The 117,091-nt window shown below is 44.2% G+C and overlaps 4 protein-coding genes, 4 long non-coding RNA genes and 1 other non-coding gene across 22 annotated transcripts in view; 3 read left to right on the top strand and 6 right to left on the bottom strand.

Annotated features, from left to right (window-relative positions):
- The first annotated feature begins 6,555 nt into the window (after positions 1-6,555).
- On the top strand, positions 6,556-8,932 carry LOC127917467 (uncharacterized). Its single transcript, XR_008097452.1, has 3 exons — positions 6,556-6,761; positions 6,937-7,190; positions 8,761-8,932. It is a non-coding gene; the product is annotated as an uncharacterized LOC127917467 (long non-coding RNA).
- Positions 8,933-9,811: 879 nt separating this feature from the next.
- Positions 9,812-14,164, bottom strand: cmbl (carboxymethylenebutenolidase homolog (Pseudomonas)). Of its 2 annotated transcripts, none has more exons than XM_035761187.2 (6): positions 14,026-14,164; positions 13,041-13,255; positions 12,753-12,860; positions 12,153-12,295; positions 11,557-11,648; positions 9,812-11,296 (listed from the first exon to the last, which is right to left on the bottom strand). In XM_035761187.2, exons 2-6 carry the CDS (start codon positions 13,253-13,255, stop codon positions 11,114-11,116), a joined length of 741 nt encoding a protein of 246 aa, XP_035617080.1. In that variant the 5' UTR covers positions 14,026-14,164; the 3' UTR covers positions 9,812-11,113. The 2 variants fall into 2 exon arrangements, with proteins under 2 accessions (XP_035617080.1, XP_035617079.1); XM_035761186.2 differs by lacking the exon at positions 14,026-14,164 and adding an exon at positions 13,733-13,898.
- trnat-agu (transfer RNA threonine (anticodon AGU)) lies at positions 14,036-14,109 on the bottom strand. Its single transcript has one exon. It is a non-coding gene; the product is annotated as a tRNA-Thr (tRNA).
- Positions 14,165-14,405: 241 nt separating the features above from the next.
- Positions 14,406-55,371, top strand: LOC118374704 (E3 ubiquitin-protein ligase MARCHF6-like). Its single transcript, XM_052500590.1, has 27 exons — positions 14,406-14,757; positions 15,363-15,462; positions 17,032-17,105; positions 18,015-18,158; positions 18,521-18,593; positions 18,824-18,995; positions 19,175-19,349; positions 19,520-19,581; positions 19,691-19,723; positions 26,043-26,094; positions 26,369-26,427; positions 26,628-26,708; positions 26,815-26,883; positions 27,130-27,204; positions 27,340-27,474; positions 29,854-29,973; positions 35,799-35,899; positions 37,468-37,605; positions 38,126-38,384; positions 40,218-40,287; positions 41,747-41,928; positions 49,623-49,757; positions 50,098-50,187; positions 52,821-52,953; positions 54,466-54,619; positions 54,869-55,019; positions 55,164-55,371. The coding sequence occupies exons 1-26, from the start codon at positions 14,733-14,735 to the stop codon at positions 54,954-54,956; spliced, it is 2,799 nt and encodes a 932-aa protein (XP_052356550.1). The 5' UTR covers positions 14,406-14,732; the 3' UTR covers positions 54,957-55,019; positions 55,164-55,371.
- LOC127917456 (uncharacterized) lies at positions 46,609-49,378 on the bottom strand. Of its 3 annotated transcripts, none has more exons than XR_008097396.1 (3): positions 48,591-49,378; positions 48,313-48,552; positions 46,609-48,272 (listed from the first exon to the last, which is right to left on the bottom strand). It is a non-coding gene; the product is annotated as an uncharacterized LOC127917456 (long non-coding RNA). The 3 variants fall into 3 exon arrangements; XR_008097381.1 differs by having other exon boundaries at positions 46,609-48,312; positions 48,353-48,552; XR_008097391.1 differs by having other exon boundaries at positions 46,609-48,352; positions 48,393-48,552.
- Positions 51,237-52,814, bottom strand: LOC127917446 (uncharacterized). 9 transcript variants are annotated; one of them, XR_008097299.1, is made up of 6 exons: positions 52,669-52,814; positions 52,365-52,478; positions 52,213-52,288; positions 51,833-52,136; positions 51,452-51,527; positions 51,237-51,375 (listed from the first exon to the last, which is right to left on the bottom strand). It is a non-coding gene; the product is annotated as an uncharacterized LOC127917446 (long non-coding RNA). The 9 variants fall into 9 exon arrangements; XR_008097357.1 differs by adding an exon at positions 51,643-51,794 and having other exon boundaries at positions 51,348-51,489; XR_008097346.1 differs by adding an exon at positions 51,528-51,718 and having other exon boundaries at positions 51,364-51,489.
- LOC118369612 (arylamine N-acetyltransferase 2-like) lies at positions 55,328-56,889 on the bottom strand. The gene has a single exon (XM_035754123.2). It carries the CDS (start codon positions 56,258-56,260, stop codon positions 55,415-55,417), a length of 846 nt encoding a protein of 281 aa, XP_035610016.1. The 5' UTR covers positions 56,261-56,889; the 3' UTR covers positions 55,328-55,414.
- A 45,359-nt stretch (positions 56,890-102,248) lies between these two features.
- LOC118369597 (organic solute transporter subunit alpha-like) overlaps positions 102,249-117,091 on the top strand; it is an 18,855-nt gene continuing 4,012 nt past the window's right edge. Inside the window, exons 1-9 of one of the 3 annotated variants that reach the window (XM_035754102.2) lie at positions 102,249-102,488; positions 102,763-102,856; positions 113,140-113,291; positions 113,766-113,839; positions 114,288-114,446; positions 115,148-115,259; positions 115,438-115,584; positions 115,952-116,057; positions 116,204-117,091. The exon at positions 116,204-117,091 is cut by the window's right edge and continues 4,012 nt beyond it. In XM_035754102.2, the coding sequence (XP_035609995.2) occupies positions 102,787-102,856; positions 113,140-113,291; positions 113,766-113,839; positions 114,288-114,446; positions 115,148-115,259; positions 115,438-115,584; positions 115,952-116,057; positions 116,204-116,355 (972 nt within the window). In that variant the 5' untranslated portion in view covers positions 102,249-102,488; positions 102,763-102,786 and the 3' untranslated portion in view covers positions 116,356-117,091. Of the gene's footprint in view, positions 102,857-113,139; positions 113,292-113,765; positions 113,840-114,287; positions 114,447-115,147; positions 115,260-115,437; positions 115,585-115,951; positions 116,058-116,203 lie in introns of all 3 variants that reach the window. The other 2 variants (XM_035754095.2, XM_052500588.1) reach the window with 2 other exon arrangements.
- On the bottom strand, positions 113,199-114,278 carry LOC118369606 (uncharacterized). The gene is made up of 3 exons (XR_008097295.1): positions 114,030-114,278; positions 113,528-113,613; positions 113,199-113,338 (listed from the first exon to the last, which is right to left on the bottom strand). It is a non-coding gene; the product is annotated as an uncharacterized LOC118369606 (long non-coding RNA).

Here is a 117,091-nt window from a genome sequence, read left to right as displayed (position 1 = left end):
TCAATTAAAACTAGACGTTGAACTGACGTCTGTGCCCAGTTGGTCATGTCTGTGTTACCTGCAGTTTCTCTCTTCAGAACCTCCAGCTCCTCACTGGCACTCAATCTGGCCTCCAACAGAGTAGTTACAGAAATATAGAGATTAAACTGAACCTTAACCTTGAGATAATGTTTCTTGGAGACATTGCCTGTTTCCCCCGTCTCACCAGCTGTCACTCTACCATCCAGGGCTGAAATCACAGGAAGAGATTCACAGCCTTAACAACCCCAAACAAAACTCAAATATGGGTTCCAACAGGATGAAAACATTACCTCTATGATTGATTTATTACCCGTGTTACCTATCTGATTGGTTTATTACCCGTGTTACCTATCTGATTGGTTTATTACCCGTGTTACCTCTATGATTGGTTTATTACCCGTGTTACCTATCTGATTGGTTTATTACCTGTGTTACCTATCTGATTGGTTTATTACCCGTGTTACCTCTATGATTGGTTTATTACCCGTGTTACCTATCTGATTGGTTTATTACCTGTGTTACCTATCTGATTGGTTTATTACCCGTGTTACCTCTATGATTGGTTTATTACCCGTGTTACCTATCTGATTGGTTTATTACCCGTGTTACCTCTATGATTGGTTTATTACCCGTGTTACCTCTATGATTGGTTTATTACCCGTGTTACCTCTATGATTGGTTTATTACCCGTGTTACCTCTATGATTGGTTTATTACCTGTGTTACCTCTATGATTGATTTATTACCCGTGTTACCTATCTGATTGGTTTATTACCCGTGTTACCTATCTGATTGGTTTATTACCTGTGTTACCTATCTGATTGGTTTATTACCCGTGTTACCTCTATGATTGGTTTATTACCTGTGTTACCTATCTGATTGGTTTATTACCTGTGTTACCTCTATGATTGGTTTATTACCTGTGTTACCTCTATGATTGGTTTATTACCCGTGTTACCTATCTGATTGGTTTATTACCTGTGTTACCTCTATGATTGGTTTATTACCTGTGTTACCTCTATGATTGGTTTATTACCCGTGTTACCTATCTGATTGGTTTATTACCCGTGTTACCTATCTGATTGGTTTATTACCTGTCACCTCTCTCCAGGTCCTCCACCTTGTTTCTATGGAGCTGCAGCAACCTTCATTGTGAAATGACAACTCTTCAGAAAGGATGTCATTTTTATGAGGCTGAGTCCCAGTGAAAGTTCTGGAATAATGCCAATGACATTATTTTGCACCATGCCTCTCCAGCTAGCAGACAGTGCAGGAGTTACCCCTGGTTACAACTGATTGGATAAGACCTAGCAGTGTGATATACGCTCTCCCTTTATCAGGATGCAGCTGTTATAGTTACTGTTGTTTAATGCTAGCATCTGCATGTAAAAAGTGAGTCAATGACCGACAGACATTAAGCCTTTGTTATACCTTACAACTTGAAACTAGGGGGCACTATTCTTATGTTTGGAAAAATAACGTTCCCAAAGTAAATGGCTATTTCTCAGGACCAGATGCTAGAATATGCATATAATTAACAGCATAGGATAGAAAACACTCTAAAGTTTCCAGAACTGTAAAAATATTGTCTGTGAGTATAACAGAACTGATATTGCAGGCGAAAGCCTGAGAAAAATCCAATCAGGAAGTGACTCTTATTTTGAAACCCTTGTCTTTCTATGCATCCCTATTGCCCATTGAAAGGGATATCAACCAGATTCCCTTTTCTATGGCTTCCCTAAGGTGTCAACAGCCTTTAGACATAGTTTCAGGCTTTTATTTTGAAGAATGAGCGTGAACGACCATATTGTGTAAGTGGACAGGTGGGGGCTCTCAGAGTGATTTTGTGCGCAAAAGAGAGAGGCGGCCATTGTTACTCCCGGTCCTAGTGGAAAGCCAACTGTCCCGGTTGATATATTATCGAATAGATATTTGAAAAACACCTTGAGGATTGATTATAAAAAATGTTTGACATGTTTCTGTGTACATTACGGATATCATTTGGAATTTTTGTCTGCGTTGTCGTGACCGCTCTTTCCGTTGGATTCCTGGGCACAACGCAACAAACTAACGGAGGTATTTGGATATAAAAATATCTTTATGGAACAAAAGGATAATTTGTTGTCTAACTGGGAGTCTCGAGAGTGAAAACATCCGAAGTTCATCAAAGGTAAATGATTAATTTGATTGCTTTTCTGATTTTCGTGACCAAGTTACCTGATGCAAGGTGTACTTATTGTTTTGTTATGTTATCGATAAACTTACACAAATGCTTGTATTGCTTTCGCTGTAAAGCATCATTTCAAAATCAGACGACAGGGTGATTAACAAAAGGCTACGCTGTGTTTCGCAATATTTCACTTGTGATTTCATGAATATGAATATTTTCTAGTACTATTATTTGACTGTTGCGCTATGCTATTAAGCGTTGCTGATTACAAATATACCGGATCCGGGATGGGTGGTTCTAAGCGGTTGTGAGAAGTAGATTTGCACATCGAGGAAACCCTAACTTCCTGACTCTTCATTTTAGCTCAACACAGAACAACTAGAGGTTGATCACACAGTAAATACTGTTCTCTCTTTCCAGCTCCTTCACGTCACTCTCACTGGCTGTGTTTTAAAATATAGAATATAGCTAAGAATAACTTGTTCTGGTGTTAACATAACATGCGTTCTGTCTCCACCTTGTTCTTCTGGAGCTGCATTTCAGTGACAGCCAGCTCCACTCATTGTTCCACCACCAGGTCTCTCAGCTTCTTCAGCTCTGTCCAGATGTCAGGGGTGGTGGTGGTCTCCTCCACTGTGACCCTATTGAGTGATGTCATTTTCTCTGACCCCTCCACTCTCTCCCTGAGCCCATGTCCCAGAAAGACAGAACAGCAACACCGGCACAGTTTCAGCACCCCTCATTCTGAAATGGAACCTCTTCAGAAATGATGAGGCTCCGTCCCTTCTCTACAGTATATACTGTACACTCAGAACGTAGTGAGCTTGAAGTCTTGGTGACCAAGAGTCTTCTGTTCTTTCGACCAATTGACTGATAGAAATTTTAAAACGTGTTTTTTTTATTTTTTATAAAAATAATTATATGTTGGTTCCTGATCTTGTCTGATGCTTTAAGCACACTGTGATTTTAAATAATTAAAACACAAATGACTCGAGGGAGGCAGAGATCAACAGCCTAACCGGAAGAAAATAAATTATTCCCGAACCACCACCTTCTGATGGCCTTTGGAGATTCTGCCATTAAGCTCCCGAAGTTCCCAGTAATAGGCTCCGCCAGGAGTCAGCAACCTTTTCCATTTGGAATGCCAATTTCAATGACCAGTTCTGTCGATCTGCATGCCAGTTATGATTTTTATATGCACATTTTCATGGAACAGTTTCATGTATTTTATAATAAAATCTACGTATCTCAAAATGATATCTAAACCAAAATGAAAATTGTGCAAAATCTAAAAGTAACTTACATTGGCATTTTTTTTTACATACAGTAGTTGGCAAACTGAAAGCCAATAAATAAAAACATTGCAGGTAGAAAATATCTTGATTTTAAAAATAAATCACGTTGTCTATGCATGGCTTGTCTGCAAGGAACTTAAAACATTGTATCAACTTTGTTCAGCCTGAAGGTTGCACTATTAAACTTGCATGTTTCCTGCACCAGTGAGCTCCGGACAGACACAGCTGTAGGCTATTTGTGCAAGGGATGAGAAGTAATCAGGTGGGCCTATTTTATGACCTACAGTTGAAGTCGGAAGTTTACATACAGCTTAGCCAAATACATTTCAACTCAGTTTTTCACAATTCCTGATATTTAATCCTAGTAAAAAAAATCTCTGTCTTTGGTCAGTTAGGATCACCACTTTATTTTCAGAATGTAAAATGTCAGAATAATAGTAGAGAGAATGATTGATTTATTTCAGCTTTGATTTCTTTCATCACATTCCCAGTGGGTCAGAAAAATGAGTATTAGTATTTGGTAGCATTGCCATTAAATTCTTTAACTTGGGTCAAATGTTTCGGGTAGCCTTCCACAAGCTTCCCACAATAAGTTGGGTGAATTCTGGCCCATTCCTCCTGACAGCTTGTGTAACTGAGTCAGGTTTGTAGGCCTTGCTCGCACATGCTTTTTCAGTTCTGCCCACAACTTTTCTATAGGATTGAGGACAGGGCTTTGTGATGGCCTCTCCAGTACCTTGACTTTGTTGTCCTTAAGGCATTTTGCCACAACTTTGGAAGTATGCTTGAGGCCATTGTCCATTTGGAAGACCCATTTGCGACCAAGCTTTATCTTCCTGCCTGATGTCTTGAGATGTTGCTTCAATATATCCACATAATTTTCCTCCCTCATGATGCCATCTATTTTGTGTAGTGCACCAGTCCCTCCTGCAGCAAAGCACCCCCACAACATGATGCTGCCACCCCCACAACATGATGCTGCCACCCCCACAACATGATGCTGCCATTCTATTTTTGTTTCATCAGACCAGGGGACATTTCTCCAAAAAGTATGATCTTTGTCCCCATGTGGAGTTGCAAACCGTAGTCTGGCTTTTTTATGGTGGTTTTGGAGCAGTGGTTTCTTCCTTGCTGAGCGGCCTCTCAGGTTATGTCGATATAGGACTCATTTTACTGTGGATAAAAATACTTTTGTACCTGTTTCCTCCAGCGTCTTCACAAGGTCCTTTGCTGCTGTTCTGGGATTGATTTGCACTTTCCGTACCAAAGTACGTTCATCTCAAGGAGACAGAACGCGTCTCCTTCCTGAGCGGTATGATGGCTGCGTGATCTCATGGTGTTTATACTTGGATACTATTGTTTGTACAGATGAATGTGCTTCTTTCAGGCGTTTGGAAATTGCTCCCAAGGATGAACCAGACTTGTGGAGGTTTACAAAAATAATTCTGAGGTCCTGGCTGATTTCTTTTGATTTTACCATGATGTCAAGCAAAGAGGCACTGAGTTTGAAGGTAGGCCTTGAAATACATCAACAGGTACTCCTCCAATTTACGTCATTTAGCCTATCAGAAGCTTCTAAAGCCATGACATCATTTTCTGGAATTTTCAAGCTGTTTAAAGGCACAGTCGACTTTATTTGTATGTAACCTTCTGACCCACTGGAATTGTGATACAGTGAAATAATCTGGGCACATTTAGAAGCCTACATTTGCAAAAAGGCCAGGTAGCCTATAGGCTTCTACTTAATGGCATAATCAGGTGCGTGTCCTTACTCAACATTGACAGGAGCGCTCCAAACAAAACACAATGAATATATTGACAAATCGTACGTGGAATGAAAAAACTAAAACTTGTTTCTCACAAGTATAGACTAGGTTGTGTGCTCTGAAAACAATGTGTCCACTCTGACAATGAGAACTGTAAAATACTAATAATAATAATGTATTGAATGCATTAACAGAAATTACGTCAACCAAACAAACATTGTAGATTAGAGGTGGTCAGTGGCGTTTAAGATGAAGACCCATTGAACTAGATGAATATGAATGAGTCATCCAATATGCTGTAATAGAAATAAGGCCATGCTCATGAAAAAAAGAATTAACAGCGATAGGTTTAGGCTGCCACATGATACTCTAATTTTCCCTGTACCCATCATGAGGTTGCTACAACCTAACCTACGAATGAAAGTTTACAACGTAGGTGCACACAGGTCGAGAGACCAATTTGAGGCGACAGACAGTGACATTCAATACCGCCTTGCACACTCATGCCTGCATCTAGCTGATATAGGGTGTAATCATTAGTACAACAGTTGCAAACTAGAGTTTCCATTGGACAAATTCAGGTATATTTATCCCCGTTTTTGTTCCGTTTGCTTCCGTTTAAAAAAATTATGTTTTTCAACAGAAAGGGTGGAAGGAATACACCCCTGGTCACGCGGAAACACAGTTCACTTTCATATCATCCACGTTGTATTCCTTCTATGCGCTCTCCTACTCTCACCTTGTCCCTTCTCTCGTGGACGTCAATGCAAAACACATCAGCTGTATGTGACCAGGTGAAGTTGTGGAGAAGTACAGACCAGGGTTGGGTTATAAAAAAAATATCTGAAACTTTGAACATCCCACAGAGCACCATTTAAATCCATTATTTTTTCAAATTAAGAATATGGCACCACAACAAACCTGCCAAGAGAGGGCAGTGAACCTGTGCATTAGTTGAAGGTCTCTCCCTTCCTGCTCAGCCTGTATTGTCGTTTGTGGTCAGCCACAGTAAACACCTCTACAACAGCTGTGGCTGGAGAGCAGACTGAGCCCGTCTGAATCCAGGATAAGATGTGCACATGAGATTACAATGATACATTAACATGAAGCATAATATCTTTATTGATCTCATTGGGTATTACATGATATTATACACAAACATCAAATCAGAAATAAAAAATACTTGCATTTATATAATGACATTTACACTTTGCAGTTAAAAGTAATTCCTTGTTTTTATAATGTATACAATGAAGAGGTAATGTGTACAATGCATACAAAATGAACAGATAACGTATGCAAAAATACAGAATGTATTCAAGGAAGAGATCATGTATACAAGGAAGAGATCATGTATTCAAGGAAGAGATCATGTATTCAAGGAAGAGATCATGTATACAAGGAAGAGATCATGTGTACAAGGAAGAGATCATGTGTACAAGGAAGAGATCATGTGTACAAGGAAGAGATCATGTATTCAAGGAAGAGATCATGTATTCAAGGAAGAGATGTGTACAAGGAAGAGATCATGTGTACAAGGAAGAGATCATGTGTACACGGAAGAGATCATGTGTACAAGGAAGAGATCATGTATTCAAGGAAGAGATCATGTATTCAAGGAAGAGATCATGTGTACAAGGAAGAGATCATGTATTCAAGGAAGAGATCATGTATACAAGGAAGAGCATGTATACAAGGAAGAGATCATGTGTACAAGGAAGAGATGTGTACACGGAAGAGATCATGTGTACAAGGAAGAGATGTGTACACGGAAGAGATCATGTGTACAAGGAAGAGATCATGTATACAAGGAAGAGATCATGTATACAAGGAAGAGATCATGTGTACAAGGAAGAGATGTGTACACGGAAGAGATCATGTGTACAAGGAAGAGATCATGTATACAAGGAAGAGATCATGTATTCAAGGAAGAGATCATGTGTACAAGGAAGAGATCATGTATTCAAGGAAGAGATCATGTATTCAAGGAAGAGATCATGTATTCAAGGAAGAGATCATGTATACAAGGAAGAGATCATGTGTACAAGGAATAGATCATGTATACAAGGAAGAGATCATGTGTACAAGGAAGAGATCATGTATTCAAGGAAGAGATCATGTATACAAGGAAGAGATCATGTATACAAGGAAGAGATGTGTACAAGGAAGAGATCATGTATACAAGGAAGAGATCATGTATACACGGAAGAGATCATGTGTACAAGGAAGAGATCATGTATACAAGGAAGAGATCATGTGTACAAGGAAGAGATCATGTATACAAGGAAGAGATCATGTATACAAGGAAGAGATCATGTATACAAGGAAGAGATCATGTGTACAAGGAAGAGATCATGTATACAAGGAAGAGATCATGTATACAAGGAAGAGATCATGTGTACAAGGAAGAGATCATGTATACAAGGAAGAGATCATGTGTACAAGGAAGAGATAATGTGTACAAGGAAGAGATCATGTATTCAAGGAAGAGATCATGTATTCAAGGAAGAGATGTGTACAAGGAAGAGATCATGTATACAAGGAAGAGATCATGTGTACAAGGAAGAGATGTGTACACGGAAGAGATCATGTATACAAGGAAGAGATCATGTATACAAGGAAGAGATCATGTATACAAGGAAGAGATCATGTGTACAAGGAAGAGATGTGTACACGGAAGAGATCATGTGTACAAGGAAGAGATCATGTGTACAAGGAAGAGATCATGTATACAAGGAAGAGATAATGTATTCAAGGAAGAGATCATGTGTACAAGGAAGAGATCATGTATTCAAGGAAGAGATCATGTATACAAGGAAGAGATCATGTATACAAGGAAGAGATCATGTGTACAAGGAAGAGATGTGTACACGGAAGAGATCATGTGTACAAGGAAGAGATCATGTATACAAGGAAGAGATCATGTATACAAGGAAGAGATCATGTGTACAAGGAAGAGATGTGTACACGGAAGAGATCATGTGTACAAGGAAGAGATCATGTATACAAGGAAGAGATCATGTATTCAAGGAAGAGATCATGTGTACAAGGAAGAGATCATGTATACAAGGAAGAGATCATGTGTACAAGGAAGAGATCATGTATACAAGGAAGAGATCATGTGTACACGGAAGAGATCATGTGTACAAGGAAGAGATCATGTATACAAGGAAGAGATCATGTGTACAAGGAAGAGATCATGTGTACAAGGAAGAGATCATGTATACAAGGAAGAGATCATGTATACAAGGAAGAGATCATGTGTACAAGGAAGAGATCATGTGTACAAGGAAGAGATCATGTATTCAAGGAAGAGATGTGTACAAGGAAGAGATCATGTGTACACGGAAGAGATCATGTGTACAAGGAAGAGATCATGTATACAAGGAAGAGAGGTGTACAAGGAAGAGATCATGTATACAAGGAAGAGATCATGTATTCAAGGAAGAGATGTGTACAAGGAAGAGATCATGTGTACAAGGAAGAGATCATGTGTACAAGGAAGAGAGGTGTACAAGGAAGAGATCATGTATACAAGGAAGAGATCATGTGTACAAGGAAGAGATCATGTGTACAAGGAAGAGATCATGTGTACAAGGAAGAGATCATGTATACAAGGAAGAGATCATGTGTACAAGGAAGAGATCATGTATACAAGGAAGAGATCATGTGTACAAGGAAGAGATCATGTGTACAAGGAAGAGATCATGTGTACAAGGAAGAGATCATGTGTACAAGGAAGAGATCATGTGTACAAGGAAGAGATCATGTGTACAAGGAAGAGATCATGTATACAAGGAAGAGATCATGTGTACAAGGAAGAGATCATGTGTACAAGGAAGAGATCATGTGTACAAGGAAGAGATCATGTGTACAAGGAAGAGATCATGTGTACAAGGAAGAGATCATGTGTACAAGGAAGAGAGCATGTGTACAAGGAAGAGATCATGTATACAAGGAAGAGATCATGTATACAAGGAAGAGATCATGTGTACAAGGAAGAGATCATGTGTACAAGGAAGAGATCATGTGTACAAGGAAGAGATCATGTGTACAAGGAAGAGATCATGTGTACAAGGAAGAGATCATGTGTACAAGGAAGAGATCATGTGTACAAGGAAGAGATCATGTGTACAAGGAAGAGATCATGTGTACAAGGAAGAGATCATGTGTACAAGGAAGAGATCATGTGTACAAGGAAGAGATCATGTGTACAAGGAAGAGATCATGTATACAAGGAAGAGATCATGTATTCAAGGAAGAGATCATGTGTACAAGGAAGAGATCATGTATACAAGGAAGAGATCATGTGTACAAGGAAGAGATCATGTATACAAGGAAGAGATCATGTATACAAGGAAGAGATCATGTATACAAGGAAGAGATCATGTGTACAAGGAAGAGATCATGTGTACAAGGAAGAGATCATGTGTACAAGGAAGAGATCATGTGTACACGGAAGAGATCATGTATACAAGGAAGAGATCATGTATACAAGGAAGAGATCATGTGTACAAGGAAGAGATCATGTATACAAGGAAGAGATCATGTGTACAAGGAAGAGATCATGTGTACAAGGAAGAGATCATGTATACAAGGAAGAGATCATGTATACAAGGAAGAGATCATGTATACAAGGAAGAGATCATGTGTACAAGGAAGAGATCATGTATACACGGAAGAGATCATGTGTACAAGGAAGAGATCATGTGTACAAGGAAGAGATGTGTACAAGGAAGAGATCATGTATACAAGGAAGAGATCATGTATACAAGGAAGAGATCATGTATACAAGGAAGAGATCATGTATACAAGGAAGAGATCATGTATACAAGGAAGAGATCATGTGTACAAGGAAGAGATCATGTATACAAGGAAGAGATCATGTGTACAAGGAAGAGATCATGTGTACAAGGAAGAGATCATGTGTACAAGGAAGAGATCATGTGTACACGGAAGAGATCATGTGTACAAGGAAGAGATCATGTATACAAGGAAGAGATCATGTGTACAAGGAAGAGATCATGTGTACAAGGAAGAGATCATGTGTACAAGGAAGAGATCATGTATACAAGGAAGAGATCATGTATACAAGGAAGAGATCATGTGTACAAGGAAGAGATCATGTATACAAGGAAGAGATCATGTATACAAGGAAGAGATCATGTATACAAGGAAGAGATCATGTGTACAAGGAAGAGATCATGTATACAAGGAAGAGATCATGTGTACAAGGAAGAGATCATGTGTACAAGGAAGAGATGTGTACAAGGAAGAGATCATGTATACAAGGAAGAGATGTGTACAAGGAAGAGATCATGTGCACAAGGAAGAGATCATGTGCACAAGGAAGAGATCATGTGCACAAGGAAGAGATCATGTATACACGGAAGAGATCATGTGTACAAGGAAGAGATCATGTGTACAAGGAAGAGATGTGTACAAGGAAGAGATCATGTATACAAGGAAGAGATCATGTATACAAGGAAGAGATCATGTATACAAGGAAGAGATCATGTATACAAGGAAGAGATCATGTATAAAAGGAAGAGATGTGTACAATGTACTGCAAGAAAAAGGTACAAAACTAAAGTCTACTACAAATATGGCAACAACAGATTCCACATTAAAACACCCCGTCAGCTTGAATTTGATCATGATAAATCAAGGACATGATAATCACCAGATAGGCTGCTATTCAGTAAGGACATATGTGGAAATGACCTCAGAACTGATGATCAATTACATTAGCTATTTCTTTTTAATAAGGTTAGTGGTGTAGTGAAATTGGATTTGTGTTTTTATCCTTTCTGTTCACTCTACCATGGACGGCAGATGATTGACAACTGCACTGTAGATATTCTACATGTATTTCTGCAACCAGTTGAGTATGTCTGTCCTGGCCTCCTGGATGCAGGGCTGGTCTGTGGTGTTGATGTCCTCTCTCTTCCGGTGAACAAAGCCATGAGTCTGACCTGGGAAGACCTTCACATGGTAGTCTACACCTGTACACTTCTCCTGCAGGTTCTTCTCCAGGACACTCACCTGGAAGGAAACAACAGGGGATGAATTAAATGGTGATAGGATGGTTGAAACACAACTCAAATCATTTGATTGGATGACACTAAATGGTGGCATAAGGCCAGTAACCGACAGAGATGCTGATGATGACGGTTCATTTCACTCGAGATGACTCTGGCTTGTAATAAATGGTGCTCAATATAGTTTTCAACATATGAATGATCTACATTGACTTTATTCTTTCAAAAAAATGTAGTACTGTGTAGTATTTAATAATACCAGACCTGGTCCAGTGGGATGACGTCATCCTTCTCTCCGAAGATAAACAGCGTCGGGCTCTTCAGTTCATACCTGTCCTCCCTCTCTCTGATGATTCCTGCAGACACACAGTCACATCCAAACAGCATTAGCATTACTAGCCTACGAGGCAAGCACAATGGTTGCGTTCCAGACCGACTACATTGCAGCTGTTGCACTGCATCAACCAATGGTTGCGTTCCAGACCGACTACATTGCAGCTGTTGCACTGCATCAACCAATGGTTGTGTTTCATATTATTGAATGTGCAGTCGGGAATCAGGCTGCTAAATCATATATTTTAAAAAAGAAAGGAAAAAAAGTGTCCTTTAGCAGAGGCTCTTATCCAGAGTGACTTACAGTAGTGAGCACAAACATTTTCATACCTTTTTCGTACTGCGGTACAAGCGCCATGCTCTGCCAACTGAGCAACATGGGACCACATCATATGATGTGGTTAGCTACAACGCACGAGATCTGGCCGGCGTCTGCAATGTAATCAGCCTAGATTGCGACCGTTGGTAGACTACCTCATGGTTATTACTGTATTCTGATTGGACAGGCCTCTGACCCCTACCCTTACCATAGACAGATACCCCTGCCCTGACCTCAGGGTACTGCAGAGCCAGGTAGTGGGTGGCCACCCCCCCCCAGCAGAAGCCCACTGCCCCAATACGCAGGGCCCCACACTGGCTCTTCAGAAACCTCAGGACTGCGTCCACCTCCCTGGACGGACGGGCAGACAGCAGGGAGAGAGGGGAGGAAGGGGTTGGGTTACTAGGGGAGCACAGGGCACACACATTTCAGTTGTAAGTTAACAGAGGGATAAAGTTATTTTCTAATAAAGTTAGTCTTATATTCTGTCAATAGAATATAACAAGTCTGGCTTCGTGATGGTACCCTCTGCTGGCCAACAGTGGATGTGTGCTGATAGAGATTAATACTATATACAGATGTGAAATTATGGAGTGAAGACTGGCTCTCTGGGACTACTTTCTGGCCAATGGAATGGAGTCTGGCTTTCTGCGACAACTCTCTGGCATAAGGGAGTGAAGACTGGCTCTCTGGGACTACTTTCTGGCCAATGGAATGGAGTCTGGCTTTCTGCGACAACTCTCTGGCATAAGGGAGTGGAGTCTGCTTTCTGAGACTACTCTCTGGCCAATGGGAATGTTTGCATTACTTGTTGATATTGGTGGGCTTCTTGTCCTCCAGCCACTGCTGAAACGTAGACCAATCTTGTGATGGACTCCACGGCTCCTTTCCAACATAGAAGTCAGGACACACTGCACTGAGAGGAGATAGACAGCCAGCATGACTGCACTGAGAGGAGATAGACAGCCAGCATGACTGCACTGAGAGGAGATAGACAGCCAGCATGACAATACTGGGAATACTTGTACTGTAATTGGCCAGTAAATGTCAGGTAGACGGTAAGTAACAACATTTTTAAGTATGCATTGTTACGTACATGTATCCATTGGAGGCCAGCATGTCAGCCATGTATCTGGTGTTGGGTAGCTGCCAGCCATAGATGTCCTGGATGATGATGACAGCCTTGTCTGAATCAGAGGGAGGCTTGACCAGGTAGGCCTTGATGTGTTCTATCTGGACCTCCTGGCCAACACCTCCATACTCCATCATGTATCCCATGTCACATGGACACGGCTTCGCCTCATTGGCCATCTGGAAAGAGATAACATTGAGAATCACCCACATAACCATACAAACACATACTGGTACACTGAAATACATGGATTCTATTCATCGATACAGGGATACGGAATCCTTTGACATAAGTAGGTAATTAAAATGTTCCCACTCATTGAGGAGTGTGTCACGCTGACTCTGCTCTAGAGGGCAACATAGCCTACAAGCCTCAGTTATTTCCACATACAATGGAAAGCCCATAAAATCGTCAGACTCCAGGCACCCAAGTCATAGACTGTTTTCTCTGCTACCGCACGGCAAGCGGTACCGGAGCACCAAGTCTAGGACCAAAAGGCTTCTTAACAGCTTCCACCTCCAAGCCATGAGAAAGCTGAACAACTAATCAAATGGCCACCGGACTATTTACATTGACACCCCCCTCCATTTGTTTTGTACACTGCTGTTTATTATCTATGCATAGTCACTTCACCCCTACCTACATGTACAAATTACCTCAACTAACCGGTACCCCCGCGCACTGACTCTAAAAAATAGTATATTTCTCCCCTTCCCGTTAGAGTTTAGTTTTCTTCCGCCGTGGAAAAGTGAAAAATGTGTGAATGGTTGACTAGAAGGAACGCCCTCTTCGACCGCGTGAGCGTCGTTCCCAGTCCGAAGTCCAAACCCACCAAAATGCATCATTTTATAATCTGCATTTTAAGTGTAGAAAATGTAAACGTGTAATAATCATTCAATTCGCCTCAGTCGAGTTTTAACTGGGACAATTTCGAACTGTACAAACCTACCGTCTCAAAAAGGCACTGCTGAGATTCGAACTCAGGATCTCCTGTTTACTAGACAGGCGCTTTAACCAACTAAGCCACAGCGCCACTGATGCCATGTGCGTTAGAGATATTAACAATTCTTGACCTGGCTTTGTAATGTGAGCATTTGTTGTAAAGTCAGCTGTGTGCAGTTTGCAATTACATTCCGAGATTAACAGTAAATACCATAACGGGGTAACGCGGTGGTGCAGGCATCAATTTAAAGAAATAGGATTCAGTCACAGATATATCGATGTGATGTAGTACCGGCTAAATACCGCAGGATGTCGCTATCTACACGGGCCAGAAACCACAAAATGGTACCACGTGACGCAGATTCCGGATGACCGCTGACGGAAAACGGCGCACACTGTCGCAAGGTATCACTTGTGTCGGGTAAATTTCTTATTCGTCGCCTCTGCCGTGTTGAATTTGCAAGGAAGAGGTCTGCTAGCGATCTCGGTTTGACAATCGCTACCGGTCCTACATACATGGTCCGAGCGTGTCACGAAACAGGAGGGATTCTGGTGTTCAAAGTGGACACCATTTTATGATAGTCAATGTATCGGACTTCAAGGATAGTCTGATCCAGATCGGCTAAAAACAGTGCCGTTCGCGTTGTGGATGGGTGTGTGATAGCGAACTAACGTTACTGTATAACTCAAAAAAAGAGGGGCAGAGCCTCTTATATGAAGATGGACATTGCAGACGAAGGTAAATGTGTATTTTTTTTACAGTCCACTAACGTTGGCTAGCTAAGGTAGCTTAGTGAAACTAGCTAGTTACTCTGTACTGGGTCTCCAAGGCAAAGGTGGTCTCTAAACTAACGTTACCTTTCCAACGTCGGTTTTCAGCACATTATCCGTCCACTGACACCCACAGTGACACCAGTTAGGGCCTGGCTAGAAGCAATCGATCATCAATGGGCTACCAGTAGCTAGCTAGACCGGGGCTAGTTAGTTATATAACCTAGCACATTTCCCCAGTACAGATAATTGATGCGGCTGCTAACACTGGCATGTTAGTTGGTTAAGCTAACGTGATGTAGCTAGCTCCAGTAGCGAGGTAATCAATGAAACGTAGCTAACTCCATAGCAAGCTAGCTATTTATTAGCTGATGTCTGCTCTCATGGCTGGTGTTACCATTTATCTTGTCAGTGTAAAGCTAACTACAATATTGTTTGATTAAGCACTGGAACAATCCATTAGGTAGCTTCAAATCGATTGCTACTACAGACGGCTGTTCTTCCTATGTGTAGGGTGTGTGTGTCGTCTTGTCTGTCTCTCTGAATTTATGGACAAACATCTTCTCTGTGTAGGGGATATATGTCGCGTGTGTCGTTCAGAGGGGACCCCAGACAAACCCTTGTACCACCCCTGTGTCTGTACTGGCAGCATCAAGTTCATCCACCAGGAATGGTGAGTCTCGCTCTCGCTCTCACCAGGAACAATTACAAACATTGTCATTGAATTGCGACCTCAAGATTGTTTTACACTTAAGTGCACTTACTATCAAGAGTCAACTATATACTTTTTTATTTTTACCTATACTGTATTATATACTGTACTAGTATTTATAATCAACCTATAGCCTAGCCCCCACACCAGCTTCCAGTACTAGCCATAGAGAGACCTACTCACTCCTCTGATATAATGGCCATAGGAGAATCACATTTGAGTCAGTAGGATGGTCCTTCTGTAGCTCAGTTGGTAGAGCATGGCGCTTGTAACGCCAGGGTAGTGGGTTCGATTCCCGGGACCACCCATATGTAGAATGTATGCACACATGACTGTAAGTCGCTTTGGATAAAAGCGTCTGCTAAATGGCATATATTATTATATTATTATGAGGTAATGTTGATATAGACACAGCATAGGGCCTCGCTATTGCCTAAGACTGTGCTGAGGCCATTATGTTGACGTGTGTCCCAAGTGATCATCCCACTTATGTTGCTGCAATCGCAGCTGTTTTCTCTGCCATGTGGATCTAACAAAGGAAAAACAATTAACAATAACGCAAAGGATGAAAGACAGTGAAAGTTTCTGATCTGTCATTTACTGTGCTAGCACTAGTGATGAGAAGCAGTCTGGACACTATTGAACTATTATAATGTGGTTTACTGGCATGGTGTACTACTGCAGAAACATAATAAAAGCCTTCGGGTGTGGTTACACAGTTACTACGGGTGTGGTTACACAGTTACTACAGGCATGGTTACACATTTGTGGTCTGCTGAGCAGGGTACAGAAGTGCATTGTCATCATTCCATTTCTGGTACCGTCTGCTCTGGCATAATGTCAGTGATCTCCAGATCGCCCTGTTGGTTCACACACGATTCATCCAGATGTACAGGAAGGTAACCACGGCGTAGTTAGTTACATGGAACTTGGGGCTCCCGAGTGGCCCAGCGGTCTTAAGGCACTGCATCTTAGTGCTAGATGCGTCACTACAGATCCTGGTTCGATTCCAGGCCGTGATTGGGAGTCCCATAGGGTGGCGCACAATTGGCCTAGTGTCGTCCAGGTTTGGTTTTGGCCGGGGTTGGCCGTCATTGTAAATAAGAATTTGTTCTTAGCTGACTTGCCTATTTAAATAATAAAACAATATGTAACTTGGGTTGTCTAGGTGTTATTAACATATAGTCCTAACTGGCAGTAATAACAATATCATGAGGATTCAAATCAGTGTTTTAGGATCCTCTGTGTGGACCAGTTCTCATTCACCAGGTGTGTGTGAGACAGAAATATCTCGTTCTTAATATATTGCAAACTAGGAGCACATAATCACCAATGCTAGACAGCTCAGGGCTGCAGTAGCAAGCGTTGTACTGCGTATTAAAGAAAGCGTTACGAAGTGTTAAACTTCTGAATGAGTCGACTGCTGTGGGGTATGAACGAGTCTTTTTAGGGTGTTCAGTGTGGGTTGTTCTCACTATCGTTAGTTCCTCACCTAACATTCACCTCTCTTACCTTTGTTGTTGTTTACAGTTTGGTCCAGTGGCTGAAGCACAGCAGGAAGGAGTACTGTGAATTATGCAAGCACAGATTTGCTTTCACACCAAGTAAGTACCCGTCCGTGGCATTGACCTGTCAGTCTCAGAAATGTGCGCTGTTGCAAGAGGTTGACTTCAGACTGGGATGCTCTGTCATTGAATACACTCTTAGAAAAAAAGGGTTCTACCTGGAACCCAAAAGGGTTCTTTAAACCCAAAAGGGTTCTACCTGGAACCCAAAAGTGTTCTACCTGGAACCCAAAAGGGTTCTTTGTACCCTAAAGTGTTCTACCTGGAACCCAAAAGGGTTCTTTGTACCCTAAAGGGTTCTACCTGGAACCCAAAAGGGTTCTTTGAACCCTAAAGTGTTCTACCTGGAACTCTAAAGGGTTATACCTGGAACCCAAAGGGGTTCTTTAAACCCAAAAGGGTTCTACCTGGAACCCAAAAGTGTTCTACCTGGAACCCAAAAGGGTTCTTTGTACCCTAAAGTGTTCTACCTGGAACCCAAAAGGGTTCTTTGTACCCTAAAGGGTTCTACCTGGAACCCAAAAGGGTTCTTTGAACCCTAAAGTGTTCTACCTGGAACCCTAAAGTGTTCTACCTGGAACCCAAAAGGGTTCTTTGAACCCTAAAGGGTTATACCTGGAACCCTAAAGGGTTATACCTGGAACCCAAAGGGGTTCTTTGAACCCAAAAGGGTTCTTTGAACCCAAAAGGGTTATACCTGGAACCCTAAAGGGTTATACCTGGAACCCAAAGGGGTTATACCTGGAACCCAAAAGGGTTATACTTGGAACCCAAAAGGGTTCTACCTGGAACCCAAAATGGTTCTACCTGGAACCCTAAAGGGTTATACTTGGAACCCTAAAGGGTTCTACCTGGAACCCAAAGGGGTTCTTCAAAACGTCTCAACCTCCTATTTCTGCTCTGTTATTTATAAATGATTGTCTCATCCCTCTATCTGCTCTGCTCCAGTCTACTCCCCAGACATGCCCCCCCGGCTGCCCATCCAGGACATCTGTGCTGGCCTGCTGACCAGTGTGGGCACAGCCATACGATACTGGTTTCACTACACACTGGTGGCCTTCGCATGGCTGGGGGTGGTCCCCCTCACTGCATGTGAGTAGACTGATATACACACACACACACACTGAGTCAACACTTTACTCTTAAGTACAGTATCACTCACATAAGGACCTGTACGCTAGCTCTGTGTCCATGGTTTAATAGGATCAGAAGTGGGATTTTGGGATTTTCCCAGTTTTGTTAATCCTACTGGTGTTTTGGTTTGTGTGTCCACTGCCTACACTCTTAGGATAGGGTGGATGACAATACCAGCATTAAGTATACAGTTACTGCCCCTGCCTAAACACATTTATCCTCAGTCCTAACCAAGATCTTCCTTAATGAAGGCCTACGTCTTTCTTCAGCATGTTCTCCCTTGGTGAGATGATGCCCATATCTCCTCTCTCTCTCTTCAGGTCGAATCTACAAGTGTCTGTTTACTGGCTCTGTGACCTCGCTCCTGACGCTGCCTTTGGACATGCTCTCCACGTGAGTCATGGCGTCATATCCTCCTCCTTCACCAATCAGACTCTACCTCCTCACCTCCTTCCTGTATCAGATCACTTCATTGTTTATTCAAGCTTATGTGTCGGCCGCCTGGCTTTGGTCAGAGCTTACAGATGTTATTGCTTTATTCCCAGTTTCCGACACATATGCAACAAGATGTGCGAGTGCTTTTTTGTAGATCTTTGACATTTTCACATCCGGTCTCCTTGTAGAGATAACCTGCTGGCAGACTGTCTGCAGGGCTGTTTCGTGGTGACATGTACACTGTGTGCATTCATCAGTCTGGTGTGGCTCAGGGAGCAGATAGTCCATGGTGGTCCCCCCCTGTGGCTGGAGCACCACCAGCAGCCCCAGCCCAACGCAGCCGGACAACAGCCCAACGAGGTAACACACATTCATCACACACTCACTCACTCACTCACTCACTCACTCACTCACTCACTCACTCACTACATACATACATACATACATACATACATACATACATACATACATACATACATACATACATACATACATACATACACATTTACAGCCCCTCTATCCACATTGCTCCCCTGCAGGCTGCCGGTCAAGGAGCAGCTGATGAACCCCCTGCCCCTGCCAACCCCCCAGCTCACGAGGCAGAGCCAGAGCCCCCGGATGGCCCGCCAGAACAGGGGGAGGAGCCAGAACTAGACAACGAGGAAGAGGAGGGGGCTGCTGCCGAAGATGTGGATGCCAACAACGGGGCTCAAGGTAGGAGACGAGGGCCAGCACTCATCAGATGACTAACATATGGCAACAGCAATACTAAAAGTTATATAGTATGAGATCTGTCTCTCCCTCTTATTTCTCCTCTATTACTATTTTTCTGTCTCTACATCTCTCTTATTTCCCTCTCTCTCTCCCTCTTTCTCTGTCTGTAGATGATATGAACTGGAATGCTCTAGAATGGGACAGAGCAGCAGAGGAGCTCACATGGGAGAGGGTAAGACTGGTTTAGTTTCTCCAACACATCTGTCCTGAATCAAACACATGACACCGCACTGTCCATGATTATATCATCACCTCTTAATGTCTCTCTCTTTACCTCTCAGATGCTTGGACTCGATGGCTCCTTGGTGTTCTTAGTACGTATCTATTTACACACCTAGAATGGAGTGGTATTAGCACACAGAATGGAGTGGTATTAACACACAGAATGGAGTAGTATTAACACACAGAATGGAGTGGTATTAACACACAGAATGGAGTGGTATTAACACACAGAATGGAGTGGTATTAACACACAGAATGGAGTAGTATTAACACAGAATGGAGTGGTATTAACACAGAATGGAGTGGTATTAACACACAGAATGGAGTGGTATTAACACACAGAATGGAGTGGTATTAACACACAGAATGGAGTGGTATTAACACAGAATGGAGTGGTATTAACACACAGTATGGAGTGGTATTAACACACAGTATGGAGTGGTATTAACACACAGTATGGAGTGGTATTAACACACAGTATGGAGTGGTATTAACACACAGTATGGAGTGGTATTAACACACAGTATGGAGTGGTATTAACACACAGTATGGAGTGGTATTAACACACAGAATGGAGTGGTATTAACACACAGTATGGAGTGGTATTAACACACAGTATGGAGTGGTATTAACACACAGAATGGAGTAGTATTAACACACAGTATGGAGTGGTATTAACACAGAATGGAGTGGTATTAACACGCAGTATGGAGTGGTATTAACACACAGAATGGAGTAGTATTAACACACAGTATGGAGTGGTATTAAAACACAGAATGGAGTGGTATTAACACACAGTATGGAGTGGTATTAACACACAGTATGGAGTGGTATTAACACAGAATGGAGTGGTATTAACACACAGAATGGAGTAGTATTAACACACAGTATGGAGTGGTATTAACACAGAATGGAGTGGTATTAACACACAGAATGGAGTAGTATTAACACACAGTATGGAGTGGTATTAACACAGAATGGAGTGGTATTAACACACAGTATGGAGTGGTATTAACACACAGAATGGAGTAGTATTAACACACAGTATGGAGTGGTATTAACACAGAATGGAGTGGTATTAACACACAGAATGGAGTGGTATTAACACACAGTATGGAGTGGTATTAACACACAGTATGGAGTGGTATTAACACACAGTATGGAGTGGTATTAACACAGAATGGAGTGGTATTAACACACAGTATGGAGTGGTATTAACACACAGAATGGAGTAGTATTAACACACAGTATGGAGTGGTATTAACACAGAATGGAGTGGTATTAACACACAGTATGGAGTGGTATTAACACACAGAATGGAGTGGTATTAACACAGTATGGAGTGGTATTAACACACAGAATGGAGTGGTATTAACACACAGAATGGAGTGGTATTAACACACAGTATGGAGTGGTATTAGCACACAGTATGGAGTGGTATTAGCACACAGTATGGAGTGGTATTAGCACACAGTATGGAGTGGTATTAGCACACAGTATGGAGTGGTATTAACACACAGAATGGAGTGGTATTAACACACAGTATGGAGTGGTATTAACATACAGTATGGAGTGGTATTAGCACACAGTATGGAGTGGTATTAGCACACAGTATGGAGTGGTATTAACACACAGTATGGAGTGGTATTAGCACACAGTATGGAGTGGTATTAGCACACAGTATGGAGTGGTATTAACACACAGAATGGAGTGGTATTAACACACAGTATGGAGTGGTATTAACACACAGTATGGAGTGGTATTAACACACAGTATGGAGTGGTATTAGCACACAGTATGGAGTGGTATTAACACACAGAATGGAGTGGTATTAACACACAGTATGGAGTGGTATTAACACACAGTATGGAGTGGTATTAGCACACAGTATGGAGTGGTATTAACACACAGTATGGAGTGGTATTAACACACAGTATGGAGTGGTATTAGCACACAGTATGGAGTGGTATTAGCACACAGTATGGAGTGGTATTAACACACAGAATGGAGTGGTATTAACACACAGTATGGAGTGGTATTAACACACAGTATGGAGTGGTATTAACACACAGTATGGAGTGGTATTAACACACAGTATGGAGTGGTATTAACACACAGTATGGAGTGGTATTAACACACAGTATGGAGTGGTATTAACACACAGTATGGAGTGGTATTAACACACAGTATGGAGTGGTATTAACACACAGTATGGAGTAGTATTAACACAGAATGGAGTGGTATTAACACACAGAATGGAGTGGTATTAACACACAGAATGGAGTGGTATTGGCACACAGAATGGAGTAGTATTAACACACAGAATGGAGTGGTATTAACACACAGAATGGAGTGGTATTAACACACAGTATGGAGTGGTATTAACACAGAGAATGGAGTGGTATTAACACACAGAATGGAGTGGTATTAACACACAGTATGGAGTGGTATTAACACACAGTATGGAGTGGTATTAACACACAGTATGGAGTGGTATTAACACACAGAATGGAGTGGTATTAACACACAGAATGGAGTGGTATTAACACACAGAATGGAGTGGTATTAACACACAGTATGGAGTGGTATTAACACACAGTATGGAGTGGTATTAACACACAGTATGGAGTGGTATTAACACACAGTATGGAGTGGTATTAACACACAGTATGGAGTAGTATTAACACAGAATGGAGTGGTATTAACACACAGAATGGAGTGGTATTAACACACAGAATGGAGTGGTATTGGCACACAGAATGGAGTAGTATTAACACACAGAATGGAGTGGTATTAACACACAGAATGGAGTGGTATTAACACACAGTATGGAGTGGTATTAACACAGAGAATGGAGTGGTATTAACACACAGAATGGAGTGGTATTAACACACAGTATGGAGTAGTATTAACACACAGAATGGAGTGGTATTAACACACAGTATGGAGTGGTATTAACACACAGTATGGAGTGGTATTAACACACAGTATGGAGTGGTATTAACACACAGTATGGAGTGGTATTAACACACAGTATGGAGTGGTATTAACACACAGTGTGGAGTGGTATTAACACACAGTGTGGAGTGGTATTAACACACAGTGTGGAGTGGTATTAACACACAGTGTGGAGTGGTATTAACACACAGTGTGGAGTGGTATTAACACACAGTGTGGAGTGGTATTAACACACAGTGTGGAGTGGTATTAACACACAGTGTGGAGTGGTATTAACACACAGTGTGGAGTGGTATTAACACACAGTATGGAGTGGTATTAACACACAGTATGGAGTGGTATTAGCACACAGTATGGAGTGGTATTAGCACACAGTATGGAGTGGTATTAACACACAGAATGGAGTGGTATTAACACACAGTATGGAGTGGTATTAACACACAGAATGGAGTGGTATTAACACACAGAATGGAGTGGTATTAACACACAGAATGGAGTGGTATTAACACACAGTATGGAGTGGTATTAACACACAGTATGGAGTGGTATTAACACACAGTATGGAGTGGTATTAACACAGAATGGAGTGGTATTAACACACAGAATGGAGTGGTATTAACACACAGAATGGAGTGGTATTGGCACACAGAATGGAGTAGTATTAACACACAGAATGGAGTGGTATTAACACACAGAATGGAGTGGTATTAACACACAGTATGGAGTGGTATTAACACAGAGAATGGAGTGGTATTAACACACAGAATGGAGTGGTATTAACACACAGTATGGAGTGGTATTAACACACAGTATGGAGTGGTATTAACACACAGTATGGAGTGGTATTAACACACAGAATGGAGTGGTATTAACACACAGAATGGAGTGGTATTAACACACAGTATGGAGTGGTATTAACACACAGTATGGAGTGGTATTAACACACAGTATGGAGTGGTATTAACACACAGTATGGAGTGGTATTAACACACAGTATGGAGTAGTATTAACACAGAATGGAGTGGTAGTATTAACACAGAATGGAGTGGTATTAACACACAGAATGGAGTGGTATTGGCACACAGAATGGAGTAGTATTAACACACAGAATGGAGTGGTATTAACACACAGAATGGAGTGGTATTAACACACAGTATGGAGTGGTATTAACACAGAGAATGGAGTGGTATTAACACACAGAATGGAGTGGTATTAACACACAGTATGGAGTAGTATTAACACACAGAATGGAGTGGTATTAACACACAGTATGGAGTGGTATTAACACACAGTATGGAGTGGTATTAACACACAGTATGGAGTGGTATTAACACACAGTATGGAGTGGTATTAACACACAGTGTGGAGTGGTATTAACACACAGTGTGGAGTGGTATTAACACACAGTGTGGAGTGGTATTAACACACAGTGTGGAGTGGTATTAACACACAGTGTGGAGTGGTATTAACACACAGTGTGGAGTGGTATTAACACACAGTGTGGAGTGGTATTAACACACAGTGTGGAGTGGTATTAACACACAGTGTGGAGTGGTATTAACACACAGTGTGGAGTGGTATTAACACAGTGTGGAGTGGTATTAACACACAGTATGGAGTGGTATTAACGCACAGAATGGAGTGGTATTAACACACAGAATGGAGTAGTATTAACACACAGTATGGAGTGGTATTAACACACAGTATGGAGTGGTATTAACACACAGAATGGAGTGGTATTAACACACAGAATGGAGTGGTATTAACACACAGAATGGAGTGGTATTAACACACAGAATGGAGTAGTATTAACACACAGTATGGAGTGGTATTAACACACAGAATGGAGTAGTATTAACACACAGTATGGAGTGGTATTAACACACAGTATGGAGTGGTATTAACACACAGTATGGAGTGGTATTAACACACAGAATGGAGTGGTATTAACACACAGTATGGAGTGGTATTAACACACAGAATGGAGTGGTATTAACACACAGAATGGAGTGGTATTAACACACAGAATGGAGTAGTATTAACACACAGTATGGAGTGGTATTAACACACAGTATGGAGTGGTATTAACACACAGTATGGAGTGGTATTAACACACAGAATGGAGTGGTATTAACACACAGTATGGAGTGGTATTAACACACAGTATGGAGTGGTATTAACACACAGTATGGAGTGGTATTAACACACAGAATGGAGTGGTATTAACACACAGAATGGAGTGGTATTAACACACAGTATGGAGTGGTATTAACACACAGAATGGAGTGGTATTAACACACAGAATGGAGTGGTATTAACACACAGAATGGAGTGGTATTAACACACAGTATGGAGTGGTATTAACACACAGTATGGAGTGGTATTAACACACAGTATGGAGTGGTATTAACACACAGTATGGAGTGGTATTAACACACAGTATGGAGTGGTATTAACACACAGAATGGAGTGGTATTAACACACAGAATGGAGTGGTATTAACACATAGAATGGAGTGGTATTAACACACAGTATGGAGTGGTATTAACACACAGAATGTAGTGGTATTAACACACAGAATGGAGTGGTATTAACACACAGAATGGAGTGGTATTAACACACAGTATGGAGTGGTATTAACACACAGTATGGAGTGGTATTAACACACAGTATGGAGTGGTATTAACACACAGTATGGAGTGGTATTAACACACAGTATGGAGTGGTATTAACACACAGTATGGAGTGGTATTAACACACAGTATGGAGTGTTATTAACACACAGAATGGAGTGTTATTAACACACAGAATGGAGTGGTATTAACACACAGTATGGAGTGGTATTAACACACAGAATGGAGTGGTATTAACACACAGTATGGAGTGGTATTAACACACAGTATGGAGTGGTATTAGCACACAGTATGGAGTGGTATTAACACACAGAATGGAGTGGTATTAACACACAGTATGGAGTGGTATTAGCACACAGTATGGAGTGGTATTAACACACAGTATGGAGTGGTATTAACACACAGTATGGAGTGGTATTAGCACACAGTATGGAGTGGTATTAGCACACAGTATGGAGTGGTATTAACACACAGAATGGAGTGGTATTAACACACAGAATGGAGTGGTATTAACACACAGAATGGAGTGGTATTAACACAGAATGGAGTGGTATTAACACACAGTATGGAGTGGTATTAACACACAGAATGGAGTGGTATTAACACACAGAATGGAGTAGTATTAACACACAGAATGGAGTAGTATTAACACACAGAATGGAGTAGTATTAACACAGAATGGAGTGGTATTAACACAGAATGGAGTGGTATTTGCCCGCCGAGTAGGAGAGTAGTATTTGCATTGAAGGGTTGTCTGGTCTGTAAGCAGTAGCACTAGTATGTAGTGAGGTGACGTTTTGCTTTGTGTCTCGTCTTCCAGGAGCATGTGTTCTGGGTTGTGTCTCTGAACACTCTCTTCATCCTGGTCTTCGGTGAGTACACAAATTAACACTAACTCCCCCTAAAGTAGCACCCTTCTTACAATGAACTAGCCAGGTATGGTGGTTGGGCCCAGTAGAAGGTATGGTGGTTGGGCCCAGTAGAAGGTATGATGGTTGGGCCCAGTAGAAGGTATGATGGTTGGGCCCAGTAGAAGGTATGATGGTTGGGCCCAGTAGAAGGTATGGTGGTTGGGCCCAGTAGAAGGTATGGTGGTTGGGCCCAGTAGAAGGCTGTGGGGTTTGATGCATCCCTGTTCTCTTCCAGCGTTCTGTCCATACCACATTGGTCACTTCTCTGTCATGGGCCTTGGCTTTGAGGAATATGTAAGAAACATTCTCTAATACACCACTCCTAACTCTGTGCAAAACATAATGTTATACAGTACAAATATATTGTATTTACAAAGATGATTGCATTATTTAATCGATATAGTCAAGCCTGGTCTGTTTTACTTTCTGCATTCAACAAAGTTGGCCCCACCAACATGGCAAATATGGTTGAATGCTCTTGTCTTGTCCTCTAGGTCCAAGCCTCCCAATTCGAGGGCCTGATCACAACCATCGTAGGGTACATCCTGTTGGCCATGACGCTCATCCTCTGTCATGTATCCTTCCGCCTACTGACCGGGATCCCTTCCGGTGACCATGCAGTGCTTCCATGGAGACCTTTCCACTGTTTTTGTGTGTTTGTCCTTAACTTGTGTCTCTCAGGGGTTCGCTGCTCTGGTCAGGTTCCAGCGGTCCCGCCGTCTACTAGGGGTCTGCTACATCGTTGTCAAGGTAACATTTCGGTTTTAAATCTAGGCTTTTCATATTACTGTAAACCCGAAACGAAGAACGACTTGACTATAAAATGAAATCTATATGAATGACAGAAGGTCAACTTAAAAATAAAAATATATATTTTTGTAAATCTCCTATTGACATCGATGCATGATTTTGGGAATTGCCTGAGTTTCCCCTGGGGCTTCACAGTCCCTGAGGTCATGTGTCTGTCCATGGTGTTTAACCTGGTGTGTGTTCCAGGTCTCACTGCTTGTTGTCGTGGAGATAGGAGTCTTCCCCCTCATCTGTGGCTGGTGGCTCGACATCTGCTCTTTAGTACGTACAGACATTTATATCTATCCCTCTTTCTCTCTCTCCCCCTTTTCTCTTCCAACCTTGCCCCCCATTCCCGCCCACCCCACCCGTCTCTTTCTTTAACCGTTTCCACCTCTTCTTCCGTCCGTCCTGCAGGAGATGTTTGATGCGTCTCTGAAGGACAGAGAGCTGAGTTTTAAATCTGCTCCAGGCACCACCATGTTCCTGCACTGGCTGGTGGGAATGGTCTACGTCTTCTACTTCGCATCCTTCATCCTCCTACTGAGAGAGGTAAGGGACAGGGATCGTGACTCCATGTCTATTTCCATATGATGGTTATTTTATCAATATTTGCGAATAAAGCAGTTAACGCCATTTCTCACGTCATCAATTTGACGGACACGAAAAGATACCACCATATTGAACAAACAAATTTGTCTGTCGACATTTATGAAATTGTCCCGACATTTCCTGTTTCCATTGTGCCGACATTTCCTGTTTCCATTGTGCCGACATTTCCTGTTTCCATTGTGCCGACATTTCCTGTTTCCATTGTGCCGACATTTCCTGTTTCCATTGTGCCGACATTTCCTGTTTCCATCAGCTCGGTCCCACCTTTTCTTATGCATCTGTTCATTCGCCCGCATGAATTGGCTGTATGGAAACCTGGTTATAGAGCATGTCCCAAATTACACCTCATATAGGTCACTACATTAACTCTACATCCCAAATGGCACACTATTCGCTTTATAGTGCACTACTTTTAACCAGAGACCTATGGGCCCTGGTCAAACGTAGGGCACTATATAGGGAACATCATTAACCACGTGTAGTTAACTAGTGATTATGATTGATTGTTTTTTATAAGATAAGTTTAATGATAGCAAGCAACTTACCTTGGCTTCTTACTGCATTCAAAAAGTATGTGGACACCCCTTCAAATGAGTGGATTCAGCTATTTCAGCCTCATCCGTTGCTGACAGGTGTATAAATCGAGCGCACCGCCATGCAATCTCCATAGACAAAATATTGGCAGCAGAATGGCCTTACTTAAGATGCTCAGTGACTTTCAACGTGGCACCGTTGTAAGTGCTAGTAAGCTGCCCCGGTCAACTGTAAGTTCTGTTATTGTGATGTGGAAACATCTTGGAGCAACAGTGGCTCAGCCGTGAAGTGGTAGGCCACACAAGCTCACAGAACGGGACCGTCGAGTGCTGAAGCTACCATGTTCCAAACTGCCTCTGGAAGCAACGTCAGCACAAGAACAGTTTGTCGGGAGCTTCATGAAATGGGTTTCCATGGCCGAGCAGCCTCACACAAGCCTATGATCCCCATGCGCAATGCCAAGCGTCGGCTGGAGTGGTGTAAAGCTTTCCGCCATTGGACTCTGGAGCAGTGGAAACACATTCTCTCACCGCCACTAGGGCTGTGAAAGTAAGTTGAATAGTCTTTATTTTACGTATGTTTGTGTGGTTATGACACACATCATTGCTGTGTGTATTAGCGAGAGTATTCAAATGTGTATTGGCCCAAAGGAAACGCGTTCTCTGGACTGATTTAATCACGTTTCACCATCTGGCAGTACGACCGATGAATCTGTGTTTGTCAGATGTCAGGAGAACGCTACCTTCCCGAATGCATAGTGCCAACTGCAAAGTTAATGGTCTGGGGCTGTTTTTCATGGTTCGGGCCCCTTAGTTCCAGTGATGGGAAATCTTAACGCTACAGCATATAATTACATTATAGACGATTATGTGCTTCCAACTTTATGGCAACAGTTTGGGGAAGGCCCTTTCCTGTTTCAACATGACAATACCCCCGTGCACAAAGCAAGGTCCATACAGAAATGGTTTGTCGAGATCAGTGTGGAGGAACTTGACTGGCCTGCACAGAGCACTGACCTCAACCCCATCGAACCACTTTGGGATGAATTGGAACACTGATGGCGAGCCAGGCCTAATCGTCCAACATCAGTGCCCATCCTCACTAATGCATCTTGTGGCTGAATGGAAGCAAGTCGCTGCAGCAATGTTCCAATATCAAGTGGGAATGCTTCCCAGAAGAGTGTAGGCAGCAGGAAATGGGGGGGGGACCAACTCCATATTAATGCCCAGAATTTTGGAATGTCCACATATTATTGGGCATGTAAGTGTATGTTTTGTGGTCCTCCCACTACGACTCGGGAAAGCATGCAGTTTATTTGTTTACAGGTCAAATGTTATGATGAACTAAACAGGGTGGTGAAAGTGCACAGCGATGAGCGTTGATTCTCCTTTTCAAAAAATACTGAGTGTCTTATTCTGGTGACGTGATGATTGATGCTTCACTAGCCTACCTGCACAGTATCCGTGAGCGGTTGGCTAGAGGGCACGTGCCACAAACCTTCGCTATTTAACGCAACAGTTTTATTTGAAATGCGATGGAAAATACATTCAACTTTAGGCTTTTATTCGGTACATGAAAATGTTTGCCATAAAGTAACTTATGTGCAGTGCACTACGTCATCACGCACTGCTTATTACCCGGAAAATGTGCATACTTTCTTTATGCGGATTCTAGAATATTCACTTAAATCTGTTACCAATTGGATGGAAACGTAGCCATTGTCTGGTTTGTTGTAGTGTACTGTTGATTCATTCCTGACTATAGTGTGGTGCTGTGTTGGCTCAGGTGCTGAGGCCTGGGGTCCTGTGGTTTCTGAGAAACCTGAACGATCCAGACTTCAACCCAGTCCAGGAAATGATCCATCTACCTATCTACAGACACCTCCGCAGGTTCATCCTGTCTGTGGTACGTACATCTACAGACACCTCCGCAGGTTCATCCTGTCTGTGGTACGTACATCTACAGACACCTCCACAGGTTCATCCTGTCTGTGGTACGTACATCTACAGACACCTCCGCAGGTTCATCCTGTCTGTGGTACGTACATCTACAGACACCTCCGCAGGTTCATCCTGTCTGTGGTACGTACATCTACAGACACCTCCGCAGGTTCATCCTGTCTGTGGTACGTACATCTACAGACACCTCCGCAGGTTCATCCTGTCTGTGGTACATATAGTGCATTCGGAAAGTATTCAGACCCCTTGACTTTTTCCACATTTTGTTACATTACAGCCTTATTCTGAAATGGATTAAATAAATCAAAATTAATCTACAGACAATACCCCATAATGACATCACAATACCCCATAATGACATCACAATACCCCATAATGACATCACTGTCACGCCCTGGTCTTAGTATTTTGTGTTTTCTTTATTTATTTGGTCAGGCCAGGGTGTGACATGGGTTTATTTTGTGGTGTGTTTTTGTATTGGGTTTTTTGTAGGTATTGGGATTGTGGCTGAGTAGGGTTGTCTAGGAAAGTCTATGGTTGCCTGAGGCGGTTCTCAATCAGAGGCAGGTGATTATCGTTGTCTCTGATTGGGAACCATATTTAGGCAGCCATATTCTTTGAGTGTTTCGTGAGTGATTGTTTCTGTCTCTGTGTTAGTTGTCACCAGATAGGCTGTATAGGTTTTCACATTCCGTTTGTTGTTTTTGTATTGTTAGTTTTTCTTCATTATTAAACAAGTATCGAATTAACCACGCTGCATTTTGGTCCGACTCTCCTTCGACAGAAGAAAACCGTAACAATCACAATACCCCATAATGACGAAGCAAAAACAGGTAGAGAACATAGTTAGTATTATTTTTTTCAACTACAATATCACATTTCCATTAGTATTCAGACCCTTTACTCAGTACTTTGTTGAAGCACCTTTGGCAGCCATCGCATCCTCGAGTCTTCTTGGGTATGACGCTACAAGCTTTGCACACCTGTATTTGGGGAGTTTCTCCCATTCTTCTCTGCAGATCCTCTCAAGATCTGTCAGGTTGGATGGGGAGAGTCACTGCACAGTTATTTTCAGGTCTCTCCAGAGATGTTCAATCGGGTTCAAGTCCAGGCTCTGGCTAGACAACTCAAGGACATTCAAAGTCTTGTCCTGAATCCACTCCTGTGTTGTGTTGGCTGTGTGCTTAGGTTTGTTGTCCTGTTGGAAGGTAAACCTTCGCCCCAGTCTGGGGTCCTGAGCTCTCTGGAGCAGGTTTTCATCAAGGACCTCTCTGTACTTTCCCTTGATCCTGACTAGTCTCCCAGTCCCTGCCTCTGAAAAACATCCCCACAGCATGATGCTGCTACCACCATGCTTCATCGTAGGGACGGTGCCAGATTTCCTCCGGACGGGATGCTTGGCATTCAGTCCAAAGTGTTTAATTTTGGTTTCATCAGAACAGAGAATCTTGTTTCTCATGGTCTGCGAGTCCTTTAGGTGCCTTTTGGCAAACTCCAAGTGGGCTGTCATGTGCCTTTTACTGAGGAGTGACTTTCTTCCGCCTGGCCACTCTTCCATAATTGGTGGAGTGCTGCAGAGATGGTTGTCCTTCTGGAAGATTCTCTCATCTTCACAGAGGAACTCTGGAGCTCTGTCAACTTGACGATTGGATTCTTGGTCACCTCCCTGAGCAAGGCTCTTCTCCCCCAATTGCTCAGTTTGGCTGGGCGGCCAGCTCTAGGTAGTGTCTTGGTGGTTCAAAACTTCTTCAATTAAATGAATGATGGAGGCCACTGTGTTCTTGGGGACCTTCAATGCTGCAGAAATATTTTGGTACCCTTCCCCAGATCTGTGCCTCGACACAATCCTGTCTCGGGGCTCTACAAACAATTCCTTCAACCTCATAGCTTGGTTTTTGCTCTGACATGCATTGTCAACTGTGGGACATTTATATAGACAGGTGTGTGCCTTTCCAAATCATGTTCAATCAATTACATTTACCACAGGTGGACTCCAATCAAGTTGTAGAAACATCTCAAGGATGATCAATGGAAACAGGATGCACCAGAGCTCACAATACTTATGTAAAATGTTTTTTAGTTTTTATACATTTGCAAAAATGTATATTGGGTATTGGGTGTTTTGGAAAAATGCTGTAATGTAACAAAATGTGGAAAAAGTGAAGGGGTCCAAATGCACTGTACATCTACAGACACCTCCGGCAGCAGGGTTTCCGTTGGCCGGTAGTTGCAGACTTTTGGCCGAAAAGCATATTCCATGATTGAAATACCAAGCAATCACGTGTGTAGTAAAATTAATTTTTACAATTAAATTTTAAAAAAATGTAAAAAACTTCTTCTTTTTTTAACCAATGGCCAAGATTAGAGCTGATATTTGTATTTCTGAACGGGTAATTTAAAATGCACTTCCCATTTGCCATTCAAGTACAAAGGCAACTTAACAGGCTTCAGCGCGTCACAGCACTTTACAATGAGCTGGAGGCAGTACGCATTTTGAAAATGTACTTAGTTGTTTGAAACCTGAACGTTTTACGACATATTATGAGGCATATCTTACCTTGCTTAAAGTAGCTTAGCCAAAATCACACCAAACATGCAGGCCATTGAAACCAGTAGTCTGTTTCTCTCATGTTCTATTGATTTTCATTGTCCAGTAGCCAAAGGCACAATCCTAGTCAAATTAGCAACCAATGCTAGTTGTTACATCAATAGTCATATTAGCAACCAATGCTCGTTGTTACATCAATAGTCATATTAGCAACCAATGCTAGTTGTAACATCAATAGTCATATTAGCAACCAATGCTAGTTGTTACATCAATAGTCATATTAGCAACCAATGCTAGTTGTTACAGCAATAGTCATATTAGCAACCAATGCTAGTTGTAACATCAATAGTCATATTAGCAACCAATGCTAGTTGTTACATCAATAGTCATATTAGCAACCAATGCTAGTTGTTACATCAATAGTCATATTAGCAACCAATGCTAGTTGTTACATCAATAGTCATATTAGCAACCAATGCTAGTTGTTGCATCAATAGTCATATTAGCAACCAATGCTAGTTGTTGCATCAATAGTCATATTAGCAACCAATGCTAGTTGTTGCATCAATAGTCATATTAGCAACCAATGCGAGTAGTTACATCAATAGTCATATTAGCAACCAATGCTAGTTGTTACATCAATAGTCATATTAGCAACCAATGCTAGTTGTTGAATCTTTAGATCTCTTCTTTCTACATTTCTAACCACTAGGCTACCTGCCGCCACATGAAACTGCTCAAAATGTGTTTTCCTCTAATTGCATTATGGGGCGAACATTCGTGCATAGCTTACTGCCTTGTGTGCATTGCCACGCGTATAATGTGAAGAAATAATAGCTTATCAAAGTGTTATGCTAAACATTCTGATCTGTTGCATGAGCTTTTTTATGTTTTGGGGTGTGGCCTAGGACTACTGGTTGGATGAATTATGGATCTATTGTCCCACAACTGTCCCAGAGAGTCTGTTTTGGACAGGTTATTCCTTTCAAAAAATATTTATTTTTATAGCCCTTCGTACATCAGCTGATATCTCAAAGTGCTGTACAGAAACCCAGCCTAAAACTCCAAACAGCAAGCGATGCAGGTGTAGAAGCACGGTGGCTAGGAAAAACTCCCTAGAAAGGCCAAAACCTAGGAAGAAACCTAGAGAGGAACCAGGCTTTCTCGCACAGAACGATAAGCTGACCAATAAAATAGGTCAACTGTTCTACTATGGCGGATATTAGATTGACGTAGGCTAGTAATTTTGCTGTTCGTTGCCTGTTGGATGAGGAAAAGTTGTTCTAACATATGCAGCAAGTGGGTTTCAAGTTTGGGGAAGCTAATTTTCACCATAAAAATGCAATTCATGCATCCTCCATTTGCAGACTTGTGTAAGATATTCTACTATTCATAATGTGAAGAGTAGATTGGATAGTCATAATTTAGGCTAATAATATAACTAAATCACCGTGTGCAAAAATACTGAATGCAGGGTGTAGTGACTTAGGGGGTCTAGGCTACATATCTGCTTTTGTACAGGAAAATCTTGGCCTATTTTAATAAACACATTTTATGCAATTCTGCTACACTTTATATGACTGGAGACATTAGCAAAATATTTTTTAATACGACAAATGATAGAGAAGCCTACTCTGCTCACACATAAAGACAACGTTGTCTGATCTATATATTAGGCCTACGAGAAGGGGAGATACAAATTCAACATAACGTCCCATCTAACCTGGAGGCCTACGAGAAGGGGAGAAACAAATTCAACATAACGTCCCATCTAACCTGGAGGCCTACGAGAAGGGGAGAAACAAATTCAACATAACGTCCCATCTAACCTGGAGGCCAACGAGAAGGGGAGAAACAAATTCAACATAACGTCCCATCTAACCTGGAGGCCAACGACAAGGGGAGAAACAAATTCAACATAACGTCCCATCTAACCTGGAGGCCAACGAGAAGGGGAGAAACAAATTCAACATAACGTCCCATCTAACCTGGAGGCCAACGACAAGGGGAGAAACAAATTCAACATAACGTCCCATCTAACCTGGAGGCCTACGAGAAGGGGAGATACAAATTCAACATAACGTCCCATCTAACCTGGAGGCCTACGAGAAGGGGAGATACAAATTCAACATAACGTCCCATCTAACCTGGAGGCCTACGAGAAGGGGAGAAACAAATTCAACATAACGTCCCATCTAACCTGGAGGCCAACGAGAAGGGGAGATACAAATTCAACATAACGTCCCATCTAACCTGGAGGCCTACGAGAAGGGGAGATACAAATTCAACATAACGTCCCATCTAACCTGGAGGAGGAAATGAGTGTCCAAAAACACACACAAGTGGCAGTGACCCAATGATGAAGACAGTTAATATGCACAATCACTGGGGTTATGGCCCATGTTCTCCACTGGTGCCAATAGGATAGGCTACTTCTCGCTCAATTAAGTTGATCATTTTGATAACTAAAAGACAGATTGGAGTCTTCTCTTTACAGCAATAGCCAATTGTTTTCTAAACTGATTTTCCGCAGTTGTAATTTTTAAATATTACGATATGCCTGGCTGGGTCTCTGCTTTTCACTGACTGTCAAAACTCATCACACATCTTTTTGGTATTTACCACATGCTCTGCCTAAATTGCAGGCCCTTCCGACTGGGCTATGCGATTTTAAAACAATCTACATATTATACAAGTTAATGATATTCTGTGGCCAAAACATGCTGTTTGGTGTAGTAGGCTATTTTGAATTGAAAAATAAATACAAAAATCTGTATAGACAGGAATAAGCTAATTAGGCTATATAATTTTGGCAATTTTAACAAAATCTACTTTAAGGAAAGCTTCCCCGAGCCTTATGGATACACCACCTATATATTCTAACATCTTCTATTGGCTCATCGGAACTCGGTAAGAATGCCGCACGTCGTTGCATCCGACTGGCATGTTCTGTGAAGATGAATTACCATAAACTAAATGTGATTTCTGTCATTCTGAGAACCGTGGGTGGATGCCCTAATCAGGCTACGCAAACAATGCATATGGCTCCTGTATATTTCCTAATTGTCCAGTAAATAAAAATGCTGCCTCCGCAAGTTCACCCTGTCTGTGCTCCGTCCAACTACAGACAGATTTGTTGGTAAAAAAGTAGTCACATACAGCTATGGTTCTGCTTTGATTGTGTGCTGATCATTAAAGGGTGTATGGTGTATGTCCTCTCCTAGGTGGTGTTTGGCTCTATCGTTCTCCTGATGTTGTGGCTGCCCATCAGGATGATCAAACTCCTCCTCCCTGCCTTCCTGCCCTACAACGTCATGCTTTACAGGTACACTCATTCCTCCCCTACAACGTCATGCTTTACAGGTACACTCATTCCTCCCCTACAACGTCACGCTTTACAGGTACACTCATTCCTCCCCTACAACGTCATGCTTTACAGGTACACTCATTCCTCCCCTACAACGTCATGCTTTACAGGTACACTCATTCCTCCCCTACAACGTCACGCTTTACAGGTACACTCCTTCCTCCCCTACAACGTCACGCTTTACAGGTACACTCATTCCTCCCCTACAACGTCACGCTTTACAGGTACACTCATTCCTCCCCTACAACGTCACGCTTTACAGGTACACTCATTCCTCTCCTACAACGTCATGCTTTACAGGTACACTCATTCCTCCCCTACAACGTCACGCTTTACAGGTACACTCATTCATCCCCTACAACGTCACGCTTTACAGGTACACTCATTCCTCCCCTACAACGTCACGCTTTACAGGTACACTCATTCCTCTCCTACAACGTCATGCTTTACAGGTACACTCATTCCTCCCCTACAACGTCACGCTTTACAGGTACACTCATTCATCCCCTACAACGTCACGCTTTACAGGTACACTCATTCCTCCCCTACAACGTCATGCTTTACAGGTACACTCCTTCCTCCCCTACAATGTCACGCTTTACAGGTACACTCCTTCCTCCCCTACAACGTCACGCTTTACAGGTACACTCCTTCCTCCCCTACAATGTCACGCTTTACAGGTACACTCATTCCTCCCCTACAACGTCACACTTTACAGGTACACTCATTCCTCCCCTACAACGTCACGCTTTACAGGTACACTCATTCCTCCCCTACAACGTCACGCTTTACAGGTACACTCCTTCCTGTCTTACAACGGTTTTTGTTCCAGCCCAGCATCAAAATGCCTAGATATAGATGTATGCCCGGTAAGTGATGTACCTTCACCCACCTCTCTCCCTCCTCCCCTATCCTCTCTCCCCCCTCCCCTATCCTCTCTCCCCTATCCTCTCTCCCCTATCCTCTCTCTCCCCCTCCCCTATCCTCTCTCTCCCCCTCCCCTATCCTCTCTCTCCCCCCTCCCCTATCCTCTCTCTCCCCCTCCCCTATCCTCTCTCTCCCCCTCCCCTATCCTCTCTCTCCCCCTCCCTATCCTCTCTCTCCCCTCCCCTATCCTCTCTCTCCCCCTCCCCTATCCTCCCTATCCTCTTCCCCCTCCCCTATCCTCCCCCTCCCCTACCCCTATCCTCTCTCTCCCCCCCTCCCGTATCCTCTCTCTCCCCCTCCCCTATCCTCCCTATCCTCTCCCCCTCCCCTATCCTCCCCCTCCCCTACCCCTATCCTCTCTCTCCCCCTCCCGTATCCTCTCTCTCCCCCTCCCCTATCCTCCCTATCCTCTCCCCCTCCCCTACCCCTATCCTCTCTCTCCCCCTCCCCTATCCTCTCTCTCCCCCTCCCCTATCCTCCCTATCCTCTCCCCCTCCCCTATCCTCCCCCTCCCCTACCCCTATCCTCTCTCTCCCCCCTCCCGTATCCTCTTCCCCCCTCCCCTATCCTCTCTCTCCCCCCCCTATCCTCTCCTCCAGTGATGCTCCAGTCAGTGAGCTGTCTCTGGAGCTGTTGTTACTGCAGGTGGTTCTGCCAGCTCTCCTGGAACAAGGTCACACACGCCAGTGGCTGAAAGGTCTGGTCAGGGCCTGGACTGTCAGCGCTGGATACCTGCTGTGGGTCTATCCACACTACACCTATACACACTATACACTACACCTATACACACTACACCTATACACACTACACCTATACACACTATACACTACACCTATACACACTATACACTACACCTATACACACTATACACTACACCTATACACACTATACACTACACCTATACACACTATACACTACACCTATACACACTATACACTACACCTATACACACTATACACTACACCTATACACACTATACACTACACCTATACACACTATACACTACACCTATATACACTACACCTATACACACTATACACTACACCTATATACACTATACACACTATACACTACACCTATACACACTATACACTACACCTATACACACTATACACTACACACAACACACACTATACCCTACACACACTCCCAAAGTGGTCTTTCATTATAGCTACAGACCTGTAACATGAAGTATATATTTGTTAGCTCACTTTCTCTACCTTCTCCTTTTCACCTCCTCTCCTCTCCCCCTTTCAGAGACCTCCACTCTTACTTGCTCGGAGAACAGGAAGACGATGCTAACCAGCCTGTCAACAACAACCATGCTCCCGGTCATCAAAACAACAACAACGCTAACCCCGCCCCTGCTGTGGGGGAGGGGCTTCATGCAGCCCATCAGGCCATACTACAGCAGGGAGGACCTATAGGTTTCCAACCCTACCATCGGCCCCTACGCTTCCCCTTCAGGGTCAGTTACACTACACACTACCATCGGCCCCTACGCTTCCCCTTCAGGGTCAGTTACACTACCATCTGCCCTACGCTTCCCCTTCAGGGTCAGTGCACTACCATCGGCCCCTACGCTTCCCCTTCAGGGTCAGTTACACTACAATCGGCCCCTACGCTTCCCCTTCAGGGTCAGTTACACTACCATCGGCCCCTACGCTTCCCCTTCAGGGTCAGTTACACTACCATCGGCCCCTACGCTTCCCCTTCAGGGTCAGTGCACTACACACTACCATCTGCCCTACGCTTCCCCTTCAGGGTCAGTGCACTACCATCGGCCCCTACGCTTCCCCTTCAGGGTCAGTTACACTACCATCGGCCCCTACGCTTCCCCTTCAGGGTCAGTGCACTACACACTACCATCGGCCCCTACGCTTCCCCTTCAGGGTCAGTCACACTACCATCGGCCCCTACGCTTCCCCTTCAGGGTCAGTTACACTACCATCTGCCCTACGCTTCCCCTTCAGGGTCAGTTACACTACCATCTGCCCTACGCTTCCCCTTCAGGGTCAGTTACACTACAATCGGCCCCTACGTTTCCCCTTCAGGGTCAGTTACACTACCATCGGCCCCTACGCTTCCCCTTCAGGGTCAGTTACACTACCATCGGCCCCTACGCTTCCCCTTCAGGGTCAGTTACACTACCATCGGCCCCTACGCTTCCCCTTCAGGGTCAGTTACACTACCATCGGCCCCTACGCTTCCCCTTCAGGGTCAGTTACACTACCATCGGCCCCTACGCTTCCCCTTCAGGGTCAGTTACACTACCATCGGCCCCTACGCTTCCCCTTCAGGGTCAGTTACACTACCATCGGCCCCTACGCTTCCCCTTCAGGGTCAGTGCACTACACACTACCATCGGCCCCTACGCTTCCCCTTCAGGGTCAGTGCACTACACACTACCATCGGCCCCTACGCTTCCCCTTCAGGGTCAGTCACACTACACACTACCATCGACCCATACGCTTCCCCTTCAGGGTCAGTCACACTACCATCGGCCCATACGCTTCCCCTTCAGGGTCAGACACACTACCATCGGCCCCTACGCTTCCCCTTCAGGGTCAGTCACACTACCATCGGCCCCTACGCTTCCCCTTCAGGGTCAGTCACACTACCATCGGCCCCTACGCTTCCCCTTCAGGGTCAGTCACACTACCATCGGCCCCTACGCTTCCCCTTCAGGGTCAGTTACACTACCATCGGCCCCTACGCTTCCCCTTCAGGGTCAGACACACTACCATCGGCCCCTACGCTTCCCCTTCAGGGTCAGTTACACTACCATCGGCCCCTACGCTTCCCCTTCAGGGTCAGTTACACTACCATCGGCCCCTACGCTTCCCCTTCAGGGTCAGTTACACTACCATCGGCCCCTACGCTTCCCCTTCAGGGTCAGTTACACTACAATCGGCCCCTACGCTTCCCCTTCAGGGTCAGTTACACTACACACTACCATCGGCCCCTACGCTTCCCCTTCAGGGTCAGTTACACTACACACTACCATCGGCCCCTATGCTTCCCCTTCAGGGTCAGTTACACTACACACTACCATCGGCCCCTACGCTTCCCCTTCAGGGTCAGTTACACTACCATCGGCCCCTACGCTTCCCCTTCAGGGTCAGTTACACTACACACTACCATCGGCCCCTACGCTTCCCCTTCAGGGTCAGTTACACTACCATCGGCCCCTACGCTTCCCCTTCAGGGTCAGTTACACTACACACTACCATCGGCCCCTACGCTTCCCCTTCAGGGTCAGACACACTACACACTATCACAGATCCTTCCACTTCCCCTTCAGGAAGCTTGAATGTACCACTTGAATGTCTCTCTCTCCTGTCTGTAGATCGTCTTGCTGATCGGGTTCATGTGTATCACCCTGCTGGTTTCCAGTCTGGTGTGTCTGACGTTACCAGGTGAGATATCAACCTTAAGTCATTGTTGGGGGAGTCGTGAACAACATGTAGTTCAACGAGTAATTTAACTATATTTTGCAGTAGCTCAGTGGGAAGTTGAACTAAATTCAAATCTTACAGTAGAGGCTGGTGGGAGGAGCTATAGGAGGACGGGGTCACTAATGGCCGGAATGGAACAGTATCAAACAGCAAAGATATGGAAGCCAAATGTTTGACTCTGTTGCATTTATTCCATTCCAGCCTTTCTAATGACACTGTCCTCCTTTAGCTCCTCCCACCAGCCTCCACGGAAATCTTGGTAGTGTTTTCAGTAATTAATTACTTGTAAAAAATATATATATATATATGTAGCTAACTCCTGGAACTACACACAAGTTAATTTTTGCAAAAATTAAATATGGATAAAATAGTCAAGAATGTCCTAGCCTAATTCTCACTTGAATTGTTTTTGGTTTTGTTTTTTAATAGGTTAAATTACACCATTCTTAACATCTGACTCCGTAGTGATATGTTTAGATATGATCATTTATCACAAAGTAGTTTGTTTTCAAATGAACTTTGAACGGATCAGCTTATCCGACTCACCCGAACACCGGTGGGGAGGTATAACACCGGTGGGGAGGTATAACACCGGTGGGGAGGTATAACACCGGTGGGGAGGTATAACACCGGTGGGGAGGTATAACACCGGTGGGGAGGTATAACATGAACAGACCAGAGGCGGTGGTTGGGGTTCCTTTTCTTTTGAATCGTTTGTTTCACCCGAGTAAATAACTCCAGTACAGGGAACGTCCAACGCTGAAACACCAGCGTAACAAAACACATAAACTAAGCCGTTGACCAAAAGGCCGTGGCCGAAAAGGGAAAGCAAAACAACAAATGGTTACTCCTGTCTTTAGACTGTCGTCTAGACAACAGCTACAGGGGGAACACTTCTCTCTACCTAAAGCCTGCCTTGATTGACAGAGAGACAGACCAGTCACAGGAGCTTTCTCTGAGTTAGGAAAAACTGACGTTCTCACAGGTCCCGGACTCTACTCCCCATCCTCACCCAGCTCCTCTCCTGGCACACAAAGCAATTAGTGGGCCCCAGGTGTGTACTAATTGGCTTTACACTGAGTACCTGTCCCCTGAGGAGGGTGCTGTCGCATCGTCTTCCTCCGGCTGGTCACTGAACTCTCACATTTAGTTCAGTAAAACTATATGTTTCTTAAGGGTAGCTAGACTTCTTCCAGTGGCCAGTAATTGGTAGCTTGGTAAACTATATTTTCAGAGTAGCTTCCCCAACACTGACCTCTCATCTATCGACACATCTTAGTATTGTTTTCGATCTAATTATTATTATTTCATCTCAATACTGGAGTAACTTCTTCAGGAATCTCACCTGGAATGACGAACCTGACTGTTTCGAAAGGACACTAAAAAGCCATGGTTCTGTTTTTAATGTTGTGTGTTGAAGTGTTTGCGGGCCGTTGGCTGATGTCATTCTGGACAGGCAGCTCGAAGATCCATGAGCTGTATACAGCAGCGTGTGGTCTGTACGTGTGCTGGCTGTCCATCCGCGGTGCCACCGTGCTGTTGGCCTGGATGCCCCAGGGACCCACCATCATCATGGTCAAAGTCCAGGAGTGGAGCCTCATGGTAAGTCAGAGGGTTTTCCTTAATGGAAGCGTCTCTCGTGCAAATTCAGTTAAGTGTGGCAGCCGGCCTTGAATGAAGCCTGTTGTGTCTATGTACCCTGGCGACTCAACAGTCAATTAAAACAGAGCTCCAGTCACTTTTAGAATGGGTCTATGTACCCTGACGACTCAACAGTCAACTAAAACAGAGCTCCAGTCACTTTTAGAATGGGTCTATGTACCCTGACGACTCAACAGTCAACTAAAACAGAGAGCTCCAGTCACTTTTAGAATGGGTCTATGTACCCTGACGACTCAACAGTCAACTAAAACAGAGAGCTCCAGTCACTTTTAGAATGGGTCTATGTACCCTGACGACTCAACAGTCAACTATAAAACAGAGAGCTCCAGTCACTTTTAGAATGGGTCTATGTACCCTGACGACTCAACAGTCAACTAAAACAGAGCTCCAGTCACTTTTAGAATGGGTCTATGTACCCTGACGACTCAACAGTCAACTAAAACAGAGCTCCAGTCACTTTTAGAATGGGTCTATGTACCCTGACGACTCAACAGTCAACTAAAACAGAGCTCCAGTCACTTTTAGAATGGGTCTATGTACCCTGACGACTCAACAGTCAACTAAAACAGAGCTCCAGTCACTTTTAGAATGGGTCTATGTACCCTGACGACTCAACAGTCAACTAAAACAGAGAGCTCCAGTCACTTTTAGAATGGGTCTATGTACCCTGACGACTCAACAGTCAAATAAAACAGAGAGCTCCAGTCACTTTTAGAATGGGTCTATGTACCCTGACGACTCAACAGTCAACTAAAACAGAGAGCTCCAGTCACTTTTAGAATGGGTCTATGTACCCTGACGACTCAACAGTCAACTAAAACAGAGAGCTCCAGTCACTTTTAGAATGGGTCTATGTACCCTGATGACTCAACAGTCAACTAAAACAGAGAGCTCCAGTCACTTTTAGAATGGGTCTATGTACCCTGACGACTCAACAGTCAACTAAAACAGAGAGCTCCAGTCACTTTTAGAATGGGTCTATGTACCCTGACGACTCAACAGTCAATTAAAGCAGAGAGCTCCAGTCACTTTTAGAATGGGTCTATGTACCCTGACGACTCAACAGTCAACTAAAACAGAGCTCCAGTCACTTTTAGAATGGGTCTATGTACCCTGACGACTCAACAGTCAATTAAAACAGAGAGCTCCAGTCACTTTTAGAATGGGTCTATGTACCCTGACGACTCAACAGTCAACTAAAACAGAGAGCTCCAGTCACTTTTAGAATGGGTCTATGTACCCTGACGACTCAACAGTCAACTAAAACAGAGAGCTCCAGTCACTTTTAGAATGGGTCTATGTACCCTGACGACTCAACAGTCAACTAAAACAGAGAACTCCAGTCACTTTTAGAATGGGTCTATGTACCCTGACGACTCAACAGTCAACTATAAAACAGAGAGCTCCAGTCACTTTTAGAATGGGTCTATGTACCCTGACGACTCAACAGTCAACTAAAACAGAGAGCTCCAGTCACTTTTAGAATGGGTCTATGTACCCTGACGACTCAACAGTCAACTAAAACAGAGAGCTCCAGTCACTTTTAGAATGGGTCTATGTACCCTGACGACTCAACAGTCAATTAAAACAGAGAGCTCCAGTCACTTTTAGAATGGGTCTATGTACCCTGACGACTCAACAGTCAACTAAAACAGAGAGCTCCAGTCACTTTTAGAATGGGTCTATGTACCCTGACGACTCAACAGTCAACTAAAACAGAGAGCTCCAGTCACTTTTAGAATGGGTCTATGTACCCTGACGACTCAACAGTCAACTAAAACAGAGAGCTCCAGTCACTTTTAGAATGGGTCTATGTACCCTGACGACTCAACAGTCAACTAAAACAGAGAGCTCCAGTCACTTTTAGAATGGGTCTATGTACCCTGACGACTCAACAGTCAACTAAAACAGAGAGCTCCAGTCACTTTTAGAATGGGTCTATGTACCCTGACGACTCAACAGTCAACTAAAACAGAGAGCTCCAGTCACTTTTAGAATGGGTCTATGTACCCTGACGACTCAACAGTCAACTAAAACAGAGAGCTCCAGTCACTTTTAGAATGGGTCTATGTACCCTGACGACTCAACAGTCAACTAAAACAGAGAGCTCCAGTCACTTTTAGAATGGGTCTATGTACCCTGACGACTCAACAGTCAACTAAAACAGAGCTCCAGTCACTTTTAGAATGGGTCTATGTACCCTGACGACTCAACAGTCAACTAAAACAGAGCTCCAGTCACTTTTAGAATGGGTCTATGTACCCTGACGACTCAACAGTCAACTAAAACAGAGCTCCAGTCACTTTTAGAATGGGTCTATGTACCCTGACGACTCAACAGTCAACTAAAACAGAGCTCCAGTCACTTTTAGAATGGGTCTATGTACCCTGACGACTCAACAGTCAACTAAAACAGAGCTCCAGTCACTTTTAGAATGGGTCTATGTACCCTGACGACTCAACAGTCAACTAAAACAGAGCTCCAGTCACTTTTAGAATGGGTCTATGTACCCTGACGACTCAACAGTCAACTAAAACAGAGCTCCAGTCACTTTTAGAATGGGTCTATGTACCCTGACGACTCAACAGTCAACTAAAACAGAGCTCCAGTCACTTTTAGAATGGGTCTATGTACCCTGACGACTCAACAGTCAACTAAAACAGAGCTCCAGTCACTTTTAGAATGGGTCTATGTACCCTGACGACTCAACAGTCAACTAAAACAGAGAGCTCCAGTCACTTTTAGAATGGGTCTATGTACCCTGACGACTCAACAGTCAACTAAAACAGAGAGCTCCAGTCACTTTTAGAATGGGTCTATGTACCCTGACGACTCAACAGTCAACTAAAACAGAGAGCTCCAGTCACTTTTAGAATGGGTCTATGTACCCTGACGACTCAACAGTCAACTAAAACAGAGAGCTCCAGTCACTTTTAGAATGGGTCTATGTACCCTGACGACTCAACAGTCAACTAAAACAGAGCTCCAGTCACTTTTAGAATGGGTCTATGTACCCTGACGACTCAACAGTCAACTAAAACAGAGCTCCAGTCACTTTTAGAATGGGTCTATGTACCCTGACGACTCAACAGTCAACTAAAACAGAGCTCCAGTCACTTTTAGAATGGGTCTATGTACCCTGACGACTCAACAGTCAACTAAAACAGAGAGCTCCAGTCACTTTTAGAATGGGTCTATGTACCCTGACGACTCAACAGTCAACTAAAACAGAGAGCTCCAGTCACTTTTAGAATGGGTCTATGTACCCTGACGACTCAACAGTCAACTAAAACAGAGAGCTCCAGTCACTTTTAGAATGGGTCTATGTACCCTGACGACTCAACAGTCAACTAAAACAGAGAGCTCCAGTCACTTTTAGAATGGGTCTATGTACCCTGACGACTCGACAGTCAACTAAAACAGAGAGCTCCAGTCACTTTTAGAATGGGTCTATGTACCCTGACGACTCGACAGTCAACTAAAACAGAGAGCTCCAGTCACTTTTAGAATGGGTCTATGTACCCTGACGACTCAACAGTCAACTAAAACAGAGAGCTCCAGTCACTTTTAGAATGGGTCTATGTACCCTGACGACTCAACAGTCAACTAAAACAGAGAGCTCCAGTCACTTTTAGAATGGGTCTATGTACCCTGACGACTCAACAGTCAACTAAAACAGAGCTCCAGTCACTTTTAGAATGGGTCTATGTACCCTGACGACTCAACAGTCAACTAAAACAGAGCTCCAGTCACTTTTAGAATGGGTCTATGTACCCTGACGACTCAACAGTCAACTAAAACAGAGCTCCAGTCACTTTTAGAATGGGTCTATGTACCCTGACGACTCAACAGTCAACTAAAACAGAGAGCTCCAGTCACTTTTAGAATGGGTCTATGTACCCTGACGACTCAACAGTCAACTAAAACAGAGCTCCAGTCACTTTTAGAATGGGTCTATGTACCCTGACGACTCAACAGTCAACTAAAACAGAGCTCCAGTCACTTTTAGAATGGGTCTATGTACCCTGACGACTCAACAGTCAACTAAAACAGAGAGCTCCAGTCACTTTTAGAATGGGTCTATGTACCCTGACGACTCAACAGTCAACTAAAACAGAGCTCCAGTCACTTTTAGAATGGGTCTATGTACCCTGACGACTCAACAGTCAACTAAAACAGAGCTCCAGTCACTTTTAGAATGGGTCTATGTACCCTGACGACTCAACAGTCAACTAAAACAGAGCTCCAGTCACTTTTAGAATGGGTCTATGTACCCTGACGACTCAACAGTCAACTAAAACAGAGCTCCAGTCACTTTTAGAATGGGTCTATGTACCCTGACGACTCAACAGTCAACTAAAACAGAGCTCCAGTCACTTTTAGAATGGGTCTATGTACCCTGACGACTCAACAGTCAACTAAAACAGAGCTCCAGTCACTTTTAGAATGGGTCTATGTACCCTGACGACTCAACAGTCAACTAAAACAGAGCTCCAGTCACTTTTAGAATGGGTCTATGTACCCTGACGACTCGACAGTCAACTAAAACAGAGCTCCAGTCACTTTTAGAATGGGTCTATGTACCCTGACGACTCGACAGTCAACTAAAACAGAGCTCCAGTCACTTTTAGAATGGGTCTATGTACCCTGACGACTCAACAGTCAACTAAAACAGAGCTCCAGTCACTTTTAGAATGGGTCTATGTACCCTGACGACTCAACAGTCAACTAAAACAGAGCTCCAGTCACTTTTAGAATGGGTCTATGTACCCTGACGACTCAACAGTCAACTAAAACAGAGCTCCAGTCACTTTTAGAATGGGTCTATGTACCCTGACGACACAACAGTCAACTAAAACAGAGAGCTCCAGTCACTTTTAGAATGGGTCTATGTACCCTGACGACTCAACAGTCAACTAAAACAGAGAGCTCCAGTCACTTTTAGAATGGGTCTATGTACCCTGACGACTCAACAGTCAACTAAAACAGAGCTCCAGTCACTTTTAGAATGGGTCTATGTACCCTGACGACTCAACAGTCAACTAAAACAGAGAGCTCCAGTCACTTTTAGAATGGGTCTATGTACCCTGACGACTCAACAGTCAACTAAAACAGAGCTCCAGTCACTTTTAGAATGGGTCTATGTACCCTGACGACTCAACAGTCAACTAAAACAGAGCTCCAGTCACTTTTAGAATGGGTCTATGTACCCTGACGACTCAACAGTCAACTAAAACAGAGCTCCAGTCACTTTTAGAATGGGTCTATGTACCCTGACGACTCAACAGTCAACTAAAACAGAGCTCCAGTCACTTTTAGAATGGGTCTATGTACCCTGACGACTCAACAGTCAACTAAAACAGAGAGCTCCAGTCACTTTTAGAATGGGTCTATGTACCCTGACGACTCAACAGTCAACTAAAACAGAGCTCCAGTCACTTTTAGAATGGGTCTATGTACCCTGACGACTCAACAGTCAACTAAAACAGAGAGCTCCAGTCACTTTTAGAATGGGTCTATGTACCCTGACGACTCAACAGTCAACTAAAACAGAGAGCTCCAGTCACTTTTAGAATGGGTCTATGTACCCTGACGACTCAACAGTCAACTAAAACAGAGCTCCAGTCACTTTTAGAATGGGTCTATGTACCCTGACGACTCAACAGTCAACTAAAACAGAGAGCTCCAGTCACTTTTAGAATGGGTCTATGTACCCTGACGACTCAACAGTCAACTAAAACAGAGCTCCAGTCACTTTTAGAATGGGTCTATGTACCCTGACGACTCAACAGTCAACTAAAACAGAGCTCCAGTCACTTTTAGAATGGGTCTATGTACCCTGACGACTCAACAGTCAACTAAAACAGAGCTCCAGTCACTTTTAGAATGGGTCTATGTACCCTGACGACTCAACAGTCAACTAAAACAGAGAGCTCCAGTCACTTTTAGAATGGGTAACTAGCAATAGGCTGCCGCTAAGTATCTCAACGAAAAGCATCATTTTGGAGACGAATCACTCGCTCAACGCTAAACCTTGCTTACACCTATTGTTGAATAATGTGGCTATTGAGCAAATTGAGGAGACGACTGCTAGGTGTAACCCTAGATAGCACGCTTTCATCGTCAAAACATAACGACTCAATGGTTGCTAAAAATGGGAAGAGGTCTGTCCATGACAGGGTGTTGCTCTGCCTTGTCATCTCAGTTGACCAGACATGTCCAACAGGCCTAAGTTTTGTCACACCTTGACGACTGCCCAGCTGTGGGGTCATGTGTAGTTTCACCTTGACTACTGCCCAGCTGTGGGGTCATGTGTAGTTTCACCTGGACTACTGCCCAGCTGTGGGGTCATGTGTAGTTTCACCTTGACTACTGCCCAGCTGTGGGGTCATGTGTAGTTTCACCTGGACTACTGCCCAGCTGTGGGGTCATGTGTAGTTTCACCTGGACTACTGCCCAGCTGTGGGGTCATGTGTAGTTTCACCTGGACTACTGCCCAGCTGTGGGGTCATGTGTAGTTTCACCTGGACTACTGCCCAGCTGTGGGGTCATGTGTAGTTTCACCTGGACTACTGCCCAGCTGTGGGGTCGTGTAGTTTCACCTGGACTACTGCCCAGCTGTGGGGTCATGTGTAGTTTCACCTGGACTACTGCCCAGCTGTGGGGTCATGTGTAGTTTCACCTGGACTACTGCCCAGCTGTGGGGTCATGTGTAGTTTCACCTGGACTACTGCCCAGCTGTGGGCTCATGTGCGGCAGAGAAGGACAAAGGTCAATTGCAGTTGGTCCAGAGGCTCAAAGTTGAGGAGAGATTGACTGCATCACTTTTGGTCTTGGTGTTAATGTGTTGAAGGTACCAAACTGTCTGTTGAAGCAGTTGGCTCACAGTTCGGACCCTCATCGGTACAACACAAGACATGCAACCAGAGGTCTCTTCACAGTGCCCAGGTCCAGAACAGAGGCTGGGAAACACACAGTATTAAATAGAGCCATGACTACATGGAACTCTCTGGTAACTCAAACTAGCAATAAAACCAGTTTCAAAACACAGACAAAAGAACCCCTTACTGCACAAAGGGGGCTGTGAAGAGACAGACATTTTATGTATCTTGTATTGTAATTTGTGCTGTATGTATTACAGCTAGATATAGTTTGTATGTACTGATATATAGACTGTGATGTTTTTAGATGTGTATTTCAGTCCTTAACTGTATTCTGTACTATGTGTCATGTTTCATGTGGACCCCAGGAAGAGTAGCTAAATGCTTTTGCAGCGGCTAATTGGGATCCTAATAATGACCAAATCCACTTTTCTGGAAGTGTGTATAGTAGGTTGTACTAGTTATGGAGATGGCTGTATGCCCAGGGTTAATATCTTCATGCCATTATCATTTATTATTATATATATTATATTATTATTATTATTATTATTATTATTATTATTATTATTATCTAAATGGCATATATTATTATTATTATTATTATTATTATTATTATTATTATATTATTATTATTATTATATTATATTTCAACGTCCAATCATGTCTTACCTTTAATGTTGTGTGTGTGTGTGTGTGTGTGTGTGTGTGTGTGTGTGTGTGTGTGTGTGTGTGTGTGTGTGTGTGTGTGTGTAGATTCTGAAGACCCTGGTCGTAGCGTTGCTGGTGGCTGGTGTTATCCCTCTACTATTGGGCCTGCTGTTTGAGCTGGTCATCGTTGCTCCCCTACGCGTTCCTCTGGACCAAACGCCTCTCTTCTACCCCTGGCAGGTACTGTGTGTGTGTAGTGGTAAAGGTCACTGGTTTTTATATGGTATCGCGTGTGTGTGTGTGTGTAGTGGTAAAGGTCACTGGTTTTTATATGGTATCTTGTGTGTGTAGTGGTAAAGGTCACTGGTTTTTATATGGTATCTTGTGTGTAGTGGTAAAGGTCACTGGTTTTTATATGGTATCTTGTGTGTGTGTGTGTGGGGTGTAGTGGTAAAGGTCACTGGTTTTTATATGGTATCTTGTGTGTGTGTGTGGGGGGGTGTAGTGGTAAAGGTCACTGGTTTTTATATGGTATCTTGTGTGTAATAGTAAAGGTCACTGGTTTATCTGGTGTGTGTAGGACTGGGCTCTGGGGGTGCTCCATGCCAAAATCATCGCTGCCATCACCCTCATGGGTCCACAGTGGTGGCTGAAGACGGTCATAGAACAGGTGTGTTATCCTTCACTACGTCGTTATCACTGATACAATGATCAATCTCACCAATTTTGACCAACTCTTTCCGTTGTTACTAATTGAACTGCTCGGCATCTGACCGTAAGGCTAGTGGACAGTGCATAGGGCTCAGTACATCACTGGGGCCAAGCTTCCTGACATCCAGGACCTCTATACCAGGCCTCCGACCACAAGGCACTACAGAGGGTAGTGCATAGGGCTCAGTACATCACTGGGGCCAAGCTTCCTGCCATCCAGGACCTCTATACCAGGCCTCCGACCACAAGGCACTACAGAGGGTAGTGCATAGGGCTCAGTACATCACTGGGGCCAAGCTTCCTGCCATCCAGGACCTCTATACCAGGCCTCCGACCACAAGGCACTACAGAGGGTAGTGCATAGGGCTCAGTACATCACTGGGGCCAAGCTTCCTGCCATCCAGGACCTCTATACCAGGCCTCCGACCACAAGGCACTACAGAGGGTAGTGCATAGGGCTCAGTACATCACTGGGGCCAAGCTTCCTGCCATCCAGGACCTCTATACCAGGCCTCCGACCACAAGGCACTACAGAGGGTAGTGCATAGGGCTCAGTACATCACTGGGGCCAAGCTTCCTGCCATCCAGGACCTCTATACCAGGCCTCCGACCACAAGGCACTACAGAGGGTAGTGCATAGGGCTCAGTACATCACTGGGGCCAAACGTCCTGACATCCACGACCTCTATACCAGGCGATGTCAGAGGAAAGCCCCCAAAAAAGTTGAAGGCTCCAGCTACCCAAGTCATAGACTGTTCTCTCTGTTACCGCACGGCAAGCGGTACCAGAGCGCCAAGTCCAGGACCAAAAGGCTCCTTAACAGCTTCTACCCCCCCAAGACATAAGACTGCTGAACAATTAGTCAAATGGCCACCCGGTCTATTTACATGTGTTTTTACACTGCTGCTACTCACTGGTTATTATCTATGCATAGTCACAATGACCTTGACAAACCTGTCCCCTGTACACTGACTCGGTACCGGTGCCCCCTGTATATAACCTCGTTATTGTTATGTCATTTTCTTCTGTTACTTATTATTGTTTTCACTTTAGTTTATTTAGTAAATATTTTCTTAACTCTATTTCTTGCACTGCATTGTTGGTTGAGGGCTTGTAAGTCAGCATTTCACTGTTAGGTCTACTACACCTGTTGTATTCAGCATTTCACTGTTAGGTCTACTACACCTGTTGTATTCAGCATTTCACTGTTAGGTCTACTACACCTGTTGTATTCAGCATTTCACTGTAAGGTCTACTACACCTGTTGTATTCAGCATTTCACTGTTAGGTCTACTACACCTGTTGTATTCAGCATTTCACGGTAAGGTCTACTACACCTGTTGTATTCAGCATTTCACTGTTAGGTCTACTACACCTGTTGTAATTCAGCATTTCACGGTAAGGTCTACTACACCTGTTGTATTCAGCATTTCACTGTAAGGTCTACTACACCTGTTGTATTCAGCATTTCACTGTAAGGTCTACTACACCTGTTGTATTCAGCATTTCACTGTTAGGTCTACTACACATGTTGTATTCAGCATTTCACGGTAAGGTCTACTACACCTGTTGTATTCAGGATTTCACGGTAAGGTCTACTACACCTGTTGTATTCAGCATTTCACTGTAAGGTCTACTACACCTGTTGTATTCAGCATTTCACGGTAAGGTCTACTACACCTGTTGTATTCAGCATTTCACTGTAAGGTCTACTACACCTGTTGTATTCAGCATTTCACTGTTAGGTCTACTACACCTGTTGTATTCAGCATTTCACTGTAAGGTCTACTACACCTGTTGTATTCAGCATTTCACTGTAAGGTCTACTACACCTGTTGTATTCAGCATTTCACTGTAAGGTCTACTACACCTGTTGTATTCAGCATTTCACTGTAAGGTCTACTACACCTGTTGTATTCAGCATTTCACTGTGAGGTCTACTACACCTGTTGTATTCAGCATTTCACTGTAAGGTCTACTACACCTGTTGTATTCAGCATTTCACTGTAAGGTCTACTACACCTGTTGTATTCAGCATTTCACTGTAAGGTCTACTACACCTGTTGTATTCAGCATTTCACTGTGAGGTCTACTACACCTGTTGTATTCAGCATTTCACTGTAAGGTCTACTACACCTGTTGTATTCAGCATTTCACTGTAAGGTCTACTACACCTGTTGTATTCAGCATTTCACTGTAAGGTCTACTACACCTGTTGTATTCAGCATTTCACGGTAAGGTCTACTACACCTGTTGTATTCAGCATTTCACTGTTAGGTCTACTACACCTTTTGTATTCAGCATTTCACTGTAAGGTCTACTACACCTGTTGTATTCAGCATTTCACTGTAAGGTCTACTACACCTGTTGTATTCAGCATTTCACTGTAAGGTCTACTACACCTGTTGTATTCAGCATTTCACTGTGAGGTCTACTACACCTGTTGTATTCAGCATTTCACTGTGAGGTCTACTACACCGGTCGAATTCGGCGCTTGTGACAAATAACTTTCCCCCCCTACGTGAACAATAGATTTCGACCCTGTGTAAAGTGACCGGCGAGGGGTAACATTGCCACCTCTCCTCCTGTCAGGTGTATGCTAACGGCATCAGGAACATCGACCTCCATTTCATCATCTGTAAGCTGGCTGCCCCTGTCATCTCGGTGCTGCTGCTGTCCCTGTGTGTCCCCTACGTCATAGCAGCCGGGGTCGTACCTGCCGTAGGTCAGTCAACAGTGTGTGTGTGTGTGTTTGTTTGCATGTTCATGGGAAGTGTTTGCATGCACACTTGTGGGTGAGTATGAAGTGTTCAGCTCTAACTCTACTAATAGATCTGTTCCCCTCCTGGTGTGACTCCAGATATAACTCTACTAATAGATCTGTTCCCCTCCTGGTGTGACTCCAGATATAACTCTACTAATAGATCTATACCCCTCCTGGTGTGACTCCAGATATAACTCTACTAATAGATCTGTACCCCTCCTGGTGTGACTCCAGATATAACTCTACTAATAGATCTGTACCCCTCCTGGTGTGACTCCAGATATAACTCTACTAATAGATCTGTTCCCCTCCTGGTGTGACTCCAGATATAACTCTACTAATAGATCTGTTCCCCTCCTGGTGTGACTCCAGATATAACTCTACTAATAGATCTGTTCCCCTCCTGGTGTGACTCCAGATATAACTCTACTAATAGATCTATACCCCTCCTGGTGTGACTCTAGATATAACTCTACTAATAGATCTGTACCCCTCCTGGTGTGACTCCAGATATAACTCTACTAATAGATCTGTACCCCTCCTGGTGTGACTCCAGATATAACTCTACTAATAGATCTGTACCCCTCCTGGTGTGACTCCAGATATAACTCTACTAATAGATCTGTACCCCTCCTGGTGTGACTCCAGATATAACTCTACTAATAGATCTGTACCCCTCCTGGTGTGACTCCAGATATAACTCTACTAATAGATCTGTACCCCTCCTGGTGTGACTCCAGATATAACTCTACTAATAGATCTGTACCCCTCCTGGTGTGACTCTAGATATAACTCTACTAATAGATCTGTACCCCTCCTGGTGTGACTCCAGATATAACTATACTAATAGATCTGTACCCCTCCTGGTGTGACTCCAGATATAACTCTACTAATAGATCTGTACCCCTCCTGGTGTGACTCCAGATATAACTCTACTAATAGATCTATACCCCTCCTGGTGTGACTCCAGATATAACTCTACTAATAGATCTATACCCCTCCTGGTGTGACTCCAGATATAACTCTACTAATAGATCTGTTCCCCTCCTGGTGTGACTCCAGATATAACTCTACTAATAGATCTGTTCCCCTCCTGGTGTGACTCCAGATATAACTCTACTAATAGATCTGTTCCCCTCCTGGTGTGACTCCAGATATAACTCTACTAATAGATCTGTTCCCCTCCTGGTGTGACTCCAGATATAACTCTACTAATAGATCTGTACCCCTCCTGGTGTGACTCCAGATATAACTCTACTAATAGATCTGTACCCCTTCTGGTGTGACTCCAGATATAACTCTACTAATAGATCTGTACCCCTCCTGGTGTGACTCCAGATATAACTCTACTAATAGATCTGTACCCCTCCTGGTGTGACTCCAGATATAACTCTACTAATAGATCTGTACCCCTCCTGGTGTGACTCCAGATATAACTATACTAATAGATCTGTACCCCTCCTGGTGTGGCAGGTCTGTCAGGTCTGTCAGGTGTGACTCCAGAGATGCAGATTCTGATTCAGAGGAGGATCTACCCATTCCTCCTGATGGTGGTGTCCATCATTGGCATCCTCTCCTTCCAGATACGACAGTTCAAACGTCTCTACGAACACATCAAGAACGACAAGTAAGCACCCACCCCTATCTCCATACCTGGCCTGTTCCTTAACAGCTCCTTGTATAGGGATAGTACAACCCTGGTCCCAGGGAATTTCAGGATATGCAGGCTTTTGTTCCAGCCCAGCACTTCCACATCTGATTTTAACTATTCAAGGTCTTGAACTGCAGCTGACACACAAACTAGGTAAATGCTCTAGTATTGTGATTGACATGTGACTGTTTTTTTAACCCCCGTGTCCTCTTTGCCTTCCTGCAGGTACCTGGTTGGCCAGCGGCTTGTCAACTACGAACGCAAGGCTAGGGGAACCAGCTCTGTCCCGCCCCCTAACTCTATCCCAGAGTAGTCAAGTTTGCTTTTGGAAACCACCCATCTCGTGCCCCCCCTCCCCCTTCCACCCCTCCCTCTCCCCCTTCCACCCCTCCCTCCCCCCTTCCACCCCTCCACCCCTCCTCCCCCCTTCCACCTCTCTCTCTCTCTCTCTCTCTCTCTCTCTCTCTCTCTCTCTCTCTCTCTCTCTCTCTCTCTCTCTCTCTCTCTCTCTCTCTCTCTCTCTCTCTCCTTCCACCCCTCCCTCCCCCTCTCCCCTCCCTGTCATGTTCATGCCTTGCTAAGTGTTAAGTGCAGCCTGAGGATTGTACATATGTAAATACTTTGGATGCAGACTTGTCTGAAATTGGACATATTTGGATTAATGCAAAATGACCATTGTACATCTTATGTGTATGTATATTAATTTATTAAATCAAACTGACAATTTGTTTCTGTCTTGTTTATCATGAAGAAGAAGAAAATAAAAACATTTTAAAACATGTTGCGGGGTGGTGTTATAGTTTCATCCTTTGGGACAAGTTGAGATTCCAGTATTATTCCAAACTCTTCTTTTAGTATGTCTGGTATCTCTTCATCAGTCAGCTCTCTGCTGGCTTTAGTCACAGTCCCAGTTTCATCTGAGGGAAACTGGGTGGTGATGAGTTTATGGCCCATGTAGGTGAGCCTCCCGGTAGGCTTCAGCATGGAGCAGAGGGACTTGCAGAAGAAGATGGAGCGAGGGGAGCTCTGATGGTAGTCACACATCTCTATGAAGTCTCCTCTGTGTCTTGTGTCCAGAGTGAACTTGTATAGCTCAGTCCAGAGCCCAGTTTCTCTGTCTTCATCTTGCCACTCCAGAAAGTGCATCTCTCCCGCTCGTCTGATCCTGTACACTCTGTGGCCCTGCTTCTGAGGTTCTTCCGTCTCTAAGGACATGGGGAGCTCGAACCCTGATCCACCAAATGCCACGTCGCACAGCCATCGATGCCCCTCGAGCGTCACCATGGAGATGAAGTGGTCGAACGGCGGGCCGTACCACCCTGTGATGGCGTCTCTCACTTGGCCCGCTAGGATGGTGACCTCGAATCCCATTTCCGACAGAAGCCAGGAGAACAGACCGTTGTTCTCGAAGCAGAACCCTCCGCGGCGGTGGTTAACGATTTTATCATAGAGGTGCGGGAGTTCGAGTCGTACGCGCCCCCCGCTGTGGATGGTGAGATTCTCGAAAGGGACAGTCCTCAGATGACAGCGGTGTACACGCTGGAGCGCGTCCAAGGTCAGCGTTGGCAACGCTGGTCCCTCATACCCAATGCGTAGAAAATACTTCGGAACATCCATTTCTAATCGTGAACGTTCTAATCGAAAATGTTTTAAAAGTTTTAAAAAGTAAAATATTTCGTTCACTTTATACAAACTACAATGTATCTTTAAGAACAATGTCGATGGGAAGATGTGCTATGCCTGGGATTGTGAAAATAGATTAGGCGAAATCTGCAGTTCCTGTGGTGTGTAGGATATTCCTTTCAATTTGCTTTCAGTCCTGCCAAAGGTTATATGTTACCCTGGTAAAGGGATGTGCTGCCTCCTGGCGGACACACCAGTCATTAGTGATTTGGAACGAATAGTCCAAGCAGACTGAACGCTAATAAAGCAAGCCGGTATTGTAGGTCCAGGTTTAAAACTCATATAATATACAATCCGAATTAAAGAGACGCCTAGATTAGTAGAATATGTTTAGGGACCTGATTTAAGGTTAATTTAACAAAGGCATCCAAAATCGAAACTAGAAATCAAGAGATTAACAAAAGCATGCAAAACAGTTGGAACTCCAAAGCTTCTCCTTTTATTTTATTTCCGGGCCATGCGTATTCATTACCGTTTAACAACCAGACGGAAGCAAACAGAAAGGGACCTACCATTGCATGTAATCGGTTGCGCAACAGAGAGGATATTTTGCAACAGAATCGGCGTAATGAATACACCCCAGATAAACTAGCGACAAATACAACAGGATGTAAACCTTACATATATATATATAAGTGTGGGACACTTGCACACTCTACCGGGAGACGAAGGGGGAGTGTGGTCGGTGACGTCACGCAAACTCTCCCATGGGGTGGGATCGTCACCAGATACCACAGCTACAAAGTTATAATCGCCGCACATTTCTACTATTTATGTCTTTAAAATTTGATTTTAAACCTAACTTTAACCTCACTGCTAACCTTAAATTGAGACCCCCCAAAAAAAAAAATATATATATATATATTTCATGTATTTTTACATTACAGTAGTGCGGGAAGGCCCGGAACACAGTGAGCGGCGCGAGATGGGGTGGGTGGAGGTATCCAGGGGGCTCAGAGGTACCGGAACACAATGAGGAAAAAAGTGTCCAAAACACCATGGCAGCCAAGTAGCCTACTATCTATGGAGGTGAAACGGGACAGCACTCTCCAAGTAGCCTACTATCTATGGAGGTGAAACCAAACAGCACTCTCCAAGTAGCCTACTATCTATGGAGGTGAAACCAAACAGCACTCTCCAAGTAGCCTACTATCTATGGAGGTGAAACGGGACAGCACTCTCCAAGTAGCCTACTATCTATGGAGGTGAAACGGGACAGCACTCTCCAAGTAGCCTACTATCTATGGAGGTGAAACGGGACAGCACTCTCCAAGTAGCCTACTATCTATGGAGGTGAAACCAAACAGCACTCTCCAAGTAGCCTACTATCTATGGAGGTGAAACCAAACAGCACTCTCCAAGTAGCCTACTATCTATGGAGGTGAAACGGGACAGCACTCTCCAAGTAGCCTACTATCTATGGAGGTGAAACCAAACAGCACTCTCCAAGTAGCCTACTATCTATGGAGGTGAAACCAAACAGCACTCTCCAAGTAGCCTACTATCTATGGAGGTGAAACCAAACAGCACTCTCCAAGTAGCCTACTATCTATGGAGGTGAAACGGGACAGCACTCTCCAAGGTGCTAATTCATTCAAAGTATTTTAGAATTCACTGCAGTATGCCCACATACTTGAGTATAGCGGCGTTTACACAAGTCCGAATTTTGTATAGCCCCATTTTCTAGACATCAATGTACAACAAACTGTTTAGAAGACACTGCAGAACACCCTCTGTGGGGTTCACAAGACCCGAATTTCATATCATTTTCAAGACATCGATGTAGCAGTAAAACATATATCGGAATATAACTTCAAATAAAATAAATCAATGTAGGCTACAGCAGAACACACACATGAGAATATATAGGCCTGCCTATGTAGTAATGTGAAGCACATATCAAGATTACAAGTTAAAGGGAAAAATGTCCTGCCTTAGTTTTCAAAACCACCCACAATTACTCTCCCCGTGTCAAGTCCATTTAACTCCTGAGAGTCAACTTCTTGCTCAAAGCCACGAGCGGGCCTGTGGCTGTGATGTTTAACCTCCTAAGGCTGTTCTGAAGACTGGCTGGGCCTGTGGCTGTGATGTTTAACCTCCTAAGGCTGTTCTGAAGACTGTCTGGGCCTGTGGCTGTGATGTTTAACCTCCTAAGGCTGTTCTGAAGACTGGCTGGGCCTGTGGCTGTGATGTTTAACCTCCTAAGGCTGTTCTGAAGACTGGCTGGGCCTGTGGCTGTGATGTTTAACCTCCTAAGGCTGTTCTGAAGACTGGCTGGGCCTGTGGCTGTGATGTTTAACCTCCTAAGGCTGTTCTGAAGACTTTGGCTGTAGTTTCTATGTTTTGTTCTTGTTCCTTCTCCTTCATCTTGAGTGTTAACCCGGGTGTCCTCTTTAGCCTTGTCTACAAGGCTTGCTGCCACAAAATGCGCCTTGGTTCAGGTATGTTCAAAAATCTTTTTACTGAGGGCTCTTTGTTGTCGTTGTTTTCCGTAAGTCTGATGCACAGGATGTTAATTTACTGTACACTCCACCCTCTTTTGATAGTTTAATCCCTCCTGTTGTTTGTAGACACAAGCGCCATACCTTTTTGCATGTTGTCCAGCCCAACCCCATGACAAGCCAGGGGTTAAACTTGCTTTGTAGGTGGATGCACTGCCCCCCTCCCCCCAGCTCCCCGTCTCCCTCTCCCACTGAGTCTAACTCACTAGCAGGCCTACTAGCTAGTGGAGGTGCCAGTGGTCATGCTGAACTGGCGGGATTAGCATCGCCATCAGGAACAGTTTGCCCCTCACTCCTCTCCTCCGGCACTGACAGTTCTCTGGTTCTCTTTCTCTGGATTTTTGGCTTGAAAAATGTCAAACTCGATTGCCTTTTCTTATACACTTTTTATCTGGCTTTCCCACGCTTCAGATTCAGTAGGGAGATGACTACACTAGGCTACGTGAAGTGATTACGTTGTGACCTTAACACTGATCGCTTTTATTAGAATGTCTACAGTGCGAACAGTGAAATAATTAATCAATCATGCTGCGAGAGGTCAAGTCAAATCTGAGTGGTACGGGATCTGGGCAAATAGGTCCCGGAACAAACCAAGTCAAATCTGAGAGGTACTGGATCTGGGCAAATAGGTCCCGGAACAAACCAAGTCAAATCTGAGAGGTACCGGATCCTGTTCTGGCAGGATCCAGCTCAAATGAAGCACTGGTGCCATCTAGTGGAAACCCTTCAGATGGGAGAGTAAAGATGGCGCCCACCCACATACTGCAATGCTGTCAACAGGGCTTAGCTTGGATACCTGTGGTTTTTGTCGTCCTAGTCATATGTTGATTATATTAGCGACCGTGTGAGGATATGACGGATCCGAGTGACTTGGTCTATAGAGAGAAGAGGAGAGGTCCTAGAAGCGTGCAGAGCCTGAGATGCCCCTGAGAGGGTCGACTTGGTGTATAGAGAGAAGAGGAGAGGTCCTAGAAGCGTGCAGAGCCTGAGATGCCCCTGAGAGGGTCGACTTGGTGTATAGAGAGAAGAGGAGAGGTCCTAGAAGCGTGCAGAGCCTGAGATGCCCCTGAGAGGGTCGAGAGGAGGATCTGATGGTTCACAATAGACCGGACAGATCTAGGAGGATGGGAACAAAGGAGAGATTCAGCTTTTGCAGTGTGGTGAACCTCGGTGGCACACGCAAACACACACACACTCAGTTCAGAGTCAATTATGAAACTACTACAAAATGCAACCCTTCGTAGACTTGTCCTGAATGTTTTGACTGTGTTTCCTGCAATGTGTCTCTGACTGTGACTGTGACTGTGACTGTGTTTCCTGCAATGTGTCTCTGTCTCTGACTGTGACTGTGTTTCCTGCAATGTGTCTCTGACTGTGACTGTGTTTCCTGCAATGTGTCTCTGACTGTGACTGTGTTTCCTGCAATGTGTCTCTGACTGTGACTGTGTTCCCTGCAATGTGTCTCTGACTGTGACTGTGACTGTGTTTCCTGCAATGTGTCTCTGACTGGGACTGTGACTGTGACTGTGTTTCCTGCAAAGTGTCTCTGACTGTGACTGTGTTTCCTGCAATGTGTCTCTGACTGTGACTGTGTTCCCTGCAATGTGTCTCTGTCTCTGACTGTGACTGTGTTTCCTGCAATGTGTCTCTGACTGTGACTGTGTTTCTTGCAATGTGTCTCTGACTGTGACTGTGTTTCCTGCAATGTGTCTCTGACTGTGACTGTGTTTCCTGCAATGTGTCTCTGACTGTGACTGTGTTTCCTGCAATGTGTCTCTGGCTGTGACTGTGTTTCCTGCAATGTGTCTCTGGCTGTGACTGTGTTTCCTGCAATGTGTCTCTGACTGTGACTGTGTTTCCTGCAATGTGTCTCTGGCTGTGACTGTGTTTCCTGCAATGTGTCTCTGGCTGTGACTGTGTTTCCTGCAATGTGTCTCTGGCTGTGACTTTGTTTCCTGCAATGTGTCTCTGGCTGTGACTTTGTTTCCTGCAATGTGTCTCTGGCTGTGACTTTGTGTCCTGCAATGTGTCTCTGACTGTGACTGTGTTCCCTGCAATGTGTCTCTGACTGTGACTTTGTTTCCTGCAATGTGTCTCTGGCTGTGACTGTGTTTCCTGCAATGTGTCTCTGACTGTGTGGCTCTTGCAGTCCTTCACATGGTGTTCTTCCACCTTCTTCCACCTGTCCTTCCTCTCTGTTCATGTCTACCATGCCCTCCTGTCCCCCCCCCCCCTTCCTCTCTGTTCATGTCTACCATGCCCTCCTGCCCCCCTTCCTCTCTGTTCATGTCTACCATGCCCTCCTGCCCCCCTCCTTCCTCTCTGTTCATGTCTACCATGCCCTCCTGCCCCCCCCCCCTCCTTCCTCTCTGTTCATGTCTACCATGCCCTCCTGCCCCCCTCCTTCCTCTCTGTTCATGTCTACCATGCCCTCCTGTCCCCCCCTCCTTCCTTCCTCTGTTCATGTCTACCATGCCCTCCTGCCCCCCTTCCTCTCTGTTCATGTCTACCATGCCCTCCTGTCCCCCTCTCCTTCCTCTCTGTTCATGTCTACCATGCCCTCCTGTCCCCCCTCCTTCCTCTCTGTTCATGTCTACCATGCCCTCCTGCCCCCCTTCCTCTCTGTTCATGTCTACCATGCCCTCCTGTCCCCCCTCCTTCCTCTCTATTCATGTCTACCATGCCCTCCTGTCTCCCCCCTCCTTCCTCTCTATTCATGTCTACCATGCCCTCCTGTCCCCCCCTTCCTCTCTGTTCATGTCTACCATGCCCTCCTGTCCCCCCCCTCCTTCCTCTCTATTCATGTCTACCATGCCCTCCTGTCCCCCCCTCCTTCCTCTCTGTTCATGTCTACCATGCCCTCCTGTCCCCCCTCCTTCCTCTCTCTATTCATGTCTACCATGCCCTCCTGTCCCCCCCTCCTTCCTCTCTATTCATGTCTACCATGCCCTCCTGTCCCCCCTCCTTCCTCTCTATTCATGTCTACCATGCCCTCCTGTCCCCCCCTCCTTCCTCTCTGTTCATGTCTACCATGCCCTCCTGTCCCCCCCTTCCTTCCTCTCTGTTCATGTCTACCATGCCCTCCTGTCCCCCCTCCTTCCTCTCTATTCATGTCTACCATGCCCTCCTGCCCCCCCTCCTTCCTCTCTATTCATGTCTACCATGCCCTCTTGTCCCCCCCTCCTTCCTCTCTGTTCATGAGAGGTGTTTGTGAGACAAGGGCAGATCCCCAATGTGGAGTCCGAATGGTAATCATTTCTTTAAAATACTTAATTGTGAGGCTAAATATAAGGGCTGGACATGCAGGCAAAAATCTGATTTTTTTTGCAGGGGTCTCAGGACTGACAAGGTTAACAGACTTTCTCTCTTTCACCTCCTCACATACACATGGTTAGCAGATGATATTGTGAGTGTAGCGAAATGATTGTGCGTCTAATACCGACCATGCAGTAATATCTAACAAGTAATCTAACAAATTCCAACCTCTCCCCCTATCATTCGCTCGCTCTCTCTCTCTACCCTACCACCCTCCCTCACTCTCTCCTCTCCCTCTCATCCCTCCGTCCTCTCCCCCTCCCTCTCTCTCCCCCTTCCTCTCTTCCCCTCCCTCCCTCTCTCTCCCCCTTCCTCTCTCTCCCCTTCCTCTCTTCCCCTCCCTCTCTCCCCCTCCTCTCTCCCCCTTCCTCTCTTCCCCTCCCTCTCTCCCCCTCCTCTCTCCCCCTCTCTTCCCCTCCCTCTCTCCCCCTCCCTCCCTCTCTCTTCCCCTCCCCTCTCTCCCCCTTCCTCTCTCCCCCTCCCCTCTCTCCCTCCCCCTCTCTCCACCTTCCTCAGAGGCATTCAAAGCTCCACAGGAAGAAGTTCTGGCAGCTACCCATCTTCACCAGGTTGGAGGGAGGGAGGGAGGGAGGGAGGGAGGGAGGGAGGGAGAGAGGGAGGGAGGGAGAGAGGGAGAGAGGGAGGGAGAGAGGGAGAGAGGGAGGGAGGGAGGGAGGGAGGGAGGGAGGGAGGGAGGGAGGGAGGGAGGGAGGGAGGGAGGGAGGGAGGGAGGGAGGGAATCTGAATCAGATGTATGGATGTGCACTACTTGTAACAACCAGTCTCTAGACCAGAGTGTCTTCTCTCTGCCGGTGTGGTGTGGTGTGGTGTGGTACTGTGTGGTGTGATGTGGTGTAGTACTGTGTGGTGTGATGTGGTGTGGTACTGTGTGGTGTGGTGTGGTGTGGTGTGGTGTGGTGTGGTGTGGTGTGGTACTGTGTGGTGTGATGTGGTACTGTGTGGTGTGGTACTGTGTGGTGTGATGTGGTGTGGTACTGTGTGGTGTGGTACTGTGTTGTGGTACTGTGTGGTGTGGTATCAAATCAAAATCAAATTTATTTATGTAGCTCTTCGTACATCAGCTGATATCTCAAAGTGCTATACAGAAACCCAGCCTAAAACCCCAAACAGCAAGCAATGCAGGTGTTGAAGCACATTGGCTAGGAAAAACTCCCTAGAAAGGCCAAAACCTAGGAAGAAACCTAGAGAGGAACCAGGCTATGAGGGGTGGCCAGTCCTCTTCTGTCTGTGCCGGGTGGAGATTATAACAGAACATGGCCAAGATGTTCAAATGTTCATAAATGACCAGCATGGTCAAATAATAGGTCTGGGACAGGTAGCACGTCCGGTGAACAGGTCAGGATTCCATAGCCGCAGTCAGAACAGTTGAAACTGGAGCAGCAGCACGACCAGGTGGACTGGGGACAGCAAGGAGTCATCATGCCAGGTAGTCCTGAGGCATGGTCCTAGGGCTCAGGTCCTCCGAGAGAGAGAAAGAAAGAGAGAAAGAGATAATTAGAGAGAGCACACTTAAATTCACACAGGACACCGAATAGGACAGGAGAAGTACTCCAGATATAACAAACTGACCCTAGTCCCCCGACACATAAACTACTGCAGCATAAATACTGGAGGCTGAGACAGGAGGGGTCAGGAGACACTGTGGTCCCACCCGATGATACCCCTGGACAGGGCCAAACAGGAAGGATATAACCCCACCCACTTTGCCAAAGCACAGCCCCCACACCACTAGAGGGATATCTTCAACCACCAACTTACCATCCTGAGACAAGGCCGAGTATAGCCCACAAAGATCTCCGCCACGGCACAACCCAAGGGGGGGCGTCAACCCACAGTATACTGGTACTGTGTGGTGTGGGATGTGGTGTGATGTTGGATGTGGTACTGTGTGGTGTGGTACTGTGTGGTGTGATACTGTGGGATGTGATACTGTGGGATGTGGTACTGTGGGATGTGATACTGTATGGTGTGGTACTGTGGGATGTGGTACTGTGTGGTGTGGTACTGTGGGATGTGGTACTGTGTGGTGTGATACTGTGTGGTGTGATACTGTGGGATGTGATACTGTGGGATGTGGTACTGTGGGATGTGATACTGTATGGTGTGGTACTGTGGGATGTGGTACTGTGTGGTGTGGTACTGTGGGGTGTGGTACTGTGGGATGTGATACTGTGGGATGTGGTACTGTGGGATGTGGTACTGTGGGATGTGGTACTGTGTGGTGTGATACTGTGTGGTGTGATACTGTGGGATGTGGTACTGTATGGTGTGGTACTGTATGGTGTGGTACTGTGGGATGTGGTACTGTGGGATGTGGTACTGTGTGGTGTGATACTGTGTGGTGTGGTACTGTGGGATGTGGTACTGTGGGATGTGGTACTGTGTGGTGTGGTGTGGTACTGTGGGATGTGGTACTGTGGGATGTGGTACTGTGTGATGTGGTACTGTGGGATGTGGTACTGTGGGATGTGGTACTGTGGGATGTGGTACTGTATGGTGTGGTACTGTGGGATGTGGTACTGTGGGATGTGGTACTGTGTGGTGTGGTACTGTGTGGTGTGGTACTGTGGGATGTGGTACTGTGGGATGTGGTACTGTGGGATGTGGTACTGTGGGATGTGGTACTGTATGGTGTGGTACTGTGGGATGTGGTACTGTGGGATGTGGTACTGTGTGGTGTGATACTGTGGGATGTGGTACTGTGGGATGTGGTACTGTGGGATGTGGTACTGTGGGATGTGGTACTGTGGGATGTGGTACTGTGTGGTGTGGTACTGTGGGATGTGGTACTGTGGGATGTGGTACTGTGGGATGTGGTACTGTATGGTGTGGTACTGTGGGATGTGGTACTGTGGGATGTGGTACTGTGTGGTGTGATACTGTGTGGTGTGGTACTGTGGGATGTGGTACTGTGGGATGTGGTACTGTGGGATGTGGTACTGTGGGATGTGATACTGTGTGGTGTGGTACTGTGGGATGTGATACTGTGTGGTGTGGTACTGTGGGATGTGGTACTGTGCGGTGTGGTACTGTGTGGTGTGGTACTGTGGGATGTGGTAGTGTGTGGTGTGATACTGTGGGATGTGGTACTGTGCGGTGTGGTACTGTGGGGTGTGGTACTGTGGGATGTGATACTGTGTGGTGTGGTACTGTGGGATGTGGTACTGTGTGGTGTGGTACTGTGGTGGGGTGGTGTGGTATTGTGGGATGTTGGATGTGGTGTGGTACTGTGGGATGTGATACTGTGTGGTGTGGTACTGTGGGATGTGGTACTGTGTGGTGTGGTACTGTGGGATGTGGTACTGTGTGGTGTGGTACTGTGTGGTGTGGTACTGTGGGATGTGGTACTGTGTGGTGTGGTACTGTGGGATGTGGTACTGTGGGATGTGGTACTGTGTGGTGTGGTACTGTGGGATGTGGTACTGTGGGATGTGGTACTGTGTGGTGTGGTACTGTGGGATGTGGTACTGTGGGATGTGATACTGTGTGGTGTGGTACTGTGGGATGTGGTACTGTGTGGTGTGGTACTGTGTGGTGTGGTACTGTGTGGTGTGATACTGTGTGGTGTGGTACTGTGTGGTGTGGTACTGTGGGATGTGGTACTGTGTGGTGTGGTACTGTGTGGTGTGGTACTGTGTGGTGTGATACTTTGTGGTGTGATACTGTGTGGTGTGGTACTGTGGGATGTGGTACTGTGGGATGTGGTACTGTGGGATGTGGTACTGTGGGATGTGATACTGTGGGATGTGATACTGTGTGGTGTGGTACTGTGGGATGTGGTACTGTGTGGTGTGGTACTGTGTGGTGTGGTACTGTGTGGTGTGATACTGTGTGGTGTGATACTGTGTGGTGTGATACTGTGTGGTGTGATACTGTGGGATGTGGTACTGTATGGTGTGGTACTGTATGGTGTGGTACTGTGGGATGTGGTACTGTGGGATGTGGTACTGTGTGGTGTGATACTGTGTGGTGTGGTACTGTGGGATGTGGTACTGTGGGATGTGGTACTGTGTGGTGTGGTGTGGTACTGTGGGATGTGGTACTGTGTGGTGTGGTACTGTGGGATGTGGTACTGTGGGATGTGGTACTGTGGGATGTGGTACTGTGGGATGTGGTACTGTATGGTGTGGTACTGTGGGATGTGGTACTGTGGGATGTGGTACTGTGTGGTGTGATACTGTGTGGTGTGGTACTGTGGGATGTGGTACTGTGGGATGTGGTACTGTGGGATGTGGTACTGTGGGATGTGGTACTGTGTGGTGTGGTACTGTGGGATGTGGTACTGTGGGATGTGGTACTGTGTGGTGTGGTACTGTGGGATGTGGTACTGTGGGATGTGGTACTGTGGGATGTGGTACTGTGGGATGTGGTACTGTGGGATGTGGTACTGTGTGGTGTGGTACTGTGGGATGTGGTACTGTGGGATGTGGTACTGTGGGATGTGGTACTGTATGGTGTGGTACTGTGGGATGTGGTACTGTGGGATGTGGTACTGTGTGGTGTGATACTGTGTGGTGTGGTACTGTGTGATGTGGTACTGTGGGATGTGGTACTGTGGGATGTGGTACTGTGGGATGTGATACTGTGTGGTGTGGTACTGTGGGATGTGATACTGTGTGGTGTGGTACTGTGGGATGTGGTACTGTGTGGTGTGGTACTGTGTGGTGTGGTACTGTGGGATGTGGTAGTGTGTGGTGTGATACTGTGGGATGTGGTACTGTGGGATGTGGTACTGTGGGATGTGGTACTGTGGGATGTGATACTGTGTGGTGTGGTACTGTGGGATGTGGTACTGTGTGGTGTGGTACTGTGTGGTGTGGTACTGTGGGATGTGGTACTGTGGGATGTGGTACTGTGGGATGTGATACTGTGTGGTGTGGTACTGTGGGATGTGGTACTGTGTGGTGTGGTACTGTGGGATGTGGTACTGTGGGGTGTGGTACTGTGTGATGTGGTACTGTGTGGTGTGGTACTGTGTGGTGTGGTACTGTGGGATGTGGTACTGTGGGATGTGGTACTGTGTGGTGTGGTACTGTGTGGTGTGGTACTGTGGGATGTGGTACTGTGGGATGTGGTACTGTGGGATGTGGTACTGTGGGATGTGATACTGTGTGGTGTGGTACTGTGGGATGTGGTACTGTGTGGTGTGGTACTGTGTGGTGTGGTACTGTGTGGTGTGATACTGTGTGGTGTGGTACTGTGTGGTGTGGTACTGTGGGATGTGGTACTGTGTGGTGTGGTACTGTGTGGTGTGGTACTGTGTGGTGTGATACTTTGTGGTGTGATACTGTGTGGTGTGGTACTGTGGGATGTGGTACTGTATGGTGTGGTACTGTGGGATGTGGTACTGTGGGATGTGGTACTGTGTGGTGTGATACTGTGTGGTGTGGTACTGTGGGATGTGGTAGTGTGTGGTGTGGTACTGTGTGGTGTGGTACTGTGTGGTGTGATACTGTGTGGTGTGATACTGTGTGGTGTGATACTGTGTGGTGTGATACTGTGTGGTGTGGTACTGTGGGATGTGGTACTGTGGGATGTGGTACTGTGGGATGTGGTACTGTGGGATGTGATACTGTGGGATGTGATACTGTGTGGTGTGGTACTGTGGGATGTGGTACTGTGGGATGTGGTACTGTGTGGTGTGGTACTGTGGGATGTGATACTGTGTGGTGTGGTACTGTGGGATGTGGTACTGTGGGATGTGGTACTGTGTGGTGTGGTGATGTGGCACTGTGGGATGTGGTACTGTGGGATGTGGTACTGTATGGTGTGGTGTGATGTTGGATGTGATGTTGGATGTGATGTGGTGTGGTACTGTGTGATGTGTTGTGAATGGTGTGGTGTATTACAGTCAGGGAGATGGACTGATGTTCCCAGCACGGCTGGTCAATATTGACCCAGAACATCCCATAATCCCCCCGCAGCCAGAGGACAATAGAAGGTCATCAAAACTGATCAGAAGGTCAATCAATGTGACAGTGCCAACAAACGGTTATCAGATGTAGATGAATAAACTGAAACGTGAGAGATTAAAACTGTTTTATCTTGTGTAACGTCAAATATTATTATCTAAATATGTTCAGTAATGCACAATCAATCAGATGTTTGTAAATCTATTATTTTATTCCCAGTACTGAAGACGTCCCAGGCCAGTCCTCTCAGCGAGTCTCAGAACTGTCTCCTAGGCAACGAACAACACGCCAACGTGACAGAACACCTGGAGAATGACACCCTGAAGTTTGGTCGGTATCTGGTCTGGTCAACGTTAATCTTTGGCTCCATGACATTTGGTACGTCCTGAGTGGCTCAGTGGGTAGAGCATGGCGCTTGTAACACCAGGGTTGTGGGTTTGATTCCCACGTGGGACCATTATGAGAATAAGTTTAAATTAAAAATAAAATAAAAAGATCCATTCACTACTGTAAGTAGCCCTTGATAAGATCTATAATGTGAATGTACATTCTGCTCAGGCACGTTTAACCCCTGACCCTTGGTCTCTGTTGGAGAACGAGTCATAACGAGGTGAGCCAACCAGATTTCTGCACCTGATTACAGTTGTCTTCTATGTGACTAGATTTCATAAACTAAATGTATTGTCTCAGGAGAAGAAACCAGCCATCTAATATGATGCCTTAAGCAACGCCACACTTTTGTTTGTCACCACGGAAACAGCATCACAATGCATACCTGTAGCTATAGAAACGGCCCACAGCATAACCATGGAAAGGCACTCCTTTCACTCGTCGCCATAGTTGCACCCTACAGCCTTGTCTTTTAATCATCAGTAAGTTACACACACAACCTTGCATGCAGTTGTACGGAAGAACCACACACAGCCTTCTGTACATGTATTTGTGTTGACTGTGACCCTGAGTGTTCACCCGGGACAGTTCATAGATCTCAGCATCACACGGAATAGTAATCCATCTTTACACTACAGAGTGGAGACTAACTGTGCCAAAAGCTGAGTGTTATATGGACCAGGCCTGAGGAAGGACCTGAACTGGGAGAAGACGACTATATCTGAGCTGGGAGGTACTGGAACATAATGGTTTTGTACAGATTGTTCACCCAACATTTATCAAATTGATGGTATGAATCTGGAAAATATCACCAAGTCTACATGGAAGAAACATTATCGTGTTAACACATCATTTAACAGAGTGTTTGGATTAGTGGATGGGTGGACTATGCAAAGAAGACCCAATAGAGGGGATGCCGGACTAAACCATTGCTGAAGTGAAATGGGGGGACTCCAACCTGGGGTTGATAATGTCATAGCACAAGATGACACGGTTGCACTTTCAATATTACATGTTAATGTCCATCACATTAGGTGCTGCATTGTTGATGTCCAATAACATAGATTCAAGACAGGTACAGTTTGTCTTAAGGTGTGTGTTTTCAGATTTGTGAAGAGAGGGAAAGCGTGTTTGCCTATATGCATGTGGGCAGATTTGTGAAGAGAGGGAAAGTGTGTTTGTCTATATGCATGTGGGCAGATTTGTGAAGAGAGGGAAAGTGTGTTTGCCTATATGCATGTGGGCAGATTTGTGAAGAGAGGGAAAGTGTGTTTGCCTATATGCATGTGGGCAGATTTGTGAAGAGAGGGAAAGTGTGTTTGCCTATATGCATGTGGGCAGATTTGTGAAGAGAGGGAAAGTGTGTTTGCCTATATGCATGTGGGCAGATTTGTGAAGAGAGGGAAAGTGTGTTTGCCTATATGCATGTGGGCAGATTTGTGAAGAGAGGGAAAGTGTGTTTGCCTATATGCATGTGGGCAGATTTGTTAGGACAGAGAGATAGATAGTGTGCAGGAAGGCAGGGGCTTGCTGTACCTGACAGCCTACAATGACCAGCTTTATGTTTTAGTGAAAGGTGACTTGATAGTTTGGCTTACTGTATACTCAAGCTGCTTGTCGACCCTGAAGGTCATGTGAGAGTATACATTATAGCCTCATGCTCCTCAACCAGTTCCACCTCATGGTCAGGGGTTTATTACACGTTGATCAATGATTGTTTTAATTTGACTGGAATTGAAATGGAATTGACCACAACCGTGCTTGCTCCGACCTCTGAACGGGCTGACCAATCAGCTGCTCCGACCTCTGAACTGGAAGTGTTTCCAGCACGTGCGCAATCCCGTAAAATCTAAATCATAGACCATTGAAAGGGAATGTCTTGTAGTATTGTAGTCATTCTTATTCTATGCTTGATACCTTAATGCTCTCACATCATTGGGCAGTGTCATGGAAACCAAGTGACTTGATGTTTAAGGTTTACCTGCATGTCCACTGACTGACTGACTGAATGTCAGAGCCTAAAACCACTGACTGACTGAATGTCAGAGCCTAAAACCACTGACTGACTGAATGTCAGAGCCTAAAACCACTGACTGACTGAATGTCAGAGCCTAAAACCACTGACTGACTGAATGTCAGAGCCTAAAACCACTGACTGATTGAATGTCAGAGCCTAAAACCACTGACTGAATGTCAGAGCCTAAAACCACTGACTGACTGAATGTCAGAGCCTAAAACCACTGACTGACTGAATGTCAGAGCCTAAAACCACTGACTGACTGAATGTCAGAGCCTAAAACCACTGACTGAATGAATGTCAGAGCCCAAAACCGCTAGGCCAAATATATACAGTACATACAGTACACTCCTTTCTTGAAACAATATCTTAAAAGCCTTTATATATTTTATAGACATGTTTGCGCAGTGTCAACCTTCTAGGCCTTCAGTGTGTGACAGGTTGGTGATTCTGAAAGGACAGCCACCGTAATACCAGACACTCATGTAAGAGAGTGCACTTTCTGTAAAACACAAAGGCTCAGTGTTGGAGTGTAGGGCAGGTATAAGCTGTATACCCACTTTTTCCGTGGGCATTGCTTACTGACTTCTTAATCCCTACTGATGCGTATCTAAGTAGTGTAGTGGAGTTATATGACTTATCTGTTAAGTAGTACAATAGAGAAAGTACACAAAGTAGCCTACACAATCTCAAAGCACGTGAAATATATTCACATGGGCGCAGCACACAGACTAGTTTCAGCAGAGGCAGCAAGAGTATGCAGCTCTCAACTGGTTTTGGCATGGATCAGCTCACAGAATAATTAGCCTGTGGGTAGGAAAGACATTTTAACTGATAATATCTAGCAGTAAATGCTAACTAAGGCAACAATGGGTATACGAACCAGGTATTGAAAAAGTTTTGTCTGAAATGTCGGTTAGCAATTTCCATCATCAAATCAAATTTGATTTGTCACATGCGCCGAATACAACAGATACAATACAAAATACAAAATACAACACCTTACTGTGAAATGCATACTTACAAGTCCTTAACCAACAATGCAGTTTTAAGAAAAATAAGAGTTAAGAAAAGATTTACTAAATAAACTAAAGTATAAAATAACAATAAGGAGCCTATATAGAGGGGGTACCTGTAGAGTCACTGTGCCGGGTACAGGTTAGTCGAGGTCATTGAGCTGTACATGCAGGTAGGGATAAAGTGACCATGCATAGATAATAAACAGCGAGTATCAGCAGCGTAGAAAAGAAGGGAGGGGGAGGGTCAATGCAAATAGTCCGGGTAGCCATTTGATTAGCTGTTCTGGAGTCTTTTGGCTTGGGGGTAGAAGCTGATAAGAAGCCATTTGGACCTGACTTGGCGCACCAGTACCGCTTGCTGTGCGTTTGCAGAAAGAACAGTCTATGACTAGGGTGGCTGGAGTCTTTGGCAATTTTTAGGGCCTTCCTCTGATACCGCCTAGTGCAGTTGCCATACCAGGTGGTGATGCAACTGGTCAGGATGCTCTCGATGGTGCAGCTGTAGAGCTTTTTGAAGATCTGAGGACCCATGCCAATTTTTTTCAGTCTACTGAGGGGAAATAGGCATTGTCGTGCCCTATTCACGACTGTCTTAGTGTGTTTGGACCATGATAGTTTGTCGGTGATGTGGACACCAAGGAACTTGAATCTCTCAACCTGCTCCACTGCAGCTCCGTCGATGAGAATGGGGACGTGCTCGGTCCTCCTTTTCATGTAGTCCACGATCATCTCCTTTGTCTTGATCACATTTAGGGAGAGGTTGTTTTCCTGGCACTTTTCTGACTCCTCCCTATTGGCTGTCTCATCGTTGTTGGTGATCAGGCCAACCACCACTGTGTTGTCAGCAAACTTAATGATGGTGTTGGAGTTGTGCCTGGCCACGCAGTCATGGGTGAACAGGGAGTACAGGAGGGGACTGAGCAGGCACCCCTGAAGTGCTCATGTGTTGAGGATCAGCATGGCGAATGTGTTGTTGCATATGCTTACAACCTGGGGGCGGACTGTCAGGAAGTCCAGGATCCAGTTGTAGAGGGAGCTGTTTAGTCCCATGGTTCTTAGCTTTGAGGGCACTATGGTGTTGAACGCTAAGCTGGGAACGCTAAGCTGTGTTGAGTGCTATAGAGATTGCACTGTGTCATCTGTGGATCTGTTGGGGCGGTATGCAAATTGGAGTGGCTCCGGGATTTCTGGGATGATGGTGTTCATATGATCAATGACCAGCCTTTCAAAGCACTTCATGGCTACAGACGTAAGTGCTACGGGTCGGTAGTCATTTAGGTAGGTTACCTTTAGTGTTCTTGGGCACAGGGACTATGGTGGTCTGCTTGAAACATGTTGGTATTATAGACTCGGCCAGGGACAGGTTGCAAATGTTAGTGAAGACGCTTGCCAGTTGGTCAGCGCATGCTCGGAGTACACGTCCTGGTAGTCCATCTGGCCCTGTAGCCTTGTGAATGTTGACCTGCTTAAAGGTCTTACTCACATCGGCTACTGTGGTCACACATCATGTCATGTTTGCATAGACATGGATGGCCCTGGTTGGACAGAGGCCCATCCACTCGGGGACTGGGCCCTGACAGGCTCACCCAATCAGATTTAAGCATTCTTGTGGACTTACACATACAGTTCATGCGTAATGGCATTGTTGTTTACGTCGGCTACACTTCAGTTCTAATGAAGTAGCCTCATAGGCCTGTGCTTATCTTGTGAATGTAAGTCACGGATTGCACGGAGAAGGATTGGATTGCGCATCCCTGTCGATCTCAAGGGCTGCCCTGAAATCCCTGTCATGGACCTTGCATTGCCACGGGGCAGGGGTTTGGGTAAAGCATCATTTTAGAAAAGTTATAATAATTGAACGTAAAATTACTAAAAGCCAACAGATCTAGCCTCTCTATAAGGTAAACAAATGGTAGCCTAAATTAGCGGCATAGCTGAGACAAATAGCTTTCTTTATTCATCCCATCCTTGAAGACATCACCAATAAATGGATAGTGAAATGATATACTATGCCAGGCTACCAAGTCATGTCAGATCAGGGATGATTTATTTTTCTTTAGCCTACATAGCCTATCATCATTTATCTAATAGGCCGAGATCAATTATTATTTCATGAAAAGGAGAATCCATCCGGGAATATATTTAAACTGTGCCTCAGATTCCCTGTTTTGCACATGCAGGAGTGGTCCTTTAGTTGCCTATACTCCAACAGATACGTTTGTGTACAACCCTCCTGATTCGTTGTTTATTCCTCCTGCAGCCGTAGGATAGGCCAATAGTTTACTTTCACTTGCCCATTGTAACGTCGAATTAGCCTACAGGTGGGCAGCTATAGGTCTCTAACGGACTGAAAAATCGTAGTGTGGTAGCGGATTTGGAGAGCAACTTGACCTGGAACAGTGTTGTGTTGGAGACACACGGGCAGAGCCACAGGTCTCTACCAGGATCCCAAGACAATGTGCTCCCATAGCCTAATAGCCTAATAGCCTATAGTCGTTAGAAGGATAGTTTCCTTTAAGGGGGAATCACTACTGTTATAAAGCATTATGGATAAGGTCGTTAATAGATGCCATTATGCAGACATTTTTTTACAAGGTGTTCGCCCCTAGGCTACACAACACACAACAGAGCGTTGTAGAGCGAATTCGGAGGGCAGACTGACAGGGACTCAACCCCAGTTAATTTCGCATTCAATGACCGTGCCAAGAACATTTTTTATGTTGGTGCTTATAACGCACCATGGACGTGTATGTCTATAGTCTGAAATTGCCAGGTGTGTGTGTGTGTGTGCGTGAGAGTCATTAGATGCAGGGGTGTAAATTTCAATGGGGACATGCGCCCCCCCACAGACACATTCTGAAATTGCATTTTTGCATTTTGAAATTGCATTTTTGTCCCCAGTTTTATCATTGTCATGTCATACAAAATGAGGCAACGGTGTGCTTTAGGACCATGTGGACACTCCGAGCAGTCGAGTGGGCTGTTTGGAGAGTTTATCCAACTGGATTATTATTATTTTTTAATAATAAAGTAGTTATGTCCCCCCCACTTCCAAAACCAAAGTTGTGCCCCTGATTAGATGATTGATAATCGTGAGTGGGCACCGCGCAGTGACGCCTGTTTGAACTAGTGTATCAGATCATTAGATTGATGGCCATACTTTTGATTTGCCCCAACTTGTTACCGCCTCCATACGCACACCTGCATACACACACAACCCACCCATCTCTACCTATATGTAACCACGGTCTCTCTATCTGAAAATAATCTGTGGCACAACCTCTTCCTGGTCCTAATACTAATATGTGCTAAAAGAGCAAGGATTTCCTTGCTACTAAAGCCAATTCTAAGGTATACTTTCACCAGGTCATCTAACTCAGACATTTCAACAGTGGCGGGCTCAGTAACAGGGAGCCAAGGAGACATTGCAACCTACAATCTTGAAATATAACTGCAACGTCATTGTCAAAATTATGTCTTTATTATATTGCCACTTTATTCTCTAAATATTGCCACAAGTACCACCACGCCTCCATTATCGTCTCTCTCATCCCTTGGCCTTAATACTCTTCTGTTTGTTTCCACAGCCATTTCTCACTAAATTAATTTTGAACAAACACAAAAAGATCTCACCATGTTGAACAAACAACGTGTCTGTTGGCATTTAAAATGATACCGGCATGTTTCCATCAGCCTGGCTGAGACTATTCTTAGGTGTCAGGTAATCATCAACATGAAGGTAAGCATCACTTACCCCAGGGGGATAGCTAGCCCCTACTACTGCACTGTTGGAGCAAGGAACACAAACACACACAATAACATCTGATAAATATGTGTATGTGATCAATAACATTTGACTTGAATTGAACAAATTAATTTGATTTGAACAAAAAAAAATATTATACCATAACTTCCTGTTTCCATCACAGCAGTCTTGTATTATTATTATTATTTTTAAATATGACTTTACTCAAAAACTGTCGATGAAAACGTGGTTAGTGGTACTGATCCAATGATAAAGATATTGAATTTGTGTGCACTCACCAGGGATTTGACCGATGATTTCGTCTGTTACCAATAAAATAGTCTACTGTTCCCTTAATTGGGAGTTGAGCATTTTGATAACTAGAAACATATGAGTATTTTCTTTTGTCTTCTCTATTCAGCATGAGCCATTTGCTTTCTGACCTATGTTTTTCCAAAGATTGTGGTTTGAAGTAATGCAAAATACCTATTTAAGTGCTTTTCACTGACCGCTGCAACTCAACAATCAGCTATTTGGCTTTTTGATGCACAGATTTAATTCAATTTACTTTAGGTGAAGTTTATTTTCTCCTCTCCGCTTATGCCAACATCAATGTTCAAGTAACCAGAGCATAAAATAGCAGGCAGTGAGGTTTACAAGGCCGAGATCAAATGTCAACATCAATTCAAAGCAACACGCACTGCCTAAACGTCTGACTGACAAAGCGAACAGGCTGGCAGCACGGTCCTTTACACTAAAGAGACGTGGTATTTTAATCGGGATTGGAATGAGTTTTGTCCATTTTTTTCTAGCCTACTTTTACATTTTTGGTCTTGAGCTAGCTGCCCTACCCAACTGAAGCCCCTTCTAATAATCTGTGTTGTGCTGTATCACTAGGCAGAGCTCCCCAATCTCTTCTAATAATCTGTATTGTGCTGTATCACTAGGCAGAGCTCCCCAATCTCTTCTAATAATCTGTATTGTGCTGTATCACTAGGCAGAGCTCCCCAATCTCTTCTAATAATCTGTATTGTGCTGTATCACTAGGCAGAGCTCCCCAATCTCTTCTAATAATCTGTATTGTGCTGTATCACTAGGCAGAGCTCCCCAATCTCTTCTAATAATCTGTATTGTGCTGTATCACTAGGCAGAGCTCCCCAATCTCTTCTAATAATCTGTATTGTGCTGTATCACTAGGCAGAGCTCCCCAATCTCTTCTAATAATCTGTATTGTGCTGTATCACTAGGCAGAGCTCCCAATCTCTTCTAATAATCTGTATTGTGCTGTATCACTAGGCAGAGCTCCCCAATCTCTTCTAATAATCTGTATTGTGCTGTATCACTAGGCAGAGCTCCCCAATCTCTTCTAATAATCTGTATTGTGCTGTATCACTAGGCAGAGCTCCCCAATCTCTTCTAATAATCTGTATTGTGCTGTATCACTAGGCAGAGCTCCCCAATCTCTTCTAATAATCTGTATTGTGCTGTATCACTAGGCAGAGCTCCCCAATCTCTTCTAATAATCTGTATTGTGCTGTATCACTAGGCAGAGCTCCCCAATCTCTTCTAATAATCTGTATTGTGCTGTATCACTAGGCAGAGCTCCCCAATCTCTTCTAATAATCTGTATTGTGCTGTATCACTAGACAGAGCTCCCCAATCTCTTCTAATAATCTGTATTGTGCTGTATCACTAGGCAGAGCTCCCAATCTCTTCTAATAATCTGTATTGTGCTGTATCACTAGACAGAGCTCCCCAATCTCTTCTAATAATCTGTATTGTGCTGTATCACTAGGCAGAGCTCCCCAATCTCTTCTAATAATCTGTATTGTGCTGTATCACTAGGCAGAGCTCCCCAATCTCTTCTAATAATCTGTATTGTGCTATATCACTAGGCAGAGCTCCCCAATCTCTTCTAATAATCTGTATTGTGTCGTATCACTAGGCAGAGCTCCCCAATCTCTTCTAATAATCTGTATTGTTCTGTATCACTAGGCAGAGCTCCCCAATATCTTCTAATAATCTGTATTGTGCTGTATCACTAGGCAGAGCTCCCCAATCTCTTCTAATAATCTGTATTGTGTTGTATCACTAGGCAGAGCTCCTCAATCTCTTCTAATAATCTGTATTGTGCTGTATCACCAGGCAGAGCTCCCCAATCTCTTCTAATAATCTGTATTATGTTGTATCACTAGGCAGAGCTCCCCAATCTCTTCTAATAATCTGTATTGTGACGTATCACTAGGCAGAGCTCCCCAATCTCGTCTAATAATCTGTATTGTGCTGTATCACTAGGCAGAGCTCCCCAATATCTTCTAATAATCTGTATTGTGCTGTATCACTAGGTAGAGCTCCCAATATCTTCTAATAATCTGTATTGTGTTGTATCACTAGCAGAGCTCCCAATCTCTTCTGATAATCTGTATTGTGCTGTATCACTAGGCAGAGCTCCCCAATCTCTTCTAATAATCTGTATTGTGCTGTATCACTAGACAGAGCTCCCCAATCTCTTCTGATAATCTGTATTGTGCTGTATCACTAGCAGAGCTCCCAATCTCTTCTGATAATCTGTATTGTGCTGTATCACTAGGCAGAGCTCCCCAATCTCTTCTAATAATCTGTATTGTGCTGTATCACTAGCAGAGCTCCCCAATCTCTTCTAATAATCTGTATTGTTCTGTATCACTAGGCAGAGCTCCCCAATCTCTTCTAATAATCTGTATTGTGCTGTATCACTAGCAGAGCTCCCCAATCTCTTCTAATAATCTGTATTGTTCTGTATCACTAGCAGAGCTCCCCAATCTCTTCTAATAATCTGTATTGTGTTGTATCACTAGCAGAGCTCCCCAATCTCTTCTAATAATCTGTATTGTTCTGTATCACTAGCAGAGCTCCCAATCTCTTCTAATAATCTGTAATCACTGAGCTCCCAATCTCTTCTAATAATCTGTATCTGTATCACTGCAGAGCTCCCAATCTCTTCTGATAATCTGTATTGTGCTGTATCACTAGGCAGAGCTCCCCAATCTCTTCTAATAATCTGTATTGTTCTGTATCACTAGGCAGAGCTCCCCAATCTCTTCTAATAATCTGTATTGTTCTGTATCACTAGGCAGAGCTCCCCAATCTCTTCTAATAATCTGTATTGTTCTGTATCACTAGGCAGAGCTCCCCAATCTCTTCTAATAATCTGTATTGTGTTGTATCACTAGCAGAGCTCCCCAATCTCTTCTGATAATCTGTATTGTGCTGTATCACTAGGCAGAGCTCCCCAATCTCTTCTAATAATCTGTATTGTGCTGTATCACTAGGTAGAGCTCCCCAATATCTTCTAATAATCTGTATTGTGTTGTATCACTAGCAGAGCTCCCCAATCTCTTCTGATAATCTGTATTGTGCTGTATCACTAGGCAGAGCTCCCCAATCTCTTCTAATAATCTGTATTGTGTTGTATCACTAGGCAGAGCTCCCCAATCTCTTCTAATAATCTGTATTGTTCTGTATCACTAGGCAGAGCTCCCCAATCTCTTCTAATAATCTGTATTGTGCTGTATCACTAGGCAGAGCTCCCCAATCTCTTCTAATAATCTGTATTGTTCTGTATCACTAGGCAGAGCTCCCCAATCTCTTCTAATAATCTGTATTGTTCTGTATCACTAGGCAGAGCTCCCCAATCTCTTCTAATAATCTGTATTGTTCTGTATCACTAGGCAGAGCTCCCCAATCTCTTCTAATAATCTGTATTGTTCTGTATCACTAGGCAGAGCTCCCCAATCTCTTCTGATAATCTGTATTGTTCTGTATCACTAGGCAGAGCTCCCCAATCTCTTCTAATAATCTGTATTGTTCTGTATCACTAGGCAGAGCTCCCCAATCTCTTCTAATAATCTGTATTGTTCTGTATCACTAGGCAGAGCTCCCCAATCTCTTCTGATAATCTGTATTGTTCTGTATCACTAGGCAGAGCTCCCCAATCTCTTCTAATAATCTGTATTGTTCTGTATCACTAGGCAGAGCTCCCCAATCTCTTCTAATAATCTGTATTGTTCTGTATCACTAGGCAGAGCTCCCCATGCTCTTGTTTAAACCTGGGGTGGCATTGATCATCAACACACTTGGCATAGATCACATAGGTCATCAGCACACCCCTCTACAACTATATATATGTGTGTGTGTGTGTTTATATTACATGATATGATTTTCTTTTCATCAACAAGTAATATTATATCGATAGAAAACCCTGCAGAGTGCACATCTTATGGAACTGGCACCTAGACCAAAATCAAAGAAAAAATACATTTGTAACACTTGTTATTTTGACCATTGCAACTGTCAACACAGGAACACGTATTACAACGTAGCACACACAGACGTTTATGCTAATGATGAGATACATAATGACTTGCCTAGTTAAGTAAAGGTTATATTAAAAAAAAGAGTTAAAATAAAAACGTGATATAACAGCATGGAAATGTATTGTATTTGGAGCGATATTGGCAATGCATTTGCCAAACAAGACTGGCCTGGAGACAGCAGTCAGGATATCAGGAAACAAAATATGTAACCAACATGTAATGAATCATTAGTTTATGATAAAACAGTTTCAATCAAACACATTTTATTCACTTTTTAGTCTATCTCGTGAGGGTTAATATTCCCGTTTGATAAACATCTGTCAAAACAGACAACCTCTTGTGTAATTATGCCTTTAGAAGCATTTAGGTTGGGCAGGATCCCTCACAGCAGTGCGTGCCTTTTCTTGTCATGGCGGAGACTGTTGTAGACCACAGCTGCAGCCACCTCTTTCACTTCAGCTTGAGTTGGTGGTGTGTGACATTCATCCAGCTCTCCCATGGAAAGGAGAAAAAAACCTGCAGTATGAGTCAACACATGTTTGACTGTTAGATGTATCCTCAATGGCACTGGAAACGGACTGTAGTGCGCGCAGCTTGTTGTTGTTGTTGATATTATAGTGGGCTAGCTAGCCATAAAGGCAAACCACTTTAGTGAGGGGAAAATACATGTTGAATTGAGTGGGTAAATGCCATTTCAGTGCTTTATCAGATTAAGTTTTGACATTCAACATTCATGAATTGGAGATATTCATTAGAACAAATAACACATTTAACATAGCAAAGTGCCAACTGGCTACATAGACAGACTGGAATACAGATAAGTAGGCTAGCTGAGTCGGGGCTATCTGTGGCAGGCAGACTAGGGTGTGTGGCGTGTGGGGCACAGTGTTGTGTTGCTAGCTATATAGTGGGGTACTAGCTAGCTAGTGTAGCACACTCCTCAGCCTGAAGTGTCCCCACTTGCACCAGTGAACAGCTTGCTTTTTACGCGGCACCGACTGGTAAGATGCTTCAGGAGGGCGGTCACGTGTGCTAGCAAGGCAGAGGTCCTGAGTTTGTATCAGGTATGGGCCGAATCAAGAGGAAATGGTACTTGGCTGAGAGTCAGACTTCGGCCAACGTGATGTGACCAGAGTCTGGGCCGCCTTCGACAGTATTACTTATGGCTTGGATGCTGGGATTGACCTCGGGCCGAATCCGGTGAGAGTTATCTGGCCCAAATGTATTACTTGGCGCTCGGGCCGATTGGGGCTACTCTTTGGCAGATGATTACACAGGCTGCTTTAGATCATTAACATTTCCCTATTTATCTTTCTATATTTTCTTGTTATATTGTTATATTGTTTCTGTGATCAAAAAAACACAATTAACATTTTAAAGAAATTCTTTGAGTTCTGTGTAGTATTTTAGTATTTTGATACTTTGTGCAAATTGATATGCATTAAACACTTTGTGGATGGCGGTCTAAGACACTGCATCTTTGTGGATGGAGCCTCCTGAGTGGCGCAGCGGTCTAAGACACTGCATCTTTGTGGATAGAGCCTCCTGAGTGGCGCAGCGGTCTAAGACACTGCATCTTTGTGGATAGAGCCTCCTGAGTGGCGCAGCGGTCTAAGACACTGCATCTTTGTGGATAGAGCCTCCCGAGTGGCGCAGCGGTCTAAGACACTGCATCTTTATGGATAGAGCCTCCTGAGAGGCGAAAGCGGTCTAAGACACTGCATCTTTGTGGATAGAGCCTCCTGAGTGGCGCAGCGGTCTAAGACACTGCATCTTTGTGGATAGAGCCTCCCGAGTGGCGCAGCGGTCTAAGACACTGCATCTTTGTGGATGGAGCCTCCTGAGTGGCGCAGCGGTCTAAGACACTGCATCTTTGTGGATAGAGCCTCCTGAGTGGCGCAGCGGTCTAAGACACTGCATCTTTATGGATAGAGCCTCCTGAGTGGCGCAGCGGTCTAAGACACTGCATCTTTGTGGATAGAGCCTCCTGAATGGCGCAGCGGTCTAAGACACTGCATCTTTGTGGATAGAGCCTCCCGAGTGGCGCAGCGGTCTAAGACACTGCATCTTTGTGGATAGAGCCTCCCGAGTGGCGCAGCGGTCTAAGACACTGCATCTTTGTGGATAGAGCCTCCAGAGTGGCGCAGCGGTCTAAGACACTGCATCTTTGTGGATAGAGCCTCCCGAGTGGCGCAGCGGTCTAAGACACTGCATCTTTGTGGATAGAGCCTCCCGAGTGGCGCAGCGGTCTAAGACACTGCATCTTTGTGGATAGAGCCTCCCGAGTGGCGCAGCGGTCTAAGACACTGCATCTTTATGGATAGAGCCTCCTGAGTGGCGCAGCGGTCTAAGACACTGCATCTTTATGGATAGAGCCTCCTGAGTGGTGCAGCGGTCTAAGACACTGCATCTTTATGGATAGAGCCTCCTGAGAGGCGCAGCGGTCTAAGACACTGCATCTTTATGGATAGAGCCTCCTGAGTGGCGCAGCGGTCTAAGACACTGCATCTTTATGGATAGAGCCTCCTGAGTGGCGCAGCGGTCTAAGACACTGCATCTTTATGGATAGAGCCTCCTGAGTGGCGCAGCGGTCTAAGACACTGCATCTTTATGGATAGAGCCTCCTGAGTGGCGCAGCGGTCTAAGACACTGCATCTTTATGGATAGAGCCTCCTGAGTGGCGCAGCGGTCTAAGACACTGCATCTTTATGGATAGAGCCTCCTGAGTGGCGCAGCGGTCTAAGACACTGCATCTTTATGGATAGAGCCTCCTGAGTGGCGCAGCGGTCTAAGACACTGCATCTTTATGGATAGAGCCTCCTGAGTGGCGCAGCGGTCTAAGACACTGCATCTTTATGGATAGAGCCTCCTGAGTGGCACAGCGGTCTAAGACACTGCATCTTTATGGATAGAGCCTCCTGAGTGGCGCAGCGGTCTAAGACACTGCATCTTTATGGATAGAGCCTCCTGAGTGGCGCAGCGGTCTAAGACACTGCATCTTTATGGATAGAGCCTTCTGAGTGGCGCAGCGGTCTAAGACACTGCATGTTTATGGATGGAGCCTCCTGAGTGGCGCAGCGGTCTAAGATACTGCATCTTTATGGATAGAGCCTCCTGAGTGGCGCAGCGGTCTAAGACACTGCATCTTTGTGGATAGAGCCTCCCGAGTGGCGCAGCGGTCTAAGACACTGCATCTTTGTGGATAGAGCCTCCCGAGTGGCGCAGCGGTCTAAGACACTGCATCTTTATGGATAGAGCCTCCTGAGTGGCGCAGCGGTCTAAGACACTGCATCTTTGTGGATAGAGCCTCCCGAGTGGCGCAGCGGTCTAAGACACTGCATCTTTGTGGATAGAGCCTCCCGAGTGGCGCAGCGGTCTAAGACACTGCATCTTTGTGGATAGAGCCTCCCGAGTGGCGCAGCGGTCTAAGACACTGCATCTTTATGGATAGAGCCTCCTGAGTGGCGCAGCGGTCTAAGACACTGCATCTTTGTGGATAGAGCCTCCCGAGTGGCGCAGCGGTCTAAGACACTGCATCTTTGTGGATAGAGCCTCCCGAGTGGCGCAGCGGTCTAAGACACTGCATCTTTGTGGATGGAGCCTCCTGAGTGGCGCAGCGGTCTAAGACACTGCATCTTTGTGGATAGAGCCTCCTGAGTGGCGCAGCGGTCTAAGACACTGCATCTTTGTGGATAGAGCCTCCCGAGTGGCGCAGCGGTCTAAGACACTGCATCTTTGTGGATAGAGCCTCCCGAGTGGCGCAGCGGTCTAAGACACTGCATCTTTATGGATAGAGCCTCCTGAGTGGCGCAGCGGTCTAAGACACTGCATCTTTGTGTATAGAGCCTCCCGAGTGGCGCAGCGGTCTAAGACACTGCATCTTTGTGGATGGAGCCTCCTGAGTGGCGCAGCGGTCTAAGACACTGCATCTTTGTGGATAGAGCCTCCCGAGTGGCGCAGCGGTCTAAGACACTGCATCTTTGTGGATAGAGCCTCCCGAGTGGCGCAGCGGTCTAAGACACTGCATCTTTGTGGATAGAGCCTCCCGAGTGGCGCAGCGGTCTAAGACACTGCATCTTTATGGATAGACATGCAGTATAGGCTACACACAAAATGTCTGCCACTGTCGCAACAAGTACTGTAGTGAGCTAGCAATCCAAATGTCCACTAACCACTAGCAACATTAGTTGACAAATTAATGTGTAACCGACACATTTTGCAACAATCAATTATACATATTAATGTTTTCGTTAATATGTTGTTTTTTGGGGGATACTTGCTGATACAGATGTAAAATGAATTGACAGGATCAGATTAGTGTAATTTACTGCATTGGCTTCATGAGTTGTGTAGCCAGGACGCTTCACCTCAGTGGATTCCTGGAGTAGCTACTGGACACTTGGTGAACCTAGCCTGATGAGCCAATTTACCCTTTGTTACTTCTGATCAACAAATCATACAAACATAGCTAATTGCCTTCAATAGGCTGTACATAATAGGCTATACACAATAGGCTATACACAATAGGCTATACACAATAGGCTATACACAATAGGCTATACACAATAGGCTATACACAATAGGCTATACACAATAGGCTATACACAATAGGCTATACATACTAATGAATACTCTAAGCATCGCATTAAATAACCACCAAGGTGCCTTATTGCTATTAACAACTAGTGGTACTTGCTAAGCAAGCACCGTGCTTACATAACTGAGTGTACAAAACATTAGGAACAGCAATTATTTTTTCCATGACCTGGTGAATCCAGGTGAAAGCTATGATAGACTGGTTGGTTATTTATCAACAAAACCTACACGTGCCCAACTATGGGGCAAGAAAGACGGTTGGCTTAGAATGTTGACAACATATATTTTGTCTCCAATGTTTATTGAAAACATAAATACATTTGCACAATGAGCACTTGTCTCTCAAATACATAATTACAGTTGTTGGTTAGCTAGCTAGCCGATTTTAGCCATATTATCATTGACATGAAATCAGTCAAAACACCTCAAAATCAAGAACAAGATGAAACTAGCTGAAACGAACCCCTTACGTTTCCTCACGTGGCAGTTCCTTTGTAATTGTTATTAGCCATCTGGCCATCCAGAATCACAACACACGGACTTCTGCCCCAATGAAGCACGAGCAACGTTTTGGTGATGTCGTCAGCAAACCCATCTATTGATGTCATTTGTTAAATCCACTTCAATCAGTGTAGATGAAGGGGAGGAGACAAGTTACTGAAGGATTTTTAAGCATTGAGACATGGATTGTGTATGTGTGCCATTCAGAGGGTGAATGGGCAAGACAAAATATTTAAGTGCCTTTGAAAGGGTTACAGTAATAGGTGCCAGGCGCACCAGTTTGAGTGTGTCAAGAACTACAATGCTGCTGGGTTTTTCACGCTCAACAGTTTCCCCATCAAGAATGGTCCACTGCCCAAAGGACATCTAGCCAACTTGACACAGATGTGGGAAGCATTGGAGTCAACATGGGCCAGCGTCCCTGTGGAACGACCTTCAACACCTTGAGTCCATGGCCCGGCGATTTGAGGCTGTTCTGAGATTTAAAGGGGGTGCAACTCAATATTAGTAGAGTGTTCCCAATATTTTGTACACTCAGTGTATGTTCATACCATTGTCTCCACACAACTGCATTACACTAATTCAAATTCAGATGCTAATCTGGCTGACGACAGTAGCTAGCTTAGTTAGCTTGCCAACCAAACCCATTATCATATAGATTCTAAACCTAGAGGCGCAACATCGCAATACGTCTGGGAACCGATGTCTCAATAAGAAGTTGAATATGTTATTAGGCTACTACAACAACATGAGTGATAAAATGATACTTTTTCATCAAAATCAAGCCAAATTTCTTCACCCTCAGATTGAAGAGGTGCTGTGGAGCCTTCTTCACCACACGGTCATAAATTGGAGGCATGTTGGAAAATAATATTTCTCTATTTCAAGGAGCAATAGAAAATAGAGTACAGAAAAATGCAGTCTTTATCTGGTTGGGAATGAACCTCCCGGTAGATAAATCACATGCTTCCATGCTCAGGTCACTAACTCTAATTGCTTAAAGGATCATTTTAAGGCATTGGGAGGAGGAACAGCCACCCTCATTTGCAGAATGGCTAAAACTGTCAATGAACACTGTCAAATTTTAGAAAACTATTACCAATGTAAAAGTCAAAGGAATATGAAAATATATGGGCCAAGTTTGAAGTTATTGTCTTGGGGTGAATGAAAACAGGGGAAATATGTTATTTATTATATGTAATTAATAGCAATCATGTGTATTGATACAAAATTGTTATACCAATTTATAATATTAATTCATACAAATCATGTATATAATGACAAACTGTTGGCCATTTTAACATGACTCCAACTTTATCATCATTCCCAATATTAAGAACCTATTTAGTTATTTCTTATTTTAGAAATGTTGTTGCTGGCCTCCCACATTTGCGACCATTCTTATTTCGATTTCTTGTTAGGATGAAACTGGGATTTGGCTCAGCTCACCAAAAAGAGCCGGCTCTTTTGGCTCCCAAGTGGCTCTTTAAAAAAATATATATGTTTTGTATTTTTTCAGGTCAAACAGTTAAGCGATAGTTTGACTATGATTGGTGTCAAAACAATTGTAATTAAATTACTAAAATGACTAAATGACTGAAGCCTGTTTGTTGTGGAATAAGTGATTTTAAAAGTGTTTTCCTGCTTGGAACTGTGTACATTGGATTTAGACTGTTGCTATAATTTATAAAACCTCTGTCCTCCACGATCGAAAATGGCTGGAAATCGGTGGCAATCATTTTAGCCAATGCAATATCAATTTGGCCTTGTTTTGCTACAGACAGACTTTGGCCTACTACTGGTCCATAGAAGACTGCGTTGCTGTGGGTCGCGGAGTAGGCCAACTTGACTGAGTGGATACATCTCCACGTGTGGAGGTGCTGGCACCACCACCATCACTAACAGGCCCGCTAGTTTCTCGAAGCTCCGCTACAGCTAGCTTCACAGTTGGGTGCACAGTTCGCATATGCCAGTGTAGGTTGTCCGTAGAACCGACTTTATATGAGATTTTGTTTTGGCAAATTCTACACTGTGCTCTAACATTGTCTACATTATTAAAATGCATCCAAATGCTTCTGTGCTTCCGACTCATTTTCCAGCTGTCCTTCCTCTCTCTCCTCGGCTGCTAAGTGTGTGACTAAGTGAATTAGCTCGGCCTTCCCTCACGCATATTTGGCTCATTGGTTGACACTACGTTTCGGACAGAGAGGGCAGAGATATGAAACCACAGTCATTGCCAAATTTGCTTTCTTAATAATGGTTAATAGCCTGGGTAAAAAACACGAAAACAAGACATGAATGATCAGTTCCGGAAGGTAATTGCAGAACGGCTCAAAGTCCTAAATCCAGTCTTCAAGGAAAATACATTGAAAGGGAAACGTGTAGCTCTCGCAGTCGATAAACTGTATATTGATAACCGAATGTTCAGAGACAACTATTCCATGGATATTGTAAATATTACAACTTTCAGAGGAGTCAAATAATCAAACACACAATACTGGACATGGTAAGGATTGTAAAAATATATATAGAAAAGCAATAAAACACAATTGTTAAAGAAATACACTACAAATACACTATTCCATTCTAAATAGGGAATGTTGAAAAAGTATTTGTTTTTAGGCTTTCCATGTATAGTATTTCATCAGTCAATAAGACAGCATATAAGACAGTAATAAGACAGTATTGTGATGGAAAGTGGGGTGTGTTTTTGTGTTTGGAAAAGTGTGAAGTTAAGTGAATGAGAAAGGATAACGGTTGCAAATCCCAGAGCTCATGTGTGTTTGTGAGCAGCGGATATGAGAGAGAGCTTTCAATTGTGTGCAGATATGGGAAATACATTTTAAAATACATTATTAATATGTATTTATTTACTGTCCTATCATGATGGAATGGTCCCCGAACCCTACACAGTACCCTAGACACCATAGACACCCACCTGAAAGACCCATACACCAAGGAGAAGTACTTATCTGTTTTATGGGCCTACTGTAAGTATAAGCAGCCAAATCAGAAAGATGAATGTGATCAGAGACCTACTAAAGCAGCACGGCCCCCACAAGGTTCTGAGCCTGCCTGGCAGGGTTGGGCCTACAAAGCCAAAGCACCCTGATGGGTGAGCATAATATACAAGGACATTCTCAAAGCTGCTAATGAGAAACGTGACGACCTTGTACATAGCCGGTGAGGATTCCGATGGGGTGCTCCTGGTGGCACAAAATCATCAAAGGTCTGACTGCAGAGATACTTGGGAATATGGTCAACGGGGGACCGCGTGTGGGTGTTTCAGGGGAAGGGGGTATATCTGATCTCCATCACCTAGGATGTGACAATGGTTAATCAAATCTCCCCATTTTTGCCAAATCAAGGCCTTTCTTGAGTTGGGCTCTGGGATGGAACAACTGTTGAGCATCTGAGTGTATGGTTGTTTGTGGGGGAAAGGGGTTGTGTCACTTCCTGATCTGTTTCACCTGGTCTTGTGCTCGTCTCCACCCCCTCCAGGGGTCCTCTGGCTATTTATACCTGTGTTTCCTGTCTGTGCCAGTTCGTCTTGATTGTCAAGCTTACCAGCATTTGTCCTAACAGCTCCTGTCCTTTCCCAGCCTCTCATCCTACTGGTTTTTGACCCTTGCCTGTCTTGAACCTGTCTTGAACCATCTACTTTGTGCACGACACAAGTAATTTTTTCAACAATTGTTTACAGACAGATGATTTCACTGTATCACAAGTCCAGTGGGTTATTTGTACACTAAGTTGACTGTGCCTTTAAACAGCTTGGGAAATTTCAGACATTTATATAATGGTTTTAGAAGCTTCTGATAGGCTAATTGACATAATTTGAGTCAATTGGAGGTGTACCTGTGGATGTATTTCAAGGCCTACCTTCAAACTCAGTGCCGCTTTGCTTGCAAGCCGAACACCATCCCAACCATGAAGCACAGGGGTGGTAGCATCATGTTGTGGGGGTGCTTTTCTGCAAGAGGGACTGGTGCACTTCACAAAATAGATGGCGTCATGAGGGAGGAAAATTATGTGGATATATTGAAGCAACATCTCAAGACATCAGTCAGGAGGTTAAAGCTTGGTCGCAAATGGGTCTTCCAAATAGACAAGCATACTTCCAAAGTTGTGGAGAAATGGCTTAAGGACAGCAAAGTCAAGGTATTGGAGTGGCCATCACAAAGCCCTGACCTCAATCCCAGAGAGAATTTGTTGGCAGAACTGAAAAAAACCTTGCTCGCACATGAGGCCTTACAAACCTGACTCAGTTACACCAGCTGTCAGGAGGAATGGGTCAAAATTCACCCAACTTGTTGTGGGAAGCTTCTGGAAGGCTATCCGAAATGTTTGACCCAAGTTAAACAATTTAGAGGCAATAATACCAAATACTAATTAAGTGTATGTAAACTTCTGACCCACTGGGAATGTGATGAAAGAAATAAAAGCTGAAATTAATCATTCTCTTGTCACGGGGGTCACAGGAAGTAGCGTACATTTTCTTTGAATAATGTCGCCAACAAATACAAAACGACCGTGACGCTTAACGTGGCATTAGTGCCGCTAACAAAGATAACTACCCACACTGAAAGGATGGGGGGGAAAAAGGGATACCTAAGTATGATTCCCAATCAGAGACAACGATAGACAGCTGTCCCTGATTGAGTACCATACCAGGCCAACACATAGAAATAGAAACAAATAGAAATAAAGGACATAGAATGCCCACCCAAGTCACACCCTGACCAAACCAAAAAGAGACATAAAAAGGCTCTCTTAGGTCAGGGCGTGACATCTCTCTACTATTATTCTGACATTTCACATTCTTAAAATAAAGTGGTGATCCTAAATGACCTAAATCAGGGAGTTTTTGCTAGGATTAAATTTCAGGAATTGTGAAAAGTTTAAATGTATTTGGCTGAGGTGTACATGAGCTTCAGACTTCAACTGTATACACATTTTTATACATACACCACCGTTCAAAAGTTTGGGGTTACTTAGAAATATAAAAACAATTGAAAGAAAAGCAATTTTTTGTCCATTAAAATAACTTCAAAATGATCAGAAATAGTGTAGACATTGTTAATACTGTAAATTACTTTTGTAGCTGGAAACAGCAGATTTGTAATGGAATATATACATAGATGTACAGAGGCCCATTATCAGCAACCATCACTCGTGTTCCAATGGCCCGTTGTGTTAGCTAATCCAAGTTTAACATTTTAAAAGGCTAATTGATCATTAGAAACCCCTTTTGCAATTATGGTAGCACAGCTGAAAAGTGTTGTTCTGATTAAAGAAGGGATAAAACAGACCTTTAGACTAGTTGAGTATCTGGAGCGTCAGCATTTGTCGGTTCGATTACAGGCTCAAAATGGCCAGAAACAAAGACCTTCCTTCTGAAACTCATCAATATGTTCTTGTTCTGAGAAACGAAGGCAATTCCATGTGAGAAATTGCCAAGAAACTGAAGATCTCGTACAACGCTGTGTACTACTCCCTTCACAGAACAGTGCAAACTGGCTCTAACCAGAATAGAAAGGGTGGGAGGCCCCGGTGCACAACTGAGCAAGAGGACAAGTACATTAGTGTCTAGTTTGAGAAACAGACGCCTCACAATTCCTCAACTGGCAGCTTCATTAAATAGTACCCGCAAAACACCAGTCTTAACATCAACAGTGAAGAGGCGACTCCGAGATGCCTACACTATATTGATAATGTAATAAAATTCAGAATATGTCCACCTATCTATTTCTCTTGTCTGATTATGTTTTCATGTTCCTATTTTTGTGAATGAAGTACATGCCTATATAAACTAAGGGTTAGAAATAATAATGTTTTGTTTTAATCCACCGGGCTTCCTTCTCTTCCTTTCTGCATCTTCTATTTAGTTAAGTCGCAATTTAGCATGGCACAGCAGGTTACTAGTTACTAGCGTTCTATACTAGAAAAGTAGAAAAAGCCACATGATAGCTTTTCAGGAAGTGGGTCGCTGACCTGTTACGGCTTTCTTCCTGGGAAGGAGAGGAGGACCAAAATGCAGCGTGGTTATGGTTGAACATCTTTAATAAAGATGATAACGTGAACAATGTACATATACAAAATAAGAAAATGTGGAAAAACCCAAAACAGTCCTAACTGGTGCAAAACACAGAGACAGGAAACAATCACCCACGAAATACCCAAAGAATATGGCTACCTAAATATGGTTCCCAGTCAGAGACAACGATAAACACCTGCCTCTGATTGAGAACCACTCTAGGCAACCATAGACTTACCTAGAATACTACACTGAACACAACCCCATCAATCTACAAAACCCCTAGACAAGACAAACACATAATCACCCATGTCACATCCTGGCCTAACCACAATAATAAAGAAAACACAGAATACTAAGGCCAGGGCGTGACATGACCACTGTTCTAGAGTCAGAGAGAGAAAGGGATAGATGAGTCAGTCTTGCTATTGCAACATTGGTCAGTCACTCTCACGCACACAATTCATCCAACCTTGAATCATTCTAGTTTCATTTTAATCAGGGATGAACACAGTCTTCCAGAGGGACTCATCCCGGGTGAGTCAGAGCAGTGTTACTTATCATCCTTATCCTCTCTCCAAACTAGTAACATTACTGGCTGCTAACGTTTTTACTTACCTGATGGTGTTAACACCGCCATGGTTATGCCAGCTCAGGTAGACGGACAGTGAAATAACATTTTGAACCGTCTGAGGATGAGTGGGGAGGAAGTGATGAAGAATGACTGGTTTGGTGAAATACTTTCGTTGCTGACACTGGCATATCCTTCACACTGACACAGTTTCCTGTACAGTAACAAGTGATATTGGCATATGTGTGTGTGTGTGTGTGTGTGTGTGTGTGTGTGTGTGTGTGTGTGTGTGTGTGTGTGTGTGTGTGTGTGTGTGTGTGTGTGTGTGTGTGTGTGTGTGTGTGTGTGTGTGTGTGTGTGTGTGTGTGTGTGTGTGTGTGAGAGAGAGAGAGTACTCTCGGGTGAATAGCGACTGTGCTGTTATCTGACACACAGAGCGCAAACCCCATTCGGTTCAATACCAGACCCACTGGAAACCCAACAAGGCCAGGTAAGGTGTGCCACAGGTGTGTGTGATCACCAGTCTTGTACACACCTGTCTGGACTCAAGTGTGGTGATTCAGGTGTCATTCAGGTAAACACACACCCTGAGTTGGACCTGATCAGACCAGCATGGACTAGGGTACGTGTGTCCTTGCGTCTTTGTGTGTCAATCTTTAAATGTGTTTGCACATGCAGCTCAGAGATCTTAGATTTAGAAAAGAAAGCGAGAGAGAGAGGGGGGAGAAAGAGAGAGCGAGGGGGGGAATAGAGAGAGAGAGAGAGAGAGAGGGGGGAGAGAAAGAGAGAGAGAGAGAGAGAGAGAGAGAGAGAGAGAGAGAGAGAGAGAGAGAGAGAGAGAGAGAGAGAGAGAGAGAGAAAGAGAGAGCGAGAGGGGGAAATAGAGAAAGACAGGGGGGAGAAAGAGAGGGGAGAGAAAGAGAGAGAGAGGGAGGGAATAGAGAGAGAGAGGGGGGAGAAAAAGAGGGGAGAGAAAGAGAGAGTGGGAAGAAAGAAAGGGAGGGGGAGAGAGAAAAAGAGGGAGAGGGGGTGAAAGAGAGCGAGAGAGGGGGACGAGACAGGGAGTTTTTTTAGTTTCATCCCTATGTGGCGTAAGAAGCACAAAAAAAATGTATCTGAGCATTTGAAGGAGCCATGGTCAGAGAAAAATTCAGGATAGTGTCATATTTATGTAAAAGGTATCTGGGGGAAACAGCAGAGTAAGATCAGATGTATGGTCAGGTATCTGGGGGAAACAGCAGAGTAAGGTCAGATGTATGGTCAGGTGCCTGGGTGAAACAGCAGGGTAAGGTCAGATGTATGGTCAGGTGTCTGGGGGAAACAGCAGAGTAAGATCAGATGTATGGTCAGGTGTCTGGGGAAAACAGCAGAGTAAGGTCAGACGTATGGTCAGGTGTCTGGGGGAAACAGCAGAGTAAGGTCAGATGTATGGTCAGGTGTCTGGGGGAAACAGCAGGGTAAGGTCAGATGTATGGTCAGGTGTCTGGGGGAAACAGCAGAGTAAGATCAGATGTATGGTCAGGTGCCTGGGGGAAACAGCAGAGTAAGGTCAGATGTATGGTCAGGTGTCTGGGGAAAACAGCAGAGTAAGATCAGATGTATGGTCAGGTGTCTGGGGGAAACAGCAGGGTGAGGTCAGATGTATGGTCAGGTGTCTGGGGAAAACAGCAGAGTAAGGTCAGATGTATGGTCAGGTGTCTGGGGGAAACAGCAGAGTAAGATCAGATGTATGGTCAGGTGTCTGGGGGAAACAGCAGGGTGAGGTCAGATGTATGGTCAGGTATCTGGGGGAAACAGCAGGGTGAGGTCAGATGTATGGTCAGGTGTCTGGGGGAAACAGCAGGGTAAGATCAGATGTATAGTCAGGTGTCTGGGGGAAACAGCAGAGTAAGGTCAGATGTATGGTCAGGTGTCTGGGGGAAAACAGCAGAGTAAGGTCAGATGTATGGTCAGGTGTCTGGGGGAAACAGCAGAGTAAGGTCAGATGTATGGTCAGGTGTCTGGGGGAAAACAGCAGAGTAAGGTCAGATGTATGGTCAGGTGTCTGGGGGAAACAGCAGAGTAAGGTCAGATGTATAGTCAGGTGTCTGGGGGAAACAGCAGAGTAAGGTCAGATGTATGGTCAGGTGTCTGGGGGAAACAGCAGAGTAAGGTCAGATGTATGGTCAGGTGTCTGGGGGAAAGAGCAGAAGTCGCTCTGGATAAGAGCGCCTGCTAAATGACTTAAATGTAAATGTAAATGTAAGATCAGATGTATGGTCAGGTGTCTGGGGGAAACAGCAGAGTAAGGTCAGATGTATGGTCAGGTGCCTGGGGGAAACAGCAGAGTAAGGTCATATGTATGGTCAGGTGTCTGGGGGAAACAGCAGAGTAAGATCAGATGTATGGTCAGGTGTCTGGGGGAAACAGCAGAGTAAGATCCGATGTATGGTCAGGTGTCTGGGGGAAACAGCAGAGTAAGGTCAGATGTATGGTCAGGTGTCTGGGGGAAACAGCAGAGTAAGGTCAGATGTATGGTCAGGTGTCTGGGGGAAACAGCAGAGTAAGGTCAGATGTATGGTCAGGTGTCTGGGGGAAACAGCAGAGTAAGATCCGATGTATGGTCAGGTGTCTGGGGGAAACAGCAGAGTAAGATCAGATGTATGGTCAGGTGTCTGGGGAAACAGCAGAGTAAGGTCAGATGTATGGTCAGGTGTCTGGGGGAAACAGCAGAGTAAGGTCAGATGTATGGTCAGGTGTCTGGGGAAACAGCAGGGTAAGGTCAGATGTATGGTCAGGTGTCTGGGGGAAACAGCAGAGTAAGATCCGATGTATGGTCAGGTGTCTGGGGGAAACAGCAGAGTAAGGTCAGATGTATGGTCAGGTGTCTGGGGAAACAGCAGAGTAAGGTCAGATGTATGGTCAGGTGTCTGGGGGAAACAGCAGAGTAAGGTCAGATGTATGGTCAGGTGTCTGGGGGAAACAGCAGAGTAAGATCCGATGTATGGTCAGGTGTCTGGGGGAAACAGCAGAGTAAGATCAGATGTATGGTCATGTGTCTGGGGGAAACAGCAGGGTAAGGTCAGATATATGGTCAGGTGTCTGGGGGAAACAGCAGAGTAAGATCAGATGTATGGTCAGGTGTCTGGGGGAAACAGCAGAGTAAGGTCAGATGTATGGTCAGGTGTCTGGGGGAAACAGCAGAGTAAGGTCAGATGTATGGTCAGGTGCCTGGGGGAAACAGCAGAGTAAGGTCAGATGTATGGTCAGGTGTCTGGGGGAAACAGCAGAGTAAGGTCATATTTCAGGTAAAGAAAGGCATCTGGGGGAAATAGCAAGAGATAGAGGGGGTTAGTACTATCAAATCAAATGTTATTGGTCACATACACATGGTTAGCAGATGGTTAGCAGATGGTTAGCAGATGGTTAGCAGATGGTTAGCGGATGGTTAGCAGATGGTTAGCGGATGGTTAGCACATGGTTAGCAGATGGTTAGCACATGGTTAGCAGATGGTTAGCAGATGGTTAGCAGATGGTTAGCAGATGGTTAGCACATGGTTAGCACATGGTTAGCAGATGGTTAGCACATGGTTAGCAGATGGTTAGCAGATGGTTAGCACATGGTTAGCACATGGTTAGCAGATGGTTAGCACATGGTTAGCACATGGTTAGCACATGGTTAGCACATGGTTAGCTGTCTGTGTGGGTGGACCATTTCATTATTTTTGTGATCCGTGATTGACTGTAGACCCTGCCACATACAGCTCGTGTTTGAGCCCTTGAATTGCGACTCAACTTTGACTCTATGCTGACGCTTAGCTTGTTTGATTGCCTTGCGGAGGGAATAGCTACACTGTTTGTATTTAATGTATTCGTCATGTTTCGGGTTGCTATGCCATGTTTAAAAGCGGTGCTTCGCACTTTCAGTTTAGGGCAAATGCTGCCATCAATCCACAGTTTCTGGTTAGGAAATGTTTCAATAGTCACAGTGGGTACCACATCTCCACTGCACTTGCTAATAAACTCACTCACCGAGTCAGAGTATACGTGAATATTATTGTCCGAGGCTATGCGGAACATATTCCAGTCCGTGTGTTCAAAGCAATCTTGAAGCGTGGAATCCGATTGCTCAGACCAGCGTTGGACGGGCCTGAGCACAGGCGTTTCCTGTTTTAGTTTTTGCCTATAGCAGGGGAGCAATAAAATGGAGTCATGATCGCTGGAGACTTACATTTCTCTCACTAACTTTAAACATCTGCTATCTGAGCAGCTAACTTACATTTCCCTCACTAACTTTAAACATCTGCTATCTGAGCAGCTAACTTACATATCCCTCACTAACTTTAAACATCTGCTATCTGAGCAGCTAACTTACATTTCCCTCACTAACTTTAAACATCTGCTATCTGAGCAGCTAACTTACTAACTTTAAACATCTGCTATCTGAGCAGCTAACTTACTAACTTTAAACATCAGCTATCTGAGCAGCTAACTTACATTTCCCTCACTAACTTTAAACATCTGCTATCTGAGCAGCTAACTTACATTTCCCTCACTAACTTTAAACATCTGCTATCTGAGCAGCTAACTTACTAACTTTAAACATCTGCTATCTGAGCAGCTAAATTACTAACTTTAAACATCAGCTATCTGAGCAGCTAACTTACTAACTTTAAACATCTGCTATCTGAGCAGCTAACTTACATTTCCCTCACTAACTTTAAATATCTGCTATCTGAGCAGCTAACTTACTAACTTTAAACATCTGCTATCTGAGCAGCTAACTTACATTTCCCTCACTAACTTTAAACATCTGCTATCTGAGCAGCTAACTTACATTTCCCTCACTAACTTTAAACATCTGCTATCTGAGCAGCTAACTTACTAACTTTAAACATCTGCTATCTGAGCAGCTAACTTACTAACTTTAAACATCAGCTATCTGAGCAGCTAACTTACATTTCCCTCACTAACTTTAAACATCTGCTATCTGAGCAGCTAACTTACATTTCCCTCACTAACTTTAAACATCTGCTATCTGAGCAGCTAACTTACATTTCCCTCACTAACTTTAAACATCAGCTATCTGAGCAGCTAACTTACATTTCCCTCACTAACTTTAAACATCTGCTATCTGAGCAGCTAACTTACATTTCCCTCACTAACTTTAAACATCTGCTATCTGAGCAGCTAACTTACATTTCCCTCACTAACTTTAAACATCTGCTATCTGAGCAGCTAACTTACATTTCCCTCACTAACTTTAAACATCTGCTATCTGAGCAGCTAACTTACATTTCCCTCACTAACTTTAAACATCAGCTATCTGAGCAGCTAACTGCTTGCTGCAGCTGTACATAGTTCATCTGTAAATAGCCCACCCAGTCTACCTTCCTCATTCCCATATTGTTTTTATTTACTTTTCTGCTCTTTTGCACACCAGTATCCCAAGTTGCACATCATCATCTGCTAAACTGTAATTACTTCGCTACTATGGCCTATTTATTGCCTTACCTCCTTACTCCATTTGCACACACTGTATATAGACTTTCTTTGTTTCTATTGTATGCTTGTTTATCCCATATCCCATTTATTCCATGTGTAACTCTGTGTTGTTGTTTGTGTCGCACTGCTTTGCTTTATCTTGGCCAGGTCCCAGTTGTAAATGAGAACTTGTTCTCAACTGGCCGACCTGGTTAAATAAAGGTGTTCTCAACTGGCCTACCTGGTTAAATAAAGGTGTTCTCAACTGGCCTACCTGGTTAAATAAAGGTGTTCTCAACTGGCCTACCTGGTTAAATAAAGGTGTTCTCAACTGGCCTACCTGGTTAAATAAAGGTGTTCTCAACTGGCCTACCTGGTCAAATAAATGTGTTCTCAACTGGCCTACCTGGTTAAATAAAGGTGAAATAAAAAATACTATCAGCAGTGGTGTAAAGTACTACTTAAGTCGTTTTTTGTAGTATCTGTATTTTACTTTACTATTTATATTTTGTACAACTTTTGCTTTTACTTCACTACATTCCTAAAAAAAACAATGTACTTTTTACCCCATACATTTAGCCTGACACCCAAAAGTACTCGTTACATTTTGACAGGGAAATAGTCAAATTCACTCACTTATCAAGAGAACATCCCTGGTCATCCCTGCTGTCTCTGATCTGGTGAACTCACTAAACAGAGAACATCCATGGTCATCCCTACTGCCTCTGATCTGGAGGACTCACTAAACAGAGAACATCCCCTGGTCATCCCTACTGCCTCTGATCTGGAGGACTCACTAAACAGAGAACATCCCCTGGTCATCCCTACTGCCTCTGATCTGGAGGACTCACTAAACAGAGAACATCCCCTGGTCATCCCTACTGCCTCTGATCTGGAGGACTCACTAAACAGAGAACATCCCCTGGTCATCCCTACTGCCTCTGATCTGGAGGACTCACTAAACAGAGAACATCCCCTGGTCATCCCTACTGCCTCTGATCTGGAGGACTCACTAAACACAGAACATCCCTGGCCATCCCTACTGCCTCTGATCTGGAGGACTCACTAAACAGAGAACATCCCTGGTCATCCCTACTGCCTCTGATCTGGAGGACTCACTAAACAGAGAACATCCCTGGTCATCCCTACTGCCTCTGATCTGGAGGACTCACTAAACACAGAACATCCCTGGTCATCCCTACTGCCTCTGATCTGGAGGACTCACTAAACACAGAACATCCCTGGTCATCCCTACTGCCTCTGATCTGGAGGACTCACTAAACAGAGAACATCCCTGGTCATCCCTACTGCCTCTGATCTGGAGGACTCACTGAACAGAGAACATCCCCTGGTCATCCCTACTGCCTCTGATCTGGAGGACTCACTAAACAGAGAACATCCCCTGGTCATCCCTACTGCCTCTGATCTGGAGGACTCACTAAACAGAGAACATCCCCTGGTCATCCCTACTGCCTCTGATCTGGAGGACTCACTAAACAGAGAACATCCCCTGGTCATCCCTACTGCCTCTGATCTGGAGGACTCACTAAACAGAGAACATCCCCTGGTCATCCCTACTGCCTCTGATCTGGAGGACTCACTAAACATAAAATGCTTCATTTGTAAATGATAAATGTTGAAGTGTGGCCCTGGCCATCTGTCAAAAAAGATAAAAAAGAAGAATGTGCCATTTGGTTAGATTAATATAAAGAATTTAAAATGGTTTATACTTTTACTTTAAATATTAGCAACTCCTCTTTTGATACTTAAGTATATTTAAAACCAAATACTTTTACACTTTAACTCAAGTAGTATTTTACTGGGTGACATTAACTTTAACTTTTCTATTAAGGTATCTTTATCTTTACTTTTACTTAAGCATGTCAATTGAGTACTTTTTCCACCACCGACTATCAGGTAGGTACATAGATGACATAATAATAACAGATGGAAAGAAACTTAGGAATAAGAGTTCTCCTTCTCTCTCTGTCTCTCTCTCTCTGTCTCTCTCTCTCTGTCTCTCTCTCTCTGTCTCTCTCTGTCTCTCTCTCTCTCTCTCTCTCTCCCTCTCTCTCTCTGTCTCTCTCTCTCTCCTTCTCTCTCTGTCTCTCTCTCTCTCTCTCTCTCTCTCTCTCTCTCTGTCTCTCTCCCTCTCTCTCTCTCTCTCTCTCCTTCTCTCTCTGTCTCTGTCTCTCTCTCTCTCTCTCTCTCTCTGTCTCTCTCTCTCTCTCTCTCTGTCTCTCTCTCTCTCTGTCTCTCTCTCCCTCTCTCTCTGTCTCTCTCTCTCTCTCTCCCTCTCTCTGTCTCTCTCTATCTCCCTCTCTCTGTCTCTCTGTCTCTCTCTCTATCTCTCTCCCTCTCTCTCCTTCTCCCTCCCTCCCCTCTCTCTCTCTCTCTCTCTCTCTCTCTCTCTCTCTCTCTCTCTCTCTCTCTCTCTGTCTCTCTGTCTCTCTCTCTATCTCTCTCCCTCTCTCCCTCTCTCTCCTTCTCCCTCTCTCTCTGTCTCTCTCTCTCTCTCTGTCTCTCTGTCTCTCTCTCTCTCTCTCTATCTCTCTGTCTCTCTCTCTCTCTCCCTCTCTCTGTCTCTCTCCCCCTCGCTCTCTCTCTGTGTCACATGTTAGCAGTACTGAATGTTTTCTTTGAGTTGAGAAGAAGAAACATAGCCGATGGCTATTGTTTCAGAATGGAGGAGGCTACAGAGTCGTGTTCAATCATGAGTTGATATCGTTGTGTAATACCCTAATCTAGTCAGGCATAGCAATTATAAAAGGCTTTTTCTCACATGAAAGTGTAGATTTATTAAACTGTCATTTGGATATGAAACAGACAGTAAGGGACAACTTACAAAGGCCTAACTGTCTGATTGATTGTTCCCTGGTCCATACAGAATATACAGTTGAAGTCGGAAGTTTACATACACTTAGGTTGGAGTCATTTCAACTTTTTTTCAACCACTCCACAAATGTCTTGTTAACAAACTATAGTTTTGGCAAGTCGGTTCGGACATCTACTTTGTGCATGTCACAAGTCATTTTTCCAAAAATGGTTTACAGACAGATTATTCTTAGTGGGTCAGAAGTTTGCATACACTAAATTGACTGTGCTTTTAAACAGCTTGACAATTCCAGAAAATGATGTCATGGCTTTAGATGCTTCTGATAGGCTAATTGATGTCAATTGGAGGTGTACCTGCTGATGTATTTCAAGGCCTACCTTCAAACTCAGTGCCTCTTTGCTTGACATCATGGGAAAATCAAAAGAAATCAGCCAAGACCTCAGAAAAAAATGTGTAAACCTCCACAAGTCTGGTTCATCCTTGGGAGCAATTTCCAAACGCCTGAAAGAAGCACGTTCATCTGTACAAACAATAGTACGCAAGTATAAACACCATGGGATCACGCAGCCGTCATACCGCTCAGGAAGTTCTGTCTCCTAGAGATGAACGTACTTTGGTACGAAAAGTGTAAATCAATCCCAGAACAGCAGCAAAGGACCTTGTGAAGATGCTGGAGGAAACAGGTACAAAAGTAGGTTTATCCACAGCAAAACAAGTCCTATATCGATATAACCTGAAAGGCTGCTCAGCAAGGAAAAAGCCACTGTTCCAAAATCGCAATAAAAAAATCCAGACTACGGTTTGCAACTGCACATGGGGAAAAAGATTGTACTTTTTGGAGAAATTTCCTCTGGTCTGATTAAATACAAATAGAACTGTTTGGCCATAATGACCACTGTTAGGCTTGAGGCTTGCACAATGAAGAACTCCATCCCAACCATGAAGCATAAGGGTGGTAGCATCATGTTGTGGGGGTGCTTTGCTGCAGCAGGGACTGGTGTACTTCACAAAATAGATGGCAACATGAGGGAGGAAAATTATGTGGATATATTGAAGCAACATCTCAAGACATCAGTCAGGAAGTTAAAGCTTGGTCGCAAATGGGTCTTCCAAATGGACAATGACCCCAAGCATACTTCCAAAGTTGTGGAGAAATGGCTTAAGGACAACAAAGTCAAGGTATTGGAGTGGCCATCACGAAGCCCTGACCTCAATCCCATAGAACATTTGTGGGCAGGACTGAAAAATGGTGTGCGAGCAAGGAGGCCTACAAACTTTACTCAGTTACACCAGATCGATCAGGTGGAATTGGCCAAAATTCACCCAACTTATTGTGGGACGCTTCTGGAAGGCTACCCGAAACGTATGACCCAAATTAAACAATTTAAAGGCAATGCTACCAAATACTAATTGAGTGTATGTAAATTTCTGACCCACTGGGAATGTGATGAAAGAAATAAAAGCTGAAATAATTCTCTCTAATATTATTCTGACATTTCACTTTCTTAAAATAAAGTGGTGATCCTAACTGACCTAAGACAGTGAATGTTTACTAGGATTAAATGTCAGGAATGGTGAAAAACTGAGTTTAAATGTATTTGGCTACGGTGTAGGTAAACTTCCTGACTTCAACTGTAATAGAATAGAATAGAATAGAGTGAATGCAACTTTATTGGCCACCCAGGTATGTACACTGCCTGTACAGTGGGGCAAAAAAGTATTTAGTCAGCCACCAATTGTGCAAGTTCTCCCACTTAAAAAGATGAGAGAGGCCTGTAATTTTCATCATAGGTACACTTCAACTATGACAGACAAAATGAGAAGGCCTCTCTCATGTTTTTAAGTGGGAGAACTTGCACAATTGGTGGCTGACTAAATACTTTTTTGCCCCGCTGTATATTAAATTCTCTTTTCTAAGGAACAAGTTATAAATACCTCACATGATGACACCACTGTGCTCATCTCCATAGCAGCCAGCGGCATGTGATGGGGGACGCTAGGGATAAAGTTGGGCTCCAGCTCCTGCTCAGGAATGCCCCCCTCCTCCACTCCCTCTCTTTCACCCTTCCTTCACCACATTGTGTCGCCATTATTATTTTTAATGTAACCTTTATTTAATTAGGCAAGCCCGGTTAACCACTTAAGTCATGGTAATGGCTCCTGAGTGGCGCAGCGGTCTACGGCACTGCGTCTCAGTGTTAAGAGGTGTCAATTCAGACACTGGTTCAATTCCAGACTGTATCACAACTGTCTGTGATTGGGAGTTCCATAAGGCAGTCCAGCGTTGTCGGGGTTCAGGTTTGGCTGGGGTAGGTCGTCATTGTAAAATAAGAATTTGTTCTTAACTGCCAGTGATAAACTCTCACAAACACACATCCTAGTTATTTAATGTCTTTTTAAATTAATAGAGCTTTTTTTCCATCAAAAGTGTACTTTGTTCTGGTGGAATTTAGACTAGTTATTTCTGTGAGCCTACTCATGTAGCACGCAGCATGTACAGGGTTCATCTGTATACTGTATATGTACCATTATAGCCTATGTGACAGCATGGGCAACGCCATTGACGCTACAACCCATAGGAATCAAATCAAATGTTATTTGTCACATGCTCCGAATACAACTCAGTTGACTACTTTAAAATGGCGGAAACATGATGGAATCCCTTAATGACGCTGCCCATGCAAAGACAGCCTTTTGGCTACCAAATGCCTCTATCATTTTGTATGGCTCTTCACTGCAGAGAGAGCGAAAGAGAGAGGGGAGTGGGTAGGCTTGTTATGAACTAGTAGGCAAACATTTGAGTAATTCTCCGCGCGCTGGGCATGATTGCACAAGTGGTCCCGTGGAGGGGTCCCTAGCCCTACAACGAGTAGAGACAAGCCCGTGAGTTCCAAGAAAGCGACCGTGCGGTGCAGCCGGGGCAGAAGGCAGGTCCAACTATTTCATCAAGTGTTTAGAAATCCGTGATTCATCGCTGATTTCGCCCGCAGTTGCGCATTCCAGAGGGGAGCCGTAGCGGATGCACCAAACTCCACACATAATTTATTTATTCATTCATTTCCTATCACCAGTGACTGCTGCCAACTGAATGCGTCTGAGTGGTTGTGATAGATAGCTCTTTGTTTTCGTCCCCCGTTGCCCTCTCTACTTGCTCTAGAACTTCTAACCAAGCTGACTAAGGATGGACGGGAACCGAACCATCGACCCAAGCTGCAGTGAAAAACCTCCCGTGGCCATCGACATCCTTCTCCGTGAGTTGAGCCGCTCGTCTAGGCCCGTAGCTGCACTTTCCATAACTAGCCAACGATAACTTTTTAGCTGCCCAGTGCCAAGTGCCGTTAGTTTCTCCATTCTGCTGGCAGCTACTTTTTTTCTGACTGGACTTGGACTTGTTGTGGCTAGGGTACTAGGGGATAACTAGCTCCCACTAAGAACAATGTCTAATTGCTGACACAAAAAAAATTATGTTTGGAGAAGAAAAAAAATGTGGTATGTGGATGAAAGTCAGCTTAGGCTAATAAACTATGAAGGGAAATAAATGGCTTCAGTTTACACTTTTTAGTTATTTCATGAAATGTTGTTTTTAAAAAAGGGATGGTTTTTTTAAGTACCAGGAGGCAATTACCTCTATAAAATTATGGGATAAGCTTTCACAGAAGTGTTAAAATCCATTCAATCAGTTTTATTTTGTAAGTAATACCTAAAAGCCAAGTCTAGTTGTCTTATTTTAATGATTTAAATAAACTAGGGGGGGAAATGGTGTTGCACATGTCACCATTTAATATCTGCAGTATGAGGAGATTTGATATAAAGTCCCTCTTTATCTCACCTGCACAATCATTCTCTTTGTTCTTTCTTTGATGGTCCTTTTCCATACAATCCATGTTGTAGTGGTGGAAAAAACGACCCAATTTTCATACTTGAGATAACACATTTTAAATTATTTACACTTTTACTTTTGATATTTAAGTACATTTAAAACCAAATTATTTGACTTGTACTCAAGTAGTATTTAACTGGGTGACCTTAACTTTTTGAGTCATTTTCTTTTAAAAAGGTGTCTATACTTTTACTATTAAGCAAACGAGACGACACGAGTTTCTTGTTTTTTTTTAATTTACGGATAGCCAGGGTCACAGTCCAACACTCAGACATGATTTACAGATAGCCAGGGTCACAGTTCAACACTCAGACATAATTTACAGATAGCCAGGGTCACAGTTCAACACTCAGACATAATTTACAAACAAAGCATGTGTGTTTAGTGAGTCCACCAGATCAGAGGCAGTAGGGATGACCAGGGATGTTCTCTGTTTAGTGAGTCCTCCAGATCAGAGGCAGTAGGGATGACCAGGGATGTTCTCTGTTTAGTGAGTTCACCAGATCAGGGGCAGTAGGGATGACCAGGGATGTTCTGTGTTTAGTGAGTCCTCCAGATCAGAGGCAGTAGGGATGACCAGGGATGTTCTCTGTTTAGTGAGTTCACCAGATCAGAGGCAGTAATGATGACCAGGGATGTTCTCTGTTTAGTGAGTCCTCCAGATCAGAGGCAGTAGGGATGACCAGGGATGTTCTCTGTTTAGTGAGTTCACCAGATCAGAGGCAGTAGGGATGACCAGGGATGTTCTCTGTTTAGTGAGTCCTCCAGATCAGAGGCAGTAGGGATGACCAGGGATGTTCTCTGTTTAGTGAGTCCTCCAGATCAGAGGCAGTAGGGATGACCAGAGATGTTCTGTGTTTAGTGAGTCCTCCAGATCAGAGGCAGTAGGGATGACCAGGGATGTTCTCTGTTTAGTGAGTCCTCCAGATCAGAGGCAGTAGGGATGACCAGAGATGTTCTGTGTTTAGTGAGTCCTCCAGATCAGAGGCAGTAGGGATGACCAGGGATGTTCTCTGTTTAGTGAGTCCTCCAGATCAGAGGCAGTAGGGATGACCAGGGATGTTCTCTGTTTAGTGAGTCCTCCAGATCAGAGGCAGTAGGGATGACCAGAGATGTTCTGTGTTTAGTGAGTCCTCCAGATCAGAGGCAGTAGGGATGACCAGGGATGTTCTGTGTTTAGTGAGTCCTCCAGATCAGAGGCAGTAGGGATGACCAGGGATGTTCTCTTGATAAGTGTGTGAATTAGACAAATTTCCTGTTCTGCTAAGCATTCAAAATGTAACAAGTACTTTTGGGTGTCAGGGAAAATGTAAGGATTAAAAAGTACATTATTTTCTTTTAGGATTGTGGTGTAGTAAAAGTTGTCAAATATAAATTGTAAAGTACAGATACAAAGTAGTTTTTTTTAAGTAGTACTTAAAAATATTTTACTAATGTACTTTTACAATTGCCCTAAATCCCAGCAGTCTTCAAAATGACATTCAGGGGCAAAAGGTTTTCAATAGTTGTTTTTAATTCATAATTTTCTTTTAAATTGTAATATAACATTTTAATGGAATAATAACATTAACATTGAAATTGCACATTTAATAACTTAACTTAACTAATTAATTCAGTGTAACATTGATGTGGCAGCTCTCTCATGCTCTGCTCTGGCACAATTCTAATTTGTGCATAGGTCACAAATAAAGCTATCCTCAGTAAAATTGGAGCACAACTTTTTAAATGTATTTTATTTCACCTTTATTTAACCAGGTAGGCTAGTTGAGAACAAGTTGTCATTTACAACTGCGACCTGGCCAAGATAAAGCAAAGCAGTGCGACACATACAACACAGAGTTACACATGGAATAAACAAGTCAATAACACAGTAGAAAAAAAGAAAGTCTACATACATTGTGTGCAAAAGGCATGAGGAGGTAGGCGAATAATTACAATTTAGCAGATTAACACTGGAGTGATACATGATCAGATGATGATGTGCAAGTAGAGATACTGGTGTGCAAAAGAGCAGAAAAGTACATAAAACAGTAAATAAAAGCAGTATGGGGATGAGGTAGGTAGATTGGGTGGGCTATTTACAGATGGACTATGAACAGCTGCTCAGATAGCTGATGTTTAAAGTTGGTGAGGGAAATAAGTCTCCAGCTTCAGTGATTTTTGCAATTCGTTCCAGTCACTGGCAGCAGAGAACTGGAAGGAAAGGCGGCCAAATGAGGTGTTGGCTTTGGGGATGAGCAGTGAGATATACCTGCTGGAACGTGTGCTACGGGTGGGTGTTATCATGTCCAGTGAGCTGAGATAAAGCGGAACTTTACCTAGCATAGATTTATAGATAACCTGGAGCCAGTGGGTCTGGCGACGAATATGTAGCGAGGGCCAGCCGACTAGAGCATACAGGTCGCAGTGGTGGGTGGTATAAGGTGATTTTGTAACAAAACGGATGGCACTGTGATAGACTGCTTCCAGTTTGCTGAGTAGAGTATTGGAAGCTATTTTGTAGATGACAATGCCGAAGTCGAGAATCGGTAGAATAGTCAGTTTTACTAGGGTAAGCTTGGCGGAGTGAGTGAAGGAGGCTTCGTTGCGAAATAGAAAGCCGACTCTTGATTTTATTTTGGATTGGAGATGAGTTTAATATGAGTCTGGAAGGAGAGTTTACAGTCTAGGCAGACACCTAGGTATTTATAGTTGTCCACATATTCTAGGTCGGAACCATCCAGGGTGGTGATGCTGGTCGTGCGGGCGGGTGCAGGCAGCGAACGGTTGAAAAGCATGCATTTGGTTGTACTGGGGTTTAGGAGCAGTTGGAGGCCACGGAAGGAGAGTTGTATGGCTTTGGAGGTTAGTTAGCACAGTGTCCAAAGAGGGGCCAGAAGTATACAGAATGGTGTCGTCTGCGTAGAGGTGGATCAGGGAATCGCCAGCAGCAAGAACGACATCATTGATATATACAGAGAAAAGAGTAGGCCTGAGAATTGAACGCTGTGCTACACCCATAGAAACTGCCAGAGTTCTGGATAACATGCCCTCCGATTTGACACACTGAACTCTGTCTGCAAAGCAGTCATTAGAGAAACCAAGGCGATTGACTCTGCCGATGAGAATACGGTGATTGACAGTTGAAAGCCTTGGCCAGGTCGATGAAGACGGCTGCACAGTGCTGTCTTTTATCGATGGCGGCTATGAGCATATGTACTTCCTGCACTGCTCACACCTAATCCAGTCCCCATCAGTGACTGAAAACAGCTCTCTTAAGGATTATACCTTTTTTTTCCTTTCTATTTTCGCCTAAAATGACATACCCTAATCTAACTGCATGTAGCTCAGGACCTGAAGCAAGGATATGCATATTCTAGATACCATGTGAAAGGCAATACTTTGAATTTTGTGGAAATGTGAAGTGAATGTAGGAGAATATAACACATTAGATCTGGTAAAAGATAATACAAAGAAAAAAAACATGAATTTTCAATTTTGTTTTGTTTTTCATCATCTTTGAAATGCTAGAGAAAGGCCATCATAATATTGCAGTTTAGGCAGGACAATATTTTGTATCAAGTATGCCCAAATGTTCCGAACTGTTCAATTGATAAATTGATGTGGCAATACAACATTTAAATTTACACACTCCCAAGAATGTCATGAACAAGGCAGTTAACCCACTGTTCCTAGACCAGTTAACCCAGTGTTCCTAGACCAGTTAACCCACTGTTCCTAGACCAGTTAACCCACTGTTCCTAGACCAGTTAACCCAGTGTTCCTAGACCAGTTAACCCACTGTTCCTAGACCAGTTAACCCAGTGTTCCTAGACCAGTTAACCCAGTGTTCCTAGACCAGTTAACCCAGTGTTCCTAGACCAGTTAACCCAGTGTTCCTAGACCAGTTAACCCACTGTTCCTAGACCAGTTAACCCACTGTTCCTAGACCAGTTAACCCAGTGTTCCTAGACCAGTTAACCCAGTGTTCCTAGACCAGTTAACCCAGTGTTCCTAGACCAGTTAACCCACTGTTCCTAGACCAGTTAACCCACTGTTCCTAGACCAGTTAACCTACTGTTCCTAGACCAGTTAACCCACTGTTCCTAGACCAGTTAACCCACTCTTCCTAGACCAGTTAACCCACTCTTCCTAGACCAGTTAACCAAATGTTCCTAGGCCAGTTAACCCACTGTTCCTAGGCCAGTTAACCCACTGTTCCTAGACCAGTTAACCCACTGTTCCTAGACCAGTTAACCCACTGTTCCTAGGCCAGTTAACCCACTGTTCCTAGGCCAGTTAACCCACTGTTCCTAGGCCAGTTAACCCACTGTTCCTAGACCAGTTAACCCAGTGTTCCTAGACCAGTTAACCCAGTGTTCCTAGACCAGTTAACCCAGTGTTCCTAGACCAGTTAACCCACTGTTCCTAGACCAGTTAACCCACGGTTCCTAGACCAGTTAACCCACGGTTCCTAGACCAGTTAACCCACTGTTCCTAGACCAGTTAACCCAGTGTTCCTAGACCAGTTAACCCACTGTTCCTAGGCCAGTTAACCCACTGTTCCTAGGCCAGTTAACCCACTGTTCCTAGGCCAGTTAACCCACTGTTCCTAGACCAGTTAACCCAGTGTTCCTAGACCAGTTAACCCACTGTTCCTAGACCAGTTAACCCACTGTTCCTAGGCCATCATTGAAAATAAGAATTTGTTCTTAACTGACTTGCCTAGTTAAATAAAGGTTTTAAAAAATAATACTAATTTGAGTGTCCCGGATTTACATTTACTATGTTACGTCTAGTCTGAGACCAGGCTGGGAAACCTGGATATAGTTACAGATTTAGCTGCATAATACATTCAGTCCCTATTGAGATTGGAGAGATTACATAATCTAATAATCCCTTTTATCCAATAGTAATTTTGAAACAACTGACTGAAATGTGTCTTCCGCATTTAACCCTTCCCCTTTGAATCAGAGAGGTGCGGGGGGGCTGCCATAATCGACATCCTCGTCTTTGGCGCCCGGGGAACAGTGGGTCAACTGCCTTGCTCAAAGGCAGAACCACATATTTTTACCTTGTCAGCTCGGGGATTTGAAATGGAATGGCTGCAATGAAACAGTGCACACACACAATAAGATTATTTATTGATGTTTAGAGGCTTGATGATGTCCGAGGATGGTTGAACCACAAAATTATGGTTTTACCTGTGGCTGGCCACACACTGGTATGTAGCCTATAGTGTGTACACTGGTATGTAGCCTATAGTGTGTACCCTGGTATGTAGCCTATAGTGTGTACACTGGTATGTAGCTTATAGTGTGTATCCTGGTATGTAGCCTATAGTATGTAGCCTATAGTATGTATCCTGGTATGTAGCCTATAGTATGTAGCCTATAGTGTGTATCCTGGTATGTAGCTTATAGTGTGTATCCTGGTATGTAGCCTATAGTATGTAGCCTATAGTGTGTACACTGGTATGTAGCTTATAGTGTGTATCCTGGTATGTAGCCTATAGTATGTAGCCTATAGTATGTATCCTGGTATGTAGCCTATAGTATGTAGCCTATAGTGTGTATCCTGGTATGTAGCTTATAGTGTGTATCCTGGTATGTAGCCTATAGTATGTAGCCTATAGTATGTATCCTGGTATGTAGCCTATAGTGTGTATCCTGGTATGTAGCCTATAGTATGTAGCCTATAGTGTGTATCCTGGTATGCAGCCTATAGTGTGTATCCTGGTATGTAGCCTATAGTGTGTATCCTGGTATGTAGCCTATAGTGTGTATCCTGGTATGTAGCCTATAGTGTGTATCCTGGTATGTAGCCTATAGTATGTATCCTGGTATGTCGGCCTATAGTCTGTATCCTGGTATGTAGCCTATAGTATGTAGCCTATAGTGTGTATCCTGGTATGTAGCCTATAGTGTGTATCCTGGTATGTAGCCTATAGTGTGTATCCTGGTATGTAGCCTATAGTGTGTATCCTGGTATGTAGCCTATAGTGTGTATCCTGGTATGTAGCCTATAGTGTGTATCCTGGTATGTAGCCTATAGTGTGTACACTGGTATGTAGCCTATAGTGTGTATCCTGGTATGTAGCCTATAGTGTGTACCCTGGTATGTAGCCTATAGTGTGTATCCTGGTATGTAGCCTATAGTGTGTATCCTGGTATGTAGCCTATAGTGTGTATCCTGGTATGCAGCCTATAGTCTGTATCCCGGTATGCAGCCTATAGTCTGTATCCCGGTATGCAGCCTATAGTCTGTATCCTGGTATGTAGCCTATAGTCTGTATCCTGGTATGTAGCCTATAGTCTGTATCCTGGTATGTAGCCTATAGTGTGTATCCTGGTATGCAGCCTATAGTGTGTATCCTGGTATGTAGCCTATAGTGTGTATCCTGGTATGTAGCCTATAGTGTGTATCCTGGTATGCAGCCTATAGTCTGTATCCTGGTATGCAGCCTATAGTCTGTATCCTGGTATGTAGCCTATAGTCTGTATCCTGGTATGCAGCCTATAATCTGTATCCTGGTATGCAGCCTATAATCTGTATCCTGGTATGTAGCCTATAGTATGTATCCTGGTATGCAGCCTATAGTCTGTATCCTGGTATGCAGCCTATAGTCTGTATCCTGGTATGCAGCCTATAGTCTGTATCCTGGTATGTAGCCTATAGTGTGTATCCCGGTATGCAGCCTATAGTGTGTGTCCTGGTATGCAGCCTATAGTGTGTGTCCTGGTATGCAGCCAATAGTGTGTATCCTGGTATGCAGCCTATAGTATGTATCCTGGTATGCAGCTTATAGTTTGTATCCTGGTATGCAGCCTATAGTATGTATCCTGGTATGCAGCTTATAGTTTGTATCCTGGTATGCAGCCTATAGTGTGTATCCTGGTATGCAGCTTATAGTTTGTATCCTGGTATGTCGGCCTACTTAAAATCCGAAAGTATTGTCACGCAAAGTAGTTTCCCTCTACAGCACCCCACGGTTACAGTAGGAACCGTTTAAATAGGATGTGACGGATGCTCTGTTTGGACGACATAACTGTTGGTCTGACCAATAGCAGGCAGGCATAACGTGTGTACTGCAGATCCGCCCATCCCTGACGTTTGACCGCATGGTCAACAGTCCTACTTCATACCCCTGCTCTGCATCACTCTGGATAACCTGAGTTCTGAATCCGGTCTTGGTGTTGATATAGTGTGTTGGAAAGGAGGGTGCATTTTCCTCCCTAATGGCTAAGTTGCAGTAAGCAGACCCTTGATCTGAAGAAGCAACAATTTCATGACACTGTTAAAAACACATCTGTAACTCGCTGGAGTGGACTGAAACACAATCCTCTCCCCATCCCTCGCTCTTCTCTAATCATGTCCTTATGGGTTTGTCTCATCTCCCTCCCTCCCTTCCTCTCTCTCTCTCTCTTCTCTAATCATGTCCTTATGCCTCTTTCACAAACCAAGATGCTCTCCCAGAAATCAGGGAGCAAGGACTTCCTTCCCCCACTTCCCTAAGGAATTAACATGATCCACACACACCCACACAGTTGTGAAGAGGAGACGACAGTGCCTCTTCCCCCTCAGGAGGCTGAAAAGATTTGTCATAGGCCCTCAGATCCTCAAAAAGTTCTACAACTGCACCATTGAGAGCATCTTGACTGGCTGTATCGCCGCTTGGTACAGCAACTGCTTGGCATCGGACCGCAAGGCGCTTCAGAGAGTAGTGTGTACAGCCCAGTACATCACTGGGGCTGATCTCCCTGCCATCCAGGACCTCTATACTAGGCGGTGTCAGAGAAAGGCCCAAAGCTAAATAGCTAATCAAATAGCTACCCAGACTATCTGCATTGACACGACAATGGGCCGCAGGATCTCGTCTCTCTAAGGGTGTCACTGACCATTGAAGGTGAGCATTTTCCCACTGAAGTCAGTTACGACGCCAAACTGCATTCAGGTCAAGACCCTGGTGAGGATGACGAGCACACAGATGAGCTTCCCTGAGATAGTTTGTGCAGAAATTCTTCGGTTGTGCAAACCCACAGTTTCATCAGCTGTCTGAGTGACTGGTCTCAGACGATCCCGCAGGTGAAGAAGCTGGATGTGTAGGTCCTAGGCTGGCGTGGTTACACATGGTCTGTGGTTGTGAAGCCAGTTGAACGTATTGCCACACTTTCTAGAGAAATTAAGATTACATTCTCTGCAATAGTATTTATTGTCTATAATAATGTAATATCTTATGTTGGTCTTGTATATTACTATTCTGTACTTTGTGATGTACATTCTTTGTGTGGACCCCAGGAAGAGTAGCTTCTACATGTGCAGTAGCTAAAGGGGATGCTAATGAACATTGACTCAGTTCTCCCTGTATTTTTATATATATATATTTTTAACCTTTATTTAACGAGGCAAGTCGGTTAAGAACAAATTCTTATTTTCAATGACGGCCAGGGAACAGTGGGTTAAACTGCCTTGTTCAGGGGCAGAAATACAGATATGTACCTTGTCAGCTCGGGGGTTTGAACTCGCAACCTTCCGGTTACTAGTCCAACGCTCTAACCACTAGGCTACCCTGCCTCCACATGTTATTTTTTTAAACTTGTGATTCATTATTCACTGCGTATTTATTTACACACCTACTCATTCAAGCGTTTTTCTTTATGTTTTACTATGTTCTACATTGTAGAATAATAATGAAAACATCAACACTATGAAATAACACATCATGTAGTAACCAAAGAAATGTTAAACAAATCAACATGTATTCTTCAAAGTAGCCACCCTTTGCCTTGATGACAGCTTTGCAAATGCTTGGCATTCTCGCAACCAGCTTCACCTGGAATCCTTTTCCAGGTGAAGTTCCCACATATGCTGAGCACTTGTTGGCTGCTTTTCCTTCACTCTGCAGTCCAACTCATCCCAAATCATCTCAATTGGGTTGAGGTCGGGTGATTGTGGAGGCCAGGTCATCTGATGCAGCACTCCATCACTCTCCTTCTTGGCCAAATAGCCCTTACACAGCCTGGAGGTGTGTTGGGTCATTGTTCTGTTGTGCTGAACAGATGGGATGGCGTATCGCTGCAGAATGCTGTGGTAGCCATGCTGGTTAAGTGGGCCTTGAATGTCACCAGCAAAGCACCCCACACCATCACACCTCTTCCATGCTTCACGGTGGGAACCACACATGCAGAGATCATCTGTTCACCTACTCTGTGTCTCACAAAGACATGGCGGTTGGAATGTTGTTGTTACTAAATGATTCCATGTGTGTTATTTCATAGTTTTGATGTCTTCACTATTATTCTGCAATGTCAAGATAGTAAAAACAAAGAAAAACAATTTAATGAGTAGATGTGTCCAACCTTTTGAATAGTACTGTATATATATCATCTTAACTCTGCATTGTTGGAAAAGGACACAAGTAAACATTTCACTGGTTTGTCTAAACCGGTTGTTTATGAACCATGTGACAAATAACATTTTATTTGACATGGCTGTCTGCAGACATGTGTACAAGTGTATGTGTCAGTTTATTCTTAGTTAATTGTGTGCATGCATTTGCATGTGTGCGTTAGTTCCTCTGTTTGGCAGAGGGGATGGTGCTGTGTTTCATTTCCTGTTCACTACTTTTCATTGTCTTCCCATAAACACCTCCTCTGTCTCTCTGTCTGCCTTTAGAGTTGGACATCTTTGGTATCATCCTGTACTCAGTGCTGACCTTCATGGCAGCGGTGTCCATGCTGGTCTTCATAGAGGAGTGTTGGTACATCTACCGGAAGGTTCCCTCCAACAAGAAGAGCGCAATCATCTGGGTCAATGGGGCAGCGCCGGTAAGAACACACTGAAGGCAGCATTTAATCTGGTACCTGCTGGTACCCTACAGTAGAAACACTTGGTAAGAACACACTGAAGGCAGCATTTAATCTGGTACCTGCTGGTACGTCCATCTACAGTAGAAACACGTGTTAAGAACACACTGAAGGCAGCATTTAATCTGGTACCTGCTGGTACCCTACAGTAGAAACACATGGTAAGAACACACTGAAGGCAGCATTTAATCTGGTACCTGCTGGTACGTCCATCTACAGTAGAAACACTTGGTAAGAACACACTGAAGGCAGCCTTTAATCTGGTACCTGCTGGTACGTCCATCTACAGGAGAAACACAAGGAACAAAATAAAAAAGTTTAGTTATGACTCATCCCGTCAGTTTACTAGGAAATTCTAGGGCAGTGGCACGGTTAGGAAGACTGCATTGTTAAAGTTTCCAAACTAAGGCTGTATGTCTCGGCTGTGTGTGTCAGGTGATTGGCACCATGTCCTGTCTGGGGATGTGGATTCCCCGAGCCACCATGTTTACTGACATGACCTCTGCCTGGTATGTTACTCATCCCTCGCTCTTTTCCTCTCTCTCTCCTATCTTTCATTGTCTCTCTCTGTCCCATCCTATCCTCTTTCCTCTCCTCCAGCTTCTATCACTTCCTGTGTCTGAGTGGATCTGGGGTTCTCTTGATCTCAGACTCCTCCTGTGACAGACAGGAAACCCTTCAGAGAGCAGGAAGACATACCTTTCCTCTCCTCCACCTTCTATCTCTTCCTGTGGATCTGGGGTTCTCTTGATCTCAGACTCCTCCTGTGACAGACAGGAAACCCTTTAGAGAGCAGGAAGACATAGCTTGTGTCAGTAAAACATACAGAGATACTGAAGACACCATTACAATAGTCTGTGTAGATCTTTCCAAACCCATCTCTCCCTCCGTCTATCTTCCCTCCTTCACTGCTTGGTGTTCTTGATGTGTGTAACATGTTTGAGCTCGTCTCCACAGCTACTTTGCGATCGTAGTGTTTAAGTTCCTGGTGTTAATGATCGAGGAGGTGGGGGGTGACGAGGCGTTTCTACGGCGAGCAGGGAGGAACAAATTGAAGATCAGTACTGGTCCCTGTTGCTGCTGCTGCCTCTGTCTACCCCATGTCAACATCACACGGTAACACACACTGTTTAGTAGTAAAACTATCTGTATTGGTTGTCACGCCCTGACCTGAGTATTCTTTCGTTTTCTTTTATATATTTTGGCTAGGTCAGGGTGTGACGAGGGTGGTATGTGTGTTTTCGTCTCATATAGGGTGTTTGTACTGTCTAGGGGTTTTTGTAGATTTATGGGGTTGTTTCCATCTAGGTGTTTATATAAGTCTATGGTTGCCTAGATTGGCTCTCAATTAGAGGCAGGTGTTTATCGTTGTCTCTGATTGGGAACCATATTTAGGCAGCCATCTTCTTTGGGTATTTTGTGGGTTATTGTCTATGTTGCACGTTAGCACATTGTTTCATTAGCAGTCACGGTCGTTTTGTTGTTTTGTTTAAGTGTTCTTCAATAAATAAAGAAGAATGTATTCTAACCACGGTGCGCTTTGGTCTACTCCATACGACCAACTGATTGGTTCAGGCCCCGGCAGGTTGAATGCACCCCTGGCCACTCACCCTCGTCTCTATGGACCCATGTCAGAAAACATTATCACCCCAAATATGCCCCTTGCTGGTCATTGCCACCCTATAGGACTCAGTAAAGAGGCATGACAATTTATAAAATCATGCTAATATGTTAAACAAAATGGTGTCATTACACTCCATTATAATTCTCTGTATTAAATATACGTTGATAGAATGTTTTCCTCTGGTTTTCTCCAGACGGAGTTTGTTCCTGCTGAAGTTGGGGTCGTTTCAGTTCGCCCTGATGAAGGTTGTCTTCACCATTCTGTCAGTCATCCTCTGGACCAATGGCAACTTCGACGTTACAGATGTGAGTGTGGGGCGTCGACACACACACACACACACACACACACACACACACACACACACACACACACACACACACACACACACACACACACAGACGTAACAGTGTTGACTCTGTCCCGCTCATCTCCATAACCTGGGCTGGAACCAGGGACTATCTGGTAACGCTTTGTGTGTTTCAGACGGCGGTAACAGGAGCGTCCATCTGGATATCCCTGGGAGTGGGGGTCCTGACCATCATAGCACTGTGGCCTGTAGCCATCATGTTCATGCATCTCAGGACCACGCTGCGCAGCCTCAAGATCATTCCCAAATACGCCATGTACCAGGTGAGATTACACACGCATACGCTACGTAAGTGAGCCAATCAGAGGAAAGACGTAAAGCACTGCTCTCCAACCCTGTTCCTGAAGAGCTACCGTCCTGCAGGTTTTCACTCCAACCCTGTTCCTGCCCTAATCTAGTGCACATGATTCTAATAATTGGCTGAATCAGGTTAGTTACAACTGGGGTTTGAGTGAAAACCTGCAGGACGGCAGCTCTCCAGGAACAGGGTTGGAGAACTCTGGTATACAGTAAGGCCCCCCTCAACCAATCAGAGGTCAGTTAATACCCTGAAAAAGCAAATGATAACATTTTTACTCATGCTGAGCACAGTGTTTTCCATGTTTTACCCATGATGCTGTGTCTGTGTAGCTGGTGCTAGTGCTGAGTCAGCTCCAGTCTGCCATCATCAACATCCTGGCTATGATGGGAACGATCGCCTGCACCCCGCCATACTCCTCTCAGGCCAGGGGATACTGTGAGACTCTCACCTCCTCATCTCCATCCATCACTATATCCCTTATTAAACACACACACTATACTCACAGGCCAGAAGATACCCGAAGTGACCTCTCTCTCTCCCTGTCCCCCATCTTTCTCTCCCACGCCCTCCTCTCTCTGTAGTGATGAGTCAACAGTTGTTAATCCTGGAGATGTTCATCATCACCTTGGTAACCCGCCTGTTGTATCGTCGCCAGTACGAGCCACTCCCTGACGACGAGCATGATGACGACCACACTAAGATTGGTCTATCAGCCGAGAGAACTCTGGCATAGTGTGTGTGTGTGTGTGTGTGTGTGTGTGTGTGTGTGTGTGTGTGTGTGTGTGCATACATTTAAGGGAGAATTATGTGGGATCAGGATCTGTTGGAGAATACTGATATATTCTCATATGTGTATATGGACTAAACTGACAGAACACAATGGATGACCTGAACTTGTTCTGTTCTGTTACACTGAATTGTCCAATAAGAAATCAGTTCAGTACTTTCCTTGGTGAGCGAAGTGGTTAAGATGGATCAGAGTTCTTCATCTCTCAGTCACTGTGTTTGGATGTGATAGTGTTGTTGTTGTTGTGTAACTGTAATATACAAATGATTTCAGAAATGTATTTTTATCACAAGTTATATGTTTTGCCATTGTGAACTTTGTACTTGTATCATAATGATCAATTTATAATGTATACTCTTTTTCTTACGTTTTAATTTGAGGAGTTGTATTTGGTCATTTGTTTTTCAGTAGGCAGGTCACACACAGGTCTGGGTTATGGTGGGCAGACTGTAGTTGTAGAGGAGAAACCTGTATTTGTTGCGGTGGCATGATTGACAGAGTGACACTGAGCAAGCAGTAGCCTACATTGACAACATTTGGGTAAGGTTATGCCAACATTAAAGGTCAGATCACCACAGCTCGTTATCCTCTTCAGATCTGTATCTTGTGGGAATCTGAGTTATCACAACAAACCAGATACAGGTTTGGATTAGAAGTCCTGGTAAAAAAAACAGTACCAGTC

The sequence above is a fragment of the Oncorhynchus keta genome, chromosome 4 (assembly GCF_023373465.1).
Source record: "Oncorhynchus keta strain PuntledgeMale-10-30-2019 chromosome 4, Oket_V2, whole genome shotgun sequence".
NCBI lineage: Eukaryota > Metazoa > Chordata > Actinopteri > Salmoniformes > Salmonidae > Oncorhynchus > Oncorhynchus keta.
The sequence above is the reverse complement of the archived record's forward strand: the minus strand, read 5'-3'. Positions and strand labels throughout refer to the sequence as shown.

What these genes read in the sequence shown, in the direction of transcription:
- cmbl (XM_035761187.2), bottom strand. Translation starts at nt 13,255, where the DNA reads ATGGCCAATGAGGCGAAGCCGTGTCCATGTGACATGGGATACATGATG. An exon ending in AAGCCCACCAATATCAACAA is followed by an intron (nt 12,296 to 12,752) that starts GTAATGCAAACA and finishes CCGTCCGTCCAG; the next exon opens with GGAGGTGGACGCAGTCCTGA. An exon ending in GGCAGGGGTATCTGTCTATG is followed by an intron (nt 11,649 to 12,152) that starts GTAAGGGTAGGG and finishes GTGTGTCTGCAG; the next exon opens with GAATCATCAGAGAGAGGGAG.
- LOC118374704 (XM_052500590.1), top strand. Translation starts at nt 14,733, where the DNA reads ATGAAGATGGACATTGCAGACGAAG. An exon ending in CAGATTTGCTTTCACACCAA is followed by an intron (nt 17,106 to 18,014) that starts GTAAGTACCCGT and finishes GCTCTGCTCCAG; the next exon opens with TCTACTCCCCAGACATGCCC. An exon ending in TGCCAACAACGGGGCTCAAG is followed by an intron (nt 19,350 to 19,519) that starts GTAGGAGACGAG and finishes CTCTGTCTGTAG; the next exon opens with ATGATATGAACTGGAATGCT.
- LOC118369612 (XM_035754123.2), bottom strand. Translation starts at nt 56,260, where the DNA reads ATGGATGTTCCGAAGTATTTTCTACGCATTGGGTATGAGGGACCAGCG.